Raw genomic sequence first — 144,179 nt, 5'->3', positions numbered from 1 at the left:
TTGACAGATTACTGAGGAAAACACGCTTCAAACGTAAATATGCTTAATATGTGCTTTATACATGCTTCCTGGCTTTGGGGATTGTTTCCGCACATGTTATTATGTTTAATTGTATTTCCCTACACTTTCTTGCCCGAACCAACACGAGATTTACCCTCAGATCTATCACAGCAGCAGTGCTCCCAGAGGCACCTTGTCCACGAGAAACCTTCCTAGGTCTCGCTAGGGGGACCTCTTCCTCTTCCCTCTCGCTAGAGGTCTCGACGACAAAATTATTCTTTCCTCTATCTCTAGCCATCTCCAAAAATCCTAAATCTAGGGTTTAGACGGCGAGGTAGAAGAGAAAAACGAAGAAAAACGAGAAATTCACAAGTTAATACCTTCTGCGGAAGCGGAATTCGTTGACAAGTCGAATGATGCAAAGTCCCAAAGAAAATTCCCAACGACAAGACAAAGATCTACAAAATTCGAAGAGCAAACGCGCCTGAGTTTGAGAGAATTTTGAGAAAGCGATGTGAAATAAAGTTTTGAATGAAGTCTTGGGCTAGGTATTTATACGGAAGCAACCTAAAACCCTTCCGTTTAGTTTTTCACTACATGATCAGTTGTAGTTGAAGCGACAATCGACACTTGTCATAAATGCACAAATTCAAAATGTTGGTTTGAATTAAATGGCGGGACTTTTGGACTTCAAAGTCGTCAAGTTGCATATGGATACGCATTCATTTAATCCTAAACGAAATGGGTCTGAGGCCATGTTGTTTGGGTGCCCAATTGGTCCTGCTGCCCAAAATCCCACTTGGCTAAGCGTAACATAAGTCAGCTCTTCCTTAAAGGCTCCACGCCCCATTTAAGCGGCCCAAGGCCCAAAGATAGTAATTCCCTAGCTGCATTTACTACACAAACACTATAAATATGTCGCCTTAGTGCACATATCAAGGTACGTTCATTTATTGCCTTCACACTTATAGTTCTCAGAGAACTCTCTCTAGATCCAAGCCAAGTACTTACCTAGGCATCGAAGAGGATTTCCTCAGAAACACCCCCGAGGCCAGTAATATTACTCGTGTGCATGTATTCTTAGACTCCATACAATCAAAGAAATATATATCTTCCACATCAACAAAAGGTCCTTCATCCGGAGCCCATTATTTTATACTTGGAACAAAAAAAAATAGTTATCATTTTTCATTAACTACAAAATTGTAATACGAAGTAATATTATTATGGATTTTTTGGATTTTACCACCTTAAAAAATTCAAACTTTTGAAATTACCACCTTTTAATTTTTAAAATTAACACCTTTAATTTACAAACTTTTTGAAATCACCACCTGTTAACGTTTTCCGTCAAAACTTCCGCTAATGGGGCCTACTTTAACGTTTCCCCCCCCCCCCCCTCAGTTTCCCTCCATTTCACCCGTAACTCTCCCTTCTCCTTTATTGCCCTTCAACTTCCATCTTCTTCCTCTTCTTTAATGATTCTTGATTACACTTTTCAACCTTATCCACATAATCCAATTTTCTCTCTCCTCCACCCCTGTCACACTCTTCAATCAAGTACAAGAAGAATCCTAGCCATTTATATTCATTCATTGATTCATTCAAAGCCAACTATTTGGCCTTCCACTAAAAATCTCACCAGCTCTTTCTCGTCGACTATAGATTCACGGGAAATGTTGATGATAACTCCTTCCTTTCCCAAAGCCAATAAAGCTTCCATGTTTATCACATGCCTCGTTTAATCGGCTAATGGACAACATATTACAAGAACATTACTATCTATTGCCAATTTATGGATGTGGATATAATGAGTATGGGACATAAGACGTCTTTTTCCTAGAGGTGTACGATAATGCTGCAATGGAAAATTGCAAATCTTTTTGCAATCCTGGAGCCATTGCTTCCAAACCCACAATCCCTATCTTCTTGCATCCTAGCTGAAATCAGTGAGCACAAACAACAACAACAACAACAACAACAACAACAACAACAACAACAATAGGGAAGAAAGAGCAACAAGTATAGCTAAACGGAAACAGTGACATGCTAATTGGGATGTGTTGCTAATTTAGAGTGATTAGACTATTAGAATATAAATACATGATCGACATGCTACTGAGTTTAAAACCTTCCACAAATAATTGAGTTTAAAAATCCAAAATAGCAAACCCCCAAATTTACAGACGAAGAACTCTAATTTCATGTTTTGAGGAATTACGTGCTTTAATACTCTAAGCATGATGAAAAATGGGAAAAATTGCCGAATTTTGTTGCCTAAATAAAATCACTTGTATAAATTGAAGACAAAATGATTAAATTTGTGAAATTTGAAAGAAAAAAAACATTGAGGAAAGAATGACCATGGAAGCTCGTGGAATGAGGGAAATGTGAAATAGTCGTTGAAGTGAGCCCCATTAACGGCAAACTTGACGGAAGACGTTATCAGGTGTTGATTTCAGAAAAGTTGGTAAATTAGAGGTGGTAATTTTTTTTTAAAAAAGTTATAAGGTGTTAATTTCAAAAGTTAAAACTTTTTAAGGTGGTAAAATCCAAAAAATCATATTATTATTTTCCGCATTAGGGTTAAGCAAACATAAGTGATTGAAGTGACACAGACTAGATCAAGGGTGAGTTCTATTCACTTAATTTTCACTTATTTTATCTGAACTTATTTGAACTTAACAAACCTTATTTTAGTTATAAATTGTCACCTTTATTTTTCTTGAACTTATCTTAACTTATTTTTCCTGAAATTAGTAGAAATAAGATGAACAAAACATAGCGTAAACCAGCAAAAAAGGAAATGAAAGAATAAACCTTTTGAAACTATGTATAGAGACGGGTCTAACAACGACCTTGTTTTGTAAAGAGAGGTTTAGGATTTTTTTTTTTAGAAATTTAAACCACTTTAGAGGGTTACTAGTCAAAACCTCTAAAATGAGAATTTGGTAAAAAAGATTATTGAAAAGATGATTGAGCTAAAACCTCTCATTTTGAAAAATCTTATTTCACCAACATTTTCTTGGAAGATTGTTAATGCAACACTATAAAAGATATTTTTGTCCACACAATCCACAATTACTATTCTAAGTTAACCTAACAAAATTAAATAAATGGTTAAAAAAGACAAATATCCATATATGTCATTTTACACAATAAATAGTTAACACTTTCAGCAAACCTGCAGACAAATCTGATAAACAAAAAAGGTAATCAGGTAACTGCTAATGTAAACGGTAAATGATTAAACGCTAAATTCTAATCACCAAACCAGGCAAATACCTCATTTAAATGTATTTTCTTGAAGGGTATCCATAAATAATCATGGTTAAAATATCTCAATACACAACTAATCGATTGTTAGTAGGACAAACAAAAAGGATTTCTAGACCTAAGGAGGAAGGTGGTCTTGGTCTTAGGTGTGTCAAATCTTTGAATATGGTCTTTATTCTTAAGTTATGGTGGAGAATGCTCCACCATCAAGACAACTTAGCCATTCGAGTTATCAAAGCTACTACACTAAGACTAATGGTTTTCCGCTCCTTCTCTTATAGGTCTCGTTTGTGGAAGGCTATGGGGAAAATGTGGGATATGTTCAAGGAAAGTGTCTTATGGGGAATAGGGAATGGGGCTACAATTAACTTGTGGGAGGACAAATGGTTCGGGAATTGCTCTCTTAGGCATCTTGTTTATGGTCCTTTAAATAAGGGGGAAGATGTGTTTACTATTAACAAAGTTTTGCATGATAGGAATTTGGATTTCTCTTCTGTTTCTTTTGTTCTTCCCCCTTATATTATTTCTTTGTGTTGGGCTGCCCCCCTTCCCAAACCTGGCCGAGTTATGGAGGATTTCATTTTGTCAAACCTTACTAATGCCGGGAGTTTTGACTTCAAAAAAGCTTTTCAGTTGTTTAAGACTAGCTCTCATCCTAATCTTAACTCCCTGAGTTGGATTTGGAAAATTGAAGTTATTCCGAAAATTAAAAAAAATTGTGTGGTTAGCTTTTTTTGATCGCCTTCCTCACAATAGGACTTTGTTTGTTAGACACATGATGGATTCGGATATTTGCAATTGGTGTCGAGATGCTATAGAAAACTCCACCCACATTCTTCGTGATTGCCCTAAATCCAAAGAAGTGTGGGAGCACTTGGGAGTTTCTACTCCGCACTACTACATTTCTTATCAGATGCAACGCCTAAAAACGTTGCATAGGCATCAAAATCCGTCGCATTAGACCTAATGCGACGACAAATGACCCTTACATCCGGTGGCGTTGCATTAGGCCTAATGCGACGATCAGTGGCCTAATGCAACGGTAAAATTAATAGCGTCGCATTAGATAAACATCTAATACGACGGTCCTTAGATGGGTGTCGCATTAGTTCTTTAGCTAATGCGACGATTATTTTAGCTAATGCGACGGATATCTACAATGGCTTAAAGAAATAATGCAACACGTTTTAGCCTAATGCAACGGTAATTTATTGTCAAAATAAATTGATCTGTTGAGCACCTAATGCAACGGGTTCATTTATTCATAATAATAAATAATAATAAATAATAATAATTAAAATTATTATTCTAAATTAAGAAAGGATGTCAATAATAAAATATTTTCATTGACTTAAAGAGTAATATTACAATATTAGTGCCCATAGGACACATGCATTACAAAATAATCTTTCACTAATTAATTTACTGTTTTTAATGACAAAATGCATAAAATTAAAATCCACATAAAAAAATTCAACGTACATTACTAGAAATCATAAAATGACTCAAAAACAAACAAGAGCCTCCACCGTGTCATTGCTAGATCTACATTTCTTCTCCATTTAGCTCACCATGCTCCTACAAGTTTAAATCACGAATGGGCACAAGTTAGAGATGGTGCACTAGCTAAAACACGATAAATTGACTAATTTAATAAACTTCATATTTATTCAAATAAAGCATGAAATTTCAGAACCTAAACTTACTATGAGATGAGATGATGAATCTGTGCAGCAAACAATTCTATGAGATGATGCAATTAACCAATTATGTGAACTTAAATCTATACTCTGACTAGACCATTATTCATGAATTGTTGTAATTAATCGTCTGTGTTGCAATTAACCGTCTGTGTTAAACTCTTAATAGGCTACTATAGTACATGCCTTATAAAAGACGAGGTATGGAAACTCAGATGTCAATTGGAAACAAAAGGATTCCAAGTACCACTTTTCGTGTCAGTTTACAGCCGATATAATAGTAATGAACTCAGCAGACTTCATCATCTTAAGCACATTGCAAGAAATAGCAGGAAGGTCAGACAAGATCTTTCTCAACTTAAACTTCAAAAGTAACCAGCATACGAATTTAATCAGCATTTTCAGAAGCATTGAGCAAGCTTATCAGATCTTTAAACATAAATCCTAGTTCACGCTTTGGCTTTAAGTTTAACCGCATTTTCTTATTGTTAACCCTGGGACAATAAATGTTGAGAAAATGCCTGACGAAGAAATACTATTATGGAATTGATGTATTGCAGCAAAGAAAGACCTGGCCAGTATGAAATTCATGCAGCATATACACTCCCAGGACTATATAGGGTGGACTTATTGCATAAAATACACACTCCCAGGACTATACAGGGCCGCACCTAGAGTAGACCAAAATGTATAATTTCCATCAACAGAAGCACAAGGACGGTTCACACACTTCCATCCAGCTATTCAACAATTATGCGAATATGTTAAAATTTGAAATTCAAGGGGGTTCTTAGTGTGGACAGTCTGACGATTGATTCCTCGGAGTCTGAAGGCAAAGAAGCAAAGAAGTATTGTTCTAATGAAACCTATCTGGTATCCCTACCTTGATCTAGATGAGCCATATATGCCCAAGTATTGGGGGAAAAGAGGCATGAAGTTGTAAATTTCAGTCAGAGGAATGAATTAGCAGGAAAGAAGACCCTGTGTAACCCGTATATGTACCACCTATAAACCTAACGATGTGTATGAAAACCGATACCAAGCTTCTGGAAAACGAAAATAGTCCAGCATGTATTTCATTCTCAATTGACGTGCTTAAGTATAGGCGTATAGATGCTACTCCTCTATTAATATTGTCTCTCTTTATACTTTGGACTTTCACCATTGTTATTAATCAAGCATGAAAAATAGACATCACAAGTACTTGTCAGCTTGCAGCTTCTAAATTTTTTTGGTCAAGAAGGATGCAAAGGGAGGTCTCTTCTTTTGGTTTCATCTTGGCCTTCTCTCCCCTCTCCATGTTTATTTTTTTATTTCCGTCTTATATGCCTTAATCTCAATCTCCACATCTTTGAATTAGGTTTCTATTTTTCCTATTCTCAGTCAATTTGAGGAGAAGGTCGAGGAGACCAATGGTGTTGAGAAAATAGAAAGCCTACCAAGTGCCTCAGGTTGTGATAATCTACCAAATGACACGGCAGAGAATGAAAGTAGTCCTGTCCCAATCAGATAGAACTGCATGGACAGGAAGCCCACAAGATGAACTCAGATGGAAATGCCTCATAGAACTTGAGTGGAATCATGAAAATATTACCTGAAGTTTATTTAGGTTCAAACTTTGAGCCTATTGGTCGTTTTAACAAACAAAATTTTGAACTCCTATGGTATAAGATTTACTTGGTTATGGTATTAGCAAGTCCAAATGTCCAACTACGGAGTATTATGGATTTGATCCCCCCACCGACCCTTTCATCATTCCTGTTGATAACTACCTTTAGCATTCTTTTGACATGTACCCCTTATTTTTTGGTCACAGAATGATGCAGATTACGGGTTGCTATCAGCTTATTTATCAACTCCCAATCTACTTAAATTTCATCTTATATCTACTTAAAATCTTGTTTAAAACAAGGAAAGGAAAACAAGAACCAAAAACTTTATAGTAGTAGTTTTACGGTATAGGACATACGGTAGAAAATGCACCTGGTGATCAAAATGAAAATGCTTACAAGCACAATATGAAATGAACACAGCCGGAATCTACAAGACTAAATTGAATAAATGACAAATTCATCTAGAATATACTGCATATAACATGAAAACAACTGTAATTCAAACAAATTTGATCAACTTTGTGAACATAAATAATCTAGAAGCTAACTCGCAGACACATGATTATGGATATAATTTAACAGCTGCTGCACTTTTTGTGCCCTGTCAAATATCAATATCTAATTATATACCAATATCGACAAGCTTATCAAATGCATCAAGACATAAAAAGGAGCAAAGAAGTAAGTTAAACAATGCGGGACAAGTTGCATACACAAGCTGGAAAAATCAAAACCTTGTAAAGACCAACAAAAGATAAACAAGCAGGGCACTAATGTAGATTTTATTACCTACATCTTGTCTCAACCATGTCAAGATTAGTGAAAAAGCTTCCCCCAACGGAATGTTTATCGCTGTCTCTAAGTATTAACCAAAACAAATTAACATCATAATCCAATAGAAGTTAAAATTGTTATCCAGATGGTAGCTCACTCAAGGATTTGTACGGGCTACGGTCGACAATTCCAACATTCAGAAATCCAAACTATGAGAATAACATGAACATAAATTACACCAACTCTCAACTTAAACACCAACACGCACTGCTCAGGGGAAAAACAAAAAACAGAACCAAATCACAAATCAGAGTAAAAAAAATTGCATACGAAAAACATAATCAGACAACGTTGAAGCTCAAAGGGATGCGAAAATCAAATTCATCTTTGAAATAAAGTGAACCCATTGAAATTGCAAAGAGATAACATGTTAAAACCCATGATCGCAAATTATCAAAATCCTAAATAGCAAACCCTAAACGCAAATCAGGAGAGAAATTTAATCGAAATAAAAAACCCTAAACTCAATTCATGACATAAATTTAATCGAAATAGCAACCCTTGCGAGAGTTTTTGAATCTGATGTACAGGATTACAGTTTGAATGGGATGACCTGTCTCCTTCTTTCGTCGTCCCCTTCCTTCTTCGTGGTGATGTTGCAGACCTTCTAAACCCTCCCTTGTGAATCGCAGATCGCGTAAACCCTAGAAATGTGACTACGAATTGCGAGATTGCGAAGAAGGACCGTCGATCTAATTCATGAATTTCTCGAGTCTCCCTCCTCTCTCTAGAATAATTAGTCTCTTGCCATTTCTTTCATTTTTTTTTTGGTAACAATTCAAGCTGTATGAAAATTTTGGGTATGAATTTACAAGGGCGGGGGTTTAAAATTTGGGGGGAAAAATACAAGGGGGTTTTAAAATTTTGGGAAATAATGGGAGGGAAAAGAGTAATATTATGACAATCTAATGTGTGGTGATATTTATTTTCACAGGCGTTACTTTAGCCTCAAAAGGTGTTGCATTAGACAATCTAATGCGACGGTTTATCACAACCCGTCACATTAGTCCAACTTCATGGTGTATTATAGAGGAAACCGTTGCATTAGCCTTATCTATTGCGACGGTTTAATGTGAGGCGTCGCATTAGACTTTTCTAAAACGTCGCATTTTCTTAGAAATGTAGTAGTGTCCTTTCTTCACCTCTCCCATTCAAGAATGGTTACTCACTAACCTTTCTCATAAGCCCCCTGCCTCTTAAACTCAAATTCTTCTCCTACTTTCTTCCCTTCCATTCTTAGGTCATTATGGAAAAGGAGAAATTCTTTCATTTTCAATCAAACTCAACTCCCTTTAGAGAAGTGTGTTATGGAAGCCCAAGCTTTCGTTTGGGAATTCCACACTTCCAGAAACATTACCTTCTCCAACATCCCTTCAATGCTTACCTCTCCATAATGGACTCCACTCCAACCTGCTTTTTTTAAGCTTAACTATCACTAGTAGAAAAAATCACATTTGCAGCGCTGGTAAAACGGGCTTTTTGCAGCGTTTTCGCGCGCTGCAATTGTGATGGCTGCAAATACCGTAAGTTTTTTGCAGCGGTCATAGGCGCTGCAAATAATTAGTTAATTGCAGCGCGGGTAGACCTATATAAGTTGCAAATAGTGTATTAGTTGCAACGCGGGTAGACCTATATAAGTTGTAAATAGTGTATTAGTTGCAGCGCTTTGTTGAGAAATACGCGCTGCAATTAGTTGCCATTTACAGCTCAGTGCAAGTAAACGCGCTGCAATTAATGCTTTTTTAAAATAAAAAAAATAAATATAATAGCTCCGATCAGATCATATTTATATATTTATCCCTGGACAATCCTATTATTTTGACAAAAAATTATAATAAAAACATTATAAATAGTTTAATAGGTTGCAAAAAATTTGCCATAGTTTCCCTTGTAATTTGCGAAACCCGAACAAAACGGGAATTTATAAAGACCTGTATATAAGACATAACATACATATATGTTCCAAAAACCATATATATGCTCCAAGTAGCAAACGTCATATCCAACACATAACAAAAACATAAAACATAACATTACTAGACAACAAACTCATTCGCCGGCATCCATCAAATAGTTGTCCTTAAAATATTTTCCCAATGTTCTCGAGTTTCTTCTAACTCCTCATTAGAGTATGGCATTTCTCTTTGTACATAACCCTTCAAAAAACAAAAACTTGGTATTAGTTACTCAAAAAGTAATTTAAGAAAAATTGAATCTTATAACTAATTACATGTTTTATATGCTATGTTTAAACTTTCTAAGACTCATTCCAATATGGTTAGGCACGTTTTAGGCTTGTTGGGTCGTTATGGACATATTTAGGCTAAAATGAGACATTTTCGCTCCCATTTTGAACTAATGAGCCTAATGATTCATTTTAAACTAATTACATGTTTTAAATGCTTTGTTTAAACTTTCTAAGACTCATTCCAATATGGTTATGCCACGTTTTGGGCTTGTTGGGTCGTTATGGACATATTTAGGCTAAAATGAGACATTTTCGCTCCCATTTTCGAACTCATGAACCTATGGACTCATTTTAAACTAATTACATGTTTTATACGCTTTGTTTGAACTTTCTAAGGCTCATTCCAATATGGTTATGCCACGTTTTAGGCTTGTTGGGTCGTTATGGACATATTTAGGCTAAAATGAGACACTTTCGCTCCCATTTTCGAACTCATGAACCTATGGACTCATTTTAAACTAATTACATGTTTTATAGGCTATGTTTAAACTTTCTAAGACTCATTCCAATATGGTTATGCACGTTTTAGGCTTGTTGGGTCGTTATGGATATATTTAGGCTAAAATTCAGGCTACGATAAAATTATGCGTTCACATAAACCCAATAATTGAATTAAATTATACTAGTATTATTATCGTTGATCTCCTTATAAAGAAATTTATAAATCAAATAAAAATAACAAGAAAACTTAACATTAAACTTGCATGTTAACTAGTCCTGTATTCTGAGATACAATTGAGGCCTGCACAGTATTATTTGTCTCTTTTGCTTTTCGAATTGAAACTTTAGATTATATGATGATTAAATGTTACCCATGGAAAGGCTTAACCTGCTCAAATATGTTTGGACAATGCGCCTTAATTTTCCCTTCTCAGGAAACAAAATTGAAAAAGTGGAAGGTACAAGAAAATTTTAAAAAAAATCATTAGAGACTGCAATTCAGATTAGAAGTCATGATGAGACACAAGCCATTCATTCTATGAAGTACTAGTTTCAAAAATCTCTTTTCTAGGTAACAAGATACGTTTATTGCGGAACTCATCTTGTAACAAGTGCAAATCATATGTAATCCATGTGCTTAGAATGAAATTATAAGCTGTTCCTTACTCATTATAAACCACGAATTACATAATCCATCATTTATACAGGATACTAATTGTTATTATAAGCTTTAATTCATCATCTTTTCATATCTCATCTATAATACCTTGTTTGATCTAGACTGTTTATATAGGGACTTGTTGTTATATGGGAATCCATGCTTCTCAACTTAGGGAAGCTTATCTTGGAACAAACATCCATGAAATTCAATAAATAAAAAATAAATAAAAAACTACATGATATACAATGAACAACTTGCACCTAGACACCAGCAAAACAGACTGCACACTGTAATGTACAGGCTGCACAACACAGAACAAACTGCACACCAACACGCAACACACCCGCACACTAAACAAGCTGCATACTAACCAGCAAACACATAAACTGCAGGAAGTCACAGCTGGACAAGAACACCAGCAAGCAGCAGTACAGCAACAGAAAGAGCGATGGGGAGACATGAATGAAAGATTCATGCATTAAGAACTCGCAATACACATCTACATACTTCATTATACATACTGCAAAGGAAATGAGGGCTGAATGGCTAATCAGCATAACCCCTGAATAGTTGCAGACTGCAAAACCCGACAAACAAACTGACTCCAGCAACAAGACAACTCAACATTCGACCAGTCACAACACTATAATTCTATTGCTCATGAAGCTAGATTATTTTTTAAAAGTATAATTCTAATTTTGTATTCATATTCTGCTGTGTGCAGGCACTTGGCAGTTAGCATAGCAGCTCAATATCGAGATTAATAAGATAATAAAAGAAAACTTTGTAAGAAACGTATACAATAACAGAACAACATGGACATACCTTCTACGAGCTCACCAATGGGTCCAAAAATGCTCTGAATCAAGTCCAAAAAGTTGCTGATAAGACTACACTTGAACTTTCTTTAACGGAAAGAGTAAAGACAAAGGTTAAAGCAACCGTAATTGCACGGGTAAGAAAGTGGTGGTGAAATCCCCCTGTGCAGTTAAAACTAAAAAGGGTTACCATAACTTAAGTATTTGATTCCAAATCCATCAAACAAGCAGAGTTATGGAAATCGACTTAAATATAAAATACAACAGAGAAAAAAACATATAACATCGGAGTTCAAGTATCACAGTATCAGATACAGAAGAAACGATTTTCTTCACTGGTTTAGTCAGTCATTATCTGCTCTTGGGTCGAGAATTCTGGCTAGATTAATTTGTTGGTTTCTTTTTTCTTTTACACAGACACTTAATTGGTTAGATTTTGGTGTGTTTTTTCTTCAGTACTCTACATAGTAACTTAATACTCCGTATAGTACTAGTAGAGACACCATTTTTCAAATTATTTTTATACACCTAAGAGTTTGCACATATTCTATGATATTATCCATAACATCTAAGCATGAAAGAGTACATTGCAGTTTGAATAGAAAGCAATATAAAGTTATCAAGTATATTGATCAAACTCAAAAACTCAATTGCGTGATATAATTTGGACGCAAATGAGTAAAATTCATGACCATTTCCATATATCCTAATTGCCCCTTCCACACAACAAAAAGCTCAGCAATGTTTGAATTTCATACTTCAACAAGAAATAAAATTGCAGGACAAAAAATAGGTTACTCTTCCTGTGTACTAAAACCAAAACCAAAGAAGATCAAATCAAAATTCTACAGTTCAAATCCAGGATACCCCCTGACTATGAATATAGACCAATTCAGTTCCTGATTTAACGAATTTTATTTTTGATTAGGTCATACAAATTGTTGCGAAATTAAAACAACATAATTAAAATTGGGAATGTTAGGTCGTAGAAATTGTTATCACTCGGGGGCTCGTGAGACCCTCGCAAAACAGGTCACATACACCATGGCTTGTGCGACGCACTCCGTCTAATACTTTGACCATCGTCTTACTCCAAGACTAAGTCAAAGTGGGGGCTAACTGTAGACACCTACTTTTGTCCCCATTCCCGCAAGGGAAAGGTTCGATGATGAAAGCATAAAAACTCCACTTGACAACGCATCTCCTATAAAATAAACGAATCTCGATTCCCCATTTCATTTTACCCGAAACCTGCTATTTATGGAAACTTGCTAAAAACAGTAACTGCCGTAAAAGGTAGCTTCTAAAAGTGGCAAATCATAAAAGATAGAAACCTGTCAGAATTAGGTGTTGCACTCCAACATAAATCCTAAATGAGATAGAAAACCGCGAGAATCCTATTCCTAATAGGATTCGGAAATAAGAGTTACGTATTAATTAAAATCCTAACGAGCCTAGAGTTCGTAACGGGCCCAGACGCATTCCGTCATGAAATTGATACGCGCTAAAAGACTCGAATTAATCTCAAACTCTACGGATTTCAGGAATCCGAATCTGACAAAGAATTCGGCCCAGACATCACTTTCAACGCCCCGAGCTGGGCGCCGAAATCTTTGACGCCCATCCCTGGGCGCTGAAATTGCATGGATCTCTATTTTCAACGCCCAGGCCTAGGCGCCGAAATCTTTGACGCCCAGAGCTGGGCGCCGAAATTACCTGGGACGTGTTTTTTCCTAATTCTTTATGGATTAGAACTCTGCAATTCTATCTTTCCACGAACTCTTCCCTATAAATAGGCCCCTAGTTTCGACGTGAAAGAACACACAACAACACATAATATATTCTGAGTATTGACTCTAAACCCCTTAGCCTAAGCCTCTCGCTGCGAAACTGTTCACGCGTTCTGTCGTAATCGATCCATAAATCGAACAGAACGTATCCTGTCCCATAATCGAGATTCGTTAAATAAAAAGGAGAAATAGCAAAGTCAAAGTGGTTAGTTTTCTGAGAACCGTGACGCACCTCTCAAGGGTGCGTCGTGATGTGTCCCTTTTTGATGATTTAACTGCTTTCCTCGCCCTTTTTATGAACTGTTAAACTAACATAATATGATTGTTCTATCACGCCTAATAAATATAATATTTTTGGGAAATCGGATTATCACGATCGAATTAGTATTATATGCTGCATGTTGCTAAAATCAATTCAGATTAGTTTAATAGTTAACGCATGTCCCTTCAATTATTTATGCTGAGCTAGTAAGGATATCCTGCCTCTGGAGTTATCGACGAGCGAATTACTCCTCTCGGTAGTTACAGTCCCCCGAACCCTCAATCTCTACCTTGCGGGTGTATATTGAGAGATCCCCACACCAGGGGTCACAAGGGAACCTACGGCCGTCGTGGCCAAACATAATTGCACTCCCTTTATGTCACGATAACCGAGTTTTATCAGTTTTTCTCATTGTCGTTAAAAACTGAATGGAGACTCCTATATTACTAGTCAATTGGGTGTATACTCACAGGAAATCCAATTACACTTGATTGAATAAAAAGAATCGTCACACCCACGAGGGGCAGGTCACGCATTAGCCTCGCGCTTTTTCGACCCCCTCACAGTGGCGACTCCACTGGGGATAGTGAAGGAAATACTCGTGCTTGTAGGTAATCAAAATAGCCGAAGGGTGAAACGATCCTACCCCGCGTTTATTTCCCCATCAAGTTGGGACGACCTGAAAATCAGCATATTAATGTGAACGGGCAGAACCTCATAACGAATCTCGGCTCCCTCGGGAGTTGGAACTAAGGATACCTTTTTCGCCAATAGGGGGGTGCATACGCCGCGCATGTTTCCCACTCGGTACTTGTGCAGGTAGTACACCCATCCCGAACCCAATCGCTCGCTCATTAGGTCCCTCTCGCCTGCATGCCCCCTTGGCTTGCACTTGCGGGTTGGCCTCTTGAGCGAAATTCGTCTGTTGAAGACACTACCTCGACCGGGGCATGTGTTGGATCTACGATAGAAGCGGTACCAAGCCAGGCGCAAATAAACTACCCATAGAAGCCTATCATAAACTACGTGGCATATTTAATTTTCAAATCCATGTTTGTAATGTAGTTATGTGTAGCGAAATATGTGATTGTGTGTGACAAACTATCCTAGAAAACCAATGACCTTAAAAATTTCCCAAACATTCATAGACTAATTTGCCAAAGAGTTATACCAAAATACGTGTTCCGCAAGCCCGAACGATCGCCACGAAAATAAGCGACGCTCGGGATGGCCGTAACGAATCCCACAAACGCTGCACAACGCGTAAAGGACGTTATAAGGCAAGCACGCAAAATTAAAGTCGCAAAAACAAAAGTATACGCAAACAGAAAGCGAGAACCAGCCAGGGACGCATTTTCAACGCCCCTGGCTGGGCGCCACAATTTCTCACGCCCACTGCTGGGCGCTGAAGTTGTTGCCTGGCCTTTTGGTCAGGCACAGCAGCCTCGGTGCCCACGCATGAAGAAAATACGTAGCAAAAAAAAAAAAACTTTTCATAAAAATTGCTGCAAGGGCGTATGAAAAGGCACTCGATTCTAAAAGCGACTAAAAAATAAAAAATAAAAAATAAATAACTCTTTGTGTCGTTGTTAGGCCTCCTACGACGACAATGCTCGACACCAAAACCGAGCATGCTAATTAAACGACCTTGAATGTCACATGGGAAAAATATTCAAAAAAATAATGTTCGAATAAAGTCTTCAAGAAAAAAAATAAATGTTCAAATAAATCCGAGTCCAGACTAGGCTATGCCAAAGTACAATCTAAATCCTAAGTCTTAGTTGTCTTATCCATAAGAATCGGTCCTAATGCTTGGTGTCGCTCTGCAATTAAAAGGTTAAACCATATTGAGTCTCCCCTCCTAACATTTAAATCAATAAGCACCCATATGTAATTGTCATCCCTTACTAAGAATCCACGGCCTCAATACTCTCTCTCACCAATAAAAAGAATATATTATAGTATTTGCAAAATGGAAACAGTCACATTCTGAAAATCATTCCCACATAGTCGCACAACCCCCAAAGTGAACCTAAGGTGTCAACACCATTGGCAAAGAAAAAAATTAATGGCCTCAAGGCTTATAATCACATTGGGTCACGACTATCATAGTCCTCTCGAGTCATTCGCTCCTTGAAATGTTACTAAGTACGGACTAAAAGATTTTCCATGAATGCAGCATGACCAACCATGAAAATACCCAAATCGGCATACCATAAGGCTACCTTGGGGTAAAGCAATACACACTAAGAGAGAAGCCGCACTAATGATTCTAGTCTTGCAAAAATAAAAACTCGATCTCCCCAATTAACTACCTTGCCAACATTAAGCAAAATGGCGCATGACAAATGAACACCCAAGGGTTAAAATCTAAAGTGTCAACCAACGAAAGTTATGGTCCAACTAGCCTAAGTCTGAGAGTTGCTTGGTCAAGTATTATAGGCTTACGCCGCGTCATTATTTTGAGTCTAGGCCACCTCCTTGTATTCATACACGGGTTATAATCAGAAAGATTAATGAAAGTTTGAGTCTAAATCACAACTTCCAATTAAATCCCAGAAACTGGAATCTGAAAAGAAACAAAAAATTACTTTCGATGTAATTCTTTCGTTAAAATTCAATAAGGTAAAAATAACATTTTGAATCTACGCTATTTGCACATCTTAAACGACTAAATACGCTTGCAAAGTAAGACAATTTAAAGGTCCACCCTAGGCCTACTAAAATTAAAGGTCCATTATAGGCCTACCAAACGAGGCTCACTCAGTCTCGCCTCGTGACTCAAAGACCACAACTATCTACCTTTTAGCCCAAATTAAAAATTCAAGAATTTATGTTGGGGAGGAATCCCAAGAAAAAAGAAAGAAAAAATAGAAAGAGAAAAGGGAGAGCGAAAAGAGCAAGCCAGGGAATACTTATCCCGTAGTGCAACACTTACCTAAGTAAACGAAGGAAAAGAATTGAGTCAACCAATCCAAATCATAAAATTCTACGATGTCTACCCTTTCCAATCCTTATGCTCTTAAACGCCTTCGCTCTGGGGTCCCTGTTCAGCTCATTTAGCCCATCCATGTTCTCATTGCCATAACCCAAGAAACCATTACCTCAACTCTTGTTTTTGAACTTGTTGTCAACCGCAAACCACGCACGGCCATTGACACGTGCGTCATACCAATTATTTCCAAAGCCCAAAACCTGTTCTTACACCACCATTAGCATAATGACCATATAACTTGTGTGGATACATACTGTTGATATACCCTTAAGCCGTCCCCATACTACTCATTGACCTTGGTTAATTTAAACTCACGACACTAGTTCGAGGCTGCAAATTGTGAGCCCTAGCTAATATAATCCTCATGCTTGACCAATACCTATACAAGTTATCCTATCTCATTCAACCCGCCTTTCAAACCGTCTTGAGTCACGAATATAAAAAAAAGACAAATGAAAAGTACAAAAAATGTAAATAATACAAAAGCAAACTTTGCAAAGCGCCTCTAAAGTTAGTCTAAAAAGAATAAGAAGCATTTAGCGCACCAAAAAAAAAAGATCCGCCCAGAAATCATTTTCAGCGCCCACGGCTGGGCGCCGAAATCTTTAACGCCCCTGCCTGGGCGCTGATTCTCTCCACTTGCCAAATTTTGTCCAGAAATGCTCGTCATTTTATCCGCACATGCACGGAAAAATAACGAACACTTGGAGGGGTACAACACGTATTCAGATATACGTACCACCAAAAAAAAAAAAACAAAAAATACATGTACTCAAAAAAAATATATATAAAACAAATTTTTGGCTTACGGCAAGGCAGCAGATTAAAATAATAATAAACTTCACTTATTCTACCGTTTCAAATAATATGTTTCCACCTCAGAACATACTTATCAAATTCGGCATTCTAAGAAACCATTTTCTAGGCTAAGAACTACGCAAGACCTGATTCCAAATTAAATATGTTTAAAGCGGATACGTAGGCAATCCATGATTCGGTCCAACCAATTTGCAAAAATATTAAAGCCTATAGAATAACAAGAATAAAAATAGAAGTCCCTTGTTGAAATTTAATTACTTGCAACCCAAGTCGAAAGAAAGATTTAAGTCAAAAGAAGAATCCAAGTCATAAAGATGCCAAAATTAATGAGCACACATCGAAAAATAATAAGGGCACGTACCCTTGCCAGAAGGAGCACTCACACTCCTAGGCACTTAGCCAAGACTCAAAAGACCGCTTTGCCTCAATTAAGTGGGGGCTAGCACAAGCGTCCATGACCTCTAAAGTACTCGACTTGACCCTCCCTAAAGCGAACTAACTCACTTAAAGACCTTCTTTCACCACTAGACACAGTCATGATCGCCAACAAGTAGTAAAGGCAGCAGGCTTGCAATAAAGAGAATTGTTCTACGGCATTGCCCCATCGTTCCTTCGAACTCAGGGCACCCGTTCATGGTAATTCAAATACTTGCGAATCCCCTTTGAAAAATAATCAGACATTGTCAATAGGACTTGGCACTTAACCAAGGCTCACCCTACTCAGGAATATGACATGGGCATCTAAAATCGAAATTTGAAAGCATCATTAATGGGAAGACATAACAGCAACTGGGGGCTAAAAAGTGAAATGAAAGAGCTAGGGAAAGAACTAAGTATACCTTGACCTTTTGTGCAGACATACACCAAGTAAATCTAAGTCAATTTGAAAACGATTTATATTCCCGCAATTCTGGAAAAGATGGCCCTAAAATCCTAAAGCATATGCCAAACGGGCACAAGTATATCTTGACGCCTGCACCCTGGCTTCCAGCAAATCCTTAGACAGCATTCCAAAAATCGCAACATTCACTCATGTAATCCTGTACGAACCCTTCTATAAGTCAACCTACTTGGGACACCTCGGATTGTACACAGTAGGACTCGGATTTTAAATAATTTTCAAATGATTTTTAAAGACTTCTTCGAACATGATAAAGTGTCGTTGGTTTAATCTAAATATGTGTTTTGCAAGTGAGTCAAAGATATTTCTAAATATAATTATGGGTAAAGAAAGGCACCTAGCTTTTGGTCAAGGCACACTTCAACATGTGACTACCTTGACCATGGCAATGTCGCACAATACGACATTTACAAGAGAAGCAGCAAAATCACTACTCGAACATACCTCGCACTAAACGAGTCTAGTTCAAACTATTCATGATCCGTGTCACCATGAATGCATAAAAACGTATGCAAAGAATTATAGCACCAAGCCAATCCCGTAGCTACAATTGGGGGCTTGAGAAAAACACTCTAAAAATGCTCGAAATGACGATTTCATCGCAAATTCTCGACGCTAATACATATGTCATAGGGGCACAATCCTAAGCTTTAATCGTGTAAAACGAACCTTAGAATGGCTACAACCCCTCCCAAATTCTAAAGCACTACTTAGAATATATAAAGTCGCCCCACTAACAAGGGTAACTGAAAATCGCGAGTCACCAAAACTCCGATCAAGCCACTGCACATAACGCTCGCCCTACAAGCGCCCGTTACACAGTCTACCTCGTTCCAAAGCAAAAGCAAAAGAAAAAAAATCAAGGATAAGAACTGTAAAATATACCCAGAAATCATTTTCAACGCCCAGAGCTGGGCGCCGATATCTTTAAACGCCCCAGCCTGGGCGCTGAATCTTTCTGCTAGCCAAGTTTTGCCCAGATATAAAAATAAGAAAGAAACACCTATGAATCCTCGCATCGAACGAAGTAATAAGCCGTGCAAACCCATGCAGAAAATGCCACACTTGTTCGGACACCTAAACGAGGCATGATGAAATACTCCAATGCAAAAAATAATAATATCCCAACACCTGGAGAAATGTTCTAAGACATGCCGTTAGGCCACACAAGCCTACGTCGCACCATAAGTTCAACCGTCCCACGGTACAAGTCTAAAAGAAGAGTAAGGCATATTGCACTAATGTAGGCACGACCAAGAGCACGTGTAAAAGAGGCAAAGACTACTTATCACCCAAATTCGAAATGCAAGCCACACGACTTCTACATTAAGGATTAAAGGTAGCAAAATATTACCTACCACGGAAGGGATAGCTCGCACCTACACGAGCGGAACCCCAAGGCATCTTTCTCGAAAGAACCTACAAAAATCGTACACCAAAAGGAAAGCATCCCAACATGCACACTTGGGGGCTCCAAGCTACGAAACGACCATAGCAAAATAAAAAACTCGAAGCAAATGTTTGAACGATCAAGAAGGGCACGATGCTTGAGCCCACTTCATGAATGGGCCTGAACCCTATCAAGCTTCTAAGCAAACTATTCAAAATCAGTCATTGCTCAAAAAAAAAATGATTCAAGCAAACTGACTAATGGACCGCACACAACGGCCATTCTATGAACACTCGTTCGCACATACATGTCATCATTCACGAACGCATTCAAAAGAAAAAAATATATATATACAAGAGCGATCAAAGTCTTACGCCTCAAGGTATGTTCCTCGGGCCAAATAGACTCGCCCAACGACTGCAATAACTGTACGCCTTAAGAGCAACAGTTCCTTAAAATAATCGCCCCAAAACGACAAGCACCGTAGTCCACCAATCGGCTACGACTTCTCAAGAAAATTATCACGTTCTAAAAACAAAGAAAAAACAAAAGAGAAGAGAATACATAGAACTTCCAAGTGAAATAAACGAATGAGCAAGAGGCCAACTGTGTCATCAAAAGACCAGCCCAAACAACACTTTCAACGTCCAGGCCTGGGCGCCGAAAATGAATCCAGGCTCAAAAGGCCCTAACTTCTATTGGGCCCTGCCATATTCATTCGGCTTGAAAATTGCCGATTTCTTCACTGAAAGTCGCACCTCACGGCTTTGTTAAAAATAGCATACTACTATAGGAGGTCGCTTGCACATACAAGCGTGACTCCAAACATGATTACAAGATGCGAAAACAACCGACGAACCCCAATGCTTGGGGGCTCGCAAAAAAGGGGACTCCAACAAGGAGCGCGCAATCAAAATCACATTCCCAGACTGCACCACGAACCATATCATGTTTGGATATCTCAAAAAATATATTAAACAAAAATATACACAGTGTGGACCCACTTACAAGACACATCTAATCAGGAAATATTACGACCCACCAACAGGCTGTAATCACCAAAAGCTCTTTACATAGGCAAAATAAGAAATTCAAAATGGGCTCGCCCACCCTCAGCGGGCGGGGTCTGCGTCACTAGCCGCGCAGGTCCTCAGTTTTTCGAAGAATAAAGTCTTCAAATGTAAAATAGGTTCGCCACCTTCAGCGGGCGGGGTCTACGTCACAAACCGCGTAGGTCCTTATTTTCAAAAAAAATTTAAACAGATTCGTCCACTTCTATCGGACGGGGTGTCCACCCTCAGCGGACAAGGTTCGCCACCTTCAGCGGGCGGGGTCTACGTCACAAACCGCGTAGGTCCTTATTTTCAAAAAAAAATTTAAACAGATTCGTCCACTTCTATCGGACGGGGTGTCCACCCTCAGCGGACAAGGTTCGCCACCTTCAGCGGGCGGGGTCTACGTCACAAACCGCGTAGGTCCTTATTTTCAAAAACATCAAACAGATTCGTCCACTTCTATCGGACGGGGGTCCCCCTCAGAGGACAGGCTCGCCCACCTTCAGCGGGCGGGGTCTACGTCACAAACCGCGTAGGTCCTTATTTTCAAAAACATCAAACAGATTCGTCCACTTCTATCGGACGGGGGGTCCCCCTCAGAGGACAGGCTCGCCCACCTTCAGCGGGCGGGGTCTACGTCACTAACAGCGCAGGTCCTTAGTCGCTGCAGCGATAACTTTTATTGGTTTTCCCTTTTTCCAAAAATTAAAGTATTGGTTTGTTGGATTTTCCTTCGTTTTACATCCTATAAAAACAAGGGGGTTTTCTCGTTTAGCTAGCCCTGAAAATGAGAATCTTTAAAAAACGTTTTACCTCGTGATTGGGTTTGGCCAGGCCCAATTACACTTTACAGCTTTAATTTCGAAAACATCTGTAGTTACTCCCAATGACAAAGTGAGGGAGTTTCTACGCATCTTTAGATCCTTCCAATGACAAAGTGAGGAAGTTTCTATACTATCAGTTGACAAATCCCAATGACACGTGAGGGATATGTCGGCACTTCAAGTGATGACCCTTAAGTCAAATTTTATCACTCGGGGGCTCGTGAGACCCTCGCAAAATAGGTCACATACACCATGGCTTGTGCGACGCACTCCGTCTAATACTTTGACCATCGTCTTACTCCAAGACTAAGTCAAAGTGGGGGCTAACTGTAGACGCCTACTTTTGTCCCCATTCCCGCAAGGGAAAGGTTCGATGATGAAAGCATAAAAACTCCACTTGACAACGCATCTCCTATAAAATAAACGAATCTCGATTCCCCATTTCATTTTACCCGAAACCTGCTATTTATGGAAACCTGCTAAAAACAGTAACTGCTGTAAAAGGTAGCTTCTAAAAGTGGCAAATCATAAAAGATAGAAACCTGTCAGAATTAGGTGTTGCACTCCAACATAAATCCTAAATGAGATAGAAAACCGCGAGAATCCTATTCCTAATAGGATTCGGAAATAAGAGTTACGTATTAATTAAAATCCTAACGAGCCTAGAGTTCGTAACGGGTCCAGACGCATTCCGTCATGAAATTGATACGCGCTAAAAGACTCGAATTAATCTCAAACTCTACGGATTTCAGGAATCCGAATCTGACAAAGAATTCGGCCCAGACATCACTTTCAACGCCCGGAGCTGGGCGCCGAAATCTTTGACGCCCAGCCCTGGGCGCTGAAATTGCATGGATCTCTATTTTCAACGCCCAGCCCTGGGCGCCGAAATCTTTGACGCCCAGAGCTGGGCGCCGAAATTACCTGGGACGTGTTTTTTCCTAATTCTTTATGGATTAGAACTCTGCAATTCTATCTTTCCACGAACTCTTCCCTATAAATAGGCCCCTAGTTTCGACGTGAAAGCACACACAACAACACATAATATGCTCTGAGTATTGACTCTAAACCCCTTAGCCTAAGCCTCACGCTGCGAAACTGTTCACGCGTTCTGTCGCAATTGATCCATAAATCGAACAGAACGTATCCTGTCCCATAATCGAGATTCGTTAAATAAAAAGGAGAAATAGCAAAGTCAAAGTGGTTAGTTTTCTGAGAACCGTGACGCACCTCTCAAGGGTGCGTCGTGATGTGTCCCTTTTCGATGATTTAACTGCTTTCCTCGCCCTTTTTATGAACTGTTAAACTAACCTAATATGATTGTTCTATCATGCCTAACAAATATAATATTTTCGGGAAATCGGATTATCATGTTAGGTCCCTTAATGCTATTTAAATCAGATAACCACGATCGAGTTAGTATTATATGTTGCATATTGCTAAAATCAACTTAGATTAGTTTAATAGTTAACGCATGTCCCTTCAATTATTTATGCTGAGCTAGTAAGGATATCCTGCCTCTGGAGTTATCGACGAGCGAATTACTCCTCTCGGTAGTTACAGTCCCCCGAACCCTCAATCTCTACCTTGCGGGTGTATATTGAGAGATCCCCACACCAGGGATCACAAGGGAACCTACGGCCGTCGTGGTCAAACATAATTGCACTCCCTTTATGTCGCGATAACCGGGTTTTGTCAGTTTTTCTCATTGTCGTTAAAAACTGAATGGCGACTCCTATATTACTAGTCAATTGGGTGTATACTCACAGGAAATCCAATTACACTTGATTGAATAAAAAGAATCGTCACACCCACGAGGGGCAGGTCACGCATTAGCCTCGCGCTTTTTCAACCCCCCTCACAAAAACCTAGCTCTTTCTCTGGGTTATTGTTTTTGGAATTCTAGATCTACCGTACGTACATTGAGGACTGGTGGGTTGAGAAGATGATTGATCGAGTATGAAGGTTTCTAGCTAATTGCAGCAATCTCAGAGGGCGGAAGTTGCGACTATTCTGAATTGCAGCAATCAATAAGCGCCGAAGTTGCAACTAATTTGCCTAATTGCAACTTGTACTGTATGTACACGCTGTGAAATCTATTTTTTTTAAAAAATATTGCATTCTTGCAGCTCGGGGTCAATAAAATCGGTGCAAGTAGCTCATTTAATGATTGACCCGCGTTGACCAAACCCATATTGCAGCCTGTATGACTTGCGTGAGTTGCAATTGATGAGTTGCAAATGACATTTTTTCTACTAGTGTATGATACTTTTTTCAAAGCAACAAGTGAACCGGGTAGTGTGGCTGGAATTTTCAGAAACAGTATGGGAGATTGGGTTTTGGGCTTCCAGCTAAAGTGTTGGATTCATTCTGTTTTGATGGGGGAGCTACTAGCTCTCTACGTGGGTTTGCAGGTTAGCAAGGCTAAAGATTGACAGAATGTCATCATTCATACTGACTCTATGCAAGCAATTAAAAGGTTGGAAAATGCAGATTTCCTAGATGCTAACTACACAACTACTCAAATTTGCAGGGATCTATTACAGGAGGTGAATGGATGTAAGATTGAGTATGCACCACGGAGTACAGATAGATTGGCTAAAGTTTGTCGTACATATGTAATAGCTAGCTTTAATTTAGAATATTTTGAACAACCCCCGAGATTTATTTCGGATGTACCGTTGGAAAATAGACGAGTAAATAGGTCTGGAGGTCCCTTAACTTTGCCAAAAGGAGCAGTTAAGTCCCTCAAGTTTCAAAAGGAGCATTTAGGTCCCTCAAAATGGATGGAATAAGCTATTTTTATTAACACCGTTACATTTTCCGTTAAGTTCAATTAAATAATAATAAAACTGATTTTAAATAAAGGGAAATCAATTTACATGTGTATAAATGATTTAAAATAGCTTCTTTTGATTTTGACTTAGCTTTTTCAAGTTCCTTAGCCTTTTCATTTGCTTTTTCACCCTACACATTTCATCATAACAGAGCAATTTAACCCTATACATCTACAATAAAAATTAACAAAATATATTAAAAGAGATGCTAAAATATTTGATCTTGATTAATTCCGAGAAAGAAAAAACTGAGATCTAATCCCCCAAACAAATAGATTGATCATTTGGTGGAAGATGGCAGTGTATTCCATTGAACAATGATATAGGGATTACAATATGATCGAGTCCTAATTCATTAATATGACTAGAAGTCTAATATACATCAAATATCCCAAGGCAAAATCCTATGAGATATCTAAGTAGTTAAAAATCAAGTGTCGATGTGATTACAAATAATTCTTACACTTAACTTATTAAACACAAAATCACAACAATATATTAATAAAGGATAATCTAGTTACATGACAATGGTCCTTCCCCACTGTACAAGGCTAGTAAATACCCGTTGCCAACCCAATCCTCAAAAGGGTAATACACTTGAACCATAACATAAGACCAACCGAGTAACGGATACCATTTATGCACAATTTGATCCGACTCACGTTTGTTCGGCCCGGGATACAGACATTCTGGGATACAGACCAACTGCCTCGCGTACCTTCTGTTCACATGCCATCCATTCGTTTCATGTACTGCTTGAAGCCTTGGTTTGATGGCCATGATCTAGAACTCTCGAGGTGAGGCCCCACGAGGTGGATCCCTTCACAACACGCCTTTGTCGAACCCAAGCTTCACTTCATCGAAAAATGATTTCCTCACCATTCGATGATCTGCTTTTCAGGATTCTCCAACATTCACAACCCCTTTGAGAATGACTCAACAAGGGGTCATGGAAGCATGACATTGGAAGGCTACTTAGACAGAGAAACTACGGTCGTGTTTTTTTTATGACTAATTTTTATTTTCTGATATGGGGGGTGATATTTGTATACGAAATCTTCTATGGTTAAGAAGATATTCATTGTGTTGTGATGAATTGAAAGGAAAAAAAAACTGGGTTGTTGAGTAGAAGAAGAAATATATATGGAGTATTGAATACAAACCAAGATATAAGAGATGAATATTGTTGTAATGCTTTAAGCCAACCCCCTTGTGTTTATATAGTCAAGGAAGACCAATGGAAGATAAGCTGTTTCTCACATCTCAATGCTCCTCATTAAATACTTAGGAGTAGTTAGTAGACCAAGGAAGACCAAATTAAATATAGTCTTGTTGTAATGCTTTAAGCCAACCCCCTTGTGTTTATATAGTCAAGGAAGACCAATGGAAGATAAGCTGTTTCTCACATCTCAATGCCCCTCATTAAATACTTAGGAGTAGTTAGTAGACCAAGGAAGACCAAATTAAATATAGTGCGTCTAAAATGCAACTTGTATCTAATACAAATGTTTAAATTTCCAGAACAGTGGATACATACTCCGTATATGTGCCTAGTTTGAACACATACTCCGTATTAAGGTTCATTACCTTACTCGGACGAAGCTCTTTTACGTCCTCTTATCTAACGAGTATGACCATTAATTGAATTTCGTTAAATAATACTCTGATGAGCGAGCTTAGCTTTGAGACGAGATAGAACACAAAATGAGGCTCATTAAACAAATCAGTTTGGACATGATCTGAACACAAACATGCTCGTTCATGTTACAAGCTCGTGAACAAGCTCGTTTATGTTCATTTATTTAATTAATTAGACGGGCTTGAACACACATCTAAACTTGATAAATAAATTAGATTCAGGAGCATGAAATATTGGACATATCGGTAAGTGCAACGTCTAATTGTAAATTGTAACAAAATTCATAATTCACGTTCTACAAAATTTTTAAGTGTTTTATTTGCCATGGAATGTTAAATACTCTGTTTTTTGAGAGCCTCAACGGCTATATTTTTGTAAAAAGCTAACTGAAATGAATTTCCCTTTATTTAATTATTGGTAAATGGTAAATGTAACTGTTTTTTTGTCGTTTAGTGCCTTTTATTTAGTTTCCTTTTAATTTAAATGCATTTTAACGGACGTTAGTGACGGAAAACAAAAAGCAGCGGATTCCATCCAAACGCAGGGACCTAAATGCTCCTTTTGAAACTTGAGGGACCTAACTGCTCCTTTTGGCAAAGTTTAGGGACCTGCAGATCTATTTATTCGAAAATAGACCTCCTTGAACTACTTTGTAACTGTTTTAACTCTTTAATTTATTAGTACCAAGCTTGCATTAAAAAAAAATTGTTTTGTTTCAAGAAAAAACAAAAAAGGACAAAATTCTTGGAAAAATCTATCATCCATAATCCATCTGCCACGTAGGAATATTGTTTATCATGGAAAATTGAGAATTCCAAATAGAAATGAGCACCAAAAATAAGTAGAAAATATTGAACCTGTTAACATTCTTTGTTTCACTGAAATTTGAAGTAGAAATTTGTTCTCATTTGAAATATGATAATGGGATCTTTACAGAAGAGCTTCTTCTCAAACCCACTACTAATCCAAACCCAGAATCACATTCACAGAAGAACCCCGAATTCTTTTTTCATTGTTTCCTGCAAACTCCCACCAAATGATCACCAAAATCAACCTGATACTTCTAGGTAAACTTTTCTACTTTTTTTGAACTTTTTCATGGTTAATTCTGGGTTATTTTGTTTAGATGGCTCTTGGTAAGTTGGATTGTTAATTTTGGAAAATCAAAGTGATTTTTCAGTGTAAAAATGGCTAATTTTCTTGCTTTCTGTTAGTTGGTCTTTTTTTTCCTGGTAATTTCTTGCATAGTTCATTTTTGTGTTTTTTTTTTTTTGTGTGAAATCAAAGTGATTTTTGAGGGTTCAATTGGTTAATTTCTGGTTTTTTTGGGGATTTTGTTCTTGGTAATTTCATGAATAGTAGTTAGCCTTTGCGTGGATTTTGGGGAACTCAAAGTGAATTTCCAGGGTAAAATGGCTAATAACTTGATTTCTGTTTTAGGGTATTTTAAATTTCCTGGTAATTTCAAAGTTTCAACTTTCTTGAGATAGATTCATGAATTTGTTTCAATGTTATTTGGGTGGTCAGGAAAATAGAGAAGCAGCTGGCAAAGTTAGCAATAGTGACATTGGCAGCAGGAGTATTGACTCTAGGATCAGTTGGTGATGCTTCAGCTGCCAAATCTGGTGGTCGTATTGGTGGTCAGGCTTTTCGCTCTTCTGCTCCTCGTCCCTCGTCTCCTAGAGTTAATTCTAGGTAATCTAACATTCTAATTCCATGGACTATACTTAAATATCTCCCTTGATTGTCTTGTAAACTTGATGCATTGTGAATAAGGTGTGTAATATAATGGAAATGGTCAGTTTGCTACTTTAGCCTGTAAGGGTAAGATTGCTTACATCTTATACTACCGGTGATGCTGGTTGTAGCCTTGTGCACTCAGTTATGTTACTTATGTATAATGGAAGTCGGACATATTTTCATATGATGTTGTCTTTGTTGTTTATATTGTGTTGATGTAATGATGTCTTGATCAACTTATTTGTGAGGGAGAGTAATTCATTTCTTTACTTAAACACATTCAGTGCCCTGCTTCCTCTGATGTTGTGTTGCTTGCTTATGAGTATATTAGAGCATCCATTGACCACATGGCACATGCAATAAAACATTGGCGCGCTTTTATACCACTCCCATTCTGTAGCAGCTCTCCCATTATCCTAGGTCTTCATGACTTTCTTTGACATCTCAGTTAGAGTTCAGCCTATCAGTGCTTATCCCATTTGACAGTAGAGTCATCGTCTCATTTACTTCTAAATTGAGCCATGACATGTTGGAGTATCTCTTTCTAAATTCTCCTATTGTCTACTTCAATGCACAATCTAAGCTTGTAGATGTCTTGATTTGTAATTGAACACAAATTCTCTGAGTTTGTTCTGTAACAATTATCAGTGGGAATGCAAGAAAGTCTTTCTGTCTCCGGATCAATTGATCGAATATCAGGTGTATGGATTGAAAAACTACCCCCACACAGTCAGGACTCAGGAAACCCCATAGGCCCCTATTTAAACCCAATGTATAAAAATATGCCATTGAGATTGGACCTTTGTCCAATCGCGGAGAGTGATCTCGTAATGAAATGCAGTAGAGCTGTTCAATGCTTCGACTAACGGGGCTAAGAATCTTCAACAATTACTTGTAACATTCAAGTTCTTTGTATTCTGCAATTACTGTATATTATACTTCATCCGTTTCTATATAGTTGCAAGTTGCAACACACTTTTTCACACACTTTAAGAAAAAAGAATCAAGCTACTTTGTTATGAAGGCATAAATGGAAAGTTCCATTATTTTATTTGGTGGATGAGAAGCTAGGAGTTTATAAAAAGAATAAAGTGAGGGCAGAAATGTCATTGCATACAAAATAGTTTCCATATACGGTGTGTTGCAAGTATTATGATGTTTCTGTTTTAGGGAAGTGTTAAGTAAAAAGAAACAGATTGAGTATTACTGATGCATGTGGTATACCCACAAACCCTTTCAAGTTGATATTTATATAATTTAGCTGTTTAGCTTTACCTTTTAACTGCATGTTTGGTATAAATGTAAGAAAGGAAATGTATTCGGCAACAAATAAGTAAGGGAAATGATAATGTTAAGTGTTACCATTATTCTTTGTTTGGTATGACGAGGGGAAGGAATCATTTATATCATTAGGGATTGAGGAGGGAAACAAACTTGTTACCATAGGCTTGAGAAAGGTAACAAATGAGGGGTAATGGTTAACCTTAGGAGATGGATTGGGTTACCTAACCCTCAGTCCCTCACACCAAACAATAGGAAATGTAAATAATTAATTGATTCAATTTCCACCACTCCCTCTCTACTAGCTTGTCCTCATTTTTCAAACGGTAAGTAGTGTACTAAACATATTATGCAGAAATTAGAACATTGTACTCACAGTTAGAAAATTAGTTATTTTCGTGAAACAATTCAGTAGATTTTGATTGGGTTTCCTGGAGTCTCACAAAGGAAGGAAGGGTATGATACGAAGGTTATTTTGGTAAAACCACAACACATCCTTAATCAAGAGGGAATGAAACAACGTGATTAAGTGAGTATTATTTTTTGATGGAGGGAGCATTTAGATCCAAAGAAGAAAATTAGGATTGTAGAATGTCAGCAGAAAATGATTAGCTTCAATATTCAATTTTTTAGTTGGAGTATCTGATTCTTTTTGGGTATTTTGTTTATCTTTTTCCTGCAGGACAAACATTTATGTGAATCCACGTGTAGCTCCACCACTTGTTGGTGGCTACGGATATGGCCCCGGGGTCCCATACTACGGTGGATGGGGTTGGTCGCCGTTTTCATTCTTTGCTCCAGGCCCAAGTGTTGCAGTTGGTGTAGGTGGTGGATTCGACCTCCTTGTCTTGTTCATGGTTATGGGAGCGGTTTCAGCTGTTGTTAGGCGGTTCCTACAGCCAAGGAAGGAGGATGATGATTATTAGAGGAATCACATCAAACATTTTGTACTAATCTATAAGATAGCCAACTCAACAAGTCCATCAAGTTGATGTATAAATTGTATATGAATGATGTTTTGCTACTCAGATTACATTGGTAGGTGTAATTATTCCTGAAATCAGAGTATTGTCCTGATAATATGAATTACCTAAGTTGAATTTCTTTTACAGTGCTTCTGTCTTCCCTTTCTTTGAGATGAACTCTTGGATGAGGTTATTGGCATACGATGTTTACTCATTAGGGTATCCCTCATACTCTTCCCCAACCTCCAGACCTTGCCACATCAGTTTTCCCCTAATTTTTACCCTTTTTTTTTTCTATGGAACCCCTAACTTTTACCTACTTTTTCATTATTTAGATTCAAACATTGGTCTCCCTATTTTTAGTTTTTCATACCATATTCCCAAATTCATCTCAGACTCAAAACTCCTGAAAAAAAATAATTAAGTAGGATAAAGGATAAATATGTGACTTAATTTGATTTGGTTGGAGAAACAAATGGATCCTTAAGTGAGTCATGGATTTTCAAACTCACATTTATACTTGTTATATACCACATTATCCTAAGAGTGTTGCTCTAGACTAGGGACAAACTCACCCTTATACTTGTTGTATACCACATTATCCTAAGAGTGTGGCTCTAGACTAAGGTAAAATAACTTCCATTGTTGGCTATTACCTTCCTACTCTAGCACCGAAATGGGCATGTTATATGAAAAAACCCTTCGACAAAAGAGTAGCAAACTAATCGTTTGTGTGGTTTTCCATATACTACTTACAGATCATAATTTCTCTAGTAAAAGGGCAAGATAACAGAGATGAGAAATAAATGAAAGAAACAATCTAAAATATATTTCTAAGATTAGGTCAGGATGAGAGCAGTCGCCCATGTGAATCTGAGAGCGGATACATGACTTTGACCTTACTTTTTTTGGCAGGGTGTCGAAATCCTATTAGGAGACAGTCGGGGGCAGAAAAATGCCAGGTTCTGAAAGATAAGAGATTTACACAAATTCGACGAGATAACTATTCCGGGAAGGGACTCTTTAATATGCTTAATGCTTGCTGCTCTGAAAAGGTCAATCAATAGGGAGAACAAATCATGGAGTGCCTATCCCATAAAATAGCTAAAGAACTGTTAAATACGGGCCTGAGCCGCACCCGTCATCGAGAGAGAGAGTCCACTTAACAAGTCCAAAGGAGGTTCCACCTTAAAACCATATGGCAATAAGGGGAGTAGCCCCTTAGCCTTATTAAGGGATTAACTCTCTCATCTCTTCTCAATGTGGGACACTCACATGTGTTATTTGGGAAGGCTTTCTTCAACACTCCCCTCACGTGTGAGGTCCACTTTTTAGTTCGGTCACATGTGATGTTTCGTGGGCCAGAGTGCGTTTCTCGACACTCCCCCTCACACGTGCCATTTTTAATTTGGCCCAGAATATTAACGGTCCAAGGTCCAAGTCGTGGGCCCGGCTCTGATACCATGTTAAATACGGGCCTGGGCCGCACCCGTCATCGAGAGAGAGAGAGTCCACTTAACAAGTCCAAAGGAGGTTCCACCTTAAAACCATATGGCAATAATGGGAGTAGTCCCTTAGCCTTATTAAGGGATTAACTCTCTCATCTCTTCTCAATGTTGGACACTGACATGTGTTATTTGGGAAGGCTTTCTTCAACAAGAACAGAGGTGGATCAGCTTGACCTATGTACCCAAAGGACGGTACATAGGGAGAGTCTAATCTAGTTATCCTAGGAAGCGCACAGAAACTCTTTCCCAGCAATGGGGGAAAAAAAAGCACACAAACCGAAAGGTTCTAATAAGCGACCTCATACCAAGTAGCGAGTGGACAAAAGCTTCTAATAAGCGACTACGTACCAAAAGCTCATCGAGCTTTAGGTTGTTTACATGCAAAAGCTTCGCGTTAGTGACTTCATACCCTATGGGTTTATGATTATAAGGAAAGTCAGTTCTTGAAGCAGAAATGTAGCAGATAACATGGTAATAAATTTTTGTTTCATAAGAATACAAGTAACTACTGAGAGTTTTGTGGAACTATACACTAATATTTCAGTATTCAGAGAGAAACCACAGGATCAAGGATCCACAGAATCTGACAATTTGTAGTGTCTGAAAATCTATCAAGGATCAAGGGAGCATCTCAACTTTGAAAAGACAGCATTCCTAGGCAATGTTTTGAAGATGCTTCCTACCCAAAATATTATCTTCAAGATATTCTCCATGTCATTAACAAAATTCTGTCCTGTGGTTAGGAACTTTTACTCAGTCAGCTGGACAGCGGCAATGGAAGGTATTTTCTCTCTTAGTTTTTGCGTTAGGGCAACACGCACAGTCAGTACACCAGCTGCAGGTCCACTCAGCCGTACTCTGACAACATAATCTTCAATTTTGTCAAGTTCAAGCAGCCCGCCTCCAGTGCCTGCTAGGTAAGGCCTAATCTCAGCAAGAATCTGGGGAAACAAAATTTGTATGATAAGTAAAACACAACTTTGCATTTGCAAATTATGTGAATGACCTAATCAGCAAAACTTAAATTTCCTATGAGGAAAAATTATGAAGCACCATTATGCGCGCGCTATAAACTTCACCAAAAAGATTTAAAAGGTCAATTTTTAGCCCATAAAATGCAAGAAATGAGCTCAATAAACACTACTACCTCTGTTTCAAAATGATCTTTACTTTTTTTCGTTTTAGTCCCTTTCATAATGTTATTTACACTTTGCTTTATTCTATTTTTTGACATAAAAATTTACTATCTTACCCCACACTATTTACAATTTTCCCCTCACTTTCTCTTACTTTATTCATTTTTTTCTTACACCCACTCACTTTCACATTTCTCTTACTTTATCCATATTTTATTATATTCAACCAACTTTCCCATTTTTATCTTAATATTTGTGCAAATAGTAATCGTAAAGATCTTTATGAAACGGAGGTAGTACAATATAACTACTTTATGCCTAGTTTCGTGAATTTTCAACTCTCTGAGTGATTGGATTTGAGAGGATTTGCAACTTAGTTTCTTGGAAGATAAACTGCATTTTAGTCAGATGCTCACCTTTTCGACATTTTCCTCGTTGAGTTCCAGGCCAGTCTCGGTGTCTAGAATCTGTTCTACCTCCATGATTTCAGGAATCTTATCACGAAGGCGAAGCTCTATTCCCATCTTCAAAGTCATGGCTGAACTTGGGCATGATCCACATGCTCCTTCCAGCTTCAGCACGACAACCAGACCATCAATTTCGTGCAATGACACATTTCCTCCATCGGCCATGAGGCCAGGCCGCACCTCATCTAGTACCTTCTCCACGTTTTCTTCGGTTAATGGAAGCACACAAGTTGGTGAAACCACAGCTCCTTCAGTAAAGCAAACAGAGATAAAATGTTACCAAAAGTTGTAATATTATGTCTCTGAACATTGGAGGTAAAGTGCATTACTCTACTAAGCTCTTCTATCCCCCATGTCACCAAGAACAAACATGTACAAATAAAAGTCGCGCATAAATGTGAACCTAGAGACTACACTGTAATCATGTCATACAAGTTGATCGATCAACAAACTGGAGATATTCACCGGCTCAATAATCATGCACGATTATATTAAGATAAAGTCGAACCCTCTATCATAGTCCTAAATAAAATAGGGTTTATGAAACTCAGTTGAGATATGGAAAACTGTTTTCCTCTTTTCAATCATTTTACGTTGTTTGGTTTGGCAAAGGATGCAAAATAACTCTCTATAACTCCCTCAAAAGGTTAAGGTTGAAAACCTTTTCCATTAGAAAAGAAGGGAAACCACTTTTCCATTTTTACTCCTTACCTCCTCTTCCTTCTTCCCACGTGTCGGAAACCAGAAAAAGGAAAACTAATTTAGAATTGTGTTTTTCACCGAAAACATTTTACATAAAATCAAATGGAGCATCAGATCAAATGGAGCCTAAGAGGTAAAACATTCCCTACAGGCCTACACTATGGGGTCATTTACCACTAATGACACAAAAATAAGAACTTGAGGCCTCTGATTTTAACTCTATCCATCAATACATTAATAATTGTCACCACGACTATGCAATTTGAACTAGCAATTCGACAATGCTACAACAATCAGAATAATCAAATTCAGAGCAATACTACCTACCTGAACATAATTGATTAAATGAGCAAAGGCAACAAAATATATAGAGTACTTCAAACTTACCAACTTGAAGTTTTCGACGAGTACAATGATCAAATTTAAAGAAATTGCTGGAAACAAATTGACCTCTGACATAACTGCTTTCTTTCCCAGAAAAGATGCTGCACTTTGAGTTCTTTCTCTGCACCTGCAAAAAAAAAAGAAAAATATTAAATTTCAAGTGGGCATACAAAAACTTAAGAAACCCAGAAAAAATTAGGATTAAAGATTGAACCTTGAGGAGAGAGAAAGCAGAATTTGGGAGATTCCGATGTTGATTTTGGTGATCAATGGAGGATGAATGAATTAGTAATCTTTCTGGGTTTGGCTTATGAGCCACTGGTAATACTCCCATGTTTCTGTTTCATTCTACTCTACACAATCTGCTGACTCCCATCTGCTAAATTGTTGATAAAATAAAACTAAAATATTAAGTTGGTAATTACTAACGCAATTAATAAATAAATAAAAGTGATGGAAGGAATTAAAAAAAAAAGTTATATTTAGTAAAAATATATAAATAGTTTATTTTATTTGATGTCAAGAAGTTGATGGTTGAAACAAACAAGGCAATCCCAGTAGGCTAGGATCCACCTTCCCATGAAGTCATGATAGGATATATGGATACAAGAGGCTTTTGATTGAGGAAAGGTGGTGAGATTGCCACGTCACAAAGCCATAGATAAAATCACTTTTTGTATGTGTAAAATGGAAATTACCATCTTTTATCCTTATTATTCCGCAAATTATTTCATGCACCAGTGTTGGGAGCAATACACCAGATATATAGAGTAACAAAAGTAACAGATGACTCTTTTCCTGAAAAGTGAAAACTGTAACAGTTGAAGCTTCATAGAAATAGTTGGTTCCTCTTTGCTTTGAGTTTATCATAAATGAATGGTGTATATTTGATGATCCAAGATTGGTAGTTTTGGGTTGAAGAAACATAGTCATATTTAACAACCCAGAAACTCCAAACATCAGCTTGATAAAGCGAGCTGGTAAGTATTCCGTAATTCTTATAAAAGAATTTCTCATCATAAATGTGACATATCTGAATTACAGTGGTTAAACAAAAAGAAAGCAAAACTGAGCCTATTATACAAAAATACATGAGGAAGTCACTCACAACTGCCCATCCTGCCTAATACGAGATGAGAGCCGGTCTAAAGACTGATCATCAAAAGAGTTGTCCTTCTCCTTGATTCTCAAAACAAAGTCAAAAGCTTCTCTGTATTTATTTGCTTTACAATAACAGTCTACTACAATCTTGTAAGTCAACTCATTAGGTAAACACCCATGTTGAATCATGTAACTTATTACTTCATCAACCTCTGAAAACATCCCTCGCCCTGCATAACCAGCCACGAAAGTGTTGTAAGTCACTATACACGGCCGTATTCCTCTCGTTGTCATCTCTGACATAATCTGAATCGCTTCCTGCATCAGCCCTTGCCTGCAAAACGCTTTGATAACCGTGTTATAAGACACCAGATCTGGTTTTCCACCGCTTTTCAGCAGGTTTCGTAGTACCTCATCTGCCTTCCAACATTCCCCTGCTCTTGCATACATATCCATCAAGCTATTGTAAGTGATTAAATCTGGGTGCAATCCATTCTCTTGAATCAATTGCATGATTTCTTGAGCATCATCATACATTTTATTCCTAGCAAAAATTGATAGCATTGAGTTGTACACAACCAAATCAGGTTTATACCCACTTTTCTGCAACTCTTTGAATGCCCTCTCCATACCCGATAATGATCTACATTTAAAATTCGCAAGGATAAGGGTTCTTAAAAGCATCCAGCTTGGATAGATTTGCCCTTCATATATCTCCCTTTCAATTCTTTGTATCCCTCTTACATTCCCTCCCTTTGCATAACATTGAATCATTGAGGAATAAGAGGTATCATTTGGCTTAAATCCCTTGTTCCTCATATCACGAAATATTAATTCTGCTGCTTTCCAATCGCCCTTTCTAGCCAACACATTTAAAAAAGCATTATAAGTTGTCACACAAGGGCTAAATCCAGCTTCCATCATCTCCTCAAATATCTTAGTAGCATCAATTCGTGAACCACACCGACCATACGCACTAATCAAAGTGTTGAACGTGTCTCGATCAGGCTCAAAACCACTACGTTTCATCTCCTGGAAAACCCGGTTCACAAACTTCTCTTTACCAGTACCACCACACATAGCAAGCATCGTGTTCCATGTGATTCGATTTGGGGGGCACCCGTTTACTTTCATGTCAAACAATATATCTATCATCTCTTCTGATCTTGACTTTTTCCCTAGCATCCCGAGGATAGCATTGTATGTACAAACATTAGGAACACAACCAGAAACCTTCATCTGGTTGAACAAAGCCAAAGCCTCATCAACCTTTCCAGCTTTCCCATATGCATCAACTACAGTAGTATAAGTAACTGCATTAGGCATTATCCCTTTACGCGTCATTGTATCTATCACAGCAACTCCTTCTTCAAGAAACCCAGCCCTAACATAAGTACCAACTAGCTCGTTATAAGTTACAGAATCAGGAGGACAGTCATTATCCTCCATTTCTTTCAAGATACTCAAAGCCTCAGAGCAAATTCCGGCTTTCCCAAACACTTGAAGCAAAGAGTTATAAGTAACAGTTCCCGGTTTATAACCCTGTGATTTCAATTGAGCAAAGAAATCCCTTGCTTCATCCAACAACCCTTCCCTACCACAAGCAGCAATCACAGTACTACAAGTAAACTCATCGAATTTAAATCCTCGGCTTTTAATCTCATCTAGAAGGAACAAAATTTTATCCCAAGACCTACCCATCTTCCCATAAACATCTAGCATTACATTGTAAGTAACCAAAGTTGGAACAAGACCCTTCTCCTTCATATTCTCGAAAATCGAAACCGCCTTTGTGTACTTGCCTGTTCTAGCATAAGCATGAAGAATTGAGGTATAAGCTCGAACATCTAGAATATACTCCTCAAGAGGAATCACATCAAACAGCTTAACAGCAACAGTGTGCTGTGATTCCCTACCTAAAATCCTAGCCATTAACTCAACAACCTGATAATTCATCCTCTCATCTTTTGCCCTAACATTCTTCAAACCCCATTCAAACAACAAAACAGCTTTTTCCCAATTCCCCAAAACATCTAAACCTTTCAATAAACTGATCAAATCAGCTTCTACCAAATCAAATTTCACAGAATCAAAAAACTCAGTTAAACTATACAAGGGTATTCCCAACATAGAATTCAACAGCAACTTACTCTTATCAGATAAGAAATCAAGCGCGGCAACACCCTTATCATCCTCCTCCTCTTCAACTGCCGCGACGGCGAGCCGGGTGGCGCAAACCGAGGCGTGGCCATTGAAACTATGATGATTGAATGGTTCAAGTGAGGAAAGGGGTAGAGAAGGCAAAAGGGTAGCTTTAGAATTGGATGATTTGATGAGTTTAGGGAAATGGGTATTGGTTGGAGTTGAAGAAAGGTGAAGAAGGTGTTGAAGAAGAGAGTCAATTGCAAGTGAAGGAGGGTTTTGGGGTTGTTGAGGAGGAAGAGGCAATGTTGTAGAGCTGAATTTTAATGCCATGTTTGGTTGTTGTTGTTGTTGTTGTTGTTGTGGTGGGGAAATTGGAATTGGTATTGGTATTGGTATTGGTTTTGCTTGTTGAATTGGTAATGTTGGCCTATTTGGGAATATGGTGCCCTCCATTGTTGCCAAAACATTAAAGATTGAAGCTTTTTTTACAGAAATGGAAGAGAAGATAAAGGGCTAGACTTTCATGGGAGATTGAGTGGAACTTGGATAAGTAAATTGGCGGTTTGAAGATAGCAGAAGAATAGAAGAGGCTACCATTAAAAGAGGATTGGGACTTTCATTAGTGATTGTGCGTTTTGTGTAAACCGGAAAGCCAATCCGCCCGGGATCTTTTCGGAGGTACATGACAAAATTTGGAAACTCATCCTTTAGGCAGATTATTTCTTCTGTTTCAAAATGATTTGTCTTGTTCGGATTTTTTTACTTGTGTCATGGTAAAATAAGAGACAAATTTAGCAAATACTCCAACCTAATAAAATTTTATATTGTCAATTACAACTTCAAATTTCTAGTTTGTCAATTACAACCTTAAACTTATACAGTATTCCATTTTAAATTACAATATGAAGTTATTTTCCGATAAAAATCATCGGGAGATGATGTCATAATGTTATTAAAAAATTACATAATATCTATAAAAAAAATTAATTCTTCTTTTTCGATTTATTTTGTTGTTTAAATTCATATTTTTCGATTTAATTTTTTTATAGAAATTACGTAATTGTTTTTTTTAATAACATTATAACATCATCTTCCAGTGATTTTTGACGGAAAATGACGTTAAAGATTGTAATTGAAAAAATTAGAAGTTTGAGATTGTAATTGACAAATATGAAACTTTATTAGATTGTATTTGCCAAATTTTCCAAAATAAAAAGACAATTCTTATCCTAAGTAAAATAGCATCCATTTCATAATAACATTACTCATGTAGTATCAAACAAAATACGTAGTAACATGGAAGTGTTGCATATTATGATAACATGAACCTACTTGAGATCTACTTCACATGGATTAAGCATTTTCATTAAGCATGTAAGTACTATATAATACATGTGGAACTTCCTAAAATAAAATAGTAGAAGAAAAATATCTGACAGATCTTTATTTGCCAAAAAAAATATGAAGTATCTAACAAATGGAGCAAATAAGTATAATGAGTAGAATTAGTGGTTGGTCGGTTGATAAGAATGTATATATTTGGTAGGCGGACGAAGAGTTTGTCATGAGAGATCATATATTTTCATCAAGCTAGCAGATGTAAAGCATATCAAAGCCAACTTTAATATCCTTGTAGTCGAAGCTATTCCGAAAGGTGTCAAAGAAGCCATTGGTATAATAAACATGATCATAAGAAGAGGGAAAACCAATGCAACAAATAAATCATTGAAGGAACCCTCTAGGTTTCAGGGGATAACCTACTTGTATTTATCATCAAACAACGGCTAATATCACCACTAGATTCAAACAAACGGGGGAAAATCTAAACATCACGAACAAGCATAAAACTCTAGTAGACCTGATAGAACGAGTGCCCAATCAGATCAGGCGCAAATAATGCTCCACTTGTTCATCATCCCACACATGCTAATGACCGTACGTAGTTGGGTAAATACATTTTCTCGTAACCAAAATGATTATAAAGCTACTAATAAGATACTAACATATAGTGGTAAACACCGAATACATGTATTATTGTGTACTATAGATCGCATGATCGAATCTTCCCACCTTCATTTGTAATTTGAAATTTGAGATTTGAGATTTGAGATGCCGTTGTAGTTCACTTGAACCAAACAACGACTCTTAAACTCTTTTTCGATGACCCCACCCTCACAGGCCACAGCCCAAAAAGCAGTTCGTAGAATAGAATGAACAAATCAAGTCCACTACTATTACTACAAGTACTAGTACAAATATTGAAACTGTAATAACAACAATTTCCCCAAAAAAAGCCAGGTTCCCTTTTATTCTCCCCAGCAAACGTAAAAACACGCAACAAACAGCAACAGCAACAACAACAACAACAAAAAACACACAATTTCAATTTGTTCATCTCCTCAAATCTTATTTATCTCTCTCTTCCCCTGATATTTTTGTAATCATCTCTGTATCTCTTCTCTTAACACCCAACTTTCTGGCAAAGATCGTTATCCCCACTTTCTGTCCACTCATATCCAATCCCTCTTTCAAACCCTAACTCCCCTTTTTTTTTACCCATTGCATTTTCAAGCATTTCCCAGAATTCCCCCATTTTTTCTGATTGTAATTTTGATGGGGTAATTTAGAAAAAAAAGCTGTGTTCTTTAGAAGAAAGGAAAGATGATGGAGTGGGATAGTAGCTCCTCTGATGATAGTGGTGATGAATTTGAAGGGTTCTTGTTGAATGATGGAGTGGGGTCCATGCCTTTTCCTGTTCAAAATCTGCTTCAAACGACGCCATGTGGGTTTGTTGTTACAGATGCTTTGGAAGCTGATCATCCTATTATCTATGTTAATACTGTCTTTGAGATGGTTTCTGGGTATCGAGCTGAAGAAGTTCTTGGTCGCAACTGGTAATTCTTTCTAATTCTTGACTACTTTGAGTATACAGAAATTGGAGTTAATTTATTGATTTAATTGGGGTTTGTGTTAATTTTTGAAATGGGGTTTTCTGGGTTTTTGCAATTACTGGATAAATTGGTTGTTTTTGGTAATTTAATGTTGTTTTTCCAAGTATGTTTTGATTAATTTCTGCTGGGTTTTTGTAATTTGCTAAAATTGGTTAGGTTTTATGAAATAATGAAGATTGTATGAAATTTTTCATTTTTGGTCACGTCTCCATTTAGTTACTTTGGGGTAATTCATAGGACATAATACATGTTTGTTAGTATTTGGCTGTTGTAGAAATTAGGGTTTTATGGAACTTTAGAGTACTGATAATATGAATGGTTGGACCTGTGATAAAATGACTTTATCAGCTGATCATGGGCTCGTGAGTGAAACGGCTTGAATGGTTTGGTTTGCCCAGTCTCCAGAGCTGGGCAAGTAAGGCTAAAAATGTGAACTTGTGCTAAGCCAGCCCGAGCGGTCATTGATTGGGGCATATGAATGGTCAAAATGGCTTGAGTTCAGACATCAGACTTGAACTTCAATTAATCAGCTTTCAGTCATTGTTTTTGTTGTTAGATAGAATTAGCAAGATTTACCAGAAGTTTCACTTTTTTGATTCGCTGTGCTTGAACGGAAACCATAGGCTTTGACGTCAGTAATTAAGAATCTTTTCGTGCTTCAGCTGCTTCTATAACTATTCCTTTGAATAGCTCTCTCCCTCTACTTTTTGTTACTTATTGAGATATTAGGAGATCCATTAGTGATAATAGGTGAATATAGACTGAAATTTTTGTGTTGGATGACTTAAAGTGACAAATAAACTGTCAGTGGCTTTTAAGCTTGAGTTTGGATATGCGGCGTTTGTTGGAAGAGCTTAGCCCTATGCTAATTGTCTCAAATTTTCTTTGTTAGCCTATGATGAGCGCTTGAGGTCTTTCTTCAATGTTTGTTAAGGCTAAATGCTCCATCTCAAAAACTTGTGTTGTGTCTTGGCCATGGGTCTGCATCCGGTTTAGTTTTGCATTTATTTGCGTGACTGCATTGAACATACAAATATTTGTCTTTTAGATGATTTCCTTTCTTTTTACCCCTATTTCCCCCCCCCCCCCCCCCTTTTGCCTCTATTTTCCCCTTTTGCTGCAATAAAAAAATATTTTTTCATAAAAAAAGTCACCAAAATAAGCTTAGTGCCTATATCTTGGTTTCCAACCAAAACAGTGGGCCTTAATATGACAAAAACTCAAGATTTAAGCCATTGTTATGTTAGTGTCACTTGGGTGTTCACTAGAAATTTTTAGCTTATCCAAAATAAACCTCTATTGGGGGGAGGGTAAAAGAGGAAGGATGGATGGGAAAGGAAGGCAATAATCCTCTATAGGGAAGCGTTTGGCATGGTCGGAGGGACTGTCCAGATTGCTACCTCCCGTTAATAGTTTTGCTAGTGAGAGGAAGACTAGAAGAGAGTTGCTCATGCCCGGCAACGTCCGACGTTGAATATCAAAGTATGTTTCCCCTGAGTGCTTCAAGCTTCGAGCTTATGTGACTAGCTTGGATTATAGTTTTGTAATTACCTGTGTCAATTTTTTGAAGTAACCTTTTTTAAGCAATTTCTTATTTATGAAAGTGAGGCTAGGCATGCTTGGAAATAGTATGTGACTGTGAAAGGATAGTCTCTCTGCAACCAGTAGAAGTTATGGTGAATACTGTTATCTTGATCTATGTATGTGGTTATGTGGTGAATATATGGGAATTTCGTAATAGTTTAGAGTTAGATAGGCCTTTTAGAATATTTGGCAGTTGACTCTTCCTTACTCAGATAAACGGCAGACTCCTTTTTGTTGTATTAGTTCTACAACATTATGTTTAGTCATAGAATGAAATACCTCATCCTTCTAGTAGCTTTATTAGAGGCACTGGGTAACTATATGGTATATCTCTATGGCAGTTTTAGGATATCACTGATGTCAAGAGATGATAATTCTAAGATTAGGAGACAAATGACATGGTGTCTTTGAATTTCTTTTTGACTTCTGGTAAGATAGCCTTACTAAATTTGAATTATCTTTATGCCAATATATTGTATAACTAATATGCACAAACATAAGAGAGTATATCCTTTGCCATTCTGACCTTAACTATATGTGCTTTGTTCTTTCATTAAATTGATTTTCTGACTCACACCATATGAATTTTCCACCTTATTCCTCCTCTTTCAAACACCCTCGTGAATTTCACACACGCAGCTGACTCACACTTACACATGAGTGTTTGCTTGTCATGTCTTTGCGATGAGATAAACAAAGGGGGCAGAGGTAGTATGCCAGAAGTTTCTCAAGTTTAACCAAATCATACTCTGTGGGCACCTGTGCAAAAAAGATTTAAGATTTTGGGTGCTACTTGTCTATTATGAATTTTCTATTACATCTCAAACAGATTTCCATTTTTGCACCATCAGCTAAAGAAGTGTATCGAGGTCCCATATATGTTAAATTAAGTAGTAAGCCATTTCCCCAACCCCCTTCCCCCCTCCCTCGGAGACAAATGATTTCATTGGTTTGTGTTTAGCCTGACTACTGCTGCTTTTTAGTAGTCAATCTATCTGACAATCCCTATACGTACTTCACACTTCCTATTTTAGGCTGTCTCAAAACAATCTTTTCATTTCCTTTTTTACACTTATGTTTCCGCTTTTTCTCTTTACACATCAATCTTTTTCTCTCTTTCTTAATTTTCTCTCTCTACCCACTTTCAAGTTTCAACCTTTCATTATGTGTTTAACTACTTTTCTCAATCTCCACGCCAGTACAAAGTGTGAAGTTCATCTTGTGGTGGAGAGAGTGTTACCCTAGTTATTGATTTGATTAATAGACATTTGGTGGAGTTTGCTACTGTATCTATAGCTCCTCCATGGTCCTGCTCTCTGCTACGATATTAATCTGTGTAGTGCTTTTATTTGTTGATGATATATGAGATTTGACACTATACGCTGCTCTGCAGTCGCTTTTTACAATGCAGAGGTCCATTTGCTAAAAGAAGACATCCATTGGTGGACTCCGCTGTTGTTGCAGAAATAAGGAGGTGCCTTGAGGACGGCATCGAGTTTCAAGGTGAATTATTAAACTTTAGGAAAGATGGGTCTCCTCTAATGAACAGATTACGGCTGGTGCCTATATATGGAGATGATGAAAGCATAACTCACTTTATTGGGATTCAGTTATTCTCAGAGGCTAATGTTGATCTGGGTCCACTTCCTAGCTTTTCAGCAAAAGAATCCTTGAAGGCATCTGATCTATTTCGTTCCAGTCTTTCATCATTCCAACCTCGGGAGCGCCACATGTCTTTTGAGGTTTGTGGGTTGTTTCAACTGAATGATGAAGTCATTGCTTTGAAGATATTGTCACTACTGACGCCAAGGGATATTGCTGCTGTGAGTTCTGTCTGCAGGCGGTTCTATGAGCTAACAAAAAATGAGGATCTTTGGAGAATGGTCTGTCAGAATGCGTGGGGTACTGAAACAACCCGTGTTCTGGAGACTGTTCCTGGGGCGAAGAGACTCGGGTGGGGCCGGCTAGCAAGAGAACTGACTACCCTTGAAGCAGCTACATGGAGGAAGGTGACTGTTGGGGGTGCAGTGGAGCCCTCACGTTGCAACTTCAGTGCTTGTGCTGTTGGAAATCGGGTTGTCTTGTTTGGTGGAGAAGGGGTCAACATGCAACCTATGAATGACACATTTGTGTTAGATTTAAATTCAAACAACCCTGAATGGCGGCATGTCAAAGTGAGCTCTCCACCTCCAGGTCGTTGGGGTCACACTCTCTCTTGTGTGAATGATTCAAACCTGGTTGTTTTTGGTGGGTGTGGAACTCAAGGACTGCTAAATGACGTTTTTGTCCTCGATTTGGATGCAAAGCAACCAACCTGGCGTGAAATTTCTGGATTGGCACCTCCTCTTCCAAGATCATGGCACAGCTCTTGCACACTTGATGGAACCAAGTTAATCGTTTCAGGTGGATGTGCAGATTCAGGGGTACTTTTGAGCGATACTTTTCTTCTAGATCTATCATTGGATAAACCCGTGTGGCGAGAAATTCCAGCGGCGTGGTCCCCACCTTGTCGCCTTGGCCACACGTTGTCAGTCTATGGTGGGAAGAAAATCTTGATGTTCGGAGGTTTGGCTAAGAGTGGGCCACTACGGTTCCGTTCAAATGATGTATACACAATGGACTTGAGTGAGGAAGAGCCGTGCTGGAGATGTGTTACTGGTAGTGGGATGCCGGGTGCTGGAAATCCTGGAGGCATTGCTCCTCCGCCGCGGTTAGATCATGTGGCTGTGAGCCTTCCAGGTGGCAGGATCCTAGTGTTTGGTGGATCAGTGGCTGGTCTCCATTCTGCCTCACATCTGTATCTACTTGACCCAACTGAAGAAAAGCCAACATGGAGGGTATTAAATGTACCAGGTCGGCCCCCGAGATTTGCTTGGGGACACAGTACTTGTGTAGTTGGGGGCACGAGAGCTATCGTTCTTGGTGGTCAAACAGGAGAAGATTGGATGTTAACTGAGCTTTTTGAGTTATCCTTAGCAAGCACAGTTAAACTTGAAGATTTGCTATAGGAAAATGGAAAACGTTGATAATACAAGATGGAAGGATTTGTGATTGATTACTGTTCCAACAGCCAAATTTACAATTGTGCATACTGCAGATTGAATTTGTTATCGGCTGTCCCAAGCTCTGGGTTCGCGTCTTTTGTCAGATTGACTTCATTCTCAGGTTTTGATTTTTGGGGTTTGTATCAAGTTTCGCTCTGAAATTATGTGAAGCATTCTTCCACATTTTACTGCAGATCTTTTAGGTGGGTTAGTTGCTGTAGTGTAGGGCTTCTTCTTCTTGTTCTAGATCCTGTGCCTTTCTTCTTCTTCTTTTATCCCCTCCTGTTCGAGGTCTGTAGTACCAACGAGCAAAAATAAATTTCCAAAAAAAGAAAAAGAAAAAAAGAATGTAAGATAGAAAGCGGGTTTGCATGTATATAGATCATAGACCCTGTATTGTACTGCTTTCAGTATGCATCTGTAGTAAGTAAGAAATACGGATTTGCTCTCTAATTATCGTACAAAGATCTGTCTCTGTTCAGGTTATTATACAGACTTCAACTGAGGAGATTCTAATGAGATGCTGAAGTTGAAGCTGAAGCCGAAGCCGAAGCCGAACACCGGCTTTTTACCTGCAATAGATCAATTTTACTGCTGTATATTTTTCTGTTATAATTTATCTGAAGAGTTGTCTACAATTTTACAACACATTTCTATTTTTATACATGTATTCATTTTTGTTATGCCTTCAATTTTTTATTATAGCCTGTAAATTTGCCACATACTCTTTCAGTAGCCTACAGCAAGCCAATGAAATATTGCTCAACCTAGTTACTAAAAGAAACTAAAATACAACAAATGACACTGTAAGAGGGAACACCATTAACAAAAACAAAAAATATGAAACAGAGGAAGTAGATGAACTGTCTGAGACCATTGTTAACCATGTGTAAAAAATCCACTTTCTCACTCATTATTTTTTATTTTTCCCATTAGCGGAAAAAAATCTCCACTCTCTCATCCATGAGCAAAAGAAAAACTCCCTACTCTTCTTTCTCTACCCCTACTTCTCTCTCTAATAACAACAATAATAATAAAAAAGTTAAAAAATTAGAAAATGAATAATTAAGTTTTTGGTACATATAGTTGTAAATAAGCAAATTAGAGATAGAAATAAAAAAAAATATTGTGTTAAATTATATCAAAATGGATGTCTATTTGTAGATCTTGAATTTCTATGAATGATGGTAATTTTATTTTATTTTTTTATGAATCAGAAATATAAACAATTCCTGTTGAAAAATAATCGTTACATGATTTTTATGTCATGTCAAATGGTGAATTTAGATTGCGTGAATTACCCCACTCTAAATCTAAAAAACCCCATGCCAAGGGGGATTTTGGTTTTCCACTCCCCAAGTGCAAAATTTCTCCAACCATTAAGACCCTAATTTTAGCCTTTCCCCCTTATTTTTCCCCAAGTGTAAAAAAAATACAAATGGTTATGCCTTGCTTTGAAACTATGGCTCTGAGCCTGGAAAACCAAGTGAGACTAAAATTATCCGAAATTAGAACTTGAAACTACATAACATGCATTACAGGGGAAGTGTGAGGATGACGATGGTGGAAGAATGATACTGGCAAAGGGACCTTAATATTGCAGAGACATTGAAGCCCTTGGTGATGTAAGTTGATGAGAAGTGAAGAAAACCCTTGACGAAGAATGCAGCCTGTCGAACAACAGATACATAACACCACTCCACCCCACTGGGAGTGAAGCGGGCGACATGACAACCCAGAAATCTCAAAACACTACTCCGATAGACACTTTTTTTGGTGACTCTACCATGAGAAACCTTGCATTTAAATGCAGACTCCCTTATCGCAACTCCAACCAAGGAAGTAGAAAGAAATTAGCGGACATTTTCCGAAATAGTTTAAAGATGGGAATTTGCGACAAAGTCACACGTAATTATTGATGACTTAGGTGATGTTTGGTTGCAAGTAAATAGAGAGGGAAGTGTGAGTTCCTATGAAGTGCATATATATCAAGTCGTTTGGTTGGGATGAAATAAGTGTAATGGAGGAATTAACTTCTTTGATGAGTTGTAATTCTCACGGAACATGGGAAGTGACTTACCTACCCTCCCCTTGGTAAGTCACAATTTCCATGTCAATTTCCGTAGATTTCAAATACCTAAGTTCAACCAAACATCCATCAAGCTATTTCCTAAGAAGTTAACTAAGGAATTTACTTCCCATAAAATGAAACTTGTCATGAGAAATTAGTACCCAAGTAAACCAAACAAGTACTAAAATATCTGTTCTTTTAGTTGCTTATCGGTTGCCCAAAACCCGAAAGGATGTGCTTAGTAGAATCATTGAACAGGTGATGTTGATTGAGTTAAAGTTTCATTAATATTTCTTATTCTCTTGTCATGGCACACCTCGTGAACTACTGCACTCCTTAATGTCCATGCACATGGAGCTTTACAAATTTTACCAAGTTGGCTAAAGTTTGAAAAGGAGATGATAAAACGATTTTGAATAGACGTATGCCCACGAATTTCATTCGCATTATGAAACAAATGTGAATTGGAGAATATTAGACGGTATGTACTATACGACGAGCAGGGCCGTCTCCGGCAATATAGGGGCCCTGTTCTAAGTATAAATATTAGGCCCATATAGAATTTACAGAAGACAATTATTTTATGTAAGACACAATATTAAGATTTTTTTATACGAAATACAGAGCCAAAATAGATTAAATGGTTTGGTTGGCATAAAAACGAGTGATTTCTTCATCAATAAAGGGAGTAGTTTGTTAATTACGAAGTATAATTAAAAGGAGAGAAATACATAGTAATTGGAAATCACAATAATGGAGATTGGCGAGAGAAATGGGAAAAGGCTAGGAGTACACATGGTGTGCAAGAGCATCTTGCACACCACCACTCATATTTAGACACCTCAAATAACCCACTAGAAAAAGGGAGGGAAAGCAAAACTAAAAAAGAGATTTTTGGGCGCTATATTTTCACACTGATTTGCGCCATAACACTCTGCTGAGCGGGATAATTTGGTTGAGCGCCAAAAACATCACCTCTTTCAGCTTCTACGTTTTTTTAATTTCTGCCATTAATAACCAGTAAAATCTTTCCTTCCTCTTTTTTTTCATCAACTCTTTCCTTCGTTCAAATCAAATTACCAATTCTTTCAAATCAAATTACCAATTCATCGATTTTCCCCCAAATTTTCTGCTTCATTTTTTTCTTAAATTGGCTCGAATTCGATTAGTTAGGGATTAAATTTTCCCAATTATATTTTTTTTCTCAAACTGGGCTTGAATTCGATTAATTAGGGATTCAATTTTCCCAATTATCTTCTAATTTTACTCACATATCTTCTTTCAAACCTTGAATCAAATGATTTTTTGTTCTTGGGTTTATCCCCAAATTTTAGGGTTTCTTGAAGATTTTGGAGCAATTTATGTTTGCAAGATTATGAAAATTGGCGATAGATTTTGATGTGTTTCTGTGCTCTTCGGCGTTTTGATCGAAGAATTGACCGGATTTTGGTCCTCATTCCTCAGTCGACAATTCACCTCTAAAAACTCCGAGTTCTCCACCGTCCTCCACCCCTCTGAAGGTTCATTGTCGTTTGAGCGACTTGTCATGTTCTTCACATTCTCAAGCAATCCTTAAATCTCCAACCACAATTTTCTCTCTCTACAATTTGCGATGTCGGGCCACAAATGCGGCAATTTGGAAGCTCAAATTGATAGATTCAGTTTGATTTCTTGATCTTGTTGATTAATTCAATTGATTACAATTTGCTGCCTGATTATTGTTGGTCAATTTCTAGGCGATTTTGCTTTTGGTTGAACATGTTATGCTTCTCTGGTTTTCTCTCAACTGAATTTAACAAACTGCAAACCCGATTTCGTCTGTTCAATTGAATTTTTGTTGTTGCTGGTTTAATTCCCGATTGTTGTGTTTGTATGTTTTTGGGTGTTAATTCTTTATTTATGGAGTACTGTAATTGTTTGGGTGGATTTTAGATTCCAGCGCAATTTGCAGATCCAATTCATCAACTGCGAAGAGATGTACCTAGTAGCATGTAATTGTGCACTGAAAACATGTAAACCTGGTAAATTATTGTTAACAAGTCCTTGGTAGACTTAGCTTCAAACACTTGCTGCTGCTTCTGTGTTTCTGCAGGTTGTGCTGCAGTTGTTTCTAATGTGTTGCCAACAGTCAGATTGGTTGGTTCTGGGGGTTGTGATACTTTGTTTAATATTTATACACCATTGGAGGTTCAATCAGTAGAGCTTAGGCAACGACAGGGTCTGCTCAGGTTGACTTTTGTTGAAATGTTGCCTGATCATATATGTTCCCATTTTTGTTACTGCTATGGTGTTGATCCAGTCTGGAAGGGTTAATTCTTTCAGCTACTGATGTTTCACAGTCGTACTTTCAAATAGAGTGTTTTTATTGTCATTATGGTCAACTTTTTACTAGAGTTGACTTCTTTTTTAGTTTGCGTTTTTTGGTTTTGTTGAGCTTTCTTTTGTGCTCGATAATTGTAGGCTTTACTTTTGGGTCTTGTGTACCATATGTATTATAAACATACTTTTAATAAGAAATGAAACTTTTATCTATGTGTAATTGTTTATGTATCAATAAAGATATACTTCCTCCGTTCCGGAAATATTGCACCATTTGTTTTTTACACTATTCACGCTACGACTTTGGCCATTTGTTGTGATTCGTGCGTAAGAAAATTTCAATCATGTGAGGTCATGTTAGATTCTTATCAATAAATATTTTCTAAATATTAATATTTTATAATTTTTATTTGCACACGATTTGAGATATTAAGAGTCAAAGTAATGGTTAGAAGAGTAAAAGTCAACCATGGTGCGATATTTTCGGAACGGAGGAAGTATATATTTTAAAGAGCGATTAAATTAATGTCGTTTATGTTGTTGTTGGGGCGGCGACTAAAGACTTCTTAAGCATAGTAATTTCCGACAACTAATTAAGGTGATTGAACGACAAAGCATTGAACATTGGAGCTTTGGTCAGGTTGCAATTGAGAAATCCGAATTAAATTCGAAATTATAAACTAAAAATGTAATCCAAATTGAAATCAGATTTAATAAATTAACATTCAACCATTTTATGGGATCATATTTTAGTCATAAAAATATCAAAATATTGGATGTACATTTTTTCAACCTTAATATGGATTTTTTGGCAACTCTTTGCTCTTATAGAGTTATGGGGACTATCGGAATTTTTTTTCCTCAAATGATCCCATAAAAAGATGTAATACATAAAGAAAGGAAGTATGATTCTGCATTTCTATATCCAAGCTCAACTTTTCGGTAAGATTTTTTTCTTACCGTAGATTTAATACATAAACAAAATAAAAACTCAACTTTTCGATATGCCAAGCTTACATAAACAAAATGTTTATTGATCTCCAAAATATTTTTTTATTACCATATGTCTAAACATGTTCAATAGTAACGATATCCAAAATCAATAACTTTGTACGTTGTAAATAAATTATTTAGATCACAACTTCGAAAACATGGATTCAATTACTAATTAAGCTTGGCTACGTTTACACGAAATCGTTTAACTTTTGTACAAATTCAGTTATATTTGTTTTCTGAAAGCTAATCCTCTTCTTTGCAGCTAAGAGTTGAGGATATTTCACTCTGAGGAGTAAAATAGTAAGTTGCTTGATCCCAAAAGAAAGGGCAATTGTGGTTTTCTAGGGCCTTAGCGATGTCGCTTTTAAGATGGACAAAGGGCATAATGAGACTTAAAAGATGTTATAGCTTGTTGTCAAAGAAATAATGAATACAACGAGAAGGACAATTTTTTTGTATTGACTGGAGAAGATTATATCAATGCATTTGAGCAACTATTGTGCTTAGATATGGAGTAGTCTTCACTTTTAAAGATTATATCAAGCCACCACCAAATTGGAAAAGTTAGTTGCAACAAAATTGTATTTAATTTCACTACGATTATAGAGGATGATTTCACTTTTAAAGAAATCATAATATAAAAATCTCAAACTCAACTGAAGTAGATTAAAACAAATTTATTTCCAAGGAGTAATATGTTGATACCCCGTTGTCACAATAATCACTGCTACACTGCTTTAGCATCTACTCTAACTACGCTCACCCATGTTCGATTCCTAACAAAAGCCCGAAAATAAAAAATTTAAAGTGTAAAAAGTCATTTTATGGGATCATATTTTAGTCATAAAAATATCAAAATATTGGTGTACATTTTTTACAACCTTAACATGGATTTTTTGGCAACTCTTTGCTCTTATTGAGTTATGGGGACTATCGGATTTTTTTTTCCTCAATATAAAAAGGGGTTTATTAGTGATATAAGATTGGTTTTTTCTTATAATAAATATTACATATTTTTATGGTTACACAAGCGCTTATAATAAAACATAACGATACCAGAAAACAGCTAACGATCTCCAAAGAAGATTTTTTTTCTTACCGTATGTTTGGACTTGTATAATATTTACGATTTCAAAAAATAATGACCTCGTATGTTGTAGATAAATTGTTTAGGTTGTAACTTTGAAAAGTTAGGTTACATGTTGATTTTTTTTTGTTAACCTTGATTATGATTACTCGGGATCATTTTACATTTAAAGAAATAAAATTTAAATAAAATCAAACTCAACTAAAATAGATGTGTAACTCCTAACATTTTTAAAATAACCTAAATTGCTCATATCCGTTATAATACAAAATAGTTTTGCTACCACCAAGGTTGAAAAAGTTAGCCGCAAAACATTGTGTTAACTTTGACTACCATTATATGAGATTATTTTACCTTTAAAGGAATCATAATTCGAAAGTATCTCAAACTCAACAAAATTAGATTAAAACAATTTCATTTTCAAAGATTAACGTGCTGATACCCCTTATCGCAATGGTCATTGTTACGATGCTTTAACTTCTTTAATTGTGCACCTGTGTTGGATTCCTAACAAGAGCCCACAAATTTTTTTATTTAAGTATTAACAACCGTTTTATGGGATCATTTTCATCATGAAAAGATCAAAATTTGGATGTTTTTTCACCTTTAACTATGATTTTTTGGCTACTCATTGCATTTATGGGGACTATCAGATAATTATTTGTCCTTATTGTCATAAAGATGTTGGTTGTTGGAAATATAAAACTGGATTTATCGTTTAATTATGTGTTACATATTTTTATGATTAAACAAGGGGTTACAATAAGTTTAATGATACCAGAAAATGTTTACCGATCTCCAAATTAATTTTTTTTATCACTATATGTCTAGACCTGTAAAATAGTAATGATAATAAAAAAAAATCAACTTCGTACATTGTAAATAAATTCTTTTGATCATAACTTCGAAGAGTTAGTTTTTAGTTACTAAGTTTATCTACGATTACACATGATCATTTAGCTTTTGAAGAAATTAAATTAAAATAAAACTAAATTCAAGTAAAATAGATGCGTAATTTCTAACATTTACATAAATATCTCAGTTGTTTGCTTCTTGTTATAATACAAAATTACGACCCACCACCAAGATTGAAAAAAGTAGCTAGAACACAAAGTGTTATAACTTTATCTATGATTAAACGGATCATTTCACCTTTAAAGAAATCATAATCAACATTCTCAACCTCGGTAAAATTAGACAAAATTACTTTGCTTGCAATGAGTTACGTGCTGATACCCCTTGCTACAATGGTCACTAATATGTTGCTATAACATATACTCTAACTGCGTGTACCTGTGTTCAATTCTTGTCAAGAGAAAAAAAAACCAAAATTTTAATTGTGACAAACCATTTTATGAGATCATTTTAGTCATTAAAATATCAAAATGTTGATGCTTTCCTTCACCTTTAACTATGATTTTTGTAAGGTTAAAGACATACGAAGTATTACATGGTATCATTAGCCATAGACGAATCATATGAGTACATGCATTTTTTTTCAAGACATAATAAAAAGTTTTCTGATGAAGCTACACATGATAATTAAACTCAAAGCCTAAACTTCATTGTTTACAACAAAATATATTGTTTGAAACAACATTATATTATTCATAATATCTGATGATGAAACTACATCTAAGAGTTTCTGATATGCAAAAGATTTTTCGTTGCACGCATCTACCATTACAGTCCACATCATATATTTTCGAAATAGCAAATCATTACTACCATGTAACTGGATGAAAAGATAAAAAAAAATTGGATAAAATTTATGAATAAACTCACAAATGATCCCATAAAAATATTTAATACTTAAAGAAAGGAAGTATGATTCTGCATTTCTATTGCTAGTGTTGATGTGTTGATACCCCTTCCCATTACGGGCTCCACCACTGTTTGAGATTCTAAATGTATTTGCAAAACAATTTTATTTTTAGATTTGAATATGATTTTAAAAGATTAAGTTTTAAGGAAATCCAAAGTTAAATAAACTCATACTCAATCTAAATAGATTAAAGGAATTTCTGTTGCAAAAGATGATGTGATGATAACCCTTGCTATAATGGTCATTACAACAATTCTTGAAATTCTGATCCGGTAAAAAGATCCATTACAATTAAATGGTCACAAAATGGTCCGGTAAAATAATAGATGACCTCATAAATTCATTATTGATCCCATAAAATAGTGGGCTTTATGATCCCCTAAAATGATCAGTCACACCCTTTCAAGGCGCTATTTTTTAGCGTTGGTATAACAACGAAAGAGCGCCGCTAATTTTCCTCCTATTCAAATTGACTATGATGAATATTTTCCATTGAAATGTAACAATCGCGTATAAATACTCTAAAATCAAAATCACGGAAAAGGAAAGTACACATAAACAGTAACATAACTCAAAAATAAAAAATAATGGTCATTAATATTTTAGAAAATTACATTATAAACCATTATACAATGTACAAGTATTAAACCACCAAAATATGTAGTACACTTACATTAGTCCAGGTGGTGAATACTAAATATTGTAGACAAATAAAATCATACAGAGTATCCAAATACAAGTTCCATCTCTAAAGAGAGCGCTTTTGAAAGCGTCGGTAAAAGCACTTGCGGCGATTTTATGCGTCGTAATAGACATTTATAAAGCGTCACTAGAAGCCTTTTCCGTACTAGTGAGCTAGATTTAAATAACTAACTAAGTTTGACTACGTTTACACGAGATCATTTAACTTTTGAAGAAATTAAATTTAAATAAAACCAAACTCAAGTAAAACAGATACGTAATTTCTAACATTTTCATAAACATCTAAGTTGTTTGTTTCTTGTTATAACGCAAAATGACGACCCACCACCAAAATTGGAAATCACAATGTGTTATAACTTTATCTATGATGAAAAGGATCATTTGACCTTTTAAAAAAATCACATTCAGAATTCTCAACCTCGGTAAAATTTGACAAAATTATGTTTGTTTGCAATGACTTACGTGTTGATACCCCCTTGCTACAATGGTCACTACTCTACTGATATAACATATACTCTAAATATGTGTGCCAGTGTTCGATTCTTGTCAAGAGAAAATAAAACAAATTTTTAATTGTGACAAACCATTTTTATGGGATCATTTTGGTCATGAAAAGATCAAATTGTTGATGTTTTTCTTCACCTTTAACTATGATTTTTTAAGTTTAAAGATATGAGTATCAGTACATGCTTTTTCTTTCATTATCCATCGACGAATCATATGAGTACATGCATTTTTTTTTCAAGACATAACAAAAAGTTTTCTGATGAAGCTACACATGATAATTAAACTCAAAGTCTAAACTTCATTGTTTACAACAAATATATTTGTGAAAAATCATTATATTATTCATAATATCTGAAGCTTAAACTACATCTAAGAGTTTCTGATATGCAAATGATTGTTCGTTTCACGCATCTGTCATTACAGTCCACATCATATATTGTCGAAATAGCATATCATTACTCCCTAATAACTGGATGAAAAGATAAACAAAATTGGATAAAATTTATGAATAAACTCACAAATGATCCCATAAAAAGATTCAATACATAAAGAAAGGAAGTATTGTTTATTATGATTCCGTAAATACTAAAAAAAAAACCATAAAAACAATAATAATATAAAACAACAATTGCCCAAAGGAAAAAAAAAAGATCCACATATAAAGGATCGAACGCAGGTCTAGGGGCAGTGTAAAGATGATCATATAAACTTCGGTGTAACCAGTTTGGCAAGGGTATCATGTAATCCTCCGTAAATTTTAAATTTTATTAATATATTTTAACGTATATTATTTATATTTAAATAGAATTTATGAATTTTAAGTAATAAATATATAATTAACGTATATTTATTTTATTTTAAGTACGTTCTAAATATTTAACGATTTTGAACTTTATTATATTTATATATTTAATGCATATTTAATTTTATTTAAATATATTCTAAATATTTTAACGGTTTGTGCAATCAAAAATAATTTTAGAATTTTATGTTGAAAAGAATTTAAATTAGGAAAACTCGTTGAATTCGAAAAAACAATCCTAACCATTTGTGGATCCAAACAACTTCAATCATATTTCTAGCCCAATTGGGTGAAGCCCAAAGTATTAAAACCCAAAACCAACCCCTTTCCTCTCCTTCAATTTTACGTAAAAACAAAACAAAAAAAGAAGCATCAAACACTCTCTCCTTCACTATTCACGTAAACCAGGAACTCTCAACCCTCCTCCCTCACTCTTCACGTCACTGCTTCCCTTGCCACTGTCCAGCCGCCGCCGCCGCCGCCGCCGCCGCCGCCCACCTGCACGCCATCGGATTCTCTAGCCGCCGCCGGTAATCTCTCCTCTCCCCTCTGTTTCTTCTTTCTTCTCCTTCATTTTCTTGCTCTCCTCCTCACATGTTTCTGTTGTTGCGCAGCCACGCACAACCACCGAGCACCGCCACCCACTCGTCGTTCCCCTTCGCTGCGCCGCCCACCTGCAGCGTCGCTGCCGCGCCTGTCCAGCCGGAAACCCTCCTCATCATCTTTGGTTTCGGTTTCCTCTCTCTTCTTGCGGTTTTTGGTTCGACCAACAACCACCACTGCCTCCCACGGCAGCAACCCATCCCAGCCGCAACCGCTGCCGCGCCACCGTGCCTCTGACCGCCGACCGCTCTCTCTCTCCTCCCCTTCTTGTTTTGGTTATTTCTTAAACCCTAAGTTATTTAAATATTTTGATTTAAGTTTATTGATTTCAATTTATGTTTCTTGAATTAAATTATTAATCTTTATAGTTAAATTATAATTTTCAGATTTGATATTGATATTGTAAATTAATTAACTTCAGTTTTGGTTGATTAATATGCAAGTTAGGGTTTTAAATTAGTTTAGTGATTTAATTCGTGTTTATTGAATATAAATTACAAGTTATTATGATTAAAGTATATTTTCAGATTTTATATTATGATTAAGTAACAAATTTAATTTCCAGATTTATTAATTTGGTTAAATAAGTACTTTAAACTATTAAAGCATGAATTTTTAAGGCCTTATTATGTTTAAAATCATAATAGAATGATTATACCTATTAAAGTTATTATTTTTTTATGATCTTAAGGATGTTGTATATATTTTGAGCAAGTTTTGAATTATTTTATATTGCTGGAAATTTAAAAAGGAACGTTTGTTGGAGTTTATGATAATTAGGGATCGTTAGGGAATTAATCACTATTCTAGGAAATTAATTAATTAAGTTTCGATATTGGGGAATGTTCTAAATATGTTTAGGATGTGTTTAGAGTACGTTAGTGTTGCTGTAAATTATTAGGAATTGATTTGGGTACGTTTCTTGATTATTTTAGGCGGAGAATTCTTTGTAGGCGACTTTTGAATTCGTTAAAGTGGCCTATCAGTTTGTTTACACAAGGTACGTACATACCTGTGTGCTTAGAATGCGTGCTATTTGTTGAAACCATGTTGAAATTGTTGATGAACTTGGTTATGTTGATATTATTGTTGAACTTGGTGATGTTGATATTATTGACGAACTTGGTTATGTTGAAATTGCATGTTTAATATTGTTGGACGGACATATTGAACTTATATTGCATTATGAGAATTATAACATGTTAGTATGGATGATTGATACAAACATGTTGGTTGGGAACACTAGATTATTCTATATATGTTTGTTTGGATTGATCGATCGTTGTTCCTTTTTTAGCTTTTCACTACTTTATGAGGGCGGTGGACCTTGTTTAGTAAGTTGAAACTTTACACCCATATACAGGGGTTGATCATGGTTAAAGGAAATGTTGGATAAATTGGAATGAGTCTTGATTGATGCCTTTATGATCACTTACTTAATTCCAAGATAAAAACAGTTGTGAACAAATGTGGATTGTATGCCTTATGTGATTGTTGAGTCATATAACAGAGTCTCAATTTGTAAATCATGTAAAGTGAAACTGGGTAGCAATAGCTTTAGACTGTGCACGTCTAAAGTGACGGACAAACAGGAGTTGGGGTTCATGGTGGTAGCCCATGGCCTTTTCTGGGACCGGATTGATCACCGTGTTCTATTTTTATTCAAACGTTCCTCGATATCGCAGGTCAGTGAGGTTACGGAGTCGCGCCCGTACCTCGTCTTCCTTAGCGAAGACTGTTGGACGGACAACTCGGTCCATTGTCTATTTCAACTAAAATAATATTAATGTTATGAAAGTCTAGTCTAGTCCAGTCTAGTCTAGTCAACTGTGATTTGAAAGTGAATGTGTCTTGGTTATTCTTACTTACGTTATTAGTATCATGTTAGGATTATTCGTTTAATAGAATCATGTTAGAATTATTATTGATTTAGTATGTAGTACTCAGCTTTGCTGATTACGTGCTTTTGCTTGTGCATGTTGATCATGGCTATGCCTTATTGATCCTGTGATGACCCAATCTTGGTGAGCAGTCTCTAGGGATCAATAAGCATCGTCCGTTACAGGTTTGAAGGTGATGCATCATGGGGTTCGGGATTGAAGAGCTGTGTAGTTATTAAATTGTTTTGTTTTAAGTTTGATGTTGAATTTGTTTGGCGTGTTTTAAAGAGACTCGAACTTCGTTTTAATTAATTACGTTGACTTTGTTTTGTTGGTTGGTTTTAGATTTTATTCCGTAGTTGACTTATTTAAATTATTAAAGTTAGTTATTATGTTTTCCGCTGCAAAATTCTGAATAAGCCGATACGTTTTCACACGGGCGATAATGCCTTGATAATTCTTTACGTTTTATATTAAAAGGTTATTTTAGAAAAGAGGGAATTGTCGGGGTGTTACATATCAGCACATCCATTTGTGCTAGAAAATATATAATATATTTGAGATTTTGAGAATATAGATAAGGTTTTATAAGCAGCGAATGTTTAGATTTCATAATACATAATGATCCCACGTATTAAAATACATACTTATAAAATTTAATTTTCATTGAAAAAACATACGGAGTACTTCCTAGTAAAAATATAATAAAAAAGCTTTTTTGCCAATAACCCCTTATTGAATTAGGACCGAATATTGTATTATTATCTACGATTAAAAAGGTTGATTTCACCTTTAAAGAAATCTTATTCGGAATTCTCAAACTCCGTAAAATTATATTAAAAAGTTTCGTTTGAAATGACATATGTGTTGATCCCTCTTGCTAAGGGGGTCACTACTACACTGCTATAACATCTACTCGATCTAACTGCGAGAACTCGTGCTTGATTCTTGACTAGAGAAAATAACCAAATTTTTAAATGTGACAAACCAAATTATGGGATCATTTTAGTAAATAAAACATCAAACTTAATATTGAATATTTTTGTCAACTTTAACTATGATTTTTTGGTAAATCGTTATCTTTATGGGGACTATCTGATAATTAATTTACCTCATTATCAAAAAAGAGTTGGTTGTTAAAAATATAATTTATTTTTTAAAAATTATATACTACATATTTTTCTGATTACACAAAGGCTTACAATAAAACTTAAAGATACCAGAAAATGTTTACCAATCTCCAAATGAAATTTGTATTACCGTATGTCTAAACCTGTAAAACAGTAACGTTATCCAAAAATATAACTCCGTACGTTGTAAATGAATTGTTTAGATCAAACTTCGAAGAGTTAGCCTTTAATTACTAAGTTTGGCTAAGATTACACAAGATTATATAACTTTTGAAGAAATTAAATTTAAATAAAAATAAACTCAAGTAAAATAGATGTGTAACTCTTAACATTTTCATAAACATCTACTGAGTAAGTTGTTTACTTCTTGTTATAATACAAAATTATGACCCACTACCAAGATTAGAAAAAATAGCTAGAACACATGAATGTGTTATAATATTATCTACGATTATAAAGGATCATTTCACCTTTACATAAATCATATTTAGAATTCTCAAACTCGGTAAAATGATAAAAAGATTTATGTTTGCAATGACTTACGTGCTGATACCCCTTGCTACAATGGTCACTACTAAGCTGTTACAACATCTACTCTAACTGCGCAAACCTGTGTTCGATTCTTCTCAGGAGAATAAGTAACCAAATTTTTAATTGCGGATCAAAACCATTTTACGGGATCATTTTAGTCATGAAAAGATCAAAATATTAGATAATTTTTTGGTTACTCGTTTCCTTTATGGAGAATGCACTTATTGCTTTTATGGGGAATTAAAGATAATTAATTGTTGATTGTGTTGGGAACTTAAAACAAATTTGAAATTCAAAATTAAAATTTCAAAACACATTTCAAATTTCAGTTTGAAATTTTCAAAAGAGATAGAATCTTTTAAAATTGAGGTGGCATATTATAAGTGGTGGTACCTCTATCATCATCCAGAGAAATGAAAAGTTTAATTGGGGGAAGTTATTATTTTTGCTGATTATTTCAGATTACTCATTTATTATCATGTGGTTTGGCCCAAGTGAAGAAGCTTTCCGTTTCTTTTCTGGGTTTTACACATTTGACTCAATTTTTTTTTGGGGCCCCCAAATTTTGGGGCCCAGTGTTGTGTATCCGGCTAGACCTCTTCAAAGTCGTGCCTGATGACGAGTGTGGTATATAATAGGGTAAGTTCGAATGTTTACATATATATCATTTTATACAATGTTCAGTGTGCATCAGAAGAACACAAGTGCAAATGTAAACATACCATTAACAAACGTTAGGTGGTTTTGAGCATGTGCAGCAAAATATGGTTTATTCACCCTGGTGCACAATGTTCACTGTGCACCTTGTTTTTAAATGAACATATAGTTCAAATACAAAGAACATACCGTTCATACCCAAAGAACTTATAGTAATTGAACATATAGTTCAAATACAAAGAACATATAATTTAAATATTTCACTTATACATGTACGTTGAAATCACTCTTCATGTTCATTAGATGCTCAATGAATGTTCAACAGGGTGCACATGAGCAATCTGCACCCGGGTGTATAATCCAAATTGCACATGTGCAGGGTACGCGACCACATAGGGCCTTAAAATTGGTATTTCAATATTACAATTTCACTATATGCAAAAAGAAAACATGTGAATTGGTTGTTAAATTATTGGATTTTGGATGCATTTTGAATCTACTTGTTAAATCTTCAACTTGATAAAATTTTCTTGACAATTTAGTAAAATTTTCTTGTTAATGAAAATCGTAAGTGTATCTTTAAACAATGAATTAAGGACCCAATTTTAAAAATATGTCATTCGGCTAAGGCCATTGTAGGCATTCTTAGCATTGCCTTGGAAAATTTATGATCTAATTTGCAGGAATGAGCATCATATACATATGTTCATGATCTAATTGCACTATTCACATGGAAGTTCTCATGATGCTATTTTATCTTTCAAAATAATATTTTTTTATGTCGACGGGGTAATAAAACAGGCCAAGTTTGTTCCTAGTGTAGCTGGCCCTTTCTCCTTAGTCGGAGGGAATGTAATTCGCTTTGTGTGTAAAAGAGAATCCTTTGTACTTTCCACTTTCCAAGGTTTAAAATTAGGTTGGAGTCACCTATTTTTGTCAAAACTTCTATTTTGGGATTGGGTACTTGAAAAGTAATTGGAATCTCTTATCCTCCAAATTGGTCCTTTATAGTATAAATGTGATATCAATGCATCTCTTGACTCTTGGTAATGCTCTGGTCCATGCAGGTTTTGCAATGAAAACTCGAAACGTGTCTTAGCGGATTAAGACGTCTCATGCCCCTGATGTTTTCTTTGCCGAAAAAGCAAGTACGGAAGACGACCATCTTCTTGGTCTATCCGAGAATTACAGCAAGAATGCATATATATCAGCGTTTATGCAAAATGTCCTTTATTCCTTTCAACTTCCACAACAATATGCCACTTTTGGGGCTTGTGTGGACATCCCAGATGCCCATGAAATGACAAAAGTAGCTGTAAAAACAAAATTATCCTCGCATTGTCAGAAGCAAAGGGGTTCCTGTAACTAAGTTACATAAGCCAAGCTTTTCTCATTTATCACAAGTCATCAACCACAGTTGCCAGAATATACAAGTTGCAGTAAAAATTTGATGGAACAAGTACAGATCTCCTTTTACCGCATACAGCACCAGTATTCGTCCCAAACAACTTTACGAGTATGGTAGATCATAAGAGTAGTTTAGTTGAACTTCGGTCCTAAGACTCCTAACTCCTTAGGCAACAGGCATGGCAGCAGAAGGGCATTTCCCCAATGTATTCCACAATGTATATTCCCCCGAACTTACCTGTCGTGTTGAAACATGCTTCATATTAGTCCGTCAGATATAATCAGGGATAATGTATTTATCAGGCACAAATGTGATGAATCAGACCAAATTCAACAGATAAAGAGGTGCTCATCTTATCCTATACTTTTCACTTGAAGCCACAACACATATCAGGTACCCCAAATCCAAGTGCAACCTATTCACCAGTACTATGGTCCCAGGATTATGCAGTGCTTAAATTTAAGACTAAAAGCTAGTGTTTACAATAGAATAAGTCTCTCAACTCATCTGAAAAGACATACAGCTAAAAGTAAAGGCACCCCAGAAAACCAAAGGGATCCATGTTTTCAATGAGAAATCCGGGAAAAACTAAAGCTTACAAATGAAGTAAGAAAGGAAGCTCATACACAATCCACGTTCTACTTAGAATCAAAGTGATACATGCTCCATGAAGCACAACCTATGAATCTATGATGATTAGTTTTGGAAGTTATTTCCTAAGTACAAGAAACATGCTACAGAAGACATCTTTATTCACAATAATTCAAGCAACTGGAGGCAAAAATTGAGTGTGTGGAAGAAGGGGGGGCAATAGAAGACAAGAAAAAGGGATGATCAAAAGATTTTACTTAACTAATACCAAGTTTTTTCCACTTTCCAAAAACTTATCTCATGTTTCGATACATTAAGAACTAGAGAATTTTAACATGATCTGAAGTTGCAACTAAAAGTTTATGAACAACAAATTACCTGAGTAGAAAACTCAATAGGTGCTTTAACAACAGGATAGATGCGTACCTGATGCAAAACAAATAGAAGTATAAGAAACAAAGAAAACACAACAACCTGATCAATAAATCTATAACAATCAGGGACATGATTAATCTAAAATAAGGTGTTCTGGTCTTAATTTATTAAGGTTCGGTCTGATCTAGTCTGGTTGGATAACTTGATGTAATTAAACTTTAATCGTACATTTGTGCTATTGTATAAGAAAACAAAAACTTATCATGTGAAATCTCATTAGATCCGTCTCAATGTACTTTTTAAAAATATCTAATTTTCATACTTTTCATTAGCACACAATGACACAATTAAACAAGTTAGGATATAGTCTTGAAAGACACTTCCTAGATTTGTGTATCTTTCCTTTCAAAAAATAAAAAACAGAACAATGACACAATTAGGCTCCGTTTGGTAGGGTGTAAAACGATTTTCATGGAAAACGATTTTGCCCTTTCAATCATTTTACGTTGTTTGGTTTGGCAAAGGATGGAAAACAATTTTCCATAAACCCCTCAAAGGTAGAAAAACATTTTCCATTTGAAAGGGAGGGAAACCACTTTCCACCTTTCCTCCATGCCCCCCCCCCCCCCTTCTCCATTTTTCCCTTCAATCTTCACTATCTTCTCCCATTTTCTTTTAAGGAACCAAACAAAGGAAAACTTGTTTGGAATTGTGTTTTCCCTTGAATAATGTTTTCCATGGAAAATCATTTTGCACTGAGAACATTTTACATCAAACCAAACGAAGCCTTAAAGATACTTAGTAATAGTTAACAGAAAGAAGAAGTTAAGGTCTGAATCTTTTTGGTATTCTTACAAGAATGAGAAAATGAGTTTCTGAAATAAGGTGAGGAAAGCCTAGCCTACATTCACTGCACACTACAAAAAGTCTACACAGGTTGGAAGAGTTGCAAAGAGAAAAGAGATCCTAAAACTCAATGACAGTTGCTTCTCTTGAAATCGTAATCAAAAGATGTACAGAAAATTACTTGTAAAAGAACCAAAAGTTAGGCGCTTGTAAATGGGAACTAGAAGATATTGATTGGTTTGGTAGTTTAATGACAGATTGTTGGTACTTGGTAGGGTTTTTGATGTCTGGTTACTGTAATGAAGTGTGGTGTATTCTCCCTTTGGCCTAGGTTAAGGCCTTGAGAGCCTTCCTAGATGGGTTCCTCATCATTGGCGGTTACAGGGGATGCCCTCTATTTTTTTTGTGATTGTAACAAACTAATAACAACTTGGAGGGTAAGGGTGAGTTTATCCCAAGTCTTAAGGTGAGCCTCGAGTCTAAGTCTTGGGATAATTTGGTAAAAGACTACAGCAAGTCTTGAAGTGAGTTTGAAAATCCAAGACTCACTTAAGACTCCACTTTTTCTCCAACCAAATCAAATTATACCACATCACCATACTTTATCCTATTTAATTATCTTATTTTAGGAGTTTAGTTGAGTCTGAGGTGAGTCTGGGATAATGTGTAAAAATAGGGAGAGTCTTGTGTGAGACTGAATAATGAAAAAGTTAGTGGAAAGTTGATGTGGCAGAGTCTGAAGATTGGGGGTAAGTCTGAGGGATAAACTCACCCTAATGAGTTTAATACTCGACAGTTCAATGGGCCAATTTCTAAAAGTAGCAAATGCGAAGTGTGTAGATTAAAAACAAATCGTCAGAAGAGGAAAGTGAGTATATCGTGAGAGGTAGAGGAGATTCACCTCTTGTTGGAATGTATATGGGCCTTCCCATGATTAGCCCACACAACACATGTGACATGACACACTACTTTAACAAACACAAGTTCGCTCGCCAATTCCCAGAATTACTGATTGAAGTCTACATCAAAAAATCTTACACGAGCATCTTCATGCAGTCAAGAAAGTTCAATATAGGGACGAAATAACTGGAAAATTTTCTATTCCTTCACAACCACCCCCCCTCCCTCCTTTCCTCTTCTCCCTCGCCCAGGAAACAAAAGGAATGACGGACGTCTGACTGGCAGAGTATTTTCGAGCAGGTTTGATTGGCAACTTATTCTGATAATAATGTTTAAGGCATTATGCTTGGCATTTACCAATTACCATGTCAATTTGACATTACCATGTTGAACAAACAGATCTATATAGCTCATAGAACTCTAATTAGTAAGTGCCAAACTACATTTTGATCAGCAACTTTTGGCACCCGGAACTGGAAGTCCTCGTAACTGAACACTTAAATGTACATAACTAAACTTTTGCAGGATACCAAAGCAGCAAGACAGAAACTGGAGCAAGAAGAAAGAGATAACCTATGAACTTACATGTTTCGCATCAATGGACATTCCAGATAATGAAGCCCCCATGATCTTGAAGGACACCTACAAAAACATGCACCAAAATCATTGTAAGATGATATGCAAAGCCAATTCTATTACACATCTTGCCATCTTGGAAACAAGAGAGCCATTTTTTTGCAGATGATGCATTAACCATATTTTTCTCACAACATCGGATCAGAGCACACCAACGGAATTTTAATAGTTCCCATAATATGAGCGACCTCTCTATTATCACAAAGGTTAGGCTGCGTATATCCAATCTCCCCTACCAGTCTACTACACAAAAGTGGGAACCTCTTTAATGGTATTGGGGTATGTTTGTGATGGAGGAATGACTCTCGATATAAATGAAGCTTGCCAAGTAACTTCAACTGGAGGACAGCTAGAGAAAATGGAATTGAACATCACTATAAAGGAAAAGTTAAAAAAATCAAAAACTTCCAAATGGCAGAACCGCAGAACTGAGACTTGCTAAGTCAAAAGATTATAATGCATTGACAATTATGAACATCAATGAAGAGCTTATATTGTATAAGTTTCTCTTAATTTAAATAAAATTGCTTGATTGGAATAATGAATAATTAAAACAACCAAACAGTGAAATCAGCAAGCATTGTAATACTCTCCAGGAAATGTAACACAGGAGAGACATCAGTCAAAAGACAAGGACCAGAGATAATCAAGAATTTGAAGGAGTTAGGTCTACGCACTTTAGCATAATCATAAGCCTGCCAACAAAATGGTTCTTCTAAATCAATTGGTGGAAGATCTTTTCTCATCTTCTCCTCCAGAAACTCCTCAATATTTACATTACTTGCATTCTCCATTTCAGTATCACTATCTTCATCATATGTTGTCTTTCTCACTGAACCAAGAGATTTTTGTGTCTGTAGGCGTGCAAATTTAACAGTTCCTGGAAATGTTGCTTCAAAACTCTTTCCTGAAGCTCCTCGCCCACTTGTTATGATTTTCCATTCAATCGAGTGATCTGTAGCAGACACAGTTCCAATAGACGGTGTCCCACTGAAGGAGAGCACCCTTCTTCGAGGGAAGGGCATTGTTATTGTACAAAATTCCATTGCAAGCGGAGCCTTATAGCCATCCATAAGTCGTAATTTGAACAAAAATGCACCTTCATTTTCTGACACCATGGAGAGCTGGTAAAATCCCTTGACTGGAGGTCCAAGGTTGCAGAATGTCATGTAATGCATTAAAGTGAAATTTCCAAAAGGTGGTGAAAACATTAGAGCTTGCTTATCAATGCCTCGCTCCGGAACTTGAACACATGGATGGAAAGACAAAACCTCAATACGAGAGTTGTTCAGGCCAGTCAAGGGAAAGGAAACATCAGGCAACCCCTCCAGTTCTGCTCGGCAGTTAACTTGGCCTGAGATCGAAATGCTATCAGGAATCTCATCACGGTCGTACATGGAGGCATTGATTGTCTCGTAGATAGTGAACAGCATTCTCTGCTTTCCTCGGTAAAGATAGGGCTTCCATGCTGGCTGCTTGATATCTGCAGGTGGCACATCTATGGAAGAGAAGCCGTTCAGCCTAATAGCTGAAAGATTGGAGTAGCTAAGATCCAACAGTGTACCTGCATCAAAAGAAAACAAGTGCACATAATATAACTAAATTCATAATCATCGTCAAAAATGTTAATGAAGAATAACATAACAAAATATACCAACCAAAGGGCATTGAGCTGCTGATGAAAGATTGTAAAGCATCTTTTTCCAGAGGCTTTTGAGCATCCGACATGACAGAGCCAGCTAGAGAAGCAGGGGATAAAGTGGAAGCAGGGACTGATACAGGAGCAGCTTTGCCTCTCGCAGATATACCTGATATTCCAATGCTTCCGGTTAGAGAATCAAGCAGCCCTCCTACAGATGGTGATGCACTAACAGCTATCTCAGGTTCAGCAAAATCCCCAGTGAGTATGTCACCAATGACATGCGCAAACATAAAAGCCCTGACAAGTTCAAGAACCGAACAAACTCAGCAATTAGTATAGATATCAATTTCTAGAAGCAGGAAGACATAAAGAGAGGCATCAACAAGTTCCTCAAAAAGGCACATCTGACAACACACAACTCTGCAGTAGATGAGCTACAAAATAATTAACATCAGAAATAATTCATTCCAATTAACAGCTACTCCATAATGGACAACAAGAAAAACAGTGTCATTCTCATAGACTCTGTCATAGTCAGTTACAAGACTTACAACCTTTCTTTTCTAAGAAAGTTGTCCTCGTCAGGTTCCTCCACTAAGAATTGTCGAGATGTCATCTCGTGTGCCCCTCGCAACTTCTTCCGTGGTTCCTCGATGTGGGATATTTTCCAAGGTTTTGCTCATCACTTCCTCTAGAGTACCAGCCTGTACACTTCAGCACTCATAGTCTCAACCCCCTTGCCCCCTTGCGATCCTCAATCGATCGGCAAACTTAGGCAAACTGGCGTTGTGACTATGGCCCACTTCCAATCCCTTTGAAGTGATTTACTCATGAGGTTACTCCATCTTCGTGGAGAAAGGACTCTCCATCCTTTTCCCAAAAGTCAACCCCTCCGAGGGCCTCTTTTAGTTCGAATGATAGTCTCACCAACTATCCATTCGCTTGCTTGAGATAGCTCATGTGCTCGGGAGCAATAATATATATGCTCGTACTCTCTTTCTTAAGTAATAAAGTGATGTGTTGTGTTGCCTTCATACTTTTGTTTGTGTTTTCATAGGCCAGTCTTTACTAGGCCATTACGGAAAGTCTCTAAAGGCGCTAGTGAGTGAAAAATATTTAGCTCGAATAACATTTCTCTAACTTTGCCCTATAAGGGTAACTGGAGCAAGACTAACAGAGTAGATAGAAGGAAAATGGAGGGAGTATATGCAATACTTCCTCTATTTTAACTTAGTTGCAACCAAATCAATTGAATAACGGACCAAAAAGGAGAGATAAAGGGAAAGGGTCAAAGGTGTGTATTTGTATATACCATTGTTTGTAATACACAGGTAGTACAAAAGGAGAAAAAAAATAAAAGACTCACTTATTCACAAGATAATGGTATATTTGTAATACTTGTGTAGAAACTTCCAATGTTAAGCTTCATTGTAAGTAATGTAAAAAAGTTACCTAAAAATAAATTCAAGAATTAATACCTTCAACTCCATATCATTTAACTGATTGTAATCATTCCATATAATTTTTCATTTAAATACTAATGCACTAAAATACTTTGGTTTGAAATACCAATGTACTCTTACTTGTCACAGTTTTAAGCTTTATATACCAATACAGTAACTAATACCTCATACTCTGTACAAATGTGAGTAACCTTAAATCACACTCGAGAAGGTATGGAGAGACAAGTTAGGTATATAAGGGTAAGGTCAAGTCTTGTATGCGTATGGCCGATATGGGCCTACCCTTGCCTCAACAACATTCTCCTACCATAAAGTTCCTCACTTTTCCATTATGCGCGGTTTCCGGTTCACTAATATATTGAATTATATGCTAATAAAAGTTATAAGAAATTGATATTTAGAAAATTTATATTGAAATTAATCAAATGATATCCAACAACATAAATTTTTTCTACTACCTTAACTACCAATTACGGTCAATATTTAAAATGTTTGACCACATAAATAGTAAAAGTGAGGAACTTTATGGGATGGAGGAAGTATAAGATTGTTGTTCAAAACTAGCCAAGAGACAGAAAGATGTATTTTTGACTAGCTAGCAAAGCATAAAGATTTACAAAAGAAAGGCTTGACCAACTTTTAGATTCACTTACATGTTTAGGAGTATTTTATATGAACTTTTGAAATTAAATAACTAGAAATCATTCAAGTAGCAAAGACAGGTCCAGGGGGATTCAAGCTTTGATACGCAAAATTTTCTTAAAACCGGATTTTACTTTTTTACGTGATGCCACTATACAAAACAGAAATAGGGAGAAGAAACAATAAACCCGGAAGATAAAGTTGCTTGAAGCAAAACCATAATAATCTCAGCAGGTAACATACCATACCCTGTGATGGATGGAAGATCAAGCAATAAAGAGGATAAATTTGGGTCCATGCCAATGGCTGTTCCACAATCAGATCTCTTATACAATCTCTCATATGCTTTAACATGCTTCGCCTCAACTAGTGGCAATACCAAGATGCAGTAGGGTCCTTTTACATGAAGAATTAATGGCCATAACATGTAGTCCTTTTCCTCTTCATGGTTTATATGGAGACTTATGATGTGGCGCATAATAGGGTCATCAACCCAGGAATCTGATCCCTGAACTGATTCGGCAACACGTATGCCCGAACCACGAGCAGATCCCTCCCTGTAATGGTACAATTAAATAGTTACATCATCATAAAGACCACAATTGTGTCGTGTTAGTCAAACAAAAAGGAGGAACTAAACAGTCAAACACACAGGCCTCGTGAAATAGCATAATAGAAAAAACTGGACAGTTTCATATAAATCAGACTTATCATAACCAACTCAAGTTGAAGTGAAGGTACTTGCCTAGTGCACAAGAAGAAAAGCAGATAAATAAAATAAGCAAATATATATGAATATGTCCCTATACACATGCATGGGCGCATATCACATAAACACAAACACTGAAACAGAAAGAATGGACCCTGAAGGTTGACAATACTAGAGAACATCCGTATTTCTTCTAATGAATACTTAATCTTGAATTAACTCCTATTGTGTTATTCCATGATAAAAGAGTACTCCGTATCCATCTTCAGCACTTTAGAGAAATTTATGTTATTATTAAGCGTAATCGTAATTTTGTGAATAAAATAATTTCAGTGTGCTATATAATCCATTATATGTTGAAGACAACAAAAAAAGTTTCATAGAAATACCTTCAATTGTGCAAACCTAATTTCATGATTCTACCACTTGAAATCAATTGGCTCACACCAAGGATAGCTTACAAACTTCTCTTATTACATAATTCTTCCACTCAAAATGCCTTGAAGTGTAGTACACTAAAGCCTGTCTCACTTCCTAACAATGAGAATTACCTACGATATACATGGAAGTTCCAAGTTAAGAGCTTCAACTATGGTTTCAAACATTCTCCCTTTATTTCACAATTCAAATAGATCGTTCTCCTTTTGATTGTATATTTCAAATAATAATATCTTTATGCAGTTCATTCATTGCTCCCCTAAACTATCCCTATTATACCGACACTCTAACAGTCTATAATATTACAGACCTTCTATAATATTCATGAAAAGTCAACTCAGAAAATTACAGTGAAATGGGAGGAATCCATTAGGTGAACGTGTATCTGTTGACATTTCCATATCCATTAGCATCTACCAAACACGGAGTAGATGATTCTCTTCTTCACATACTTCACATTTATCATATTAACATGAAGAAAATAACTAAACACAACATAAATTTTTATTTGTATCAAGACATTATTGATAAAACAGTAAAATAACCTCTTCCTTCGATTTGTAAATGCCTCGGAAAACTCCGAATCATTCGGAAGCGAAGTCGATACTGTAGGCTTATCATCATCGTTTCCATTTGCAACTTTCTCGTTCTCCGATTTGCAGACAGCGCGCCATCGGCGCTCCACAGTAGGAAACCTCCTATCCAATTCAATTTGCAGTTGATGTTAACCGAATTGGATATATTGAATTTAGGTTAAACAGCAATGAAATTGACGATTGAATTCACGGAGAAAACAAAATGTTAGGGTTAAAATTTTAATTGCAAAACGAAGAAATATGGAGGATGAACTAGAACGGCAACCTGGAGAAGACGACGAAATCGACATTGTTGAGGACCCAAAGAGCTCTGATGTTGCATCTGCTGCTGATGTTGCTACTCCTCGTCGCCGTCGTCGTCGTCGTCGTCGGCATGATGAATCGATTGATGATTTGGAGCTGTTTTACTTTCCAGTGTACTCTCAAAATGGTGTTTTATTTTCGTGTGCACAGAGTCAACACTTAACAACAAAAATGTTGTATCGCAGTTGTTTCGGTAAACTTGTCTGGTTTGCACTTACTTAAATATAGGGAGCATTCTATTCACCTTAGGCTCTATTTGGTTCAATATTAGTAAAGCAAGGGAAGAGAAGAGAAAGAAAGGGAAAAGAAGGGAAGAAAAAGGAAATGAAATAAAATATATTTTCTCATATTTGGTATAACTTTAGTAAAGGAAGGGGAATGAAGGAAAGGGAAAAAGTGGGTTTAGTATTTAATATTTTGTTTGACAGATTTTAATTTTTTCTTTCCTTTCAAATTCCTCCAATTTTGGGAGGCAAATTTGTCAAATACAACCTAATAAAGTTCCCTTTTGCCAATTACAACCTCAAATTTCTAATTTGTCAATTACAACTTAAACTTGTACATCCATTTTAAATTACAACCCGAAATCATTTTCCGGCAAAAATCACCGAAAGATGATATCATAACGTTATTAAAAAAAAACTTACGAAGTACATAATATCTATAAAAAAATATTTTTTCAATATTTTTATTTTTTTTGTTTTAATTCTTATTTATCGATTTAATTTTTTTTTTTCATAGAACTTATGTAATTATTTTTTTAATAAACATTATCACATCATTTTTCGGTGATTTTTGCCGGAAAACAACTTCGGGTTGTAATTTAAAATGGATGTATAAGTTTAAGGTGGTAATAGACAAAATTAAAAATTTAAGGTTGTAATTGACAAATAGAGAACTTTATGAGTTTGTATTTGGCAAATTTTCCATTTTGGGAGGAAAGGAAAGTGAAACTTTTATAAAGGGAGCTTTCCTTTCAATTCCATTCCTTTCCTTTCATTTCCCATATAATTTTTTGTACCAAATACAAGAAACGTTATTTTCCTTTTCCTTTCTTTTCTTTTCCTTCCAATTTCCCCCAACCAAATAAAGCCTTAAAAACAAAAAATTAAGGTCTAATAAGTTTAGATAAGTTCAGATAAATTCCAATAAATTCATATAAGTTCCAATATTAATAATGACATTATTATTTAGTATTATTAATATTAAAATTTTTATAATAATTTGTATTAATTTATATTAATTATTATTATTATTTATTTTTATTTATTTATTTTTATTATTTATTTTATTTATTATTTTTGTTTTTATTTATTATAATTATTATTAATTTATTATTTATTATTTATTACTTATCTATTATTTAATACTTATCTATTATTTATTATTTATTATTTACTATTTATTATTTATTATTATTGTTGTTATTATTGTTAATATTATTAATGATGTGGCCTAAAATGTGGCAGGCTCTACTTGTATCTAATAAGGGGCAACACATGATTTATGCTTACTAGGCAAAGGCATATGACTAAGCAAATCATCTCTAAAACGCACAGTATAAAAGCCCAAAAGCCCTATAGAGGCCCAAATACTACAAAGGCACCTTAGGCCTTTCTTCTGAAAACACCAGATAAGGACACATGTCCTTATCTCGGAGATCAGCCAATCATATCACTAGGGTTTTTGGAATATTTCCCAAAACCCTAGCCCTATATATAGTTCAAATCCCAAGGTAAAAGAGCAATCAATACAGAGTTACCTACCTTAAAACTATTCTGCTCTGCCTTCTCTCTACAAACTACTTCTCTCTCTAGCCAATACTTACTTAGGCATCGGAGGAAATATTCTTATAGGAATATTCTTGTTTTGCAGATTGCAGGAAGATCGTGCCAGTGATGAGTCATATTTGTATAGGGTATTATAGGCGCATTTAGGTTGCATTATTAGGCATTTATATCATTTTAGTTGCATTTAGGATCATATTTGCATAAGTTATCGTTGTCGTACTCTATTACACCCCGTTTGTGTTTTCTTAATGTTTCAGGTGATTTTACGGCCATTTGGATGCTTTCGGAGTGTTATGAGTTGATTTTGATGATGAACGGATGGAATGTTGACTCGAGGATCATTGCATATATCTAGGGATAATTTTGAGTCAACAATGAAGCTAAACGCTATTTTTCTAAGCATCAAAACGGACAAGCGTTCACTCTTTTGATGATATCTCAAGTTCTACATGTCGGAATGAGGCGATTTTTATTGTCCTAGAAAGTAGACTTCAAGAGCTTTCCAACGACAGGTCACACGTCCTTATAGGCATTGTAGAACAAGAGTTATGATATAAACAAGATGGCTCGACTATCCGATTCGCCCGAAGCCCAAAATGATGGCCCAATCTTCCCCTTTGGGCGCGAAAACCAGCGACCCACCAGCGGGCCCGCTGGTTTCTCCTCCCAGCTACTTCCATGCGGGTTCGTTGCGTCGTTTCTCGTGATCGTTCAATTAAATGATAACTTATGTAATTATTATTATTCTCCTTTTTTGTTTAGAATTTAGGAAACACTAAAATACCTCAAGGGAATTAATGTATTCCCTTATGCTTTTATTTTCTTTTACGTTTTTCAATTCCTTAGAACGCTTTTCACGTTAGTTTTGCTTTTCTTCCCTTTTCCATTGTTGAACCCTAGCTTTTCAATTTTCAATTCATCAATCTAGAGGTAATTCAAGAATCGTTTTTTTTGCTTTAATTTATTATTATTGTTTTTGTTCCTTAGTTTAATTTTTCCTTTGATTATGAAATTCATGTTTATTATTTCTATCATGTTTGTTAATTCAATTATGAGCGAGTAGTCGTATTCTAGGGCTAAGTAAGGGAAGCCATGTTTATACCATGATTATTATGCATAAAGTTTGTTAATTTATAGACTATTGCTTGAGTATTCCGATTGATTTGTTTTAATTGTTGATTCATGTTATCGGCCAATTTCATGAATTGATTATCTAGCTAATAGGAATTAGAATCGAAAGATCGTATTTTTAGAGGCTTAGTACAATTTGCAATTCTGATTATGTTAGCGACCGTACTGCATATGTTGAATTGAAAGTGTTAAGACCCGACCGTAGGATTAACATGTACTTTAATTATTCGGCTTAGTTTATTCATTTCTGGATTGATTTGTGTTCTTGGATTGTATAAGCATGGTGAACCGAACAGACGCCCTAGACCTTTTAATTCATTGATAATTTCACATTTACATTATTGCTTTAGCTTCATTAGTTAATAATATCCAACATCAACTTTCGTTATTGAAATAGTTCGTATAATTGGGCAAAAACTAATAGAACTTGTCTCCCTGTGGGATCGACCCGTATTTGCTAAGTATCTGCTATCAACAGACACCGTGCACTTGCGGTATCACTTTTTAATTCATCAAGTTTTTGGCGCCGTTGCCGGGGAGACGACTAGATTCTATTAGTTTTAGTTTGATTATTTGAACTGTTTCCATTGTCTCATTGGAACTCTCAGTTCCAATTGAGGCAAATCTCACTGCGTTTTCTTTCGTTGTTGTTTATGCCCAGGTGTGAGGGGGTCGAAAAAGCACGAGGCTAATGCGTGACCTCGTCCCTCGTGGGTGTGACGATTCTTTTTATTCAATCAAGTGTAATTGGATTTCCTGTGAGTTTACACCCAATTGACTAGTAATATAGGAGTCGCCATTCAGTTTTTAACGACAATGAGAAAAACTGACAAAACCCGGTTATCGTGACATAAAGGGAGTGCAATTATGTTTGACCACGACGGTCGTAGGTTCCCTTGTGATCCCTGGTGTGGGGATCTCTCAACATACACCCGCAAGGTAGAGATTGAGGGTTCGGGGGACTGTAACTACCGAGAGGAGTACTTCGCTCGTCGATAACTCTAGAGGCAGGATATCCTTACTAGCTCAGCATAAATAATTGAAGGGACATGCGTTAACTATTAAACTAATCTGAGTTGATTTTAGCAATATGCAACATATAATACTAGATCGATCGTGATTATCTGATTTAAATAGTATTAAGGGACCTAGCATGATAATCCAATTTCCCGAAAATATTATATTTGTTAGGCGTGATAGAACACTCAGATTTAGTTAGTTTAACAGTTCATAAAAAGGGCGAGGAAAGCAATTAAATCATCGAGAAGGGGCACATTACGACGCACCCTTGAGAGGTGCGTCACGGTTCTCAGAAAACTAACCACTTTGACTTTGCTATTTCTCCTTTTTATTTAACGAATCTCAATTATGGGACAAGATACGTTCTGTTCGATTTATGGATCGATTGCGACAGAACGCGTGAACGATTTCGCAGCGTGAGGCTTAGGCTAAGGGTTGGAGTCAATACTCAGAATATAATTGTGTGTGTGTGTGTGTGTGTGTGTGTGTGTTCTTTTCACGTCGAATTTAGGGGTCTATTTATAGGCAAGAGTTCGTGGAAAGATAGAATTGCAGAGTTCTAATCCACAAAGAATTAGGAAAAAACACGTACCCAGGTATTTTCAGCGCCCAGGCCTGGGCGCCGAAGATTTCGGCGCCCAGAGCCAGGCGTTGAAAATAGGGTCTGGGCTGTTTTCTTTAGTCAGATTCGGATTCCTGAAATCCGTAGAGTTTGAGACTTAATCGAGTCTTTTAGCGCGTATCAATTTTATGACGGAATGCGTCTGGGCCCGTTACGAACTCTAGGCTCGTTAGGATTTTAATTAATACGTAACTCTTATTTCCGAATCATATTAGGAATAGGATTCTCGTAGTTTTCTATCTCATTTAGGAATTATGTTGGAATGCAACACCTAATTCTGACAGGTTTCTATCCTTTATGATTTGCCACTTTTAGAAGCTACCTTTTACGGCAGTTACTATTTTTAGCAGGTTTCCATAAATAGCAGGTTTCTATAAATAGCAGGTTTCGGGTGAAATGAAAAGGGGAATTGAGATTCGTTTATTTTATAGGAGATGCGTTGTCAAGTGGAGATTTATGCTTTCATCATCGAACCTTCCCCTTTCGGAAATGGGGACAAAAGTAGGTGTCTACAGTTAGCCCCCACTTTGACTGAGTCTTGGAGTAAGACGATGGTCAAAATTTTAGACGGAGTGCGTCACACAAGCCATGGTGTATGTGACCTGTTTTGCGAGGGTCTCACGAGCCCCCGAGTGATAACATTTGACTTAAGGGTCATCACTTGAAGTGTCGACATATCCCTCACGTGTCATTGGGATTTGTCAACTGATAGTATAGAAACTTCCTCACTTTGTCATTGGAAGGATCTAAAGGTGCGTAGAAACTCCCTTACTTTGTCATTGGGAGTAACTACAGATGTTTTCAAAATCAAAGCTATAAAGTGTAATTGGGCCTGGCCAAGCCCAATCACGAGGTAAAATGTATTTAAAGATTCTCATTTTCAGGGCTAGCTAAACGAGAAAACCCCCTTGTTTTTATGGGACGTAAAACGAAGGAAAATCCAGCACATCGCTCTTTTTTTGGAAAAAACGGAAAACCAATCCTTTTAATTTTTGGAAAAGGGAAAACCAGAAAAAGTTATCGCTGCAGCGACTAAGGACCTGCACGGTTAGTGATGCAGACCCCGCCGGCTAAAGATGGCGAGCCTGTCCGCTAAGGGTGGACACCCCGTCCGATAGAAGTGGACGAATCTGGTTTTGAAATTTGAAAATAAGGACCTACGCGGTTTGTGACGTAGACCCCGCCGGCTAAAGATGGCGAACCTGTCCGCTAAGGGTGGACACCCCGTCCGATAGAAGTGGACGAATCTGTTTTGAAGTTTGTTTGCTTTTTTTGAAAATAAGGACCTACGTGGTTTGTGACGTAGACCCCGCCGACTGAAGATGGCGAGCCTGTTTTAATTTTGAAGACTTCATTTTTTCGAAAACTGAGGACCTGCGCGGCCAGTGACGCAGACCCCGCCCGCTGAAGGTGGGCGAGCCCTGTCCGCTAAGGGTGGACGCCCCGCTCGCTGGAGGTGAGCGAACCTGAATTCGTCTTTTCGATTTGGGATTCGTGTGCCGCGATCTTGCCCGATTGAGGTGGGCCAGTCCCTATTTCATTTTTTTTCTTGTGATTTCTTTTGAGAATTTCTTTTGTTCATTCTTGCAAGAGCGAATTCTTTCGAGGGATGCTCGGATTTTAGTTGTAACCTGAATGTGGGTTGATAACGTGCTTAGACGGACCATTGTCTTGTGGTCATCATCTTTCATGGTTTTGAGCTAGTCCTTACGGCTCAATTTTGCCACCACCTGGGTCCTTGATTGGGGGACCATGTATAAGTATCAACGACGACCTTTGTCTTGAGGTCGTAAACCGGTTTTTTTTTCTTTCGAGATTATCCAAACACGGGACTTTGTACAACGTAGTCTGGGAATATTTTTTTTAACTTTGCATAATATTTTCTTTCGAGCCACCAAGTACTCGTGCTTGGCGGTCAGTTCTTGTCAAAGAGGTTCTTTGGGGATACGCATTTTGTAATGTCCTTGATTGTGTTTGGGATTGTGCTCGTAAGTGCGAGCGACCCTTGTAGTGGTGTGCTACTCTTGACAAAGCCGTGAGGTGCGACTTTCAGAAATCAGCAATTTTCAAGTCGAATGGATATGGCAGGGCCCAATAGAAGTTAGGGCCTTTTTTTGAGCCTGGGTTCATTTTCGGCGCCCAGGCCTGGGCGTTGAAATAATTCACGCCCAGGTGGGGCGTTGAAAGTGTTGTTTGGGCTGGTCTTTTGATGACACAGTTGGCCTCTTGTTCATTCGTTTATTTCACTTGGAAGTTCTATGTATTCTCTTCTCTTTTGTTTTTTCTTTATTTTTAGAACGTGATGATTTTCTTGAGAAGCCGTAGCCGATTGGTGGACTACGGTGCTTGTCGCTTTGGGGCAATTATTTTAAGGAACCGTTGCTCTCTAAGGCGTACAGTTATTGCAACAGTTGGGCGAGTCTATATGGCCCGAGGAACATACCTTGAGGCGTAAGACTTTGATCGCTCTTGTATATATTTTTTTCTTTTGAATGCGTTCGTGAATGATGACATGTATGTGCGAACGAGTGTTCATAGAATATAATGGCCATTGTGTGCGGTCCATTAATCAGCTTGCTTGAATCATTTTTTTTTGAGCAATGACTGATTTTGAATAGTTTGCTTAGAAGCTTGATAGGTTTCAAGCCCATTCATGAAGTGGGCTCAAACATCGTGCCCTTTCGATTGTTCAAACATTTGCTTCGAGATTTTTATTTTGCTATGGTTGTTTCGTCGCTTGGAGCCCCCAAGTAGGCATGTTGGGATGCTTCTTTTTGGCGTACGATTTTTATAGGTTCTTTCGAGAAAGATGCCTTGGGGTTCCGCTCGTGTAGGTGCGAGCTATCCCTTCCATGGTAGGTAATATTTTGCTACTTTTAATCCTTAATGTAGAAGTCGTGTGGCTTGCACGATAAGTAGTCTTTGCCTCTTTTACACATGCTCTTTGGTCGTGCCCGCATTAGTGCAATATGCCTTACTCTTTTTTTAGACTTGTACCGTGGGACGGTTGAACTTATGGTGCAACGTAGGCTTGTGTGGCCTAACGGCGTATCTTAGAACATTCCTCCAGGCGTTGGGATATCATTATTATTTTTGCATTGGAGTACTTCATCATGCCTCGTTCAGGTGTTTGAACAAGTGTAGCACCTTCAGCATGGGTTTGCGCGGCTTATTACTTCGTTCGATGCGAGGATTCATAGGTGTTTCTTTCTTATTTTTATATCTGGGCAAAACTTGGCTAGCAGAAAGATTCAGCGCCCAGGCTGGGGCGTTAAAGATATCGGCGCCCAGCTCTGGGCGTTCAAAATGATTTCCGGGTATATTTTGACAGTTCTTATCCTTGATTTTTTTCTTTCGCTTTTGCTTTGGAACGAGGTAGACTGTGTAACGGGCGCTTGTAGGGCGAGCGTTATGTGCAGTAGTTTGATCGGAGTTTTGGTGACTCGCGATTTTCAGTTACCCTTGTTAGTGGGGTGACTTTATATATTCTAAGTAGTGCTTTAGAATTTGGGAGGGGTTGTAGCCATTCTAAGGTTCGTTTTACACGATTAAAGCTTAGGATTGTGCCCCTATGATGTATGTATAGCATTAGCGTCGAGAATTTGTGATGAAATCGTCATTTCGAGCTTTTTTAGAGTGTTTTTCTCAAGCCTCCAATTGTAGCTACGGGATTGGCTTGGTGCTATAATGCTTTGCATACGTTTTTATGCATTCATGGTGACACGGATCATGAATAGTTTGAACCAGACTCGTTTAGTGCGAGGTATGTTCGAGTAGTGATTTTGCTGCTTCTCTTGTAAATGTCGTATTGTGTGATATTGCCATGGTCAAGGTAGTCCCATGTCGAAGTGTGCCTTGACCAAAAGCTAGGTGCCTTTCTTTACCCATAATCATATTTGGAAAGCCTTTGACTTACTTGCAACATTGAGATAAACGCATACTTAGCTTAAACCAACGACACTTTATTATGTTCGAAGAAGTCTTTAAAAATCATTTGAAAATTATTTAAAATCCCAGTCCTACTGTGTACAATCCGAGGTGTCCTAAGTATGTTGACTTATAGAAGGGTTCGTACAGGATTACATGAGTGAATCAAAATACTGTTACGATTTTTGGAATGCTGTCTAAGGATTTGCTGGAAGCCAGGGTGCAGGCGTCAAGATATTACTTGTGCCCGTTTGGCATATGTTTTAGGCTTTTAGGGCCATCTTTTCCAGAATTGCGGGAATATAAACCGTTGTCAAATTAACTTAGATTTACTTGGTGTATGTCCGTACAAAAGGTCAAGGTATACTTAGTTCTTTCCCTAGCTCTTTCACTTCAATTTTTTTAGCCCCCAGTTGCTATTATGTCTTCCCATTAATGATGCTTTTAGATTTCGATTTTAGATGCCCGTGCTACATGTCTGAGTGGGGTGAGCCTTGGTTAAGTGCCAAGTCCTATTGATAATGTCTAATTTTTTTTTTCAAAGGGGATTCGCAGGCATTTGAATTACCATGAACGGGTGCCCTGAGGTCGAAGGAACGATGGGGCGACGCCGTAGAACAATCTTTTTCATTGCAAGCTTACTGCCTTTACTACTTGTTGGGGATCATGACCGTGTCTAGTGGTGAAAGAAGGTTTTTAAGCGAACGACCATGTCTAGTGGTGAAAGAAGGTTTTTTTTAAGTGAGTTAGTTCGCTTTAGGGAGGGTCAAGTCGAGTACTTTAGAGGTCATGGACGCTTGCGCTAGCCCCCATTCAATTGAGGCAAAGCGATCTTTTGAGTCTTGGCTAAGTGCCTAGGAGTGTGAGTGCTCCTTCTGGCAAGGGTATGTGCCCTTATTATTTTTCGATGTGTGCTCATTAATTTTGGCATCTTGATGACTTGGATTCTTCCTTTGACTTAAATTTTTCTTTCGACTTGGATTGCAAGTAATTAAATTTCAATAAGGGACTTCTATTTTTTATTCTTGTTTTTCTATAGGCTTTAATATTTTGCGAATTGGTTGGACCGAATCATGCATTGCCTACGTATCCGCCTTAAATAGATTTAATTTGGAATCAGGTCTTGCGTAGTTCTTAGCCTAGAAAATGGTTTCTTAGAATGCCGAATTCGATAAGTATGTTCTGAGGTGGAAACATATTATTTGAAACGGTAGAATAAGTGAAGTTTATTATTATTTTAATCTGCTGCCTTGCCGTAAGCCAAAAATTTGTTTTACATTTTTTCGAGTACATGTATTTTTTAGTGGTACGTATATATGAATACGTGCTGTACCCCTCCAAGTGTTCGTTATTTTTCCGTGTATGTGCGGATAAAATGATGAGCACTTCTGGACAAAATTTGGCAAGCAGAGAGAATCAGCGCCCAGACTGGGGCGCTAAAGATTCCGGCGCCCAGCTCTGGGCGCTGAAAATGATATATGGGCAGATTTTTTGGTTTTGTGCCAAATATTTGTGAATCTTTTTTGCGCGCTAAATGTTTTTTTTTCTTTTTAGACGAACTTTTAAAGGCGCTTTGCAAAGTTTGCTTTTTTATTATTTATTATTTTTTTTTGTATTTTTCATTTGTTTTCTTTTTATTCGTGACTCAAGACGGCTTGAAAGATGGGTTGAATGAGATAGGATAAGTTGTATAGGTATTGGTCAAGCTTAAGGATTACATCTTCTAGGACTCACAATTTGCAGCCTCAAGCTAGTGTCATGAGTTTACATCAACCAAGGCCAATGAGTAGCATGGGGACGGCTCAAGGGTATATCAACAGGATGTATTCAAACAAGTTGTATGGTCATTATACTAATGGTGATGTAAGAGCAGGTTTGGGCTTTGGAGATAACGGGTATGATGCACGTGTCAATGGCCGTGCGTGGTTTGCGGTTGACAACAAGTTCAAGAACAAGAGTCGAGGTAATGGTTTCTTGGGTTATGGCAATGAGAACATGGATGGATTAAATGAGCTGACAGGGGCCCCAGAGCGAAGGCGTCTAAGAACATAAGGATTGGAAAGGGTAGACATCGTAGAATTTTATGATTTGGATTGGTTGACTCAATTCTTTTCCTTCGTTTACTTGGGTAAATTTCGCACTTTGGGAGGTACGGGCAAAGTATTTCATGGCTCGCTCTTTCGCTTCCCCTTTTCTCTTTCTATTTTTTCCTTTTGCATGGGATTTCTCCCCAACATAAATCTTCAAAATTTTCATTTGGGCTAAAAGGTAGATGGTTGTGGTCTTTGAGTCACGAGGCGAGACTGAGTGAGCCTCGTTTGGTAGGCCTATAGTGGACCTTTTAAATTGTCTTACTTTGCAAGCGTATTTAATCGTTTCTTAAAATGTGCAAATAGCGTAGATTCAAAATGTTGTTTTTACCTTATTGAAATTTAACGAAAGAATTACATCGAAAATAATTTTTGCTTCTTTTCAGATTCCAGTTTCTGGGATTTAATTGGAAGTTGTGATCTAGACTCGAACTTTCATTAATTTTTCTGATTATAACCCGTGTAGGAATATAAGGAGGTGGCCTAGACTCAAAATAATAACGTGGCGTAAGCCTATAATACTTGACCAAGCGACTCTCAGACTTAGGTTAATTGGACCATCACTTTCATTGGTTGACACTTTAGATTTTAACCCTTGGGTGTTCATTTGTCATGCGCCATTTTGCTTAATGTTGGCAAGGTAGTTAATTGGGGAGATCGAATTTTTATTTTTGCAAGACTAGAATCATTAGTGCGGCTTCTCTCTTAGTGTGTATTGCTTTTACCCCAATGGTAGTCTTATTGCATGCCGATTTGGGTATTTTCATGGTTGGTCATGTTGCATTCATGGAAAATCTTTTAGTCCGTACTTAGTAGTATTTCAAGGAGCGAGTGGCTCGAGAGGACTATGATAGTCGTGACCCAATGTGATCATAAGCCTTGAGGCCATTAATTTTTTTGCTAACGGTATTGACACCTTAAGTTCACTTTGGGGGTTGTGCGACTATGGGGGAATGATTTCCAGAATGTGACCGTTTCCATTTTGCAAATACTATAATATATTCTTTTTGTTGGTGAGAGAGTATTGAGGCCGTGGATTCCTAGCAAGGGATGACAATTACATATGGGTGCTCATTGATTTAAATGTTAGGAAGGGAGACTCAATATGGTTTAACCTTTTACCTTGCAGAACGACACCAAGTATTAGGACCGATTCTATGGATAAGACAACTAAGACTTAGGATTTGGATTGTACTTTGGCATGGCCTAGTCTAGACTCGGATTTATTTGAACATTTATTTTTTTCTTGATGACTTTATTCGAACATTATTTTTTGAATATTTTTCCCATGTGACATTGAAGGTCGTTTAATTAGCATGCTCGGTTTTGGTGCCGAGCATTGTCGTCGTAGGAGGCCTAACAACGACACAAAGAGTTATTTATTTTTTATTTTTTAGTCGCTTTTAGAGTCGAGTGCCTTTTCATACGCCCTTGCAGCAATTTTTACGAAAATTCTTTTTTGCTACGTATATTTTTTCATGCGCGGGCACCGAGGCTGCTGTGCCTGACCAAAAGGCCAGGCAGCAACTTCAGCGCCCAGCAGTGGGCGTGAGAAATTTTGGCGCCCAGCCAGGGGCATTGAAAATGTGTCCCTGGCTGGTTCTCGTTTTCTGTTTGCGTATGCTTTTGTTTTTGCGACTTTAGTTTTGCGTGCTTGCCTTATAACGTCCTTTACGCGTTGTGCAGCGTTTGTGGGATTCGTTACCGGCCATCCCGAGTGTCGCTTATTTTTGTGGCGATCGTTCGGGCTTGCGGAATACGTATTTTAGTATAACTCTTTGGCCAATTGGTTCATGAATGTTTGGGCAATTTTTTTTAGGTCGTTGGTTTTCTAGCATAATTTGTCTAGCATTATTCGTACGCACAATCATAACATAGTCACACAGTTCGCTACACATAACTACATTACAAACATGGATTTGAAAATTAAATATGTCACGTAGTTTATGATAGGCTTCTATGGGTAGTTTATTTGCGCCTGGCTTGGTACCGCTTCTATCGTAGATCCAACACATGCCTCGGTCGAGGTAGTGTCTTCAACAGACGAATTTCGCCCAAGAGGCCAACCCGCAAGTGCAAGCCAAGGGGGCATGCAGGCGAGAGGGACCTAATGGGCGAGCGATTGGGTTCGGGATAGGTGTACTACCTGCACAAGTACCGAGTGGGAAACATGCGCGGCGTATGCACCCCCCTATTGGCGGGAAAAGGTATCCTTAGTCCCAACTGCCGAGGGAGCCGAGATTCGTTATGCGGTTCTGCCCGTTCACATTAATATGCTGATTTTCAGGTCGACCCAACTTGATGGGGAAATAAACGCGGGGTAGGATCGTTTCACCCTTCGGCTATTTTGATTACCTACAAGCACGAGTATTTCCTTCACTATCCCCAGTGGAGTCGCCACTGTGAGGGGGTCGAAAAAGCACGAGGCTAATGCGTGACCTCGTCCCTCGTGGGTGTGACGATTCTTTTTATTCAATCAAGTGTAATTGGATTTCCTGTGAGTTTACACCCAATTGACTAGTAATATAGGAGTCGCCATTCAGTTTTTAACGACAATGAGAAAAACGGACAAAACCCGATTATCGTGACATAAAGGGAGTGCAATTATGTTTGACCACGACGGCCGTAGGTTCCCTTGTGATCCCTGGTGTGGGGATCTCTCAACATACACCCGCAAGGTAGAGATTGAGGGTTCGGGGGACTGTAACTACCGAGAGGAGTACTTCGCTCGTCGATAACTCTAGAGGCAGGATATCCTTACTAGCTCAGCATAAATAATTGAAGGGACATGTGTTAACTATTAAACTAATCTGAGTTGATTTTAGCAATATGCAACATATAATACTAATTCGATCGTGATTATCTGATTTAAATAGCATTAAGGGACCTAGCATGATAATCCGATTTCCCAAAAATATTATATTTGTTAGGCGTGATAGAACAATCAGATTTAGTTAGTTTAACAGTTCATAAAAAGGGCGAGGAAAGCAGTTAAATCATCGAAAAGGGACACATTACGACGCACCCTTGAGAGGTGCGTCACGGTTCTCAGAAAACTAACCACTTTGACTTTGCTATTTCTCCTTTTTATTTAACGAATCTCAATTATGGGACAGGATACGTTCTGTTCGATTTATGGATCGATTGCGACAGAACGCGTGAACAATTTCGCAGCGTGAGGCTTAGGCTAAGGGTTGGAGTCAATACTCAGAATATAATTGTGTGTGTGTGTGTGTGTTCTTTTCACGTCGAATTTAGGGGTCTATTTATAGGGAAGAGTTCGTGGAAAGATAGAATTGCAGAGTTCTAATCCACAAAGAATTAGGAAAAAACACGTACCCAGGTATTTTCAGCGCCAAGGCCTGGGCGCCGAAGATTTCGGCGCCCAGAGCCAGGCGTTGAAAATAGGGTCTGGGCTGTTTTCTTTAGTCAGATTCGGATTCCTGAAATCCGTAGAGTTTGAGAGTTAATCGAGTCTTTTAGCGCGTATCAATTTTATGACGGAATGCGTCTGGGCCCGTTACGAACTCTAGGCTCGTTAGGATTTTAATTAATACGTAACTCTTATTTCCGAATCATATTAGGAATAGAATTCTCGCAGTTTTCTATCTCATTTAGGATTTATGTTGGAATGCAACACCTAATTCTGAAAGGTTTCTATCCTTTATGATTTGCCACTTTTAGAAGCTACCTTTTACGGCAGTTACTATTTTTAGCAGGTTTCCATAAATAGCAGGTTTCTATAAATAGCAGGTTTCGGGTGAAATGAAAAGGGGAATTGAGATTCGTTTATTTTATAGGAGATGCGTTGTCAAGTGGAGATTTATACTTTCATCATCGAACCTTTCCCTTTCGGGAATGGGGACAAAAGTAGGTGTCTACAGGTTATAATCAGAAAGATTAATGAAAGCTTGAGTCTAAATCACAACTTCAAGTTAAATCCCGGAAACCGGAATCTGAAAAGAAGCAAAAAATTATCTTCGATGTAATTCTTCCGTTAAATTTCAATAAGGTAAAAATAACATTTTGAATCTACGCTATTTGCACATTTTAAGAAACGACTAAATACGCTTGCAAAGTAAGACAATTTAAAGGTCCACCCTAGGCCAACAAAAATTAAAGGTCCACCCTAGGCCTACTAAAATTAAAGGTCCACTATAGGCCTACCAAACGAGGCTCATTCAGTCTCGCCTCGTGACTCAAAGACCACAACCATCTACCTTTTAGCCCAAATAAAAAATTTTATGTTGAGGGGGGGAAATCCCGAGCAAAAAAGAAAAAATAGAAAGAGAAAAGGGAGAGCGAAAAGAGCAAGCCATGAAATACTTAGCCCATGCCTCCCAAAGTGCAAAATTTACACAAGTAAAACGAAGGAAGAGAATTGAGTCAACCAATCCAAATCATAAAATTCTACGATGTCTACCCTTTCCAATCCTTATGCTCTTAGACGCATTCGCTCCGAGGTCTCTGTTCAGCTCATTTAACCCATCCATGTTCTCATTGCCATAACCCAAGAAACTATTACCTCAACTCTTGTTTTTGAACTTGTTATCAACCGCAAACCACGCACGGCCATTGACACGTGCGTCATGCCCATCATTTCCAAAGTCCAAACCTGCTCTTACACCACCATTAGCATAATGACCATATAACTTGTTTGGATACGTCCTGTTGATATACCCTTGAGCCGTCCCTATGCTACTCATTGGCCTTGATTGATGTAAACTCATGACACTAGCCTAAGGCCGTAAAATGTGAATCCTAGCAGATGTAATCCTTATGCTTAACCAATACCTACACAAATTACCCTATCTCATTCAACCCATCTTTCAAGCCGTCTTGAGTCACAAATAAAAAAAAAAGACAAATGAAAAGTACATTCTACGCTTAACGTAAAAAAATAATAATAAATAATAAAAAAGAAACTTTGCAAAGCGCCTCTAAAGTTAGTCTAAAAGAAAAAGGAGCATTTAGCGCACCGAAAAAAGATCCGCCCAGAAATAATTTTCAGCGCCCACAGCTGGGCGCCGAAATCTTTAACGCCCCAGCCTGGGTGCTGAATCTCTCTGCTTGCTAAAATTTGTCTAGAAGTGCTCGTCATTTTATCCGCACATACACGGAACAATAACGAACACTTGGGGGGGTACAACACGTATTCAGACATACGTACCACCAAAAATTAAAGCCTATAGAAAAACAAGAACAAAAATAGAAGTCCCTTATTGAAATTTAATTACTTGCAATCCAAGTCGAAAGAAAAATTGAAAGCACGAAGAAGAATCCAAGTCATCAAGATACCAAAATTAATGAGCACACATCGAAAATTAATAAGGGCACGTACCTTTGCCAGAAGGAGCACTCACACTCCTAGGCACTTAGCCAAGACTCAAAAGATCGCTTTGCCTCAATTGAATGGGGGCTAGCGCAAGCGTCCATGACCTCTAAAGTACTCTACTTGACCCTCCCTAAAGCGAACTAACTCACTTAAAGACTTTCTTTCACCACTAGACATAGTCGTTCGCTTAAAGACCTTCTTTCACCCCTAGACACAGTCATAGTCGCCGACAAGTAGTAAAGGCAGTAAGCTTGCAATAAAGAGGATTGTTCTATGGCATCACCCCATCGTTCCTTCGAACTCAGGGCACCCGTTCATGGTAATTCAAATGCTTGCTAATCCCCTTTGGAAAAAATAAGACATTGTCAATAGGACTTGGCACTTAACCGAGGCTCACCCTACTCAGACATGTGACACGGGCATCTAAAATCGAAATCTGAAAGCATTATTAATGGGAAGACATAACAGCAATTGGGGGCTAAAAATTGAAATGAAAGAGCTAGGGAAAGGACTAAGTATACCTTGACCTTTTGTGCAGACATACACCAAGTAAATCTAAGTCAATTTGAAAACGGTTTATTGATATGCATGTTTTATATAGTATTTTTACCCCCGTCCCTTAAGTACTTTTATGTGTCAAACGTGCTCTTAGGAGCCGTTTCTAGTACTAATGTGTGTTATTGAGTGTGCCTTGAGTTTCAGGTTTGATTATGAGAAATTGGTCTTTTTAGACCCGTTTCACGTTGATCTAGGCCACTATATGAGCCTGAGGAAGTTCGGGACCTTCATCGTCGACTTTCGGGAGCCTTGGATGCTTATGGTTGAGCCCCGGGAGTTAGACTCAGTGATATGGGCGAGCTACATTGAAGATTGCAAATCGCCCTGGAAGCTGAGGGCGAAATGCAACCATCGGGCGGAATTATAAGCAATCTGGATCCATCAATGCGCGCCCGATCGGGCGCAACTCGCCCGATCCGGATCGGGCGGTCAATCTGGAGGCTATGTGGAGAGTTCACAAACCGCCCGATCGGGTGGATTTTGGCCCGATCGGGCCGACTATCGAGTGGATCGCTCGATCGGGCGAAGCGACGCCCGATCGGGCGACGCCAACCCCCAACCCTTATGCGCGAGTTTTCTTTCCGTTTTTTAGGCTTTATTTTGGGCAAACTATATAAGCAAGCCTTAATTGTTTTTAGAGGACACTTTATTTTCTAGTATTGAAGCTTAGTATTATTTCCTTTAGCCTAATTTTCTCTCTAGTTTATGCAAAAACACTTAGTTTAATTCTCAATAAAAATTCAAGCTTTCACTTTCCTTTGTTCTTCAAATAGGTATTAATTCTTATTTCAATTCATTGTCTTGCTTTAATAATGCTTTCAATTATGATTATTGCTTTGTTTAATGTCAACATGCTTGAGTAGTTTAATTTCTAGGGTTGGGGATCCATGAATAATATGAAGGGATGATTGAATGATTATGAATGTTGGCATTGTAATTGATTCCTATTGATTGGTTTATTTCACTATACAATTAGATTTGCGCAGGTTTAATTGTGGTAGTTATGCAATATCAAATTAAGATTCGAGAGATGCAATTTGATGTTTAGGCTTGTGTCAATAGGTAGAATTAGAGTTAATACGTAGCGAGAGCCCGTTAATTCTAAGTCTATGATTAGTATCGACTTGAGAGAGCATGCTAATCTAATTAATTACTTTGTTGATTATCGTGATTGTTCAATGTCCTGGATTATTATTTGTTGGCGAACCTATACCCTAGATTCCTTAACATATTGATTCATTCTTGTTTAATATTCGTTCGTAGTCTTAGTATACAAACCATCAACCAACTTTGTTCACAATAGTCTAGATTAATTAATTGATAGTAGAAAGAACGCATGTTTCCCTGTGGATTCGATCCTGACTTCCCTTGCTACCTAGCTAGTGGACCTTAGGTTATTTTTGATTAGGTGATACGACTTTAGCCTGTCAAAATTTGGCGCCGTTGCCGGGGAAACGGTTTTATTTTCTGTTGTTGATTGCTTATCCTAGATTATTGTTTGTTACTACTCAAGGAACTCACGTTCCTTGAGACCGGATCTCACATTGTTTTGTAGTCTTTGTCTATGCCCAGGACCGTAGGTACTAGTAATCTTACTCCATTCGATCCTTAGCCCGAAAGAACCTTTCGTAGACGAAGAACTTTCATTGCACAGTGTGGGAATTACTCTGATTCTGATCATAATATTGGCGATCTTTTTCCTTCAGATACAGATTCAGTTTCAGAGATAGAGATGGGTGACGAAAATCTGATACCGCCACCTACCCCACGTCTTACGGACTATTCTAAGCCAAGTCTGTCTGTGCTACCAAAGGCGATCATGCCTTCCATTGCAGCTGAGACCTTCAAGATTGAGCCTGCATTGATTAACATGATCGAGAGACGCCAGTACGGTGGGGAACCAGGTGAAGATCCGAATCTTCACATTCAGTCCTTTATCCAATATTGTTCCACCATCAAGCAAAAGGGATTGACTCCGGAGCAGACTATGGAGATACTTTTCCCGTTCTCTTTGAGTGGGAAAGCTAAACTGTGGATTAATGGGTTGAATCGGGCGGCTTTGAAAATCAATAATTGGGAATCCTTGGCTCTTGCTTTTTATGTGAAATATTTTCCACCTGAGAAACGGCTCGTCTGAGGGGTCAGATATTAGGTATCTCACAACAAGCGGATGAGAGTTTGTTCGAGGTCTGGGAGAGATTCAAGGATTTGCAAAGAGAGTGCCCGCACCATGTTTTGGAAGATTGGTTCCTGATTCAGCAGTTTTATAATGGTCTGGGCAATGAGTCTAGATGTTTGTTGGATTCAGCTGCCAGTGGGAGGTTCATGCAACTTGAGGTGCCTAGAGCTATGGAGGTGATTGAGGAGATAGCCATTCACAATGCCCAGTATGGAAATCCTAGAGGTCTATCTAATAGGGGTGGTAAGCATGATTTAAATTCTATTGAACAATTAACTGCCCAATTGACTGCTTTACACTATAAGTTTGATAATATGCAAGAAGCCAATACTCAATCTGCCCAACCTGCTAGTGTAGCTGCTATGAGTGCCCAACCTGCTACTGTTTGTGAAAGTTGTGGAATGTCTGGTCATTATGCACTGGACTGTAGGAGCTCTGTTGAACAATGTCACGCATTTCAATCCTACAAACAAAATAACCCATTCTCCAACTCTTACAATGAGGGCTACAAAAATAACCCTCTACTATCCTACAGGAGCAACAATATCCAGAACCCTCACCAAGTCCAACATCCACCACAACAACCATACCAACCCTACCAACCACGGAACAACTACAACCAACAGTCTAGTGGACCACCTGGGTTCCCTAGACAACACACACCACCTCCACCACCACCACCCCAAACCACACAGCCTGACCCTATGCTAGTAGAGATGAGAAACATGATGCTACAAATGCAAAAATCTCTAAGTGAAAAGGATGCAAAAATCGATGCTCTTACTGCTCACAACAAGATCATTGATACACAGTTGGCACAGATGGCTACTACTATTGCAGGGAGGCCACCAGGCCAACTTCCTTCACAGCCCGAAAATAGGGAGACTGCTAATGCAATTACATTGAGGAGTGGTAGGGATTTTGATGGTCCTTCTATGCCAGTTGAGGTTGATTCCGGGGTGTCTGCTAGTGATCTGGTCAGTGAGGAAATCCTGAGGATAGTTATGGATGGAAAGGAAGCTGAAAAGGTAGTCAATGAGAATGAGGCTACAACTGAGGTTAAGAAGGGGGCGGATATTCAAGTACCACCTATTGCACTCCCCTTCCCAAACCGACAACTCAAGAATAAGCTAGACAAGCAGTTTGGCAGATTCTTGGAAGTGGTCAAAAATTTGCAGGTAACGGTTCCTTTTACTGAATTAATTTTACAGGTTCCTGCTTATGCTAAATTCATGAAAGATATTTTGACCAAGAAACGTGCTTTTTGTGAGGTAGAGACTGTAGCTTTCACTGAGGAATGTAGTGCTTATTTGCAAAACAAGTCTCCACCTAAACTTAAGGACCCCGGGTTTTTTCATCCCATGTAACATTGGCACCGTGTTTATTGATAAAGCTTTATGTGATCTAGGTGCTAGTGTGTCTGTCATGCCTTTGTCTGTCTGTACTAAACTGAATATGGGTGAGCTTAAGGTTACCAATATCACTCTACAAATGGCCGACCGTTCTGTCAAATACCCCTTAGGTGTTTTAGAGGACGTCCCTGTTAGAGTAGGTAAATTCTATATACCTGTAGACTTTGTAGTATTAGACATGCAGGAGGATTCTCAAATTCCCATAATCTTAGGTAGACCCTTCCTTCACACGGCGGGGGCGGTAATTGATGTTAAAAGTGGGAAATTGACATTGTCTGTTGGGGATGATAAGGTGACTTTTAATCTGAATAGTGCCTTAAAAAGTCCCATGCTAGAGGAGGAACAATGCTATCGCATAGATGTAGTTGACTTTATTACTCGTGATAACGTCTCTCAAGTTCTCGAAAGAGACCCTTTGGAGGCAGTGCTTTGTTGTGAGTCTTCTGCAGGTGATAGCAGTTCTTGGAGTGCTGAAGTGGATGCTCTGGAGTTGGCTCTTAATGGTGGAGAATCTGAGCCGGAGAGCACCAAATTGAAGAGGTTAGTTCGGCCGGTTTGTTCTGTTAAAGAGGTAAAGAAACCCGAACTTAAGCCTATTCCTGCTAACCTTAAATATGCGTTTTTAGATAATGAACAACTTTTCCCTGTGATCGTCAGTACTGCACTTGATGCAGACCAGTTATCCCAACTTCTTATTGTGTTGAAAAGGCACAAAAAGGCCATTGGGTACAGTATTGATGATTTAAAGGGTATTAGCCCTGACTTTTGTATGCATAGGATACATCTAGATGAAAATCATAAACCATGCATCCAACCCCAGCGTCGTTTGAACCCTGTCATGCAAGATGTTGTAAAAGCTGAAGTTATGAAATTGCTTGATGCGGGTATTGTGTATGCTGTGTCTGATTCTAAGTGGGTGAGTCCTGTTCAGGTAGTGCCTAAGAAAGGGGGGACAACTGTGGTGAGAAATGAAAAAAATGAGTTGATACCAACTAGGGTAGTCACAGGTTGACGCATGTGCATTAATTATAGGCGTCTTAATGTTGCTACTAAAAAGGACCATTTTCCCCTTCCCTTCATTGATCAAATATTAGAAAGGCTAGCCTGTCACAAGTTTTTCTGTTATCTGGATGGTTATTCTGGTTTCTTTCAAATTCCCATACATCCAGACGACTAGGAAAAGACCACCTTCACCTGTCCCTATGGTACCTTTGCATATCGTAGGATGCCTTTTGGTCTGTGTAATGCACCTGCTACTTTCCAACGTTGCATGATGAGTATCTTTTTTGATTTTATTGAGTCTATCATGGAAGTGTTTATGGATGATTTTAGCGTCTATGGTACTTCTTTTGATTCTTGCTTGCTAAATCTGACTAAAGTTTTGAAGAGATGTGAAGAGTGCAATTTAGTCTTGAACTGGGAAAAGTGTCATTTCATGGTTACTGAAGGGGTGGTTTTGGGACATTTGATATCTGATAAGGGAATTCAGGTGGATCGAGCTAAGGTCCAAGTGATTGAACAATTACCCCCTGCAGTTAATGTGAAGGGTGTTAGAAGTTTTCTTGGTCATGCGGGGTTTTATCGCCGCTTTATCAAGGATTTTTCTAAAATTGTTAAACCACTTACCCAACTCCTCCTCAAGGATGCCCCGTTTGTGTTTACTGATGCTTGTCTTGAAGCCTTTGACAGGATTAAACAGGCACTGATTTCGGCTCCCATCATTCGTTCTCCCGAATGGGATCTTCCGTTTGAGATAATGTGTGATGCAAGTGATTATGCAGTTGGGGCAGTTCTGGGTCAGAGAAAGGAGAAGGTTTTACATGCCATCTATTATGCAAGTAAGACCTTAGATGAAGCTCAAGTTAATTATGCTACTACTGAGAAGGAGCTTCTAGCTATAGTCTATGCCTTGGATAAATTCCGCACCTATCTGATTGGATCCAAGGTGATAGTCTATACTGACCATGCGGCCCTTAAGTATCTGCTCTCTAAAAAGGAAGCCAAGCCTAGGCTTATTCAATGGATACTACAGCTACAGGAGTTCGATCTAGAGATCCGCGACAAGAAAGGGGCTGAGAATGTGGTTGCAGATCACTTGTCTAGATTGAGGTATGATGATGGTAAGGGATCTACACCGATTGATGATTCATTTCCGGATGATCATTTACTTGCACTTGCCAGTCAGTCACCATGGTTCACAGATTTTGCTAACTACGTTGTGGGGAGAATTCTTCCGGCCGATCTTTCATATCAACAGAAGAAGAAATTCCTACATGATGTCCGGTTTTACTTTTGGGACGACCCTTATTTGTTTCGTGAGACTGCTGAAGGGTTGTACAAGCGTTGTATTCCAGAATGGAAAGTTCAAGGTGTTATCAGTAGGTGTCATTCTTCACCTTATGGTGGTCACCATGGACCGTCTAAAACAAACGCTAAGTTGTCACAATGTGGTTTTTACTGGCCTACTATGTTCAAGGATGCACAGGCTTTTATTATGGCTTGTGATGCGTGCCAGAGGGCCGGCACTATTTCGAGGAGGTATGAGATGCCACAGAACGGGATCCTTGAGGTTGAGATTTTTGATGTGTGGGGAATTGATTACATGGGACCATTCCCATCGTCCAAGGGTAACTTGTATATCCTTGTTGCTGTAGATTATGTGTCAAAATGGGTGAAAGCCGTTGCCTCACCTACTAACGATGCTAAGAAAGTCATCTCCCTGTTCAAGAAGATCATTTTTCCTAGATTTGGGGTTCCGCGCGCTTTGATCAGTGATGGGGGATCACACTTCCATGAGAGGCATCTGGATGCGCTTCTGCGCAAGTATGGGGTTTATCACCGCACTGGGCTAGCCTACCATCCTCAGACGAGTGGTCAAGTCGAGGTCTCCAACCGAGAGATCAAATCCATCCTTGAGCAAGTGGTGGCGAAGTCTAGGAAGGATTGGAGCGATAAGCTAGATGATACTCTATGGGCATACAGAACCGCCTTTAAGACACCTATTGGTACCTCCCCGTATCGGTTGGTGTATGGCAAGGCGTGTCACTTACCAGTAGAAATGGAGTACAAGGCTTATTGGGCAATCAAACAGCTCAACATGGATGCAAAGCTAGCTGGTGAGAAGCGGTTACTTCAATTGGGTGAGCTCGATGAATTCTGACTACAAGCCTATGATAGTGCCCGGATTTACAAGGAAAAGACCAAGAAGTGGCACGACAATCACATTTTGCATAGAGAGTTCGCGGTGGGCGACAAGGTTCTACTTTTTAACTCTAGGCTTAAGTTATTTCCTGGAAAACTTAAGTCTAGGTGGTCTGGGCCGTTCACCGTGACTATGGTAAGCAAGTTTGGGTCTGTTGAAGTAGAAAATGAGAATGGTGAACGATTCAAGGTCAACGGGCAACGTCTGAAGTTGTACCATGATGGGGCTACTGTAGGAGTGGTTGAGGTCTATCACCTCAATCCCTCCGCCTCATAGACTGCATATTCAAGGTAACAAGGTCGAGCGGGAACTAGAAATAAACCAGCGCTTTGCGGGAGGCAACCCGTATTTTATCGCTTTAGTAGTATAAGTTTGATTTTTTTTATTCTATTTTTGTGTGTTTAGTTAGTATTTCCCATACCTAAGTATGTTTAAGTATTGTTTTTGGTGTTAGTGAGGCGAGAAGAGGGCATTACGCTGTTTGGGTGTTTAATAATGTGCAGGCCTAAAGCTCCAAGTTCGAGAAAGTGAAATTACGCACAAGGCCAAGCATGCTGCAAACCGCCCGATCCGAATCGGGCGAGGTGCGCCCGATCGGGCGCGCAAGGATGAGTTTCATGCAGCTTATTTCTGCCCGATCGGGCGCAGCATGCCCGATCGGGCGGTCTGGCGAGTGGAATGCTCGATCGGGCAAAATTATTTTGCCCGATCGGGCGGTCTGGCGAGTGGAACGCCCGAGTCGGGCGATTGTTTGCCCGATCGAGCGCAGAAGGCGAGTGGAATGCCCGATCGGGCGAAATTATTTTGCCCGATCGGGCGGTTGATGAAAAGTTCGTGGAAAAAGTCAAAGAAGATTCTGAGCAAAAAAAGTCAAAGAAAATGGCTTTCGCAAATCGCCCGATCCGGATCGGGCGAGGTGCGCCCGATCGGGCGCGCACATATGAAAAGAAAAGGATCGCAACCCGCCCGATCGGGCGGAAAGTCGCCCGATCGGGCGAGACGTGATTTCAGCGATTAAACCACGATTTCCCCTTTCTTTCTTCACTTCCTCTTCATCTTCAACCTAACTTTCTCTCACTTCCTCCATTAAACCCCAACTTCCAAAAACTTCCAACCACCATATCTCCCTCAAATCTCCACCAAATTCAACAATTTTTTCATCAAAATCATCCTCTCATCATCCTCTACAACCTACAACCTACACCTAACCGATTTGAGTTTTCTCTCATCCCCACAAAATCCCCAAATTCACCCAAAAAGCTCAAAAACTCAAAAAAATCAGATTTTTCATCAATGGCAAACCGACCACAAAGGAAATGCACAAGGGTACCAAGAAATCAACATGAGGCTTCCACGAGCCGAGCTCGGGAACCGACACCACCACCTCCGCCGCCGTAATTCGAGCCCGACACGGATTTTCCGGATGTCATCTTTATTACGGAGGAGCAACGAGCACGATTCATGCACCTCAAATTGAGGGAGGTAATCCCTATTCGCTTTATATGTCAAAAATCCTTGCATGAAATGGGAATTGAGCGTGATGTCAAACGTGTTTTTGTTGGTGTTGGTATGAGTAACATGTATAGTATGCTCCGTCTCACATTAAGACGGTTGACTCTAGAATTTTTGAGTAGTTTTAATGTGCGTAGGGATGGTTATCGAACCGTGTCATCGGTTCAATTTCGTGTGATGAACCGAACCTACACCATGAGCTTAGCTGATTTTGGTAGGATTTTTGGATTGTCTACCACATATAGTAGGAAACCTAAGGAGACCCATAATAACTGCACCATGTGGGGAAAGCTTACGGGCAATGCTAATCCCGGGAGTATGCAACATTTGCATGCTTCCAAGATACAACACCCGGTACCCATTGTCTTTTACAGGTTCCTAGGATTTACAATCTTTGGTAGGGATGAGACCCAGAACATCAGGAGTACGGAGCTAGAGATCCTAGGTGGCTACGTTTCAGAAGGAGAGGAGAGCTACAAAATGAACCTTGCACATCATATGGCCTCTCAATTTTACTCCATAGCCACTTCCACACATACTACCAAAATTACCATTGGTGGGTTGATCACCCACATAGCCATGTCCCGACCAACTTTACTGAGGCTAACCAGACTCCAGTTCTGGGTAGCAACTTGCTTGATTTGGCTTATTTTGCTGGACTCCGTAGGCTACAGGGGGAGCATGGGTTGTTTAGGCCGGGAGCCATGTACTGGATGTTCGAGGGAAACAGGCTTTTCACCTTGCCTGACCCTCAGGGCCGCACTAGTTTCAGACCCGGTCAGGCTCATTATTTATTTGTTGGATTTAAGCAAGAGCCTCAGCCTGACCCCCAACCTCAGCCTGACCCTCAGCCAGAGCCCCATCAGTACCTGCCAGAGCCTCGCACCTACTTCAGGAGGGGGCGTCGAGACACGGGGAGGCCCCAGGGTGGCCCGGTAGTACATGAGGAGCAGGGGTCCATTGATGAGAGGTTGAGCAGACTTGAGCTCGGTTTCCGAAAGTTCGCAGCTGATCACCAGAGGACCATGTTCCCATTTTATGATCAGTATGCCAGGCAGGGCTATATTGCCCCAGATTACGAGCACCCTACCTGGTATACCTATCCCGCGGAGGGATATGGAGCTCCGGGTTCTATGGGCACCTTCACACCTACCCAGTACGGAGGGTGGGGAGCGGCTCCTAGTGGGCATGGTGGCAGAGATGATGGTGATGATGATGATGATGGCGGCCATGGCCGTCAATGATGGAGATGAGATCGAGTTGGTTCGATACCCTTGAGCCAATGAGGACATTGTCTGATTTGGTTTGGGGAGGGTTTCACATTACTTGTACATTGTAGGTATGTTTTTCTTTTCTTTTCGCATTTCTTTATTTTGGTGTGTTTCTTTGGTGTGTTTAATGCTTTCTAGATTAGTTTATTGCTTTGATAAAAAAATACAAAAATACGTTCCGATGAATGCAAAATCATGCTTCCCTGTGCCCCTTTGATTGAAAATTGTTTTGATTCTTGGTATTTGATGATGGGCAATGTAGATATGTTATCCATGATTTGATGTTCGATTGCTTTGATGCCTAAACACGAGTCAACTCCGACTAACTACTTGTGGACTTGGTGCTTGACTAGTTGACTTGGTTAGGATGTGTGATAGCTTCCTGGTGTGCCATTGATTTTGAGTATTGGTTTGCAACTATTAGTAATGTTTTATGACTCATATACATGCACATTGTGAAGGACAAAGGCATTTTTCTATTTAGGTAGCTTTCAGATGAAATTAGATACATTTGTTCCCTCTTTTTCTACCCATGTTGTGCTTGTGCCCTTTATTCGGTGACTAACCACATTACAAGCCCGTAAATTCCCCATTGGTTACTAGTCCCAAGCCTAGCTTGGGGGAGCTAATAGTGGTGAGGTGAGGGAGTCATAGTGTGGTACATTTTGAGCATATTGAGTAATGAAAAGGGAAGTTCTTCTTATCATGATTGTTGTTGAAAAAATGAATGAGATGAGAAGAATAAAAAAAATGTGTGAAGGTTCAAAAGAAAAAAAAAATGAGATTGAGCAAGAAAAAAAAAAGGAAGAAAAAAAAACGTTATTCTCAAGATAATTCAAGCTTTTGTCACTCCGGTATTATAATTTCTTTATCTTCATGAGTGATTGGTTATAATTGTGAAATCAAGGCAAGAAAGTATATTGTGGTTGTTTGTTGTTTTTTCATGTGTTGAGTGGGAGAATTGTGGTCATCATTTGTGATTGATCGTGGGTTTTCTAGGATTTATGCTCCCCAAAGCCGAGGCTTTAAGCTCACATTTTACCCAAATTTATCGCACCCTTACCTAAGCCTATCATTACAAGCTTGAAAGACCTTCCGACCTTTGTGCATAGAGTTGTATTAATGTGAAAGTAGTTGTTTATCAATGCAAGTTATGACATGACACATTCCGAGTCGACTACTAGGTTGAGCGCATGTTTTTCTAGACACACGAGTGTTGTGAGTTTGGGAGGGCATTGTACACATATATGTTGGGAGGGGAGCGAACGGGTACATTTTTTTATCCGCCACATAAATGAGTGACGAGTGTGTGAGCACTAGTCTTGAATTCCATTGTACACTTGTGGTTCGCTTTGCGTGACGATTGTTAAGGTAGATTGGCGATTGAATGAATTTGATTGATTAACATTGATGCATGCTTGTTGGATTTTGCCTCGAATTATGTTTTTCATTTTGAATTATGTCGGGGGTGAAGTTGGTTTTGTGTTCATCGATGATTTCCTTGCTTAGGGATAAGCAAGGATCTAGCTTGGGGAGGTTTGATATGCATGTTTTATATAGTATTTTTGCCCCCGTCCCTTAAGTACTTTTATGTGTCAAACGTGCTCTTAGGAGCCGTTTCTAGTACTAATTTGTGTTATTGAGTGTGCCTTGAGTTTCAGGTTTGATTATGAGATATTGGTCTTTTTAGACCCGTTTCACGTTGATCTAGGCCACTATATGAGCCCGAGGAAGTTCGGGACCTTCATCGTCGACTTTCGGGAGCCTTGGATGCTTATGGTTGAGCCCCGGGAGTTAGACTCAGTGATATGGGCAAGATACATTGAAGATTGCAAATCGCCCTGGAAGTTGAGGGCGAAATGCAACCATCGGGCGGAATTATAAGCAATCTGGATCCATCAACGCGCGCCCGATCGGTCGCAGCTCGCCCGATCGGTCGCAGCTCGCCCGATCCGGATCGGGCGGTCAATCTGGAGGCTATGTGGAGAGTTCACAAACCGCCCGATCGGGCGGATTTTGGCCCGATCGGGCCGACTATCGAGTGGATCGCCCGATCGGGCGAAGCGACGCCCGATCGGGCGACGCCAACCCCTAGCCCTTATGCGCGAGTTTTCTTTCCGTTTTTTAGGCTTTATTTTGAGCAAACTATATAAGCAAGCCTTAATTGTTTTTAGAGGACACTTTATTTTCTAGTATTGAAGCTTAGTATTATTTCCTTTAGCCTAATTTTCTCTCTAGTTTATGCAAAAACACTTAGTTTAATTCTCAATAAAAATTCAAGCTTTCACTTTCCTTTGTTCTTCAAATAGGTATTAATTCTTATTTCAATTCATTGTCTTGCTTTAATAATGCTTTCAATTATGATTATTGCTTTGTTTATTGTCAACATGCTTGAGTAGTTTAATTTCTAGGGTTGGGGATCCATGAATAATATGAAGGGATGATTGAATGATTATGAATGTTGGCATTGTAATTGATTCCTATTGATTGGTTTATTTCACTATACAATTAGATTTGCGCAGGTTTAATTGTGGTAGTTATGCAATATCAAATTAAGATTCGAGAGATGCAATTTGATGTTTAGACTTGTGTCAATAGGTAGAATTAGAGTTAATACGTAGCGAAAGCCCGTTAATTCTAAGTCTATGATTAGTATCGACTTGAGAGAGCCTGCTAATCTAATTAATTACTTTGTTGATTATCGTGATTGTTCAATGTCCTGGATTATTATTTGTTGGCGAACCTATACCCTAGATTCCTTAATATATTGATTCATTCTTGTTTAATATTCGTTCGTAGTCTTAGTATACAAACCATCAACCAACTTTGTTCACAATAGTCTAGATTAATTAATTGATAGTAGAAAGAACGCCTGTTTCCATGTGGATTCGATCCTGACTTCCCTTGCTACCTAGCTAATGGACCTTAGGTTATTTTTGATTAGGTGATACGACTTTAGCCTTTCATTTATATTCCCGCAATTCTGGAAAAGATGGCCCTAAAAGCCTAAAAGCATATACCAAACGGGCACAAGTAATATCTTGACACCTGCACCCTGGCTTCCAGCAAATCCTTAGACAGCATTCCAAAATCGTAACAGTATTTTGATTCACTCATGTAATCTTGTACGAACCCTTCTATAAGTCAACCTACTTAGGACACCTCGGATTGTACACAGTAGAACTCGGATTTCAAATAATTTTCAAAGGCTTCTTCGAAGATAATAAAGTGTCATTGTTTAATCTAAGTATGCGTTTTGCAAGTGAGTCAAAAAGATTTCTAAATATGATTATGGGTAAAGAAAGGCACCTAGCTTTTATTCAAGGCACACTTCAACATGTGACTACCTTGACCATAGGCAATGTCGCACAATACGACATCTACAAGAGAAGTAGCAAAATCACTACCCGAACGTGCCTCGCACTAAACGAGTCTGGTTCAAACTGTTCATGATCCATGTCACCATGAATGCATAAAAACGTATGCAAAACATTATATCACCAAGCCAATCCCGTAGCTACAATTGGAGGCTTGAGAAAAACACTCTAAAAATGCTCAAAATGACGATTTTATCGCAAATTCTCGACGCTAATGCTATACATACATCATAAGGGCACAATCCTAAGGTCAATCGTGTAAAACGAACCTTAGAATGGCTACAACCCCTCCCAAATTCTAAGCACCACTTAGAATATATAAAGTCACCCCACTAACAAGGGTAACTGAAATCACGAGTCACCGAAACTCCGATCCAACTACTGCACATAACGCTCGCCCTACAAGCGCCCGTTACACAGTCTACCTCGTTCCAAAGCAAAAACGAAAGAAAAAATCAAGGATAAGAACTGTCCCCAGAAATCATTTTTAACGCCCAGAGCTGGGCGCCGATATCTTTAACGCCCCAGCTTGGGCGCTGAATCTTTCTGTTAGCCAAGTTTTGCCCAGATATAAAAACAAGAAAGAAACACCTATGAATCCTCGCATCGAACGAAGTAATAAGCCGTGCAAACCCACGCAGAAGGTGCTACACTTGTTCGAACACCTGAACGAGGCTTGATGAAATACTCCAATGCAAAAATAATAATGATATCCCAACACCTGGAGGAATGTTCTAAGACACGCTGTTAGGCCACACAAGCCTACGTCGCACCATAAGTTCAACCATACCACGGTACAAGTCTAAAAAAAGAGTAAGGCATATTGCACTAATGTAGGCACGACCAAGAGCACGTGTAAAAGAGGCAAAGACTACTTATCGCCCAAACGCAAGCCACACGACTTCTACATTAAGGATTGAAAGTAGCAAAACATTACCTGCCACGGAAGAGATAGCTCGCACCTACACGAGCGGAACCCCAAGGCATCTTTCTCGAAAGAACCTACGAAAATCGTACGCCAAAAGGAAGCATCCCAACATGCATACTTGGGGACTCCAAGCTACGAAACAACCATAGCAAAATAAAAAAATCTCGAAGCAAATGTTTGAACAATCGAAAGGGCACGATGCTTGAGCCCACTTCATGAATGGACCTGAACCCTATCGAGCTTCTAAGCAAAACTATTCAAAATCAGTCATTGCTCAAAAAATATGATTCAAGCAAACTGATTAATGGAACCGCACACATCGGCAATTCTATGAACGCTCGTTCGCACATACATATCATCATTCTAAGTATCGAACATTCACGAACGCGTTCAAAAGGAAAAATATACAACAACAAGAGCGGTCAAAGTCTTACGCCTCAAGATATGTTCCTCGGGCCATATAGACTCGCCCAACTATCGCAATAACTGTACGCCTTAAGAGCAACAATTCCTTAAAATAATCGCCCCAAAGCCACAAGCACCGTAGTCCACCAATCGGCTACAACTTTTCAAGAAAATCATCACGTTCTAAAAACAAAGAAAAAACAAAAGAAAAGAGAATACATAGAACTTCCAAGTGAAATAAACGAATGAACAAAAGGCCAACTGTGTCATCAAAAGACCAGCCCAAACAACACTTTCAACGCCCCACCTGGGCGTGAATTATTTCAACGCCCAGGCCTGGGCGCCGAAAATAAACCCAGGCTCAAAAAAGGACCTAACTTCTATTGGGCCCTGCCGCGTCCATTTGACTCGAAAATTGCCAATTTCCTTACTGAAAGTTGCACCTCACGACTTTGTCAAGAGTAGCACACCACTACGAAGATCGCTCGCACTTACGAGCACGATCCCAAACACAATCAAGGACATTACAAAATGCGTATCCCCAAAGAACCCATTTGACAAGAACTGACCGCCAAGCACGAGTACTTGGTGGCTCAAAAAAATATATCTCAAAAAAAAGGTATGCAAAGTTAAAACAATATTTCCAGACTACGCTGTACAAAGTCCCGTGTTTGGATAATCTCAAAAGAAAAAGAACCGGTTTACGACCTCAAGACAAAGGTCGCCGTTACATGGTCCCCCAATCAAGGACCCAGGTAGTGGCAAAATTGAGCCGTAAGGACTAGCTCAAAACCATGAAGGAAGATGACCACAAGACAATGGTCCGTCTAAGCACGTTGTCAACCCACATTCAGGTTGCAACTAAATCCGAGCATCCCTCGAAAGAATTCGCTCCTTCGAGAATGAATAAAAACAAATTCTTAAAAAAAAAAATAAAAAAAAATTACAAGAACAAATGAAATAGGGACTTGCCCATCTCAATCGGGCAAGATCGCGCCACGAACCACGCGAGTCCCAAATCGAAAAGACTAATTCAGGTTCGCTCACCTCCAGCGGGCGGGGCGTCCACCCTTAGCGGACAAGGTTCGCCCACCTCCAGCGGGCGGGGTCTGCGTCACTAGCCGCGCAGGTCCTCAGTTTTCAAAAATAAAGTCTTCAAATTCAAAATAGGCTCGCCATCTTCAGCCGGCGGGGTCTACGTCACAAACCACGTAGGTCCTTATTTTCAAAAAATGAACACAAAACAAATTTCAAAATAGATTCGTCCACTTCTATCGGACGGGGTGTCCACCCTTAGCGGACAGGTTCGCCATCTTTAGCCGGCGGGGTCTACGTCACAAGCCGCGTAGGTCCTTATTTTCAAATTTCAAAAATAGATTCGTCCACTTCTATCGAACGGAGTGTCCACCCTTAGCGGACAGGCTCGCCATCTTTAGCCGGCGGGGTCTGCGTCACTAACCGCGCAGGTCCTTAGTCGCTGCAGCGATAACCTTTATCGGTTTTCCCTTTTTCCAAAAATTAAAGGATCGGTTTTCCCTTTTTCCAAAAATTAAAGGATCGGTTTCCCTTTTTCCAAAAATTAAAGGATCGGTTTTCCTTTTTCCAAAAATTAAAGGATTGGTTTTCCGTTTTTCCAAAAAAGAACGATGTGATTGGTTTTCCCTTTTTTCCAAAAATTAAAGGATTGGTTTTCCGTTTTTCCAAAAAAGAACGATGAGATCGGTTTTCCCTTTTCCAAAAATTAAAAGGATTGGTTTTCCTTTTTTTCCAAAAAAAGAGCGATGTGCTGGATTTTCCTTCGTTTTACGTCCCATAAAAACAAGGGGGTTTTCTCGTTTAGCTAGCCCTGAAAATGAGAATCTTTAAATACATTTTACCTCGTGATTGGGCTTGGCCAGGCCCAATTACACTTTATAGCTTTGATTTTGAAAACATCTGTAGTTACTCCCAATGACAAAGTAAGGGAGTTTCTACGCACCTTTAGATCCTTCCAATGACAAAGTGAGGAAGTTTCTATACTATCAGTTGACAAATCCCAATGACACGTGAGGGATATGTCGACACTTCAAGTGATGACCCTTAAGTCAAATGTTATCACTCGGGGGCTCGTGAGACCCTCGCAAAAACGGGTCACCATGGCTTGTGTGGCGCACTCCGTCTAGTACTTTGACCATCGTCTTATTCCAAGACTCAGTCAAAGTGGGGGCTAACTGTAGACACCTACTTTTGTCCACATTCCCGAAAGGGAAGGTTCGATGATGAGAACATAAATCTCCACTTGACAACGCATCTCCTATAAAATAACGAATCTCAATCACCCTTCTCGTTTCACCCGAAACCTGATATTTATAGAAACCTGCTTTTTATAGAAACCTGCTATTTATGGAAACCTGCTAAAAATAGTAACTGCCGTAAAAGGGTAGCTTCTAAAAGTGGCAAGTCATAAAAGATAGAAACCTGTCAGAATTAGGTGTTGCACTCCAACATAAATCCTATATGAGATAGAAAACTGCGAGAATCCTATTCCTAATATGATTCGGAAATAAGAGTTACGTGTTAATTGAAATCCTAACGAGCCTAGAGTTCGTAACGGGCCCAGACGCATTCCGTCATGAAATTGATACGCACTAAAAGACTCGATTAAGTCTCAAACACTACGGATTTCAGGAATCCGAATCTGACTAAGAAAACAGCCCAGACCCTATTTTCAACGCCTGGCTCTTCGGCGCCCAGGCCTGGGCGCTGAAATTACCTAGGTACGTGTTTTTTCCTAATTCTTTGTGGATTAGAACTCTAAAATTCTATATTTCCACGAACTCTTCCCTATAAATACAGCCCCAAATTTGACGTGACAACAACACACAATTCATATTCTGAGTATTGACTCCAACCCTTAGCCTAAGCCTCACGCTGCGAAATTATTCACACGTTCTGTCGCAATTGATCCATAAATCGAACAGAACATATCCTGTCCCATAATTTGAGATTCGTTAAATAAAAAGGAGAAATAGCAAAGTCAATGTGGTTAGTTTTCTGAGAACCGTGAGCACCTCTCAAGGGTGCGTCGTAATGTGTCCCTTTTCGATGATTTAATTGCTTTCCTTGCCCTTTTTATGAACTGTTAAACTAACTAAATCTGATTGTTCTACCACGCTTAATAAATATAATATTTTTGGGAAATTGGATTATCATGCTAGGTCCCTTAATGCAATCTAAATCAGATAATCGGGATCGATCTAGTATTATATGTTGCATATTGCTAAAATCAACTCAGATTAGTTTAATAGTTAACGCATGTCCCTTCAATTATTTATGCTGAGCTAGTAAGGATATCCCGCCTCTGGAGTTATCGACGAGCGAGTACTCCTCTCGGTAGTTACAGTCCCCCGAACCATCAATCTCTACCTTGTGGGTGTATGTTGAGAGATCCCCACACCAGGGATCACAAGGGAACCAACGGTTATCGTGGTCAAACATAATTGCACTCCCTTTATGTCACGATAACCGGGTTTTGTCATTTTTCTCATTGTCGTTAAAACTGAATGGCGATTCCTATATTACTAGTCAATTCGGTGTAAACTCACAGGAAATCCAATTACACTTGATTGAATAAAAAATAATCATCACACCTACGAGGGGCGACGTCACGCATTAGCCTCGTGCTTTTTCGACCCCCTCACACTTGGTTCCTCCCGATCCCGATCTCGGAAAGACCCTTCGCCAACTAAAAAAGCGACAGAAAAAGAAGAAGCAGTCAGGGTCCCAAGACTCACAGACTCCACCGAGTCACACGATGTTTAAATCCCTGAAATAATATGGGGTACCTTCCTCGAATAGTGTTCCGACTGGGCTTACAATGCCAACCATTGAGGTAATCAACTTTGAGATCAAGCCCGCTCTAATCTCTATGGTCCCACAAAGTCAATATGGTGGCCATCCATTTGAGGAACCCACCAACCATTTGCAGAGGTTCAACCAACTCTGTGGTACTATCAAGCATCAAGGGGTCACTCAAGACCAATTGAAATGTTGTTTGGTTTTAGCCTTCGTGATAAGGCTCAGACATGGTTGAATGATGTCAAGGAGACAGAGTGGAGTGCTATTTCACAGGCCTTTCTAGAAGAATTCTTTCCACCCACTAAGACTGCTGAAATAAGGCATAAGCTGACTACATTCACTCAAGAACCTGGTGAATCACTTCGAGAAGCCGGGGATAGATTCAAGGCTTTGCAGCGGTCGTGTCCGCATCACAACATTGAAAAATGGTTCTTGGTTCCGATTTTCTATCATGGTTTGCAAGATGAAACAAAGAACACGGTTGATTCTGCTGCTGGGGGCGTTTTTCTTGACAAAGAAGTGGATGCAGGTTATGATTTTCTTGCCAATTTAGCTGCCAACCATTATAGCACCACCAGAACCACATCCAAGAAAGGAAAATTAGATGTCGATGCTTATGCTCTATTGTCCTCAAAGTGGCAGCCTTGAACCTGGAGATCGATTCTTTGAAGGCTCCTCAGTCTGGTACTCCCCCAATGAGTATCAATGCTATGTCTAGTGTAGCTCCAGTGACAACTTCTTACTGCGAAGTATGTGGCATCCAAGGTCACTTTGGTCACGAGTGCTCTTATAGTTCGCAGGAACGCAATTGGAGCAAGTGAATGCTTTTCAACAGAGACAACCCAATGACCCATATTCCAATTCATTTAATCTGGTTTGGAGGAATCATCCAAATTTCTCATATCGGGGCAACAATGTTCAGAATCCAGAACCCCAGCAACAATGGTCGCATCCACAGTTCCATCCACCTCAACCACATGTTGTTAGGCCTCCATTTCAACAAGGAGCCTCACATAATGCTCCCTGGGGGTTCAATAGGCCCCCTCATCAAGGATATCAACAACCCCCTCAGAGCAGTGCTACTCCAGAGCCTAACATGGGTGATCTGTATAAGCTCATTGCAAATATGCAGAAGACCGCAGAGATAGCTCAAAAGAACCATGATGAGAGCATCAAAGAGTTGAAGAATCAGAATAGAATGTTGGAGAATCAAGTTGCTCAACTTGCTGACACTCTATCTCAAAGGCAACCGGGTACACTACCAGGGCAACCTACTCCGCCCCAGAATAGAGATAGTGCGAATGCTATCACTCTTAGAAGTGGCACTAAATATGATGGACCCCGGATGCCCATTGATGATGCAACTCTTGCTAAGGAGAACACAGATGGACCAGAGAAAGAAATTGATGTAGAGACTCAAGTCCGGAAAGTTGATAATACTGATGAGGTTGGCGCAAATAAGGGGAAAGAGAAGATTGCTGATTCTCTCCCTATTGTGCCTAAGTTGCCTTTCCCTCACCGGATGCAGAAAACCAAGGTCGATCAACAACTTGGTAAGTTCTTGGCAATGGTCAAGAATCTTGAGGTAACGGTCCCTTTTACTGATTTAATATCTCAAGTTCATGTTTATGCAAAATTTTTGAAAGAGATGATCACTAAGAAAATGGATTATGGTGGTGTGGAGAGAGTCGCTCTAACTGAAGAGTGTAGTGCCATATTGCAAAATATGTCTCCACCCAAACTTAAGGATCCGGGTAGTTTTTCCATCCCCTGTCATGTAGGTGCATTATTCATTGATAAAGCATTGTGTGATTTGAAGGAAATAATGCCCTTGGTCCAAGTATGCATTCTATGTTAAGTCTAATAAATGCGGTTCAGTATTAATTAACAAGTTAATAATTCAGTGAGATCAAGTGAGCTGAATGCCTAGCTAGAGGCCGCTTCAGTTCAAGTGGAATTAATGATATTAATCCACAGCTTACTCTTGACTGAACCCGTAGGGTCACACAAATAGTACGTAAACGGATCAAGTATTTAATGGCATTAGATACTCCATCTATGGATATTCGGAATCGACGGATCTTGGTTTCAGTGGGAGCTGAGATCGTCACAGGCAAGAAATGAATACTCCGGAAACGATGATATTGCCGGAAACGGAAATATGGATCGTATCGGAAATATAAATATTATCCAAGTCGTAGATGTTGCCGGAAACGGAAACATGGTACGTATCGGAAAATATTATCGGAAATGGAAATATTGCCGGAAATGGAAATATTGTCAGAATCGGAAATATTATCGGAATCGGAAAATAATTCTGGAAATGGAAATATTAAATATTTGTTCGAAACGGAAATTGATTCCGGAATCGGAAATATTAAATATTGTTCGTATCGGAAATGAATTCCGGAATCGGGAATTTAATCGGAAGCGTATCGTACGAATTAGCATCAGACGAGGCCCGCTAGACGAAGGCCCAGCACGAAGCCAGGCCATCGCCCAGCGAGCCAACGCACACCAGCGCACGCCAAGCCTCGACCAGGCCCAGCGCAAGGCCAGGCCCAGCCAAGGCCTTGGGCGCGCGCGCGCGGAGCGCAGCAATGGGCCGAGCGTTGTGCGCCTAGCGTGGGCCGCAAGGCTTGCGCGGGTGTACGGTGCTCGTGCATTGCATGTGCGGGAATCCTGAAGCAATCAGAATTCGAAGTGTGATTAAATCCTAAAACTATTAGATAATGATTATTTAATTAGAGTCCTAGTGGGGTTATAATTAAATAAATTAGTATCCTAATAGGATTCCAAAACCCTTTCCATAACTCTATAAATACGTGCCTAGGGTCACATATTTTCATAGATTATTCAAGTATTCAAAGTGAGTTTTTGAGAGAAAATTCAGACACATTTCTTACCTAAGAGTGCCGAAATTCTTTAGTACCTTAAGGGCGATTCTAGTTGGTCAATCTTAAGGCGGATCCGGACGTGCTGTGGACTATCTACGGAGGGACGACACTTGGAGTCCTAAAGACTTGTTCTTTTTCGGTTCGGGCGCAGCTAGGGAAGGCACGCAACAAAGAGTATGCATCTAAACTATGCTATATGATTATGTGTAAATAATATGTATTCCTGGCTAAATGGTTTTTCCGCATGATTTATGAATTGTCATATGAATCATAACCTAACAGTGGTATCACGAGCCTCTTATTATTTTCATAATCTAAATTGCATGAACATGGTTAAATATTACAAATTTGCATGAATTAAAAAGGGTGATTAATTTTCGTAATTGTTAATTAATTGCAAATTGCGTTTATTTAATTATACGTACGCAGTTTTTCGGCAGTTTCTTCGTTACTCATCCAAATCGAGTGATTTTTGTGTCAATTCCGCATGTAAAAGGCATTCTAAAATTTTGACAAAAATAGTCTTGTCAAATGTAAAACCCAGAATTCTCAAATTCGAAGCCTAACTATGACTTTTCGAAGGTTTTAGTTTTTCGAATACAAAATTTCGTAAATTTAAGATGTTAAATTAAATATTTTTGATTCTTGTTGATAAATCTTGAATTTTTGATTGACCTACTGTATATGTTTAACAAGTTTGAATGCCTAGCCTTGTTAATTATGCAATCTAATTTGTAATTATGATTAATTTGTTGAAAATTAGAATAATTTAGAATTAATTTGATTTTCATAATTAATTATAATTTAATTAGAAACCTATGATTAAAAACCACCATAAAAATTGTAAATTTATGATAAATTTAAAATTTTTATGACCTAGGCTTGAATCCATAATAATCGGAAATCAATTGAATAATAAATTTTTGATTTTTTGCCCTAAAATTATGAAATTAATATTATTTATTAATTTGTCATTAATTTTAAATATATATTTTAAATTTTTATGCGATTCGTTCATATAACTTGCACGCACAAAGCAATGGACGCTTCGTGTTACCCTTAAGGGGTGTTGTATAGTGCGGGCATGCGACGACGAGCAAGGGAGCTCGTCGCCCGTGCGGCACGAATGCAATGGGCAAGGGGCATGGTGCACGAGCACAAGGCAGCAGCCCTGCCTTGTGTCGTGGGCCACAAGCTATGACGAATGGGCATGGGCGAAGGCAAGGCATGGCAGTCGCGTGTGGGCAGCAAGCGAGCTGCGCCACAACGCGCACTGCCTCGCGCAAGCGCGCGCAGCCTCGCGCGCAGCGAGCGCAAGCTCGCGTGCCACGAGCGCTGCGCCCAGCGTTGATCGCGCGCAATTGCTCGCGCACAGCGAGCGATGGCTCGCGTGCATCAAGCCCTGGAGCGCGCGCAGCGAGCGCTGGCGAGCGCGCACAGCGAGCGATGGCTCGCGTGCGTCGAGCGCTGGCGCGCGCGCAGCGAGCACCACAACGTGCGATGGCTTGCGATGGAAGATGCAGCAGCTATGCGACGAGCGCATGGGCTGCGCGCACATGGCCAGCGATGGCTGTGTGCGTGTGGCCCATGGGCGTGCGATGCGTAGGGTGTTTGCGTTGCGATTAGATCGTTTTGAATGTTTAATTTGAAAATTTTCAGTTTACGTAATTTTAATTAATTTTAAAATTAATAATTTAAATTATTTTCTTGGATTTTAATTTTGATTATTGTAATTATAATAAATTTTATTTATTCTAATTATTTTACTAAAATTAAAATCATGAATTAATTTAAATACGACTGAAATTAAATTAAACTTTTTGGATTCAATTATAAATTCATATGAGCTTTAAATTTTAATTAAATTTGTATGTTTCCGGTTAGACTAGAAATACATTTTTATGTTTAAAATTAGTAAAGCATACGAATTTATTGGTTTAAGTGGGAGCCCTTTTAGTCATAAACTCTTGATTAGGTCTACAAATCCTTAAGGTTAAAACAACTTGATTAGAATTAATAAGGACTGAATAATTGGTAGATTATTGGTGCCCTTGATTAATTGCTGCAAATGTTTACATGATGCATAATGTGTTTTACTAACCAGCTATGTGGGCCATTCATGATAATGAATGGGTGAATGGTATATATTGTATATGTACTGTTTTGCAGGTTATGAAGTGACTAGTATGGCCCAAATAGGATAGAAAATATGGTCTGCGCACCATTAATTTGAATGTAATTGGTCTAAAGTACCAAAGTTATTTTTCAATTCAAATATGGTCTGCGTACCATCAAATAGTTATAATTAGTTATAGGTTATCCTATTTGAAGAAAATGGTGCTTCCCACGGAGATTTTCAAGACGGACTTTGAAGTCAAAGCTTCAAGATGAAGTCGGGCCATACTAGATCACATTTATCTTATGCATGCTTTAAGTTATTTATTGCTTTAAATATGTCTTAATTATGCATAAGATTGTGGCTTGATTATGTTGCATGATTAAGGATTTTAGTTCACTTAAAATCTAACCAACATAGTAAGAGCCTTAAGTTCCAAACTTAAAAATTGAGTTAAAAGGTGCCATGCCAAAATATACACTTGCTTGGATATCCTTTACATCAATCTAGTAATAGTTTTCGCTCAGCGAGGTGTTACTTATTGGTCCTAAAGGGGCAAGGTACACAAATAATTGTGAGTACATGTTAGTTTTGGTGAAACTCAACGATATAAGTAAGGAGTCCTTTTATGTCGTGGCAAAATCGATAGGTTTACCTAATAAGTTCTTAGACGTACATATCAACCAAGAATAGTTTCTAGACTATTAGCAAAAGGCTTTTGCTTACCTAAGATGTTTTAGGATTAAGTCGACAAACTGTGCTTAGTTCTTCAATGATTTTAGGATCTTGGAATCATTTTATTCACACCTTCCGGAACACATAACTTGAATAAAATGCTTAATAAACATTAAATTATGCATGTATGCTAGGATTTAAGTTTATTAAGAGAAACTGTGAATGGTTATTTATTTGTTTATTCTTTTCAATTGTAGTTTTTAATATGGCAAACAACAATTCATTCAACATTCGATCAATTCTCGAAAAGGAGAAGTTGAACGGGAAAAACTTCCTTGACTGGCAAAGGAACTTGCAAATAGTTCTTATGCAGGAAGAAAAGGAGTATGTCCTAGATGAGGCGATGCCCGAAGCCGCAGGCGACGGGGTCACTCAGGCAGCCCTCAATCGTTGGATTGATGCCAACAAGGATTTGAAATGTCTAATGCTCGCCACCATGAGTGCGGATCTGCAGAAAACGTTCATCAACTCAGATGCTTTCACAATCATCAGTGAGTTGAAGAACATGTTCCAAGATCTGGCTCGAGTCGAAAGATTCGAGACTCATAGGCAAATTCTTGAGACCAAGCTTAAGAAAGGCGAGCCCGTAAGTCCACATGTTCTCAAAATGATTGGACTCATTGAGAATATGAGTCGGCTGGATCAGCAATTTTCTCAGGAAATGGCTATAGACACCATCCTCCATTCTCTTCATAGCGGGTATGATCAGTTCAAACTGAACTACAGTATGAATAGTCTGGACAAAACGCTCACTGAGCTTCACGGTATGCTGAACACCGCTGAAAAGACGCTCAAAAATGATAAGCAGGATGTGCTTATGGTGCGTGGGGGCAAGTTCAAGAAATCTAGAAAGAAGAGGAATGCTAAGAAAGGTGGCAACAAGGCCAGCCCAACTAAGAAAACTGGCGCCAAATCTGTAAAGAGGAAGGTCAGTCAACCCACTTCTGAATCCGAATGCTTCTACTGCAAGAAGAAAGGGCATTGGAAGAGAGATTGCTTGAAGCTAAAGGAAGATCAGAAGAACGGAACAGTCGTTCCATCTTCAGGTATTTTCGTTATAGACTGTATACTTGCTAATTCAACTTCTTGGGTATTAGATACAGGTTGTGGCTCACATTTATGTTCCAATCCACAGGGACTAAGCAGAAGTAGAAAGTTAAGCAAGGGTGAAGTCGACCTACGAGTGGGAAATGGAGCACGGATTGCTGCATTAGCTGTAGGAACTTACTATTTGTTGTTGCCCTCCGGGCTAGTTTTGGAACTGGAAGAATGTTTCCATGTTCCAAGTCTTACTAAAAACATCATTTCAGTTTCTTGCTTAGATGCTAAGGGATTTTCCTTTTTAATAAAAGACAATAGTTGTTCGTTTTATTTTAAAGAGATGTTTTATGGATCTGCTAGATTAGTCAATGGACTTTATTTATTAGATCACGACAAACAAGTATATAACATAAATACCAAAAAGGCCAAAAAGGATGATTCAGATCTCACCTATCTGTGGCATTGTCGATTAGGCCATATAAACTTGAAACGCTTAGAAAGACTTCAAAAGGAAGGAATTCTAGAACCATTTGACTTAGAGGATTATGGTAAATGCGAATCATGTTTACTTGGCAAAATGACAAAGCAACCTTTCTCTAAAGTTGGAGAAAGAGCAAATGAACTATTGGGTTCAATCCATACAGATGTATGTGGACCAATGAGTACAAATGCTAGAGGTGGTTTCAGCTACTTTATCACTTTCACTGATGACTTCAGTAGGTATGGTTATGTCTACCTAATGAAGCATAAGTCTGAATCCTTTGACAAATTCAAGGAATTTCAGAGTGAAGTAGAGAATCAATTAGGCAAGAAGATTAAGGCACTGCGGTCTGATAGAGGCGGTGAATATCTGAGCTATGAATTTGATGACCATCTGAAAGAATGTGGAATTCTATCAGAATTGACTCCTCCTGGAACACCACAATGGAACGGTGTGTCGGAACGGAGGAACAGAACCTTGCTAGACATGGTCAGGTCAATGTTGGCTCAGGCCGAACTTCCATTAGAATTTTGGGGACATGCACTAAATACAGCTGCACTCACTATAAATAGAGCTCCGTCTAAAGCTGTCAAAAAGACTCCATACGAATTATGGTTTGGAAAGCCTCCAAATGTGTCTTTTCTTAAGATTTGGGGATGTGAAGTATACGTCAAACGATTAATTTCAGACAAACTTCATCCAAAATCTGACAAATGTATCCTTGTGGGCTATCCAAAGGAAACAAAGGGGTATTACTTCTACAATACATCTGAGAACAAGGTGTTTGTTGCTCGAGATGGTGTCTTTTTGGAGAAAGATCACATTTCCAAAATGACAAGTGGGAGAAAAGTAGACCTCGAAGAAATTCGAGTCGAACAACAAACTCTAGAGAATGCTCAAGATGACATTCAGGATGAAACTCAGAGATCTTTAGAAGAATCTGGTGAGAATCATGGTCAATCTAGAAATGTTACCCCGCGTAGATCGCAAAGATATAGATCTCAACCGGAAAGGTACTTAGGTATTTTGACGAACGAGAGCTATGACGTTCTATTACTTGAAAGTGATGAACCTGCGACTTACAAACAAGCTATGACGAGCCCTAGCTCCAAGCAATGGCAAGAAGCCATGCAATCTGAATTAGACTCCATGTCTGAAAACCAAGTATGGGATTTGGTCGATTTGCCAGATGGCTACCAAGCCATTGGAAGCAAATGGGTTTTCAAACTGAAAAAGGACAAGGATGGAAAACTTGATGTTTTCAAAGCTAGATTGGTTGCAAAAGGTTACAGGCAAGTCCACGGTGTGGATTACGATGAAACCTTTTCACCAGTTGCAATGCTAAAGTCTATTCGGATAATGTTAGCAATCGCTGCATATTACGATTACGAAATATGGCAGATGGATGTCAAAACTGCTTTCTTAAACGGCGTTTTAACAGAAACTGTGTTTATGACACAGCCTGAAGGTTTTGAGGATCCAAAGAATGCTAAAAAGGTATGCAAGCTAAAGAAGTCAATCTACGGATTGAAGCAGGCATCCAGGAGCTGGAATATACGTTTTGATGAAGCAGTCAGTGACTTTGGTTTCATCAAGAACGCAGACGAATCTTGTGTATACAAGAAGGTCAGTGGGAGCAAAATTGCTTTCCTAGTATTATATGTCGACGACATATTACTTATCGGAAATGACATTCCTATGTTGAACTCTGTCAAGATTTGGCTTGGGAAATGTTTTTCGATGAAGGATCTAGGAGAAGCACAGTACATATTGGGCATCAAGATTTACAGAGATAGATCTAAAAGGATGATTGGACTTAGTCAAAGCACTTATATCAATAAGGTGCTTGATAGGTTCAAGATGGCGGACTCCAAGCGAGGCTACCTACCCATGTCTCATGGAATGACTCTAAGCAAGACTCAGTGCCCAAAAACACTTGATGAGCGTAGACGAATGAATGGGATTCCATATGCATCATTGATTGGTTCAATAATGTATGCTATGATATGTACACGCCCGGATGTTGCGTACGCACTCAGTGCTACGAGCAGATACCAGTCAGACCCAGGAGAGGCGCATTGGACTGCTGCCAAGAATATTCTGAAGTACCTGAAAAGGCACAAAGATGACATCCTGGTCTATGGTGGAGAAGATGAATTAATTGTTAAAGGCTATACGGACGCAAGTTTCCAAACCGACAAAGATGATTTTAGATCACAGTCTGGGTTTGTCTTCTGCCTCAACGGAGGAGCAGTAAGCTGGAAAAGTGCTAAACAAAGCACTATTGCGGATTCTACAACTGAAGCGGAGTACATTGCTGCACATGAAGCAGCAAAGGAAGCTATATGGCTAAGGAAGTTCATAGGTGAACTTGGTGTAGTCCCCTCCATTAAAGGACCAATAGCCCTGTATTGTGACAATAACGGAGCTATTGCACAGGCAAAGGAGCCTAGACACCACCAGAGAGTCAAGCATGTACTTCGTAGATTTCACCTTCTACGAGAGTTCGTTGAAAGAAAAGAAGTTGAGATAAGCAAAATTGGAACTGATGACAACATATCAGATCCATTTAACTAAACCTCTGCCGCAGGCGAAGCACAACTCGCACACTGCAGCTGTGGGAATCAAGCATATTGGAGAATGGCTTTGATGTCTCTGTTTAATGTTTTAAAGTTTTAGAGTTTAAATCTTTGTAAAACATTATTGGTTAATCATTCACAATAAATGAAAAGAATTCATTTTTCCATTTAATTTGTGGTTTATTAAATGATGAGTCCCTTCAATTTGACAATATATTCAAGATAGACTGTCAGGACCAGTCCTGTGACTAAGAAATGTCTATCAAGTGGACTTGAATGTCAAAGGTTGAAAATGGTCCCTAGTCGGAGTTTTCTATAAAATTGGACGCATAGAAAACGTTAGACGATTAGAATGCAAGATGACTAGTAGTTCTGTTTCTTGAACTATGTGGACATGGCAATGTCATAATCATTTGCATAGATACTTACTTTGGGAAGACTAGTATCGGACAAGACCTATGAAACTTTACTGTAAGAGATGAAAATCTGTCATAAGTAAATTTCATTAAAATTATTAGACACTAAATCCTCAATACCTGAGTGATTTGAGATTACTTGTTTGAGAACTGGTTGCTTTGACGTTGACCAACCGTCGCACCGTAAAAGGAGGCTATAAAGGCAACGCTCAGGTAATCACCTATCAAACGAAGTCTAATCTCAAGATCGCAAGATCGGGATTGTCCTCCCATAAATCGGGATGAGATGCTTAAAAGTTGTACAAGGCCACTCGGAGAGCTAGAAACTGTGAAATGCATGGCCGTGCTCGGATGAATCATAGGCTATGATTATCTGTTTATTTGATCAGTTGAACTCTGAAACCGAGAAACACCTCTGGACATAATAAGGATGATAACTCTTACCTTATGTTCAAGAGCAAGCATCGAGCGACAAAGGAATTAGGAAATGCACACTTGTCCCTAAGGACAAGTGGGAGACTGAAGGAAATAATGCCCTTGGTCCAAGTATGCATTCTATGTTAAGTCTAATAAATGCGGTTCAGTATTAATGAACAAGTTAATAATTCAGTGAGATCAAGTGAGCTGAATGCCTAGCTAGAGGCCGCTTCAGTTCAAGTGGAATTAATTATATTAATCCACAGCTTACTCTTGACTGAACCCGTAGGGTCACACAAATAGTACGTAAACGGATCAAGTATTTAATGGCATTAGATACTCCATCTATGGATATTCGGAATCGACGGATCTTGGTTTCAGTGGGAGCTGAGATCGTCACAGGCAAGAAATGAATACTCCGCAAACGATGATATTGCCGGAAACGGAAATATGGATCGTATCGGAAATATAAATATTATCCAAGTCGTAGATGTTGCCGGAAACGGAAACATGGTACGTATCGGAAAATATTATCGGAAATGGAAATATTGCCGGAAACGGAAATATTGTAAGAATCGGAAATATTATCGGAATCGGAAAATAATTCCGGAAATGGAAATATTAAATATTTGTTCGAAACGGAAATTGATTCCGGAATCGGAAATATTAAATATTGTTCGTATCGGAAATGAATTCCGGAATCGGGAATTTTAATCGGAAGCGTATCGTACGAATTAGCATCGGACGAGGCCCGCTAGACGAAGGCCCAGCACGAAGCCAGGCCATCGCCCAGCGAGCCAACGCACACCAGCGCACGCCAAGCCTCGACCAGGCCCAGCGCAAGGCCAGGCCCAGCCAAGGCCTTGGGCGCGCGCGCGCGGAGCGCATCAATGGGCCGAGCGCTGTGCGCCTAGCGTGGGCCGCAAGGCTTGCGCGGGTGTACGGTGCTCGTGCATTGCATGTGCGGGAATCCTGAAGCAATCAGAATTCTAAGTGTGATTAAATCCTAAAACTATTAGATAATGATTATTTAATTAGAGTCCTAGTGGGGTTATAATTAAATAAATTAGTATCCTAATAGGATTCCAAAACCCTTTCCATAACTCTATAAATACGTGCCTAGGGTCACATATTTTCATAGATTATTCAAGTATTCAAAGTGAGTTTTTGAGAGAAAATTCAGACACATTTCTTACCTAAGAGTGCCGAAATTCTTTAGTACCTTAAGGGCGATTCTAGTTGGTCAATCTTAAGGCGGATCCGGACGTGCTGTGGACTATCTACGGAGGGACGACACTTGGAGTCCTAAAGACTTGTTCTTGTTCGGTTCGGGCGCAGCTAGGGAAGGCACGCAACAAAGAGTATGCATCTAAACTATGCTATATGATTATGTGTAAATAATATGTATTCCTGGCTAAATGGTTTTTCCGCATGATTTATGAATTGTCATATGAATCATAACCTAACATGATTTAGGTGCAAGTGTGTCTGTCATGCCCCTTTCTGTCTGTAATAGGTTGAATATGGGAAAACTAAAATGTACACAAATCACGTTGCAAATGGCAGATCGTTCTATAAAGTATCCCTTGGGTATTTTGGAGGATGTTCCTGTTCGGGTGGGGAAATTCTACATTCCTGTTGATTTTGTAGTGCTAGATATGGAGGAGGATAGTCAAATTCCCATAATTTTGGGTAGGCCATTTTTTTGTACTGATGTCAAGTCTGGGTCTCTTACTTTGAGTGTTGGTGATGATACTGTTACTTTTAATCTAACCAATGCTGTGAAGTTTCCTATGCTTGAGAATACTTGTTGCAGGATTGACATTGTAGAAGAGATTTCTCTAGAAAACATCCCTAGAATGTTGTATGATGATCTATTGCTGGCGAATCTCACCTTGAAGGCCAAGAAAGGAGAAGGAGATTGTGAGTTTGATTCATTAATCTCGGATCTAGATGGAAGTGAAGCTGAGAAGGTCGACGGTTTCGAGGTATTGGAAACTGTTTGCTCTATTTCCGAGCCACAAGTAAAGAAGGTAGAACTAAAACCATTACCATCTCACCTTAAATATGCATTTCTTGATGATAATGAGGATTTTCCTATGATTATTAATGTTGCACGCAACGATAGCCTGCTTTCTAAGCTTCTGACCGTGCTCCGTATGCACAAAAAGGAAATCGGTTATAGCATTGACGATATCAAGGGAATTAGTCCTGACTTTTGTATGCATAGAATTAACTTGGAAGCAGATCACCGCCCTCGCATACAGCCACAACGTCGTTTGAATCTTAATATGCAAGATGTGGTGAGAAAAGAGGTAGTGAAACTACTTGACGCGGGCATCATCTATCCCATTTCAGATTCTAAATGGGTGAGTCCGGTGCAAGTCGTTCCCAAGAAGGGGGGGGGGACAACGGTTGTTAAGAATGATAAGGATGAGCTTATCCCCACTCGTGTTGTTACAGGTTGGCGTATGTGTATAGATTATCGAATGTTGAATATGGCCACCTTGAAGGATCACTTTCCCCTCCCCTTTATTGACCAGATGCTAGAATGCTTAGCAAAACACAACTTTTTCTGTTATTTGGATGGATATTCAGGTTTCTTTCAGATTCCCATTCACCCAGACGACCAGGAGAAGACGACGTTCACTTGTCCTTATGGAACTTTTGCATACCGCAGAATGCCGTTTGGTTTGTGCAACGCCCCTGCTACATTTCAAAGGTGTATGATGGCCATTTTTTCTGACTTCATCGAGGATATCATGGAGGTATTTATGGATGATTTTAGTGTTTATGGTTCTGACTTTGATGTATGTTTGCATAATCTTTCTAAAGTGCTTAAACGTTGTTCTGAAGTGAATTTGGTATTGAATTGGGAAAAGTGCCACTTTATGATCAATGAAGGAGTGGTACTTGGTCATCTTATTTCTGAGCGTGGCATCCAAGTTGACCGAGCAAAAATTGAGGTGATTGAGAAACTCCCCCCTCCCGTGAATGTCAAGGGAGTGAGGAGTTTTCTCGGTCATGCGGGTTTCTATAGCCGTTTCATAAAAGATTTTTCTAAAATTGCGAAACCCCTCACTCAATTATTACTCAAGGATGCCACATTTGAGTTCACTGATGCTTGTTTGGAGTCTTTTGACAGGATTAAGAAAGCATTGATAACTGCTCCAATCATTCAGCCTCCGGATTGGGATTTGCCGTTCGAAATTATGTGTGATGCGAGTGATTATGCTGTTGGAGCAGTGCTTGGCCAAAGAAAGAACAAGGTGTTGCATGCCATCTATTATGCAAGCAAAACCTTGGATGGAGCTCAGATGAATTATGCCACTACTGAGAAAGAGCTCCTTGCGGTTGTTTATGCACTTGATAAATTTCGGACGTATCTTGTTGGTTCGAAAGTCATTATACACACTGATCATGCCGCTTTGAAGTATTTGTTGGCCAAGAAAGAGGCCAAACCGAGACTTATTCGATGGATTCTTCTTCTCCAGGAGTTTGATTTGGAGATTTGGGATAAAAAGGGTGCTGAGAATGTTGTTGCAGATCATCTCTCTCGGTTGAAATTTCAATCTAGCACAGACGGACCTATCAATGATTCATTTCCTGACGATCATCTATTCTCTGTGTCTACTCAATCCCCATGGTATGCGGACTTTGCGAACTATTTTGTTGGTGGCTCCCATCCTCTGGAGTTGACATATCAACAACGTAAGAGATTCTACCATGATGCTAAGCGGTATTTTTGGGATGACCCACATTTGTATCGGAAGTGTGCCGATGGTATGTTTCGTAGGTGTGTAGCGGATTGGGATACCCACGGGGTTCTTAAGCATTGCCACAGTTTACCTTCTAGTGGTCATCTTGGTGCTATTCCGACCGCCCATCGAACTCTACAAAGTGGTTTCTATTGGCCTTCTGTATTCAAGGATGCTTGTTTCTTTTGCAATGCATGTGACGAATGTCAACGATCGGGCAACATTTCGAAAAGGCAAGAGCTACCACAGACCGGAATTCTTGAGGTTGAGCCATTTGATGTATGGGGCATTGATTTTATGGGACCGTTCCCTTCTTTATGTGGGAATCGGTACATCTTGGTTGCCGTTGATTACGTTACAAAGTGGGTGGAAGCTATTGCATCGCCAACCAACGACTCTAACGTCGTAAAGAAGCTTTTCAAGAAAATCATCTTTCCGCGCTTTGGAGTCCCAAGGGACGTGATTAGTGATGGGGGTTCCCATTTTCATCAAAGGACTTTTAAGGCTCTTCTGAAGAAGCATAGAGTTACTCAAAAGGTTGGCATGGCTTATCCTCCTCAAACGAGTGGCCAAGTTGAAGTTTTTAATCGACAGATCAAGAGAATTCTCGAAAAAGTGGTCAACAAGTCTCGAAAAGATTGGTCGTTGAAGTTGGATGACACATTATGGGCGTTACGCACGGCCTACAAGACTCCGTTGGGGACAACTCCGTATAGGTTGGTGTATGGCAAAGCTTGTCATTTACCAGTTGAAATGGAATATCTCTCTAATTGGGCCGTCAAGGAGATCAATATGGATTTAGAAGCGGCCGGTGAAGCGAGACTTCTTCAATTGAATGAGCTAGATTAACTTCGGTTTGAAGCTTACGAGAATCATAGGCTCTATAAGGAGCAAACGAAAAAGTTTCATGATAAGATGATTCAAAAACGGGAGTTCAACATCGGTGATAAGGTCTTGCTTTATAATTCACGACTACGGCTTTTTCTAGGAAAGCTTAAGTCTAGATGGTCCGGACCTTTTACTATCACCGAAGTCAAGGAACATGGAGCTATTGAGGTTGCTAGTGAAAATGGCACCAAGTTAAAAGTGAACGGTCAACGTTTGAAGCTATACACTGAAGGAGCGTTTATTGGAAATTTGGAGACGATCTATCTCTCCGATCCACCCACTGACGCTTGACTATTGAGGTTTGGAGTCAAGCTAATGACTTAAAACGAGCGCTTATCGGGAGGCAACCCGATTTCTAACTCTTTTTCTTTTCCATTTTTTTCATTTTTTTCAATTTTTAATCTAATTTATTTTATTTATTTGGTTATTTTATTGAAAAAAAAAAATTAGAAACAACAAAAGAACAAAAACATTTTATTTTGATTTCACTTGAATTCGTATTTTTATTTTATTTTTAGATTAGTTTTTCGTTCGTCATATTTATTTATTTTTGCGTGTTTTAATTTTTACTAACGATTCTAACTTTTGAGTTTAGTGGTGCTTGAATTATTTTTTTTCAGAATTATAGGTGCAAGATCAAGTTCATTTCGAAAATTCGATGCATCGACAAGTTTTTGCAAGCCACAATAAGGCAGCGAGCGAGCACTCGAGCCCAGCGAGGGAGCTCGTTGTGCGCGCATTTCCCAGCGCTGGCCCAGCGAGCCCGCTGGCCTATTTTGCCCAAATTGCTTCGTTCTCTGCCTTGCCCGCTGGCAAACCAGCGAGGTCGCTGGATTTCCCGCCCCACCTGATTCAAAATAAAAATAATAATACGAAGTCAGCCACCTGCTCGTTCTCTCGCCCAACCAACGCACCACCGCCCACCAGCCCGCCACTTTCTTTCGCCTAGTCCGACCACCACCACCCGACCGGCAGTTACGCCGGCGTCGCCCCACCTCTCTCCCTCGTGTCCAGTTCTCCCTCACCCACGACACCGCAGCCCCTTTCGCCCAGTCCACCCACACGAACCACCAGCACCGACCACCCCTGCCTCGCCCACCTACCCTCCGCCGGCCGCCTGTACTACGGTGGTCGGCGCACCACTCAAGCCCACCACCTTCCCTCCTCTTCACCTCCACCATTATCTTGTTCATGAATTTTTAAAACCCTAACTTTTAAAATCAATTTGGGGGTTTTTGATTCTTTGTGGGCATTGATAAATTGTGTAGTTTTGTAGCTTGTTTGTGGAATTCACGTGCTTTCGTAACCAAATTCTAGTCTTTGTAGTGCAAAAGGTATTAAAATTTCAATTTTTCTAAAAAGTTTATTCACTTTGATGTCAACGTTGATTGTTGAATCGAATGGTTATCGTTGTTGGTGAATATTGATTGAATTGATTGGTTGAAATTGGTTGGCGTTAGTTGGTTGTTGAGTTTGAATTATTGCATTGGAGGATTATTGTTATTGTTGAGTTGTTTGTTGGGATTGATCGTTGAATATTGAATTGTGCGTCGATTTGGTTGATTGGAGACTTAGAGTACTTTGAATTGTGGTTGTTGCATAATGGGAACAACTAAACCAACTAGCTCTCACCCAAAATCCACCGCATCCCCACTCGCTCCTAAAAATTCTATTGCAAAGAAGCGTAATCCTACCCGCAAAGCAAGAGCCAAGCCACCACCAAAGAAATCCACCAAAGCACCATCTAAAGCCACTCCATCCACTACACACAAACAACCCCCCACCCCACCATCACCTTCTACGTGTCCCAATTATCCATGGTTGAGTGACACTCAACAAGAGACTTGCTTAGCCTTGCAAGGTCGGAGCATCATGCCCACTCTTCGTTATTCGACCAAGCATGCTAAAGCCATAGGGATAGATGATTGCTTGCAAGGTCTTGCAAGCAAATATGGATGGTCCAAGGTTCTCAATTTGAAAGTCGAGGCTTATCCGGAATTGGTGATTGAATTTCTTGCTTCGATTGAGGTTGTTTCGGAGACAGGTGACATATCTTTTTACCTTGATGGGGTGGAAAGAACTATGAGTTCGACGGAGGTCAATGAGCTTTTTGGATGGCCATGTGATGGGACCATCGGTCCTACGGAGTTCGAGTCATTCGACGGAGACAAGAATGGGCATCAATTCTTTTCAAAGGCCTTTTGGAAGGAGGTGATGGGTCGGGATGATTGGAGAGTTCGTATTTCAAAGGCCTTCTCCTTTGTGAACCCGACTATTCGTCTTTGGCATCGGATCATGACACAGGTGCTTTATGCAAGGAAAGATCTGGGTAATCTCACAACCAAAGATTTCAAGATGCTATGGTGGTTTGTGCATGGTGACAAGGACAAAATGGGTCAACTTGACTTTGGGAAGTCCCTCATTGATGCATTCATTCGAGAGCGCCGAAAGAAGAAGGAAAGCATCACTATAGGGAGTTTTGTCACTCTCTTTGCCGAGCATGTCGGAGTCCCCTTGTCTTCTTAGGCAACTTTGAAAAACATGGCTCCCCTTACTCATGAAAGGTTGGAAAAATTTGACTGGTTATCGGCATGTGGAACTAGCACATATATGTGGTATATAAAAGGGACAACAGAGGGCGCATGCAAGGTCCCTTATTCACTCCTCCCTAATCCCGCTACACGGTTGAGTTTGCCTAATGCTTTGTTGTTCACCCCTATTACCAACAAAACGGCCACTATGCAAGCAAGCGTCGATCTTCGACAACATGATACCACTACTTTGGCGCATGAGCCCTCATATCCACCTGCGGTGCACGATCTTGCGACCCCGAGCTCTGCCCCAGTCACCATGGAAGCGTTCCGAACGCTCCTAGATTGCTTTACTCAGTTCTCCAAGGATATCAAGGCTAACTTTGATGGCCTTGACAAGAAGGTTGAGGCAATGGGCATGGAGATTGGCTCTTTGCGTCGTCAGTTTGAAGCTTCTGGCCACACCGCTTCTACTGTCGACAGTCCTACCGAGTCTTACTCGGCCGACGAGGCTCAGCACGAGTGAGCACTTTCCATCTCTCTCCCTTGTTTGAGTTATATTGTTGCTATTTTCACAGTGAGGGCACTGTGTTTTGTTTAGCTTGGGGGAGGGATATCTATCTTTATTGCTTTCTAGTATAGTTTTATTGTTTTGTTTAGGTGTTGTACGCTTTCTATCGTCCATTAGGGGTGGGAGTTTACGTGCAACGAAAAAAATGTACTGCTTTCCTAGTGTTATTGTTCAATTTAGTTGCATTTTACTTGCATTCATATGTCTTTATACCCTGCATTATGCAATTGACTTTCAAACTATGTTCGGGCTTTATTTGACTCTCTTGAGCTTCTTTTGAATTTAGTTATGATTTTGAATTCAGTCGGTCATGCTATACATTGATAACTGCTTGGCATTGTGTGAACCAATTGAATGGTATGCGGTAAGATGTTGGTCTCGTGTCAAGAATAGCTAGCCAATTATCTTGTAGGTCACCTTACTATGTGTTTGTGCGATTGATGTGACTTGTTATCGTATGATTTTGGCTTGAGATTCATTAGTAGTTTAGTTGCAACTCACGCATGCCGCGTATGACAGAGGCCATTCTCTTAGGAAGCCTTCAGACGAATTTAGAAACACCAGTTCCTACCTTTCATACCCATGTTATAGCCTTGTCCGTTTATTGTTTTAACTCCACAAAATTGAGCCCTATTAGCCCCGAGTCTAGCTTGGGGGAGCTTCGGTGTTCGTAATGGTTTCGTTGATGTTGATTGATTGGCACACTAAGCCAATAGTTCGTGGTTCGAGGCTATGTTTGGATTTGTGGTTCGGAAATGGTGTATATTATTGTTGGCACCCAAGCTTGTAACAGTTAGCATTAGATTTATTTATGTACTTTCGATTTCATTCTTTAGTTTCATTTCAAAAAAAAAAAAATAGAAAAAAAAAGAGAAAAAAAACGAAAAAAAGGAAAAAGAAAAAAAATTAGAAAAATCAAAGAAAAATCAAAAATATGTTTTTCGTTTTTGTATGTAGTCTGAAAGCAGGAAAAGGGGAATGAAGAAAGATCATTGACATTATATTATGTTTTTCCCTTGGTTATGACTTGGTTGATTGTTCGGGTTTCATGGTTCGATGGATTTGGATTTGCGGCATTATCACGCCGACGCATATAGTTCATATTTGCTCCCCAAGTTGGACTTTACTCTCACTTTTTCCCAAATTCTACCCTACCCTTCCTTTTCACCTAGCCCCATTACAAGCTTATTACAAAGACCTCTTGATCCGCATGTTTGTTTTGTGATTGATTGAAAATCGTTTCTTGCTATTGTCATCTTACCCCTTGTTGCATCATATATTTATATTCTACAAGGTATGCGGCGACGACTAGCTTGATTGAGAATAGTTTGTGGCTAAGCTTGGTTGTTTCAATTGTAGATCATGATGCTTTGTGGTTCTATTTGTATCCGAGCTAGATTTCTGTCTCAATAACTCTGTTTGATTGTTTGCTCGAGAGTTAGGTTGGTCTCACCATGGTTTTATGAAAGTCATGTGCGTCTTGTTTCTCTATCTTTGGTTTGGTGTTGCTTGGGGACAAGCAACAGTCTAGCTTGGGGGAATTTGATGAGTCATATTTGTATAGGGTATTTTAGGCGCATTTAGGTTTCATTATTAGGCATTTATATCATTTTAGTTGCATTTAGGATCACATTTGCATAAGTTATCGTTGTCGTACTCTATTACGACCCGTTTGTGTTTTCTTAATGTTTCGGGTGATTTTACGGTCATTTGGATTCTTTCGGAGTGTTATGAGTTGATTTGGATGATGAACGGATGGAATGTTGACTCGAGGATCATTGCATATCTCTAGGGATAATTTTGAGTCAACAACGAAGCTAAACGCTATTTTTCTAAGCATCAAAACGGACAAGCGTTCACTCTTTTGATGATATCTCAAGTTCTACATGTCGGAATTAGGCGATTTTTATTGGCCTAGAAAGTAGATTTCAAGAGCTTTCCATTGACAGGTCACACGTCCTTATAGGCATTGTAGAACAAGAGTTATGACATAAACAAGATGGCTCGACTATCCGATTCTCCCGAAGCCCAAAATGATGGCCCAATCTTCCCCTTTGGGCGCGAAAACCAGCAACCCACCAGCGGGCCCGCTGGTTTCTCCGCCCAGCTACTTCCACGCGGGTTCGTTGCGTCGTTTCTCGTGATCGTTCAATTAAATGATAACTTATGTAATTATTATTATTCTCCTTTTTTGTTTAGAATTTAGGAAACACTAAAATACCTCAAGGGAATTAATGTATTCCCTTATGCTTTTATTTTCTTTTGCGTTTTTCAATACCTTAGAACGCTTTTCACGTTAGTTTATCTTTTCTTCCCTTTTCCATTGTTGAACCCTAGCTTTTCAATTTTCAATTCATCAATCTAGAGGTAATTCAAGAATCGTTTTTTTTGCTTTAATTTATTATTATTGTTTTCGTTCCTTAGTTTAATTTTTCCTTTGATTATGAAATTCATGTTTATTATTTCTATCATGTTTGATAATTCAATTATGAGCGAGTAGTCGTATTCTAGGGCTAAGTAAGGGAAGCCATGTTTATACCATGATTATTATGCATAAAGTTTGTTAATTTATAGACTATTGCTTGAGTATTCCGATTGATTTGTTTTAATTGTTAATTCATGTTATCGGCCAATTTCATGAATTGATTATCTAGCTAATAGGAATTAGAATCGAAATATCGTATTTTTAGAGGCTTAGTACAATTGGCAATTCTGATTATGTTAGCGACCGTACTGCATATGTTGAATTGAAAGTGTTAAGACCCGACCGTAGGATTAACATGTACTTTATTTATTCGGCTTAGTTTATTCATTTCTGGATTGATTTGTGTTCTTGGATTGGTATAAGCATGGTGAACCGAACAGACGCCTTAGACCTTTTAATTCATTGATTATTTCACATTTACATTATTGCTTTAGCTTCATTAGTTAATAATATCCAAAATCAACTTTCGTTATTGAAATAGTTCGTATAATTGGGCAAAAACTAATAGAACTTGTCTCCCTGTGGGATCGACCCATATTTGCTAAGTATCTGCTAACAACAGACACCGTGCACTTGCGGTATCACTTTTTAATTCATCAAGTTTTTGGCGCCGTTGCCGGGGAGACGGCTAGATTCTATTAGTTTTAGTTTGATTATTTGAACTGTTTCCATTGTCTCATTGGAACTCTCAGTTCCAATTGAGGCAAATCTCACTGCGTTTTCTGTCGTTGTTGTTTATGCCCAGGTATGCCAGAACGGGTACCTTGGTTCCTCCCGATCCCGATCTCGGAAAGACCCTTCGTCAACTAAAAAAGCAACAGAAAAAGGAGAAGCAGTCAGGGTCCCAAGACTCACAGACTCCACCGAGTCACACGATGTCTAAATCCCTGAAATCATATGGGGTACCTTCCTCGAATAGTGTTCCGATTGGGCTTACAATGCCAACCATTGAGGCAATCAACTTTGAGATCAAGCCCGCTCTAATCTCTATGGTCTCACAAAGTCAATATGGTGGCCATCCATCTGAGGAACCCACCAACCATTTGCAGAGGTTCAACCAACTGTGTGGTACTATCAAGAATCAAGGGGTCACTCAAGACCAATTGAAAGTCATGTTGTTTGGTTTTAGCCTTCGTGATAAGGCTCAGACATGGTTGAATGATGTCAAGGAGACAGAGTGGAGTGCTATTTCACAGGCCTTTCTAGAAGAATTCTTTCCACCCACTAAGACTGCTGAAATAAGGCAGAAGCTGACTACATTCACTCAAGAACCTGGTGAATCACTTCGAGAAGCCTGGGATAGATTCAAGGCTTTGCAGCGGTCGTGTCCGCATCACAACATTGAAAAATGGTTCTTGGTTCAGATTTTCTACCATGGTTTGCAAGATGAAACAAAGAACACGGTTGATTCTGCTGCTAGGGGCGTTTTTCTTGACAAAGAAGTGGATGCAGGTTATGATTTTCTTGCCAATTTAGCTGCCAACCATTACAGCACCACCAGAACCACATCCAAGAAACGAAAATTAGATGTCGATGCTTATGCTCTATTGTCCTCACAAGTGGCAGCCTTGAACCTGAAGATCGATTCTTTGAAGGCTCCTCAGTCTGGTACTCCCCCAATGAGTATCAATGCTATGTCTAGTGTAGCTCCAGTGACAACTTCTTACTGCGAAGTATGTGGCATCCAAGGTCACTTTGGTCACGAGTGCTCTTATAGTTCGCAGGATACTACGCAATTGGAGCAAGTGAATTCTTTTCAACAAAGACAACCCAATGACCCATATTCCAATTCATTTAATCCGGGTTGGAGGAATCATCCAAATTTCTCATATCGGGGCAACAATGTTCAGAATCCACAACCCCAGCAACAATGGTCGCAGCCACAGTTCCATCCAACTCAGCCACATGTTGATAGGCCTCCATTTCAACACGGAGCCTCACATAATGCTCCCCCGGGGTTTAATAGGCCCCCTCATCAAGGATATCAACAACCCCCTCAGAGCAGTGCTACTCCAGAGCCTAACATGGGTGATCTGTATAAGCTCATTGCAAATATGCAGAAGACCGCAGAGATAGCTCAAAAGAACCATGATGAGAGCATCAAAGAGTTGAAGAATCAGAATAGAATGTTGGAGAATCAAGTTGCTCAACTTGATGACACTCTATCTCAAAGGCAACCGGGTACACTACCAGGGCAACCTACTCCGCCCCAGAATAGAGAAAGTGCCAATGCTATCACTCTTAGAAGTGGCACTAAATATGATGGACCCCCGATGCCCATTGATGATGCAACTCTTGCTAAGGAGAACACAGATGGACCAGAGAAAGCAATTGATGTAGAGACTCAAGTCCGGAAAGTTGATAATACTGATGAGGTTGGCGCAAATAAGGGGAAAGAGAAGATTGCTGATTCTCTCCCTATTGTGCCTAAGTTGCCTTTCCCTCACCGGATGCAGAAAACCAAGGTCGATCAATAACTTGGTAAGTTCTTGGCAATGGTCAAGAATCTTGAGGTAACGATCCCTTTTACTGATTTAATATCTCAAGTTCTTGTTTATGCAAAATTTTTGAAAGAGATGATCACTAAGAAAAGGGATTATTCATTGATAAAGCATTGTGTGATTTAGGTGCAAGTGTGTCTGTCATGCCCCTTTCTGTCTGTAATAGGTTGAATATGGGAAAACTAAAATGCACACAAATCACGTTGCAAATGGTAGATCGTTCTATAAAGTATCCCTTGGGTATTTTGGAGGATGTTCCTGTCCGGGTGGGGAAATTCTACATTCCTGTTGATTTTGTAGTGCTAGATATGGAGGAGGATAGTCAAATTCCCATAATTTTGGGTAGGCCATTTTTATGTACTGCAGGTGCTGTCATTGATGTCAAGTCTGGGTCTCTTACTTTGAGTGTTGCTGATGATACTGTTACTTTTAATCTAACCAATGCTGTGAAGTCTCCTATGCTTGAGAATACTTGTTGCAGGATTGACATTGTAGAAGAGATTTCTCTAGAAAACATCCCTAGAATGTTGTATGATGATCTATTGCTGGCGACTCTCACCTTGAAGGCCAAGAAAGGAGAAGGAGATTGTGAGATTGATTCCTTGATCTCGGATCTAGATGGAAGTGAAGCTGAGAAGGTCGACGGTTTCCAGGTATTGGAAACTGTTTGCTCTATTTCCGAGCCACAGGTAACGAAGGTAGAACTAAAACCATTACCATCTCACCTTACATATGCATTTCTTGATGATAATGAGGATTTTCCTGTGATCGTTAATGCTGCACTCGACGATAGCCATCTTTTTAAGCTTCTAATCGTGCTCCGTATGCACAAAAAGGCAATCGGGTATAGCATTGACGATCTCAAGGGAATTAGTCCTGACTTTTGTATGCATACAATTAACTTGGAAGCAGATCACCGCCCTCGCATACAGCCACAACGTCGTTTGAATCTTAATATGCAAGATGTGGTGAGTCCGGTGCAAGTCGTTCCCAAGAAGGGGGGGACAACGGTTATTAAGAATGATGAGCTTATCCCCACTCGTGTTGTTACAGGTTGGCGTATGTGTATAGATTATCGAATGTTGAATATGGCCACCTTGAAGGATCACTTTCCCCTCCCCTTTATTGATCAGATGCTAGAAAGATTAGCAAAACACAACTTTTTCTGTTATTTGGATGGATATTCAGGTTTCTTTCAGATTCCCATTCACCTAGACGACCAGGAGAAGACGACGTTCACTTGTCCTTATGGAACTTTTGCATACCTCAAAATGCCGTTTGGTTTGTGCAACGCCCCTGCTACATTTCAAAGGTGTATGATGGCCATTTTTTCTGACTTCATCGAGGATATCATGGAGGTATTTATGGATGATTTTAGTGTTTATGGTTCTGACTTTGATGTATGTTTGCATAATCTTTCTAAAGTGCTTAAACGTTGTTCTGAAGTGAATTTGGTATTGAACTGGGAAAAGTGCCACTTTATGGTCAATGAAGGAGTGGTACTTGGTCATCTTATTTCTGAGCGTGGCATCCAAGTTGACCGAGCAAAAATTGAGGTGATTGAGAAACTCCCCCCTCCCGTGAATGTCAAGGGAGTGAGGAGTTTTCTCGGTCATGCGGGTTTCTATCGCCGTTTCATTAAAGATTTTTCTAAAATTGCGAAACCCCTCACTCAATTATTACTCAAGGATGCCACATTTGAGTTCACTGATGCTTGTTTAGAGTCTTTTGATAGGATTAAGAAAGCATTGATAACTGCTCCAATTATTCAGCCTCCGGATTGGGATTTGCCGTTCGAAATTATGTTTGATGCGAGTGATTATGCTGTTGGAGCAGTGCTTGGCCAAAGAAAGAACAAGGTGTTGCATGCCATCTATTATGCAAGAAAAACCGTGGATGGAGGTTAGATGAATTATGCCACTACTGAGAAAGAGCTCCTTGCGGTTGTTTATGCACTTGACAAATTTGGGACGTATCTTGTTGGTTCGAAAGTCATTATACACACTGATCATGCCGCTTTGAAGTATTTGTTGGCCAAGAAAGAGGCCAAACCGAGACTTATTCGATGGATTCTTCTTCTCCAGGAGTTTGATTTGGATATTCGGGATAAAAAGGGTGCTGAGAATGTTGTTGCAGATCATCTCTCTCGGTTGAAATTTCAATCTAGCACAGACGGGCCTATCAATGATTCATTTCCTGACGATCATCTATTCTCTGTGTCTACTAAATCCCCATGGTATGCGGACTTTGCGAACTATTTTGTTGGTGGCTCCCATCCTCCGGAGTTGACATATCAACAACGTAAGAGATTGGGATACCCACGGGGTTCTTAAGCATTGCCACAGTTTACCTTCTAGTGGTCATCTTGGTGCTATTCCGACCGCCCATCGAACTCTACAAAGTGGTTTCTATTGGCCTTCTATATTCAAGGATGCTCGTTTATTTTGCAATGCATGTGACGAATGTCAACGATCGGGCAACGTTTCGAAAAGGCAAGAGCTACCACAGACCGGAATTCTTGAGGTTGAGCCATTTGATGTATGGGGCATTGATTTTATGGGACCGTTCCCTTCTTTATGTGGGAATCGGTACATCTTGGTTGCCGTTGATTACGTTACAAAGTGGGTGGAAGCTATTACATCGCCAACCAACGACTCTAACGTCGTAAAGAAGCTTTTCAAGAAAATCATCTTTCCGCGCTTTGGAGTCCCAAGGGTCGTGATTAGTGATGGGGGTTCCCATTTTCATCAAAGGACTTTTAAGGCTTTTCTGAAGAAGCATAGAGTTACTCAAAAGGTTGGCATGGCTTATCCTCCTCAAACGAGTGGCCAAGTTGAAGTTTTTAATCGACAGATCAAGAGAATTCTCGAAAAAGTGGTCAACAAGTCTCGAAAAGATTGGTCGTTGAAGTTGGATGACACATTGTGGGCGTTACGCACGACCTACAAGACTCCGTTGGGGACAACTCCGTATAGGTTGGTGTATGGCAAAGCTTGTCATTTACCAGTTGAAATGGAATATCTCTCTAATTGGGCCGTCAAGGAGATCAATATGGATTTAGAAGCGGCCGGTGAAGCGAGACTTCTTCAATTGAATGAGCTAGATGAACTTCGGTTTGAAGCTTACGAGAATCATAGGCTCTATAAGGAGCAAACGAAAAAGTTTCATGATAAGATGATTCAAAAACGGGAGTTCAACATCGGTGATAAGTTCTTGCTTTATAATTCACGACTACGGCTTTTTCCAGGAAAGCTTAAGTCTAGATGGTCCGGACCTTTTACTATCACCGAAGTCAAGGAACATGGAGCTATTGAGGTTGCTAGTGAAAATGGCACCAAGTTCAAAGTGATCGGTCAACGTTTGAAGCTATACACTGAAGGAGCGTTTATTGGAAAATTGGAGACGATCTATCTCTCCGATCCACCCACCGACGCTTGACTATTGAGGTTTGGAGGCAAGCTAATGACTTAAAACGAGCGCTTATCGGGAGGCAACCCGATTTCTAACTCTTTTTCTTTTCAATTTTTTTCATTTTTTTCAATTTTTAATCTAATTTATTTTATTTATTTGGTTATTTTATTGAAAAAAAAAATTAGAAACAACAAAAGAACAAAACCATTTTATTTTGATTTCACTTGAATTCGTATTTTTATTTTATTTTTAGATTAGTTTTTCGTTCGTCGTATTTATTTATTTATTTATTTTTGCGTGTTTTAATTTTTACTAACGATTCTAACTTTTGAGTTTAGTGGTGCTTGAATCATTTTTTTTCAGAATTATAGGTGCAAGATCAAGTTCATTCCGAAAATTCGATGCATCGACAAGTTTTTGCAAGTCACAATAAGGCAGCGAGCGAGCACTCGAGCCCAGCGAGGGAGCTCGTTGTGCGCGCATTTCCCAGCGCTGGCCAAGCGAGCCCGCTGGCCTATTTTGCCCAAATTGCTTCGTTCTCTGCCTTGCCCGCTGGCAAACCAGCGAGGTCGCTGGATTTCCCGCCCCACCTGATTCAAAATAAAAATAATAATACGAAGTCAGCCACCTGCTCGTTCTCTCGCCCAACCAACGCACCACCGCCCACCAGCCCGCGACTTTCTCTCGCCCAGTCCGACCACCACCACCCGATCGGCAGTTACGCCGGCGCCGCACCACCAACGTCGCCCCACCTCTCTCCCTCGTGTCCAGTTCTCCCTCACCCACGACACCGCAGCCCCTTTCGCCCAGTCCACCCACACGAACAACCAGCACCGACCACCCCTGCCTCGCCCACCTACCCTCCGCCGGCCGCCTGTACTACGGTGGTCGGCGCACCACTCCAGCCCACCACCTTCCCTCCTCTTCACCTCCACCATTATCTTGTTTATGAATTTTTAAAACCCTAACTTTTAAAATTAATTTGGGGGTTTTTGATTCTTTGTGGGCATTGATAAATTGTGTAGTTTTGTGGCTTGTTTGTGGAATTCACGTGCTTTCGTAACCAAATTCTAGTTTTTGTGGTGCAAAAGGTATTAAAATTTCAATTTTTCTAAAAAGTTTATTCACTTGGCTCATATTTTGAAAAGGAAATTGGAATTTTGATGTCAATGTTGATTGTTGAATCGAATGGTTATCGTTGTTGGTGAATATTGATTGAATTGATTGGTTGAAATTGGTTGGCGTTAGTTGGTTGTTGAGTTTGAATTATTGCATTGGAGGATTATTGTTAGGTTTGTTGGGATTGATCGTTGAATATTGAATTGTGCGTCGATTTGGTTGATTGGAGACTTGGAGTACTTTGAATTGTGGTTGTTGCATCATGGGAACAACTAAACCAACTAGCTCTCACCCAAAATCCACCGCATCCCCACTTGCTCCTAAAAATTCCATTGCAAAGAAGCGTAATCCTACCCGCAAAGCAAGAGCCAAGCCACCACCAAAGAAATCCACCAAAGCACCATCTAAAGCCACTCCATCCACTACACACAAACAACCCCCCACCCCACCATCACCTTCTACGTGTCCCAATTATCCATGGTTGAGTGACACTCAACAAGAGACTTTCTTAGCCTTGCAAGGTCGGAGCATCATGCCCACTCTTCGTTATTCGGCCAAGCATGCTAAAGCCATAGGGATAGATGATTTCTTGCAAGGTCTTGCAAGAAAATATGGATGGTCCAAGGTTCTCAATTTGAAAGTCGAGGCTTATCCGGAATTGGTGATTGAATTTCTTGCTTCGATTGAGGTTGTTTCGGAGACAGGTGACATATCTTTTTACCTTGATGGGGTGGAAAGAACTATGACTTCGACGGAGGTCAACGAGCTTTTTGGATGGCCATGTGATGGGACCATCGGTCCTACGGAGTTCGAGTCATTCGAGGGAGACAAGAATGGGCATCAATTCTTTTCAAAGGCCTTTTGGAAGGAGGTGACGGGTCGGGATGATTGGAGAGTTGGTATTTTAAAGGCCTTCTCCTTTGTGAACCCGGCTATTAGTCTTTGGCATCGGATCATGACACAGGTGGTTTATGCAAGGAAAGATCTGGGTAATCTCACAACCAAAGATTTCAAGATGCTATGGTGGTTTGTGCATGGTGACAAGGAAAAAATGGGTCAACTTGACTTTGGGAAGTTCCTCATTGATGCGTTCATTCGATAGCGCCGAAAGAAGAAGGAAAGCATCACTATAGGGAGTTTTGTCACTCTCTTTGCCGAGCATGTCGGAGTCCCCTTGTCTTCTTTTGCAACTTTGAAAAACATGGCTCCCCTTACTCATAAAAGGTTGGAAAAATTTGACTGGTTATCGGCATGTGGAACTAGCACATAAAAGGGGCAACGGAGGGCGCATGCAAGGTCCCTTATTCACTCCTCCCTAATCCCGCTACACGGTTGAGTTTGCCTAATGCTTTGTTGTTCACCCCTATTACCAACAAAACGGCCACTATGCAAGCAAGCGTCGATCTCCGACAACATGATACCACTACTTCGGCGCATGAGCCCTCATATCCACCTGAGGTGCATGATCTTGCGACCCCGAGCTCTGCCCCAGTCACCATGGAAGCGTTCCGAACGCTCCTAGATTGCTTTACTCAGTTCTCCAAGGATATCAAGGCTAACTTTGATGGCCTTGACAAGAAGGTTGAGGCAATGGGCATGGACATTGGCTCTTTGCGTCGTCAGTTTGAAGCTTCTGGCCACACCGCTTCTACTGTCGACAGTCCTACCGAGTCTTACTCGACCGACGAGGCTCATCACGAGTGAGCACTTTCCATCTCTCTCCCTTGTTTGAGTTATATTGTTGTTATTTTCACAGTGAGGGCACTGTGTTTTGTTTAGCTTGGGGGAGGGATATCTATCTTTATTTCTTTCTAGTATAGTTTTATTGTTTTGTTTAGGTGTTGTACGCTTTGTACCGTCCATTAGGGGTGGGAGTTTACGTGCAACGAAAAAAAATGTACTGCTTTCCTAGTGTTATTGTTCAATTTAGTTGCATTTTACTTGCATTCATATGTCTTTATACCCTGCATTATGCAATTGACTTTCAAACTATGTTCGGGCTTTATTTGACTCTCTTGAGCTTCTTTTGAACTTAGTTATAATTTTGAAATTCAGTCAGTCATGCTATACATTGATAACTGCTTGGCATTGTGTGAAACAATTGAATGGTATGCGGTAAGATGTTGGTCTCGTGTCAAGAATAGCTAGCCAATTATCTTGTAGGTCACCTTACTATGTGTTTGTGTGATTGATGTGACTTGTTATCGTATGATTTTGGCTTGAGATTCATTAGTAGTTTAGTTGCAACTCACGCATGCCGCGTATGACAGAGGCCATTCTCTTAGGAAGCCTGCAGACGAATTTAGAAACATCAGTTCCTGCCTTTCATACCCATGTTGTAGCCTTGTCCGTTTATTGTTTTAACTCCACGAAATTGAGCCCTATTAGCCCCGTTGGTTACTTGTCCCGAGTCTAGCTTGGGGGAGCTTCGGTGTTCGTAATGGTTTCGTTGATGTTGATTGATTGGCACACTAAGCCAATAGTTCGTGGTTCGAGGCTATGTTTGGATTTGTGGTTCGGAAATGGTGTATATTATTGTTGGCACCCAAGCTTGTAACAGTTAGCATTAGATTTATTTATGTACTTTCGATTTCATTCTTTAGTTTCCTTTCAAAAAAAAAAATAGAAAAAAAAGAGAAAAAAAAAGAAAAAAAAGGAAAAAGAAAAAAAAATAATAGAAAAATCAAAGATAAATCAAAAATATGTTTTTCGTTTTTGTATGTAGTCTGAAAGCAGGAAAAGGGGAATGAATAAAGATCATTGACATTATATTATGTTTTTCCCTTGGTTATGACTTGGTTGATTGTTCGGGTTTCAAGGTTCGATGGAGTTGGATTTGCGGCATTATCACGCCGACGCATATAGTTCATATTTGCTCCCCAAGTTGGACTTTACTCTCACTTTTTCCCAAATTATACCCTACCCTTCCTTTTCACCTAGCCTCATTACAAGCTTATTACAAAGACCTCTTGATCGGCATGTTTGTTTTATGATTGATTGAAAATCGTTTCTTGCTATTGTCATCTTACCCCATGTTGCATCATATATTTATATTCTACAAGGTATGCGGCGACGACTAGCTTGATTGAGAATAGTTTGTGGCTAAGCTTGGTTGTTTCAATTGTGGATCGTGATGCTTTGTGGTTCTATTTGTATCCGAGCTAGATTTCTGTCTTAATAACTCTGTTTGATTGTTTGCTCGAGAGTTAGGTTGGTCTCACCATAGTTTTATGAAAGTCATGTGCGTCTTGTTTCTCTATCTTTGGTTTAGTGTTGCTTGGGGACAAGGAACAGTCTAGCTTGGGGGAATTTGATGAGTCATATTTGTATAGGGTATTTTTGGGGCATTTAGGTTGCATTATTAGGCATTTATATCATTTTAGTTGCATTTAGGATCACATTTGCATAAGTTATCGTTGTCGTACTCTATTACGCCCCGTTTGTGTTTTCTTAATGTTTCAAGTGATTTTACGGTCATTTGGATGCTTTCGGAGTGTTATGAGTTGATTTGGATGATGAACGGATGGAATGTTGACTCGAGGATCATTGCATATCTCTAGGGATAATTTTGAGTCAACAACGAAGCTAAACGCTATTTTTCTAAGCATCAAAACGGACAAGCGTTCACTTTTTTGATGATATCTCAAGTTCTACATGTCGGAATGAGGCGATTTTTATTGGCCTAGAAAGTAGACTTCAAGATCTTTCCAACGACAGGTCACACGTCCTTATAGGCATTGTAGAACAAGAGTTATGACATAAACAAGATGGCTCAACTATCTGATTCGCCCGAAGCCCAAAATGATGGCCCAATCTTCCCCTTTGGGCGCGAAAACCAGCGACCCACCAGCGGGCCCGCTGGTTTCTCCGCCCAGCTACTTCCACGCGGGTTCGTTGCGTCATTTCTCGTGCTCGTTCAATTAAATGATAACTTATGTAATTATTATTATTCTCCTTTTTTGTTTAGAATTTAGGAAACACTAAAATACCTCAAGGGAATTAATGTATTCCCTTATGCTTTTATTTTCTTTTACGTTTTTCAATTCCTTAGAACGCTTTTCACGTTAGTTTTTCTTTTCTTCCCTTTTCCATTGTTGAACCCTAGCTTTTCAATTTTCAATTCATCAATCTAGAGGTAATTCAAGAATCGTTTTTTTTGCTTTAATTTATTATTATTGTTTTCGTTCCTTAGTTTAATTTTTCCTTTGATTATGAAATTCATGTTTATTATTTCTATCATGTTTGTTAATTCAATTATGAGCGAGTAGTCGTATTCTAGGGCTAAGTAAGGGAAGCCATGTTTATACCATGATTATTATGCATAAAGTTTGTTAATTTATAGACTATTGCTTGAGTATTCCGATTGATTTGTTTTAATTGTTGATTCATGTTATCGGCCAATTTCATGAATTGATTATCTAGCTAATAGGAATTAGAATCGAAAGATCGTATTTTTAGAGGCTTAGTACAATTGGCAATTCTGATTATGTTAGCGACCGTACTGCATATGTTGAATTGAAAGTGTTAAGACCCGACCGTAGGATTAACATGTACTTTAATTATTTGGCTTAGTTTATTCATTTCTGGATTGATTTGTGTTCTTGGATTGGTATAAGCGTGGTGAACCGAACAGACGCCCTAGACCTTTTAATTCATTGATAATTTCACATTTACATTATTGCTTTAGCTTCATTAGTTAATAATATCCAAAATCAACTTTCGTTATTGAAATAGTTCGTATAATTGGGCAAAAACTAATAGAACTTGTCTCCGTGTGGGATCGACCCGTATTTGCTAAGTATCTGCTAACAACAGACACCGTGCACTTGCGGTATCACTTTTTAATTCATCAGCCAGCGCATACTTGATACCTCCGAGGAAAGGGTGACACTGAAGGAAATAATGCCCTTTGTCCAAGTATCATTCAATGCTAAGTCTAATAAATGCGGTTCAGTATTAATTAACAAGTTAATAAATTCAGTGAGATCAAGTGAACTGAATGCCTAGCTAGATGCCACTTCAGTTCAAGTGGAATTAATAATATTAATCCACAACTTACTCTTGACTGAACCCGTAGGGTCACACAAATAGTACGTGAACGGATCAAGTATTTAAGTGAATATATTTTTCATTAAGTACTCCATTTATGAACATTCGGAAACGACGGATCTCGGTTCCAGTGGGAGCTGAAATCGTCAACGGGCAGAATAAAGAATACTCCGGAAATGATGATATTGCCGGAAACGGAAATATGGTTCATGATGGAAATATAAATATTATCTAAAGTCGTAGATGTTGCCGAAAACGGAAACATGGCTCGTATCGGAAAATATTATCGGAAATGGAAATATTGCCGAAATCGAAAATATTGCCGGAAACAGAAATATTACCGGAATTGGAAATATTACAAGAATTGGAAATATTGCCGGAAACGGAAATATTACCGGAATCGGAAAATATTGTCGGAATCGGAAATATTAACGGAATCGTAAATATTGTTCGAATCGGAAATAAATTCCGGAATCGGAAAACGAATCGGAAGCGCGACGTGCTAATGATCGACGAACAAGCTTGCGAGACGCAAGGCCCAACGCCAAGAAAGCCCGCGTAGAGCAAGCACGCTTGGGCCGAGCAAGTGCAGCAGTGCCCAGCTCTTGGGCCGCGTGTTGTGGCTTGACGCCAAGCATATCGCAGCAACGTGGGCTTAGGCCACACGCTAGAAAGCCCTTGCCCGGCCGGTTGCTTGCACGCTAAGCAAGCTTGTGCGCCAAGCTACTTGCGCGGCAAGTAGTTTGGGCCACAAGTTATAGTTTTCCTAATTCTACTAAAATTAGACATTAAGGGTAGATCTGAAATACTTAGTATTTGATGGTCCTAGAATTCTAATATTATTAAATAACTAGAGTCATAATAGATTTAGTTAATTGATTCCTAGTAGGATTGTAATTCCTTATTTCCACCCTATAAATATGTGATTCATGATCACAATTTATTAACAAATTCCTAACACATTAAATTCAAGGGAGAATTTAATACTTGCCTATCACCATTGTGAGTTTCCCGAGTGCACACAAAACCTTAGGGAATATTCTAGTTGGTTGAATCTAAGGCGGATCCGAACGTGCTGTGGACTATCTACGGAGGGAAGACATTTGGAGTCATGTACTTGTTCTTGTTCGGTTCGGGAGCAGCTAGGGAAGGCATGCATAACATTGTATGTATACTAAATTATGCTAATTGACTATGTGGCAATTAATTTGGATTCCTGGCTTTATGGTTTTTCCGCATGAATTATATTGTTTATATTATTCATAACCTAACAGTGGTATCACGAGCCTCTAATTAATTCCATAATCAATTATAGTTAACATGGATTAAATTTTATAAATTTGCAATGAACTAAAGGAGTGATTGATTTTGTAAATGTAATTAATTGCAATTTCTGCGATTATTTGATTATATAGGATTTTTTGGTAGTTTTGTCAATAATGGTCGAAATCTTATGTTTTTATAGTGAATTTCGCATGTAAACGACGTTTTAAAATTTTGACAAAAATTAAAAATTTGATGCCGAACCCAGAATTCCCAAATTCAAAGCCTAACTATGACTTTTCGGATGTTTTAGTTTTTCGAATGCAAAATTTGTAAACTTTATGATGTTAAATTAAATATTTGTGAATCTTGTATGTAAATCTTGAATCTATGATTGACCTACTGTATATGTTTAACAATTTTAAGGCCTAACTTTGTTAATTATACAACCTAATTTGTAATTATAATTAATTTGTTGAATTTCAAATAATTTAGAATTTGTTTTAATTTTTCATAATTAATTGATAATTTAATTAGGATCATATGATTAAAAACCACCATAAAATTTGTTAAGATTGTAAAGTTTTAAAATTTTATGCCTAGATTTTAATCCCTAAAAATATATGTAATCGGAAATTAATTTGAATAATAAATTTTCGATATTTCGCCTAAATTTAGTGAAATTAGTATGGATTATTAATTTGTCGTTAAATTTAAAATATAAAAGTTATTAATTTTTATAAAACGATCACAAATATTGCACGCACGAAGCAATGGAAGCTAAGTGTTACCCTTAAGGGGTGTTGCATAGTGCGGGCATGCGACGACGAGCAAGGTAGCTCGTCGTCCATGCGGTACGAAGCAATGAGCAAGCACGAGCATGCGCGGTTGACACGGGCCTGTGCGGGTGATCGAGCAAGGCGACGATGCATCGTAGCGCAAGGCAAGGGGCGAGGAAGCAGCACAATGAGCAAGGGAGCTCGCGTGCCGCTGCGCCAAGCCCCCTGCCAAGCGTCCGACGGCAAGCACATCAATGGGCTGGTGCGTTGCTGTGGTGCGTCACTCGGCCAACAACAAAGCAGGCCATGGGCGCTGCCTTGTGCACGCGGTGTAACACCCTGATAATTCCTTATATTTATAATTACCTTTTTCCGACTAATATAAAAGAATTACCAAGATATTACCGCCACCGTGATAACGGCTAAGGCTATTTACCAGAATTACGCAGCGGAAATAACTAACTTTCAGAATATATTAAATAGTTAATGGTCATAAAACAACTTGGAACCATCAAGGCCCGAACCAACATTAAATAGTTTAGAAAATCCATTAACTAAGGTTTAAAACCATATTATAGTAATAATGATAGTCATGACTATAAATTAAAATAGAGTTTATAAATACGAGAGATGAAATAGTCACTCGACACTATTCCCACGATAACTTCTCCCTCAAGTTATCTCTACCAACCTGCTTATTGAAAACTACTCCCCGATAATGCAAGTGCAATGATTGATCATCATAGGGTCATTAAGGCTAAGGCCATGACCGAAAGACATGAAGGACGAAGTCAGTAAAAGCTGAGTACGAAAAAGCTAGAATGAAATCCTAGTCTAAAATGCTTCACTCAACAATAAAGATAATCCACATGCAAAAGCCATTTAATTAAACAATTAATCATGAAGACACACTCGAGACTTGACACGACTCTCAACTCATAGATTAATAAGAATTAGCTTCGAACGGGTAAAATATAATAACAAAGAGCACTGAGGGAAACTAAGGGTGTTGGGAGCCCACCAAGCACCAAATAAATAAAGTCGGGCTTTCTACCGACAGTCGGACCATACCGACGGAATTCCTGCACATTTTATAAGCGATTAACCAAAAGAGTGAAACAACGTCTTGTATCATTCAAGGAGTACGAGTTTCTCTGACGCGACTCTCCCCATTGTTCATACTCAAGGTATATACGTTCCAAGAGTTTTGAAGGTCATTCGGGTTACACTTTACGTTCATTAGTATGTTATGTTCAAGACTCAACCCAAAGACATAACTTACAAGCAATTCAACAATTACACAATTAAATAGTTAAACAATGACACTTCATTTTAATCCTTTAGGACTTGTGATCAAACATAGGACTCAAGTGAAATTACTCCATTGTTCCTTCTCAAAAACACTATTTGAGATAACCCGACATTTCCTGTTAACAAGCGGGGTGTGCCCTTAGCACGAATAGTCCTTAGTTCAATTCACATAAACTTCTTAAATGTATTCTACACGGCGGTACAATAAACGATGCACTGAGGCAATATTCAATAGGCTCACTGTATGCTAGACATCCCGTACAATAGCATAATCATAATAACTTGCATGTGAAACACTCATACATGCATATCAACTTGAACAACATCCTTGACATAATTCGACGATTATCAAAGTCCATAACATGATAGTTCAATAGAATCTATAAAGCATTAATCAATCCATAACATGCTGATTCACGTAGAATACATAGATTCAATAAAAATTCTCAACATGCTTGTTCACACATCAAACATGAATTCTCAACACTTAAGTTCGCATGATTCACAATCAATGCACATCACAAAGTCCTCATGGGATAGGTGGTCACCCGAGTCATGTACGTACCTGGAATACCTAAGTATGGGGGCCACTGTGCGAATCACGACTCAAGCTAGAAATCAACTCCTATAAATACAAAGGAGAAACTTAATTATTATCCATGTTTCCTAAATTTCTAGCAACTAGTTAAGAATCTAAAACCTTTGGTTTGTTTATAAATAAATCGTTATTCGTTAATTTAATAGTCTCAAATAGTCAACTCAAGTCCTAGTACAAAAACATTGACTTTTTGGCCTTAAAATCATTTAAAATCAACACTTTAAGCTTTATAATAAATCTGAAAATTGAAGTTGATTCCCATAATTTAAATCGTCATTAAATTATGTGAATCAGTCGCTTGAACAATTGGAATTAAAATCCTATCAATAGGTCATTAATAAAACCATGTTGCAACAACAGCAGCACGATGCAACAACACTCGGTGCCCTGCGGGCAGGGCGAGAGGAGCGCGTAGCTGGGTGCGGGTGCTCGGCACAACGCAGCAACAACGTACATCGATGTACGCGTGCTGCAGTGAGAGGGACGAGAGAGGTGTGTGAGGGAGTGTGCGTGAGGCACGGACAAGGCATCACTCGGCAGGGGCGGGGGTGCACGGTTGTTCGCACACGGCTAGGCGAGGCAAGTTCGTTGCTTGCGGACGAAGGCAAAGGCACGAGAGGAGAGAGAAAGTGTCGCAAGGGGAGAGAGAGAGAGAGAGAGAGAGAGAGAGAGAGAGAGAGAGAGAGAGAGAGAGAGAGAAAATTCAGAAATTTAATGTGGGGATTTAATGAGGGGAAGGGTTGTATTTATAGCTTTTCCTTCCCTCATGGGCTAGGTTTTAGGGTTTTGAGTTGGGCTTGCTTACGGGCTTAATTAAAATTAATTCCTTGCAAGCCTTGTTGGGTTTGACAATGAAATTGGACCGGGCTTAGATTAGAATTAAATTCGTTTTCAAAATACGACCCAACAATTCCCAAATAAATAAATTCGTTCAATTTATTTAATAAAAATCCGGTTTTCGTAAATAATTAATAATTAAATTATTTAAAAATAAAATACATTTAATTCCTATTAAATGCAATTAAATTCGTAAAAATCTTTATAAAATACAATAAAAATATATGTATAAATTACGAAAAATACGAGGTATTACAGTCTACCCTCCTTAAAAGAAGTTTCGTCTCGAAACTTGGGCACAGAAATCACAATATGAAAAATCTAGACTTGAGACTTTATGAGACTTTAATGCGTTTTCTTGTAGAAAGTTTTAGTTGCTGTACTCTTTAAGTAATTCAACATGACAATATAGAGTGAAACTTCACTGAAAAGCACTAAATTAGGCATACCGTAAGGGGAAAATTAGGTAAATAAGGTAAAAAGTGCGAAATTCTACCGCACTCTACCCCCTTAAAGAAAACGAGTTACGGCCCGTAGCTCAACTAACCTCGGGAAAAAGTTTGGGATATTTCTTTCTCATTTATTCCTCGGCTTCCCATGTAGCTTCCTCAAATTCTTGGTTAGACCATAACACTTTAACAATCTTAATTAACATCCTTAGTCCGTGTACTAAGCACTTTGCTATCAAGGATTTTGACAGGTCTTTCCTCAAATGTCAAACTTTGGTCTAACTCTATGGTTTCCCGTCGCAGTACATGCGACTTGTCCGGGTCATACTTTCTCAACTAAGATACATGGAACACATTGTGCACTCTATGCAAGTCCATGGGTAAGGCTAATCTATATGCCACCTTTCCTATCCTATCTAGGATCTCATAAGGACCTATATATTTTGGGCTTAGCTTTCCTTTCTTCCCAAATCTCATTACACCCTTCATTGGTGAAACCTTAAGTAACACTTTGTCACCTATTTGGAACTCTTCATCCCTACGCTTCAAGTCCGCATAACTCTTTTGACGATCTTGCGCGG

General features: G+C 38.7%; 5 protein-coding genes, 1 long non-coding RNA gene and 2 pseudogenes across 6 annotated transcripts; 3 read left to right on the top strand and 5 right to left on the bottom strand.

Moving 5' to 3' along the window:
• Positions 1-9,252: 9,252 nt before the first annotated feature.
• On the bottom strand, positions 9,253-11,729 carry LOC130466912 (uncharacterized). The gene is made up of 2 exons (XR_008927068.1): positions 11,599-11,729; positions 9,253-9,579 (listed from the first exon to the last, which is right to left on the bottom strand). It is a non-coding gene; the product is annotated as an uncharacterized lncRNA (long non-coding RNA).
• Positions 11,730-26,898: 15,169 nt separating this feature from the next.
• Positions 26,899-30,235, top strand: LOC110785010 (uncharacterized). Its single transcript, XM_021989450.2, has 3 exons — positions 26,899-27,170; positions 27,631-27,798; positions 29,807-30,235. The coding sequence occupies exons 1-3, from the start codon at positions 27,019-27,021 to the stop codon at positions 30,048-30,050; spliced, it is 564 nt and encodes a 187-aa protein (XP_021845142.1). The 5' UTR covers positions 26,899-27,018; the 3' UTR covers positions 30,051-30,235.
• Positions 30,236-32,052: 1,817 nt separating this feature from the next.
• Positions 32,053-34,859, bottom strand: LOC110785009 (nifU-like protein 3, chloroplastic). Its single transcript, XM_021989449.2, has 4 exons — positions 34,501-34,859; positions 34,290-34,413; positions 33,150-33,448; positions 32,053-32,538 (listed from the first exon to the last, which is right to left on the bottom strand). Exons 1-4 carry the CDS (start codon positions 34,618-34,620, stop codon positions 32,347-32,349), a joined length of 735 nt encoding a protein of 244 aa, XP_021845141.1. The 5' UTR covers positions 34,621-34,859; the 3' UTR covers positions 32,053-32,346.
• Positions 34,860-35,281: 422 nt separating this feature from the next.
• LOC110785008 (pentatricopeptide repeat-containing protein At2g18940, chloroplastic) lies at positions 35,282-39,093 on the bottom strand. Its single transcript, XM_021989448.2, has one exon. It carries the CDS (start codon positions 37,983-37,985, stop codon positions 35,391-35,393), a length of 2,595 nt encoding a protein of 864 aa, XP_021845140.1. The 5' UTR covers positions 37,986-39,093; the 3' UTR covers positions 35,282-35,390.
• A 674-nt stretch (positions 39,094-39,767) lies between these two features.
• On the top strand, positions 39,768-45,794 carry LOC110785007 (adagio protein 1). The gene is made up of 2 exons (XM_021989447.2): positions 39,768-40,426; positions 43,461-45,794. Exons 1-2 carry the CDS (start codon positions 40,194-40,196, stop codon positions 45,073-45,075), a joined length of 1,848 nt encoding a protein of 615 aa, XP_021845139.1. The 5' UTR covers positions 39,768-40,193; the 3' UTR covers positions 45,076-45,794.
• A 15,640-nt stretch (positions 45,795-61,434) lies between these two features.
• Positions 61,435-70,969, bottom strand: LOC110785006 (AP-5 complex subunit mu). The gene is made up of 8 exons (XM_021989446.2): positions 70,733-70,969; positions 70,417-70,569; positions 68,973-69,281; positions 66,636-66,916; positions 65,655-66,541; positions 64,927-64,983; positions 62,599-62,646; positions 61,435-61,866 (listed from the first exon to the last, which is right to left on the bottom strand). The coding sequence occupies exons 1-8, from the start codon at positions 70,840-70,842 to the stop codon at positions 61,795-61,797; spliced, it is 1,917 nt and encodes a 638-aa protein (XP_021845138.1). The 5' UTR covers positions 70,843-70,969; the 3' UTR covers positions 61,435-61,794.
• An 18,411-nt stretch (positions 70,970-89,380) lies between these two features.
• On the bottom strand, positions 89,381-89,480 carry LOC130468253 (uncharacterized; annotated as a pseudogene).
• Positions 89,481-90,426: 946 nt separating this feature from the next.
• Positions 90,427-132,220, top strand: LOC130467395 (uncharacterized; annotated as a pseudogene).
• The last annotated feature ends 11,959 nt before the right edge of the window (positions 132,221-144,179 follow it).

This window comes from Spinacia oleracea, chromosome 2, assembly GCF_020520425.1.
Source record: "Spinacia oleracea cultivar Varoflay chromosome 2, BTI_SOV_V1, whole genome shotgun sequence".
Classification (NCBI taxonomy): domain Eukaryota; kingdom Viridiplantae; phylum Streptophyta; class Magnoliopsida; order Caryophyllales; family Amaranthaceae; genus Spinacia; species Spinacia oleracea.
This window is presented reverse-complemented; position numbering and strand designations above follow the sequence as displayed.

Excerpts from the sequence above, each read along its gene's own strand:
- LOC110785010 (XM_021989450.2), top strand. The coding sequence starts at position 27,019 with ATGATAATGGGATCTTTACAGAAGAGCTTCTTCTCAAACCCACTACTA. Across the intron at positions 27,171-27,630 it reads AATCAACCTGATACTTCTAG|GAAAATAGAGAAGCAGCTGG; the intron begins GTAAACTTTTCT and ends TTGGGTGGTCAG. Across the intron at positions 27,799-29,806 it reads TCTCCTAGAGTTAATTCTAG|GACAAACATTTATGTGAATC; the intron begins GTAATCTAACAT and ends TTTTTCCTGCAG.
- LOC110785009 (XM_021989449.2), bottom strand. The coding sequence starts at position 34,620 with ATGGGAGTATTACCAGTGGCTCATAAGCCAAACCCAGAAAGATTACTA. Across the intron at positions 34,414-34,500 it reads CTGCTTTCTCTCTCCTCAAG|GTGCAGAGAAAGAACTCAAA; the intron begins GTTCAATCTTTA and ends TTTTTTTTGCAG. Across the intron at positions 32,539-33,149 it reads ACGAGGAAAATGTCGAAAAG|ATTCTTGCTGAGATTAGGCC; the intron begins GTGAGCATCTGA and ends TTGTTTCCCCAG.
- LOC110785008 (XM_021989448.2), bottom strand. The coding sequence starts at position 37,985 with ATGGAGGGCACCATATTCCCAAATAGGCCAACATTACCAATTCAACAA.
- LOC110785007 (XM_021989447.2), top strand. The coding sequence starts at position 40,194 with ATGATGGAGTGGGATAGTAGCTCCTCTGATGATAGTGGTGATGAATTT. Across the intron at positions 40,427-43,460 it reads GAAGTTCTTGGTCGCAACTG|TCGCTTTTTACAATGCAGAG; the intron begins GTAATTCTTTCT and ends GCTGCTCTGCAG.
- LOC110785006 (XM_021989446.2), bottom strand. The coding sequence starts at position 70,842 with ATGCCGACGACGACGACGACGACGGCGACGAGGAGTAGCAACATCAGC. Across the intron at positions 64,984-65,654 it reads AGGCTTATGATTATGCTAAA|GTGTCCTTCAAGATCATGGG; the intron begins GTGCGTAGACCT and ends ATGTTTTTGTAG. Across the intron at positions 62,647-64,926 it reads TGTCCATTGATGCGAAACAT|GTACGCATCTATCCTGTTGT; the intron begins GTAAGTTCATAG and ends GTTTTGCATCAG.